This window comes from Pongo pygmaeus, chromosome 7 (genome assembly GCF_028885625.2).
Source record: "Pongo pygmaeus isolate AG05252 chromosome 7, NHGRI_mPonPyg2-v2.0_pri, whole genome shotgun sequence".
NCBI classification, from domain to species: Eukaryota; Metazoa; Chordata; class Mammalia; order Primates; family Hominidae; genus Pongo; species Pongo pygmaeus.
The window spans coordinates 116,969,528-117,113,706 of record NC_072380.2 but is presented as its reverse complement, the minus strand read 5'-3'; the positions used below and the strand labels follow the sequence as shown (position 1 = coordinate 117,113,706).

At 37.1% G+C, this 144,179-nt stretch overlaps 1 protein-coding gene across 2 annotated transcripts; it reads left to right on the top strand.

The window, feature by feature from the left end:
• The first annotated feature begins 34,847 nt into the window (after positions 1 to 34,847).
• Positions 34,848 to 131,788, top strand: LRP12 (LDL receptor related protein 12). Of its 2 annotated transcripts, XM_054497583.2 has the most exons (7): positions 34,848 to 35,417; positions 91,012 to 91,068; positions 111,751 to 111,886; positions 121,333 to 121,535; positions 122,771 to 123,875; positions 125,653 to 125,785; positions 129,486 to 131,788. In XM_054497583.2, the coding sequence occupies exons 1-7, from the start codon at positions 35,339 to 35,341 to the stop codon at positions 130,350 to 130,352; spliced, it is 2,580 nt and encodes an 859-aa protein (XP_054353558.2). In that variant the 5' UTR covers positions 34,848 to 35,338; the 3' UTR covers positions 130,353 to 131,788. The 2 variants fall into 2 exon arrangements, with proteins under 2 accessions (XP_054353558.2, XP_054353559.2); XM_054497584.2 differs by lacking the exon at positions 91,012 to 91,068 and having other exon boundaries at positions 34,980 to 35,417.
• The last annotated feature ends 12,391 nt before the right edge of the window (positions 131,789 to 144,179 follow it).

Here is a 144,179-nt window from a genome sequence, read left to right as displayed (position 1 = left end):
GAACTCAGGTGATCTGCCCCACTCACCCTCCCAAAGTGCTGGGATTTCAGGCATGAGCCCCCATGCCCAGCTAGCTTTCATTTATAAGTGAGAACATGGAATATTTGGTTTTCTATTTCTGTGTTAGTTTGCTTAGGATAACGGCCTCCAGCATCCATGTTGCTGCAAAGGACAAGATTTTATTCTTTTTTATGACTGCATAGTATAACCCCATTAAAAGATGGGCAACAGACATGAACAGACACTTCTCAAAAGAAGGCATACAAGCAGCCAAATATAGAATTATTCTAGGTTTCTTACTATCCTCCTTTTTTTAAAAAATCACAGATTTATCTCCTTTATATGTTGTAAATAATTCTATAAAGCAATATAACATTGCCAATTTCTTCTTTCATACCCTCATCATTTCTTGCTTTTATCATAACCAATATTATCAGTCAGTTTATATAGTTCCTGGTTCGGTCAACATTTTTTGCATGTTTATATGAGAAAATGCTCATCATCACTAATCATCAGAGAAATGTAAATCAAAACCACAATGAGATACCAGCTCATAATGGTCATGATGACCTTTGTTGAAAAAAGTCCCAAACATCTAAAAACAGCAGATGCTGGTGAGGCTGTAAAGAGAAATACTTATACAGTGCTTGTGAGAATTTAAATTAGTCCAGTCACTGTTGAGAGCAGTTTGGAGATTTCCCAAAGAGCTAAGAGTTGAACTACCATTCAATCCAGCAATCCCATTACTGGATATATACCCAAAGGAAAATAAGTCATTCTACCAAAAGACACATGAGCCATTTGTTCATTACAGCGCTATTCACAGTAGCAGAGACATGGAATCAACCCAGGTGCCTATCAGTTCTGAAATGGTTAAAGAAAATATGGTGCATATACACCAGGAATACTACACAGCCAGTCTTCTTTTGGTGAATAAAAGCTTTGCTAAAACTCCACCCCCACCAACACACACACACATTTCTAAGTGGTGTCTGTTTTAAAAGACCTTAAAATATATGATTAAGAGAATGATTAGTCCCATAGTAAGCTGAATAGACACAGTCTTTTACAAGCCTCTTCTTCAAGTCTTTAAAACTGCTGAGCTATACTTGACTTGTGAGCCCTAAAACCACACGTGCACTTCAGCAAAAACTAGGTCAGTAGTGAAATTTGACTAGTGTGAGAAACCATCACTTCCTCATATTATTAGACGCCTTGCTGTATCTTTCAAAATACAACTGCACAACAATGCTTATTAGAATTCATTGATCTAATTGCCTCCTTTTTATCCCTTGCCATGCATGAACAAAGCTAATCCTTAGCGATCACCTATGTATTCATTTAAATGTTATTTATTCTACATCTATATGTGTCTTCTATGAGCTAAGTGCTGGGAATACAAAAATTAATAAGACCCTGACTCTGCCATTAAGAAGCTCAGATATTGCAAGGGAAGTAGACAAACAACTGCAATGGGACCCTGCGATAATGACTCGCTTCCTTCAAATGGGGTTAGCAAAGTTTTTATCTTAAGAGTAAGGCAGAGTAGAAACCACAGGAATCCCTCCCCCAACCCTGTTTTTCTTACTTTAAAATAGCAACTGGTATCTCCTGTAATGACAACGCAACGACATGAAAATTGCAATAATATACTATGGCAGATGTCGACAGAGATGGTATTTAAACTGCACCCTAAAGAATAAGATGGAGAAAGGATGGAGGGCATTTCAGGAAAAGGTAACATGAGGGTGTGAGAAAACAGAAAATGTTCTGGGAAAAAAAACTACTCCAGCATAGCAAAAGTGTAGAATTTCAGCTACACACAAATGTAGAAAAGATAAGATACAGAGCAGGGAATCGAGTCTTGAAAAATAAATTGGAGATAAAGTATAAAACTTAAATGCATTTGGTCTCTATGTGCCAATAAGAGTCATATCAGACTCTAAAGAAATAGAGTAAGACAATTCATCAACCCAGTCCTTTGTGGCTCTTGTTGCTTCCACTTCACTAAAACTATACTTGTCAAGGTCAAACATAGTCTCCATGTTGCACATTAGTGTTTTTAAAACATTACGTTGGTGGCTATATAGAAAGCTGATTGAAGAGGGTTAAGACTTGTGGTAGCAGTACGTGTTGGGAGATTGCTGCTGCCACAATTAAAGCAAGAAATGATAAGGGTATAAAATAAGAAACTGGCAATGTTATATTGCTTTATTGAATTATTTACAACATAGAAAGGGAGAAATCTGTGATTTGTAATAAGCGGAGCACAGTGAGAAATCTAGGATCATTTTCTAGTTCCTAGTTTAGTCAATTGCATGAGAAAGATGAGCAATTTAAGGAATCACGTAATAATTTCCATGGTAGACTGTGTTGAATTTGAGTTGATTCTGGGTCATTCAGGCAGGGGGTTCAAGGTAGAAGTATGTGTCTGATACTCACATGTAAGAGTAAGGGCTAGAGATATGGATTTCAATATCTTCTGAATTCGCCCATATTAATCTTACATTCTACTTCTGTTCTCATGAAACTTATATTTTAATCTGTATGTTCAAAGGGAAGATCATTCTACTTGATTTGTTATCACCAGCCAATATTATTAGTCAATTTACTTAAGTCGTTCATAAAATATAACTGGTACTGAATCTGAATTTAATGAAAAAGTTGAGAGCTGGCTGTAGTCAGAGAAGAGATCTATGTGAAAACCACAAGGACATTATTAGCTCCTAGGAATATTCCTAAAATGGTAAAATCATGTGTTTACATATTTGTGAGTTAGCTCTCATTCATTTGAATTCTTATTTTAGAATTCTTATTTTAGAATTCATTTGTCTTTTCAAAATAATTTGAATTTGAATTCCAAAATAAGAAGTGTTATAGTGTTTATCAACCTACTCCAATACGGCTTACATATTCCATGGAAACTATTTTTGTCAAGTTCACCAACCATCTTTGTGTTGAAAATTCAGTGGGCACTTTTCTGCCCTCATCTTAAGCAACTTCTCTCACCTTTCCACATAGAAAAGTACTTCTTTTTCTTGACATACTCTTCTTGCATGGCTTTGGCTTCGTTTCCTCCTGTCTCACTGACTAATTCTTTTCGGTCACAATCACTATCTCCTTCTCCAATACTTGACATCTAAATGTCCCAGAGCTTCTCTTTTCTTTTTTTGCACACTTTTCCCCAAGCCATTCCTGTACCTTCAAATACTTTCTATTTTTTGTGACATCCAAATTTATATTTAAAAGATCTAGGAAACAGACATATATATCCAACTGCTTATTTGATATCTCCACTTGGATGTTTCATAGGTATCTCAGATTTAACAAATCCAGAACAGATCTTTTGCTTCTTCTCCATCCGCACCTCCCAAAACTGTTCTTTTCCTGGTGTTCCCAATCATGCTAAGGGGCACTTTCACAACCCAGAAACATACAAGTCAACCCTGATCCTTTCCTTACCCACATTCACAATCCTTCTGTCTTCAGTCCATCAGTCAGTTCTACCTCCAAAATATACTTAGAATACTCTCCACTGTCTCTATCTCCTCTGCCACTACCCTAGTTTGAGCCACCATCATGTCTCACCTGGACTAATCCATTCAATATCTGACTGATGTCTCTGCTTCTTATGTGTCCCTCTCCAATCTACTCTTCATCCAGCAGTCAAGTACTCTTTTAAAAGTATATGTAGATTTATATAAGTTCCTATGTAAGAAAAAAAAATCATTTACTTCCCAGAGCATTTGGAATGTAACCTAAACTCTGCAAGGCCCCACAAAACCTTTTCTCTTAGCCTATTCAACCCCTTGCTCCCTGGGATGCAGCCACATTGGCCTCTCTATAATTCCTAGACCCTGCCAGACCTGTTCCCTTTTCTAAGAAGACTCTTTCCTTATTCTTTGCATAGTTGCTTCTTCATCTTCTGCTTGGATAGTAAATGTTCCTTAGATAAATATCCCCTGGCCACCTTATCTAAAGAAGGCTGACCCCTTACACTTACCTCATTCTCTACCACAGAATTATCTTTATTTTACAGCACTTTACAACACAAATTATAATCATTGTGTTTATATTTATATTTATATATATATTTATTCTCCATCTCCTCCACTGGAATACAAGCTCCAAAAGGACACGGCCATGTCTGGTGGTCCATTGCTATACTGTTATCTCTCTGCTTGGAATAATTCTTCATTTGGTTAACAGAATGACTCTCTTCAGTCCCATGCTACTAATATTGCCACTCCTTCTACAGCCAGATCCCCCTCCTCCCTGGTCCTTTAATGTTGGTAATTGCCAGGGATACTGTCTTTATTTATTTCCAATATTAACATTCTCCTATGTTTCCCAGGCCTGGCGCATGGTGGCACTGAATAAAATGCTGGGAGGAAGGAAGATAAGAACGAGATGCAGGTAGGAAGGGAGAGAGGCAGGAAAGAAAGGAGAGACAGGCTGTAGGTAACCGGAAACTAAAGGTTTTATTTTCAGGGAAACTTCAGAGGATATTACATAAGGAGAGTAGCTTCAGTTTTTGCAGTTCTTAAACACTGTGTCAGAAGAACTTCTGTAAGCAAACATTTGGAATTTGCCTTGTGACATCAACATTCACACAACCGAGAGAATTAAAGCTGGTAATTAAGGCTGGCAATCAGGGTTTTTCAGCTCTTATGGATTTAATAACTCTTAATTTGCAAATGCTTGTACCAGAAAGACTGCATCTTCAAAAAAATCAAAAACAGGAAAACACAACTAATAAACAAGCACCCATGTTTGATTAAATATCAGAGGAAGAATGAAAACCTGAAGAAAACATTCAAATGATTTCATCTATCCTAATAAAACATAAGGAAGACAATGTTTGAAGGATGTTTTGGAGCGTGCTTGGCAGAACTGCAGTTATGCCAAATGTCACCTCCTTCCACCAAGTTTCAAAGGAAGAAGTGTCTTTCTTGTTCTAAGCTAGCCTCTCCACCTGGGTTCCTGAATCCATTTCCTCCTATATCCTCAAGTACTTTGCTTTAAATGTTATTTCTTCTTTCTCCTGTATTTCAACATCTTGCCCTCTCCATAGGCTCCTTCTCAAAAGCTTAAACAAGCTTAGCTTCCTATTTCAAAATACACACTGATTGGCTTTTAATTCTCCACTAGCTATCTCCATCTCTTCTCAGCAAGCTCATCCAAAAACTAGTCTTTCTTCCATCATTGCCTCTTCGGTGAACTGCCGTCAAGATTCTGCTCTTACTACTCTTGTGATACTGCTCTGGTAAAAGCCATCTTTGGCATCCTAACTGACCAGTCTCTTATTCAAAATCTTGGCTTCTTTGCATCAACTGACCATACTGTTATCTCTCTGCTTGGAATAATTCTTCCTTTGGTTAACAGAGAATGACTCTCTTCAGTCCCATGCTACTCTGCCAGATCCCCCTCCTCCCTGGTCCTTTAATGTTGGTAATTGCCAGGGATACTGTCTTTATTTATTTCCAATATTAACATTCTCCTATGTTATCTTATCCATTCCTATATCTTCAGTTAACACCTACATATCAGTATCACTCAAATGCGTGCCCCTAGGTCAGATTTCTCCTGTAATCTCAAAGTGCCTATACTGACTGGACTAAACACAGATGTCTCAAACCCATCTCCAATCTCTACTCTATGTTTGCTCCTCTTCTGAACTTTCCTCATCTGAGTGAATGGCCCACTATCTACCCAGTTATCCCAGCTGAGAATCTGGGTATCATCTTAGACTCTTCCCTCTTCTTCATTCCAACTCACAACCAAGTCTTATTAACTCTGCCTTTTCAAAATCAGTTTTCCAATTGATCTCCTTGTTTTCAACTTGTGGCTATTGCCTCATTCAGTCTCATAGAAGTCATACTCTCAGGCTCTCTCTGCCTCCAGTCTAACATTCTTTTTATCCATCCACCATGTTGTCAGAATTTTTTTTCTCAAATTACAGTCTTTTCTCTATTCCCCATTTCTTATACTTTTGTGTCTGTTCATCTGCATTCTTTGGCCTGGAGTGTCTTAGTCCTTGTTTACTCACAGAGCATTTACTCACCTTCCAGGCACATTTCAAGAATAACCTTCTCTGTGGAGATTTCTTAACCCTCCCAACCCCATAAAATCAATGAGTCATCCTTTAATCCCATGACATTCAGTACTGACATGTGTCATGCCATCCTAACAGTGTATTGCATCTAAAGATAATTCTACTATATTCTAAGTTCCGTTTGCTCTATTTTAGGGTTTCTTGATGTCAGGAACTGAAACTTACTTATCTTTCTCCTCCCAGCACAAACATACTGTGCAGCACATAAGTGACAATAATGTCGCTTGCTGAATGAGTGAATAGCCCTTACATTGTCAAAAAATAAAAATGCTATCATGAAAGACAGTCCTCTTGTCTAAAATTGACAATAGAGCACATTAAAAATTCACTACATCAACACTCATCTCTACCTCAAAATCTGGTTCTGCCTTCAAACTGAAATCGTAACTATAACAATAATGAAATATTAAATGTTCATTGAATAATATTTTCCAAAGCACATAGAAAGCATGGGTTTTCATGATTGCCTGGAGATTTGCTGTACAATCTAGTAAGACCTTTCCATTAACCTCAGCCCCTCTGCTGCTGCCCCACATAGAAGCAGTGTGCCTCTGTAGACTTCTGAATGTTTCTTCCGGCTACAGTTACACACCTGTGGATCCTGAGCCCTCTATGTGCTACTGATGCACAAGAGTGCAGAGGTCAAAGAACAGGAGCTGCATTATTTTACATCAACACTCTGTACTTTAAATGATATCCTTGGTCTGGGGCCAAGCCCATGCTGGGCTCCTACTGAAGATGTTATCCAACACTCCTGACCTTGCCTTACTTAACTTTCTCTTCCTTCCTGAATTATTTGACTACCTGGATCTGACCCATTTTTTAAATCTAACCTTTAGTTCCTTCTCATCATTAGTTCCTGGAGGACATGGAACACATCCTAGAAGCAATGGGAGACGGTACCTAGGTAAGAGGAAATTCACTAAAATTTGGTGAGAATAATAAGAACAGAGCCAGAACTGGGGTCCCCAGTACCAGAGGTCAGAGATCAAGATTTACAAGGAGCTATTTGTTGATGCAGTCCAGTCTCAGATCTGGTTCCTTGAAATAAAAGATTACCTGATCAAGGGAGGTATATGCTGGGTAGAGCTTCAGAAGTAGAGATAGGAGAGTAGACCTGTCAGAATCAGAGGCAAGACATATCAAGATTTGGCCTAGCCGCCAAGAACAGGCAGTGGTGGAGTCACAACAATAACCCAGCTGTCAGACTCCAAAACTCTGTGCTTATGGGCCGAGCACCCTGAACCTTCAAGAGTGTCAGTAAAGATTAGAGTTAAGGTGCATTAAACACATTAAACATCTGGCTCAGTGCCTGGCACATAGGATGTGGTTACTATTCACGCTACTATTATTATCTTACACTTGACCCTACAAAGCCATCAGCCACTTTTTTCTTTCCTGATATATTTTCACTGGTTCAACATTTCACCATTTGAAGAAGCTTTGTATACTCTTCAAACTCAACAACTCCATTATGCTCCTCAATAATTTTTTTAAAGATATTGATGGATTACTGTTATGATTTTTTCCTAGGGAATTTCTTCCACTGTGAATATTTCTCTGTGCAGATAATTACTTGGTGTACTTACCCTTTCTCCAATATACTTAAATAATAGGACTGTGATTTCAAACTACGGTCCCCTTTCTACTGTGACTCAATTTTGTTTTGTTTTGATGATAAGCTCCTGCACTCTCTTTAGGTACACATTCTCAGTTTCCTTGCGAGGCTTCTTTTCCTCCACTTGACCTTTAACTCTTAGAATGTCAATACACTGAAGAGTTGGGGTATAATGATATCTCATCAGAGGTCTTAAATGTTATTATTTCTCCAATCACTAAATATCCAGAATGGACTGATTCCAACACCTTTCTTACTAACATGCTGATGCAGTAGTAGCTAAGCTCTGTTTCCTATAAATGTACAACAAAAATCACTGATAAAATATATGTTATTAGTGTATGTGAAAAAGAGGTACATTTATAGGAGGAATAATCCTACTAAAAATTAATGTCCTGGGATATGAAGCACATAAGGAAACAAAACACCTTTTGTGTAAGTATAACAACATTGTTTTGTTTTTGAGACAGGGTCTCACTCTGTCACTCAGGCTGGAATACAGTGATGCTATCACAGTGCACTGTAGCCTCAATCTCCTGGGCTCAGGCAATCCTCCTGCCTCAGTCTCCCAAGTAGCTACAACTACAGACATGTGCCATCATGCCCAGCTAATATTTTAATTTTTTGTAGAGACAGCGTCTCTCTATGGTGCCCAAGATGGTTTCAAACTCCTTGCCTCAAGTGATCCTCCTACCTGAGCCTCCCAAGGTGTTGGGATTACAAGTGTGAGCCACCATGCCTGGCTGACAGAACTTTAAAAGATATTTTTAAACACACCACTTAAAAGATATTTGTAAAGATACCAAGTTTGGAAAACACCAACAGGAGGAATTTTGTTTATTTTTGTCATGTTTATATTTTGAGTTCTAAATAATTGACTCCATGTAGAAATTGAAGGATCAGAGATTTTTAAATATACTCCGGGCAGGGCAAGATGGCAGACTTGAAGAAGCTAATGTGCACCACTGTCATGGAGAGGAAACAAACAGGCTAATGATCACTGACCCTGTGGGCCAATCATCTAAGAAACCACATGGATCGATCAAGGAAGCCGAGGGACACAGTGAGCAGAGAGGAATGAAACTGGTCACCAGCCTGTCTGGGCTCAGTGCGGAGCCAGGAGAACCTCTCCAACATAGGAAAGAGTGAGTGAGTGACAGCCCCCAGGGAGATTCATTCTCTCCACAGGAACTGTGCAAGACTGGAAATAGAAGAATTCCCCTGGTCCCTCATGCACCATCCTACCTTCTAGACTGAGGCAGAGAGCCACCTGGACATTTTACAGGGGCACCTCTCAAGTTCAAGGGGACCTGTACAAGCCTTGGGTCCCTTAGCAGATCAGCACTGCCACCATTGCCCCAATAGAGGCTTTAGTTACAGTGCCTGGGAACAGTAAGTTTGCTCCACACCCCCTTGCTGGATGGGGCTTGGTGCCAGTTCTGGCCCAGGAGTCCCACCTTGTCTCAAATTCAGCTGGTCCCTTCACCCACCCCCACCACTGGTACAAACAACACCTGCTAGAGCTTCTGACCCAGAAGTATTGCTTCCGTGGCAATTCAGCCCAGTGGGCGCAGCCTCCTGTTATCCCAAGAAGCATCTGGATGGCAGGGCAGGTGTCCCCACTGACCCCTACCACTGGTAGCCAGGAAAGCCATGCGTGCTAGAGCAGGGGTCCCCACCCCTGGGCCACTGACCAGTACTGGTTCATGGCATGTTAGGAACCAGGCTGTACAGCAGGAGGTGAGCAGTAGGCGAGCAAGCAAAGTTTCATCTGTATTTACAGCCACTCCCCGTCACTCGCATTACTGCCTGAGCTCTGCCTCCTGTCTCCTGGATAAAAAGGCAGCATTAGATTCTCATAGGAGCACAACCCTATTGTGAACTGCGCATGTGAGGGATGTAGGCTGTGCACTCCTTATAAGAATCGAATGCCTGATAATCTGTCACTGTCTCCCATCAGCCCCAGAAGGGACCATCTAGTTACAGGAAAACAAGCTCAGGGTTCCCCCGATTCTAAATTATGGTGAGTTTTATAATTATTTCATTATATATTACAATGTAATAATAACAGAAATAGAGTGCACAATAAATGTAATATGCTTTAGGCACCCTGTAACCATCCCCTGCCCTCCCCACTCCAATCCGTGGAAAACTTATCTTCCATGAAACTGGTCCCTGGTGCCAAAAAGGTTGGGGACTGCTGTGCTAGAGCTTCCAGATCAGTGGTCCTACTTCTGCCTGAATTTGCTGAGGGGCATATCCTCCTGTTGCCCTGGAAACACCCAGGTGGCAGGGGGGCAACTGCACCTCCCTGCCTCTCATAACCAGATGGGCCACACCCAGAGAGCTTCCAACCCAGTGGTCCTGCTTCCACCTGAATTCTGCAGGCAGGTGCAACCCCAAGTTTCCCCAGGAAGCACAAGGACAGCAGACTAGGGCCAACCTGGCCAGGGAGGGTACAGCTTGTCTGCCAACTACAGCTCCTGCCTGAGAGAGCCCCATGGACCAGAACACCCAACAAAAGAAATGCGGGCATGGAGATAGTATACAGACTCCTCCAAGACTGAAGAGCTGACTAGAATTGAAGTCAGTCAACTGAACCCATCTTATACAATAATGAAGCCAAAAGGCATCAGAGAAGAAAAAAGAAAAAAAAATCATCCGAAGAAGAGCAACTTCAAAGACTGAAGGAACCCCACACAAATGAGACAGAACCAGCGCAACAAATCTGGCAACTCAAAAGGCCAGAATGCCTTCTCTCCTCCAAATGACTGTACTAGTTATTCAGCAAAGGTTCTTAACCAGGCTGAAATGGCTGAAATGACAGAACTAGAATTCAGAATATGGACAAGAACAAAGATCATTGAGATTCAGGAGAATGTTGAAACCCAATCCAAGGAACCCAAGAATCAAAATAAAACAATACAAGAGCTGATAGATGAAACAGCCATTATAAAAAAGAATCAAACTGATCTGATAGAGCTGAAATACACACTACAAAAATTGCATAATGTAATTGCAAGTATTAACAGTAGAATAGACCAAACTGAGGAAAGAATATCAGAGCTCAAAGACCAGCTCTCTGAAATAAATCAGACAAAAATAAAGAAGAAAGAATGAACAAAGCTTCCAAGAAATATGGGATTATGTAAAGAGACCAAATCTATGACCTGTTGGTGTCCACGAAAGAGACAAGGAGAAAGCAAGCAACTTGGAAAACATATATTAGGACGTTGTCCATGAGAACTTCCCCAACCTCACTACAGAGGCCAACATTCAAATCCAGGAAATGCAGAGAATCCCTGTGAGATATTACACAAAAAGACCATCCCCAAGATACATAATCATCAGACTGTCCAATGTTGAAATGAAAGAGAAAAATGTTAAAGCCAGCTAGAGAGAAGGGGCAGGTCACCTACAAAGAGAACCCCATCAGGCTAACAGCAGTTTTTCAACAGAAACCCTAAAAGCTAGAATAGATTTGGAGTCTGTATTGAGCATTCTTAAATGAAAAAGTTTCCAAACAAGAATTTCATACCCAGCCAAACTAAGATTCAGAAGTGAAGCAGAAATAAGATCCTTTTCAGACAAACAAATACTGAGGGAATTTATTACCACCAGACCTGTCTTACAAGAAGTCCTGAAAGGAGTGATAAATATGGAAAGACCATTATCAGCCACTACAAAAGCACACTTAAGCCCACAGACGAGTGACACTATAAGGAACCACACAAACAAGTCTGCATAATAACCAGCTAGCAACACGATAAAAAGATCAAATCTGCACATATCAATACTAATCTTGAATGCAAACAGGCTAAATACCCCAATTAATAGACACAGAGTGGCAAGCTGGATAAAGAACCAAGACGCAATGGTATGCTATCTTCAAGAGACTCATCTCACATGCAGTGGCATCCATAGGCTCAAAATAAAGGGATGGAGAAAAATCTACCAAGCAAATGGAAAACAGAAAAAAGCAGGGGTTGCAATCCTAATTCCAGACAAAATGAACTTTAAACCAACAAAGATCATAAAGGACAAAAAAGGGCATGGTAAAGGGTTCAGTTCAACAAGAAGATCTAATTGTCCTAACCATATATGCACCTAACATAGGAGCACCCAGATTCATAAAGCAAGTTCTTAGAGACCTACAAAGACACTTAGATTGCCACACAATAATAGTGGGAAATTTCAACATCCCACTGACAGTATTAGACAGATTATTGAGGCAGAAAATTAACAAAAATATTCAGGACCTGAACTCAGCACTTGACCAAATGGACTTAATAGACATCTATAGAACTCTCCAACCCAAAACAACAGAATATATATTCTTCTCGTCACCACATTGCAGTATTCCAAAATTGACCACATAATTCAAAATTTTAAAAATACTCAGAAAATTCCAAAAAACCCAAAATCATACCAACCACACTCTTGGACAACAGCATAATAAAAATAGAAATCAAGACTAGGAAAATCACTCAAAACCATACAATTGCATGAAAAATAAATGACCTGCTCCTGAATGACTTTTGGGTAACAATAAAATTGAGGCAGAAATCAAGAAATTATTTGAACAAAGATATGATATACCAGGATCTCTGGGATACAGCTAAGGCAGTAAGAGGGAAGTCTATAGCACTAAATGTCCAAATCCAAAAGTTAGAAAGATCTCAAATTAACAACCTAATATCACAACTAAAAGAACTACAGACTCAAGAGAAAACCAATCCCAAACTAGCAGAAGACAAGAGATAACCAAAATCAGAGCTGAACTGAATGAAATTGAGGCATGAAAAACAATACAAAAAAAAAATCAATGAATCTAGGACTTGGTTCTTTGAAAACATTAACAAGATAGATAGACTGCTAACTAGGCTAATAAAGAAAAAAAAAGAAGATGCAAATAAACACAATTGGAAATTATAAAGGGGACATTACCACTGACCTCACAGAAATTAAAAAAAAACCATCAGAGACTATTTATGAACACCTCTATGAACACAAACCAGAAAATTTAGAAGAAATGGATAAATTCCTGGATGCATACACCCCCCCCCGCCAAGACTGAACTAGGAAGAAACTGAATCCCTGAACAGACCATAATGGAACATTTGGAACATAATGAGTTCCAAAATTCAGTCTGTATTAAAAAGCCTACTAACCAAAAAACAGCTCAGGACCAGATGAATTCAAAGCCTAATTCTACCAGATGTACAAGGAAGAACTGATGTCATTTCTACTGAAACTATTCGAAAAAATTGAGGAGGAAGGACTCCTCCCCAACTCACTCTGCGGCCAGTATTATCTTGATACCAAAACCTGGCAGAGACACAACAAAAAAGGAAAATTTCAGGGCAATATCCTTGATGAACATAGATGCAAAAATCCTCAACAAAATACTAGCAAATCAAATCCAGCAGCACATCAAAAAGCTAATCCACCATAATCAAGTAGGCTTTATCCCTGGGATGCAAAATTGGTTCAACGTACACAAATCAATAAATGTAATTCATCACATAAACAAAACTAAAAACAAAAACCACATGGCAATCTCAATAGATGTGAAAAGGCTTTCAATAAAATTCAACATTCCTTCATGTAAAAAAATCCTCAGTAAACTAGACACTGAAGAAACATACTTCAAAATAATAAGACCCATCCATGACAAACCCAGAGCCAACATAATAATCAATGGGCAAAAGCTGGAAACATTCCCCTTTAAAACTTAAAACAAGACAAGGATACCCTTTCTCACTACTCCTATTCAACATGGTATTGGACATCCTGGCGAGAGGAATCAGGCAAGAGGAAACAAAATGAAAAGAATCCCATTCACAATTGCCACAAAAAGAATAAAATACCCAGGAATACAGCTAACTAGGGAGGTGAAAGAGCTCTACAGCAAGAATTACAAACACTATTCAAAGAAATCAGAAATGACACTTGTAACAAATGGTAAAACATTTCATTTTCATGGATAGGAAGAATCAATATTGTTAAAATGGCCATACTGCCTGCCCAAAGCAATTTACAAATTCAGTGCTTTTCCTATCAAACTACGGATGACATTCTTCACATAATTAGAAAAATAAAAGTATTTAAAAATTTATTTGGAACCAAAAAAGAGCCCAAATAGCCAAGGCAATCCTAAGCAAAAAGAACAAAGCTGGAGACATCACATTACCCAACTTCAAACTACACTATAGGGCTACAGTAATTAAAACAGCATGGTACAGGTACAAAAACAGACACATAGACAACTGAACATAATAGAGAGCCCAGAAATAAGGCTGCACACCCATGACCATCTGATCTTTGACAAAAAATTAATAAAAGCAAGCAATGGAGAAAGGATTCTCCATTCAACAAATGGTGCTGGAATAACTGGGTAGCCATATGCAGAAGATTGAACCTGGACTCATACCTTACACCATATACAAAAATCAACTCAAGATGGACTAAAGACCTAAATGTAAAACCTAAAACTATAAGAACCCTGGAAGATAACCTAGGAAATACCATTCTGAGCATAGGAATTGGCAAAAATTTCATAACAAAGACACCAGAACCAATTGCAACAAAAGCAAAAACTGACAAATGGGACCTAATTAAACTAAAGACCTTCTGCATAGCTCTTTAGTTTCAGGAAGGAAACTATCAACAGAGTAAACAGACATATACAGAGTGAGAGAAAATATTTGCAATCTACACATCTGATAAAGACTACATAAGGAACTTAAACAAATTTACAAGCAAAAACCAAAAAACCTCATTAAAAAGTGGGCAAAGGGCCAAATGCCGTGGCTAATGCCTTTAATCCCAGCACTTTGGGAGGCTGAGGCAGGCAGATCACCTGAGCTCAGGAGTTCAAGGCCAGCCTGGGCAACATGGTGAAACCCTGTCTTGACAAAAAATACAAAAATTAGCTGGGCACAGTGGCATGAGCCTGTAGTTCCAGCTACTTGTGAGGCTGAGGCAGGAAAATCTCTTGAGCCAGGGAGGCAGAGGTTGCAGTAAGCCATGATTGTGCCACTGCACTCCAGCCTGTATGACAGCCAGACCCTGTCTCAAAAAAAAAAAAGGGGGCAAAGAGCATGAACAGACACATTTCAAGAAAGACATACAAGCAGAAACAAGCATATTTTAAAATACTCAATATCATTAATCATTACAGAAATGCAAATAAAAACCACAATGAGCTATCATTTCATACCAGTCAGATGACTATTACTAAAAAGTCAAAAAATGATAGATGCTGGTGAGTTTGCAAAGAAAAGGGAATGCTTATACACTGCTGGTGGGATTGTAAATTAGCTCAGCTATTGTGGAAAGCAATGTGGCAATTCTTCAAAGAAGTTAAAACAGAAATACCATTCAACCCAGCAATCCTATTATTGGGTATATACCCAAAGGAATATAAATTATTCTACCATAAAGACACATACATGTGTATGTTCATTGCAGCACTATTCACAATAGCAAAGACATAGAACCAATCTAAAGCCCATCAACAGTAGACTGGATAAAGAAAATGTGGTACATACACACCACAAATGCTATGTAGCCATAAAGAAAGAACAACATCATGTCCTTTGCAGCAACATGGATGGAGCTGAAGGCCATTATACTAAGCAAACTAACACAGGAACAGAAAACCAAATATCACATGTTCTTATAGATAGGTGAGAACATATGGATGCTAGGAGGGGGAGGATCAGAAAAAATACCTATCAAGTACTATGCTTATTACTCATTTGACAAAATTATCTGTATACCAGACCTCCATGACATGCAGTTTACCTATGTATTAGTCTGTTCTCACACAGCTATAAGGACATACCAAAGACTGGGTAATTTATGGAAAGAAGTTTAATGGGCTCACAGTTCCACATGGCTGGGGAAGCCTTACAATCATGGCAGAAGGTGAAGGAGGAGCAAAGGCACGTCTTACATGGCAGCAAGCAAGAGACTGTGTGCAGGGGAACTGCCCTTTAAAAACCATCAAACCTCATGAGACTTATTCACCCTCATGAGGACAGCATGGGAAAAAATGCACCCCCATGATTCAATTACTTCCCACCAGGCCCCTCCCCCACATGTGGGAATTATGGGAGCTACAATTCAAGATGAAATTTAGGTGGGGACACAGCCAAACCACATCATTCTGTCCCTGGCCTCTCCCAAATCTCATGCCCTCACATTTCAAAACCATCCCTTCCCAACAGTCCCCCAAAATCTTAACTCATTTCAGCATTAACTCAAAAGTCCACAGTCCAAAGTTTCATCTGAGACAAGGCAGATTGCTTCTGCCTATGAGCCTGTAAAATCAAAAGCAAGTTATTTACTTCCTAGATACAATGGGGGTACAGGCATTGGGTAAATACACCCATTCCAAATAGGAGAAATTGGCCAAAATGAAGGGGCTACAGGCCCCATGCAAGTTCAAAATCCAGTGGGGCAGTCAAATCTTAAAGCTCCAAAATGGTCTCCTTTGACTCCATGTCTCACATCCAGGTCATGCTGATGCAAGAGGTAGGTTCCCATGGTCTTGGGCAGCTCTGTCCCTGTGGCTTTGCAGGGTATAGCCCCCACTTCAGGCTGCTTTCACAGACTAGCACTGAGTATCTGCAGCTTTTCTAGGCACACGGTGCAAGCTGTCAGTGCATCTACCATTCTGAGTTCTGGAGGACCGTGGCCTTCTTCTCACAGCTCCATTAGTTGGTGCCCCAGTGGGGACTCTGTGTGGGGGCTCTGACCCCATATTTCCCTTCTGCCCTAGCATAGGTTCTCCATGAGGGCTCCACCCCTGCAGCAAACTTCTGCCTGGAAATCCAGGTGTTTCCATACATCCTCTGAAATCTAGGAGAGGTTCCCACACCTCAATTCTTGTCTTCTGTGCACCTGCAGGACCAACACCATGTGGAAGCTGCCAAGGCTTGGGGCTTGTACCCTCTGAAGCCATGGCCTGAGCTGTCCCTTGGGCCCCTCTGCCACAGGTGGAGCAGCTGGGACACAGGGCACCAAGTCCTAAGACTGCACACATTGGCAGGGGGGCCTGTAGCCAGCCCAGGAAACCATTTTTCCCTCCTAGGCATCTGGGCCTGTGATGGCAGGGGCTTCCGTGAAGATCTCCAACATGCCCTGGAGACATTTTCCCCATTGTCTTGGTGATTAATGTTCTGCTCCTCATTACTTATACAATAATTTCTGCAGCTGGCTTGAATTTCTCCCCAGAAGATGCATTTTTCTTTTCTATCACATCATCAGGCTGCAAATTTTCCAAACTTTTATGCTCTGCTTCCTCTTGAACACTTTGCTGCTTAGAGATTCCTTCTGCCAGATACCCCAAATTATCTCTCTCAAGTTCAAGATTCCACAGATCTCTAGGATAGGGGCAAAATGCTGCCAGTCTCTTTGCATAGCAAGAGTGACCTTTACTCCAATTCCCAACAAGTTCCTCATCTCCATCTGAGACCATCTCAGCCTGGACTTTATTGTCCATGTCACTATCAGCATTTTGGTCAAAGTTATTCAACAAGTCTCTAGGAAGTCCCAAACATTCCCACATCTTCCCATCATCTTCTGAGCCCTCCAAACTGTTCTGACCTCTGCCTGTTACCCAGGTTCAAAGTCACTTCCACATTTTCAGGTATCTTTACAGCAGCGCCCCACTCTCTGCAGTACCAATTTACTGAATTAGTCCATTTTCATACTGCTATGAAGAAACACCTGAGACTGGGTAATTTATAAAGAAAAGGAGGTTTAATGGACTCACAGTTCCACATGGCTGGGGAGGCCTTACAATCATGGTGGAAGGTGAAGGAGGAGCAAAGGCAGATCTTACATGGCAGCAGGCAAGAGACCGTGTGCAGGGAAACTGTCCTTTATAAAACCATCAGATCTCATGATACTTACTCATTATCATGAGAACAGCACGGGAAAAACCTGCCCCCATGATTCAATTACCTCTGACCAGGTCCCTCCCAGGACACATGGGGATTATGGGAGCTACAATTCAAGATGAGATTTGGGTGGGGACACAGCCAAATCATATCAACCTATATGACAAAACCTGCACATATGCTTCTGAACTGCAAATAAAAATTTAAAAAATACTCTCCATGCCACATAGAGTGATTCAGTAATGATATAAATTTAGTAACACAGATTCCTTCAGATGCGTAATCGCATTGTTTCACCTAACCTCCACCAGATTCATAATCCCTGCATTTTATTGTTTATATTTAAAGTGTTTTAAAATTAAAATCCGACTTCCTACACGAGTATAAATTTCTGTGTTATTATTTTTCCTTTGTCTCAAATTTTGTTGTTGTTGTCCCATAGGACATGTGATTGAATGAGTGCAGAGTTTGCCAGGCTGGAAAGTTTGGCAAGTTTGCCATGACTACTAGAGATCATAGCACATTACTCAGATAATCAGAACTGAGAACAATTTCTGCCTAAATGAAAACTCATTTATTGCTGATACTTACTGTTGGTAGTAGTTATACTCACTCCTTAAAAGAAAGGAGCGCAGAGGAATTTGGAGTTTAGAAATTGATTCTTTCAGGGTCTCGAGTTTTGTTTTACAAACTTCACAGCATTATACTGATGAAGCCATGATTGCTTACATTTCAAATGTTGAAAGAAGTGACCAAAATGATTTGGCTATTAAACATGGTGAAAAGGGAAAAGAAAGATGTAGAGTTAAATGGTTATCCTTAATGCACAGATTTAAAAATATCTTTACAATTGCTAGTTACATCTGTTTCTAAAGAGTAATCTAATTTCTGATTTCTGTATGCTTGGTTGGGCTGTCTTTTATTGCTTTTTCTCAATGGCCCACAGTTATCCTTCACAGTGTGAAAGGGTTATTTAGTGCTTTTAACGTGTCTCCTCTGTATCCCTTACTTGCATTCACTTCATCTAAGTTTTATATACAAGAAATGCTTAGAGTTCTCATTATACAGCTCTTATATCTTTCAATATCCATTAAAAACTATTTTTTAAAAAATAATTTTATACTACCCTTGTTAAAGCCATGAAATTTGGAAACAGAAGAGCAACGAGGCTCAATTTTGCCACTTACCAGCTTTGTAAACATGAACCAATCATTGATCTCTCCGAATCTGCCTCTTCTTCTGTAAAATGGGAATCATAATAACATCTCCTTTACTTACCCAACCTCCACCAGTAACTAGTTATCTGATTTTGGCACATTACTTATCCTTCTGGTGCCTCTGTTTCTTCTTTTACAAAGGAAAGATAATAGTCCCTACCTTGTAAGGCTATTTAAGGATTAAAGAGATAATATATGTCAAATGTGTAAAACAGGTACATATTAAGTGTTCAAAAAATGTCAGCACTTATTATTGCTAAAAAGATAAAATGAGCTAGTGTATGCAGCATGACATAGTAGAAAGAACAAGGGCTTCAGAGTCTAACAGATGGGTTCAAATCATTCCCTGCCATTTATTAGTTTTGACATCTTACATAAGTTACTCCACCTCTCTAAGCTTCGGTTACCTCAATTGTCAAAATTATGGATATTAACAATATTCATATGCATAAAGAGCAGTGTGGGTATTCAAGAAATGGTGGTTATTATGAGCATTATGCAAAAGTAACTTTTGTAAAAAATCACTGCTCAAATAATATTTATAAGGGAGTAGTAATCAAAGAAGCTCCTATCTCAAGCCTGACCAGGAGAAGCAAGAAGAAAGCATATTCTAAAGAAACAGCAAAACAATAAAAACAACAGTAAAACAGAACAAATATATGACCATAACAAAATCCTTTACTGATGAACTTGTGAGAAATTTCACAAAATGAAGAGAAAGGTCTTTGGATTCACAGCTGTACACTTCTGCTCGGAAGGTTTGTCAAATAGCAACTTCTGCTTGGTAGGTTTGTCAAATAGCAACTGTGTAATAGGAAATACACATATTTCCTTCTAAGAAAACCAGACTTAGTCAATGGGTGGTCTTCACCATAATCGTAACAAAAATATTCACATATCTGGAGCTAAAAATGGGTAATGTATAGGTAGCATAATGTAACACTAAAAATTGAGATGGTAACTTCTTGTTGGACCAGTTTGATATGCTAGGCTAGCATATCATAGATTATATAATGACATATTTAGTCCTATTTGCTGTAGTGAAGTTGATAGAATATTAACATTTCTAGGATCACGTGCCTAGAAATGGCACATGAATCAGTCCATGAATGATATTCATGGTGACATGAGAAGACAGTTCATAATCATTACCAATGTTGCTATTATTAAAGCCAAATGCCCAGTACTCATTATCATATGATATTCTAGAACCATTTTTATAGTTTAAAAACAGGAAGTAGGGAAAATATAAAAATATATGTTGAGTAAACACAAGCATAGAGAATACCTATGTTCTAACACATGTGATAAATATCTCATGTAGTGTTTTATATGTGGTATTAGGAAAAATGAGACAAAGTGTTATAACAATTAAGCAAGTATATTCAACATATATGGCTAGAATGTCAATGATCTGAGCTATCATGCCCTAATTTGCTCTAACAACTGAAGACTGTGTTACACCTATCTAGTTACTTTGGTTCCTGATTCAGGAGCCAATCTCATTCCTATGTAACAGGACAGTAAAACTCTCTAGTTAAGTAGCAAATTGACCCAGCATCAAGTCAGACGATATGGAGTACATGTCCCCTTGTTTCCCATTACTGCTTCCACACCATTCTTCCTTCTTCTCCTTTCCATTTCCACTTGTTTGATTCTCATTTCTTCACATAATACCACTGTGATGGTTAATTTTACGTGTCAACTTGGCTGGGCCATGGAACCTAGGTATTTCGTCAAACATTAATCTAGATGTAGCTAGATTTTTTGAAGGTATTTCTTGGACGAGATTAACATTTAAATTAGTAGACTTTGAGTAAAGCAAATTAGCCTCCATAATGTAGGTGAGCCTAATTCAATCAGTGGAAGGCCTTCAGAGCAAAAACTGAAGTTCCTCCAGGTAGAAAGAATTTTGCCTCCAGACTACCTTTGAATTTGAGCTTCAATACCAACTCTTTCCTAAGTCTCCAGCCTGCCAGCTTGGCCTGCAGATTTCAGACTTGCTGGCCCCCACAACTGCATGAGCCAATTCATTAAAAATCTTTTTCTCTCCCTCCCTCTCTTTGGTTCTGTCTCTTTCTCACTAGGAAGACAATGCTAGGCGATGAAGTCAAAGTGGCAACCAGGGTCATAGAAGGAAGTTGCAGCTCAAGGGATAGCTTGTACAACTTGAAAGGCCTTTAGTTTCTCTCAGAGTGAGTTAGGAAGTCCCTGGACATTTCTGAGTAGGTTGACATGATTTGACATGTTTACAAAACTTCAATCTGGCTGTTGGCTGAGAAAAAATCACTACTCACAATCATTTAATTTTTCTGTACCCAATTTGCAAAACCAGTAAGTGAGAATTGGAGATCCTTTTAGGTTACATTCAACTTTTAAGATGTCATAAAAATATGAATGGAAAGGGTATTTTTTAAATCCCTGGTTTAATTAAATGTTTTGTAATTTATGGAAAACAACAAATCAGTTGCTCAACTTGATACCATTTTTGAAATAAATGCTTGGTATAATTCATGATCTAAGCTACTCATCAAAGTGCCCTTCAAATTATCAGATTTTCCTATTTGCCATGGCCTCACAGTTATTTTCACATGTTCCCACTAAAACTTGGCTTAAAGAACTCCTGAAAGGAAAAATGGCAGAGATTCAGTAGATGCAAGATTTATTGTGACTCAAATTTAGATGAAACCAATCAAGTCTTGGCACGGGAAATTGAAGTACAATGTATTGAGATGTGTTGTTTTCCTGGTAACACTTAAAAAAGAAATCCATATGCTTCTGGCCTAACCAGACAAAGCTCTTATACTTGTGATGTTGAAGATTTTTCTGCATTTGACTTATTTTCAGTGTGAAAACAAGCCATGCGTATGAGCCAAGTTTTCCAGAGAAACAGAACCAAAAGGATAGATAAATAGATGATAAATATATAGATAGAGATTGATTTTAAGAAATTGTCTCATGTGATTGTAAAGATTGTCAAGTCTGAAATTTGTAGGACAAATCAGCAGCTGGAATTTCAGGCAAGAATTGATGTTGCAGTCTTGAGTCCAAATTCCACAGGGCAGTAGGATGGAGACTGATGCAGTTTCTATGTTGCAGTATCGAGAATTCCTTTTTCAGGAAACCTCAGTCTTTGTTCTTAAGGCCTTTACCTGATTGGAAGAGGCCCATTCACATCATGGAGGGTAATCTGCTTTACCCAAAGTCTACTGATTTAAATGTTAATTATATTTTTTTAAAAAAATCCTTACAGTAACATTTATAACCAGTGTCCGACCAAACAACTGGGTACCACATAGCCTAGTCAGGTTGACATATAACATTAACCATCACACCATGTTAACCTTCAGTCCAAAGCTCCTTCACAGGGTAGGGTCTAAGCAAATGCTGAACTGCATAACATTAATTTTCAAAGAACACAGATTATCCTACTCATCTGAAATCTGGTATCGTATTCTAATTACATTTTCATTTTCTTCACTTTTCTCTTTTTGCTGGAAATAAAAGCAAGAGGCACTATTCAAAGTTCTGTTATTAAATTCATGCATGAGAACAAATAATATTATTAATGAGGAATGAAAGAACAAGCTTTCTTCTACCTTTTTATTCCTATGTTGCTAATACAAGTTATATTTGAGAACTGCTACAGTAAAATCCCTAGATTAGGTTCATCTATTGTCTTAGACTGAATGTTTGTGTCTCCTTCCCAACACCCACGATTAATATGTTAAATCCTAATGACCATGTGATGGTATTTGGAGGTGGGGCCTGTGGGAGTTAATTAGGTCTTGAGAGAAGAGCCCTCATAAATGGGATTACTGTCCTTGTAAAAGAGACCCCAGAGACCTCCTTCACTTCCTCCTACCGTGTGAAGCTGCAGCAAAAAGACTGCTGTCTGTGAACCAGGAAGCAATCCCTCACCAGATACTGAATCTGCCAGCATCTTAATCTTGGGCTTTGCAGCCTTCAGAACTGTGAGAGATAAATTGTTTACTAGCCACTTAGTCTATAGTATTTTTATAGCAAATTGAATGGACTAAGACATCTATTAAATGTGAAAAGTAACCTGATAATGCACAAAAATTGCTTTAAATCAAGTTGAGTCCGGGATATTAGTAGTGTCTAAATGTAGTTTCACGGGATTTGAAGCCCTATTCTCACAGCTGGAACCACTGAATTTCCACATACTAGGGTTTCTTAGAAAAATCCTTCTCTTAAGAAGAATGTAGGGGCTTCTACCTTAGCATCTTGGAACACACCATTTTTCTACTTTGTTTCTGTGAGCTCTGACCCTGTGCCCCAGTACTAAGAATCTCTCTTGCTCCAAAGCTGCAATACTCACCTTGAACATCCAGTCTAATGATGCTGATTATCTATTTTTAACCTAATTGGCATCCCAGTCTTTCTGGGATTGAAGCCTTGTCTTGCTCTTGTTAGACTTTCCTTCTTTCTAGGGGCAAGACATCTGCCTCTGGATTGAAGATGAATAACTAAGGCCCCAGCTACCTGCTCAGGGTTCACTACCTACCTAGATGTACACGTGCCAACAGATCGGCCTCCCAGTAACAGCTATGTGCTATCCATCTGTTGGAATACTCCTGCCATCTCAGCCCTTCCTGTGCCATGCTCTTCTTTTTTTGGAGACAGAGTCTCACTCTGTCGCCCAGGCTGGAGTGCAGTGATGTGATCTCAGCTCACTGCAACCTCCGCCTCCTGGGTTCAAGTGATTCTCCTGAATCAGCCTCCCGAGTAGCTGGGACTACAGGCGCCTGCCACCAAGTCCGGCTAATTTGTTGTATTTTTAGTAGAGACGGCATTTTGTCATGTTTCTTAGGCTGGTCTCAAACTCCTAAGCTCAGGCAATCTGCCTGCCTCAGCCTCTCAAAGTACTAGGATTGCAGGCATGAGCCACTGCGCCCGGCTTTGTGCCATGCTTCCTTTGGGCTTCCTTTCTGAAAACCAGCCTGTCTTTCCTCCCCCACCTCTGCCCAAGGTCTACTTCTAGGTCCCCATTTCCCCAAGAATGCCTGCCCCTCAACAGAATTCACAGGGTATTATTACCCTTATAAAAATGGGCCTGGGTTTTCTCACCTGTAAAATTAGAAGATTGGACTAAAGATGACCCTTTCAGTTCTGACAGTCTTATGATTCTATAAATGCCTCTTTTGCTTAATGGCCCTTGACAACACCTCAGAGAAAATACCATCACACTAGGTCCTGAGTAGATTATTTCTATTCCTACATTTCTGTGCCTAGCTCTCTTTTCTGATAATAAAGTTCTCATCATTCGTTTGGAGTAATGCTTCTATTTCTTAGAGAGTACTTTTCTTTAAATACTGTAGTCATTATGAGTTCACCCAATCTATTCTAGTGAGACTATTAAGGGACGTACTAAAGATTTTCCTTCGCATTTATTACACAACACAAATTAAACTTAAACGGAAAGCATTGCTAATCCACTGCTTCCTGCCCATGAGAAGCATTAAGACCGAGCATTCTGGGCAGGATGAGCTCGCTGGTCCACACACGCCTCTGATAATGGGCCTTTGATGGTTAGGATATCTTTGGGCTTGTACACTTTCTCCTCTCTTTTGGTAAAAGAATATTTTTACACAGTGCATTTATTAGGAACCTTGCTCCCTGAGGCTTAAATGTTAACAAAGGATTAAGAGCATAAATAATTTACATGAGATACAAACATATCCATGACAGCATAACACATTTTAAATGATACACTGAACAAAAGTTAATATAGTTTTCCATTGCATATGAGAATAGGCAAATCCTCTTGTCATTTACCTTTACTTTTAAAAACGAAGTTCATAACAATAAAATTTTTCACTCACTGAGCTATTATTTTTTTCCAATCAGAGAACTTCAGCAGAGACTGTTTTAGGAAACGTGGTATCTATACTTACTGCACACATAAAATGAATCTTAAAAACGATTAATGAGATTGTTTTCCCTTTCTAAACAACTGAATTAAATTAAAAGCATGATCAAACTACTTGGCTGTACAGAAATCAGTTATTAATACTGCTTAAAAAATGTAATAGGGAACAGCTGATTCAGTAGACATAGATATATTTGGCCTCTGTAGAGCTGAACTTGTCTGTCCCATACCACATTTGAAGTTATTCCAATAGTGCCGAGCAAAATAGTGACAGAGTAATTGGCATTAAACAAGATAAAGGATACGTGTTCTTTGGCTATTATGTTAGCAACTGAGTACATTGAAATACTATCAGCCAAAAATATAATTTCCAAAAAGAACATTACTGATATAATAAATGTTTGTGACCTTTAAGTCTTCTAAAGGTGTAATATGGCTCTAGGAGAAATAATCAGACATTCTTGCACCAACTTGTCTTCTATCTCAGGGAAGGATTGCTGTGCAGTAAGGGGTCACCTTAGAAGGGAATTGGGGAAACATCCCTGACCTCGAATCTCTCCACCCTGACACTTCCACTAACGACCCATTAAATTATAAATACTCTAGAAGAGTAACCATATTTGGCTTCAAGGTGGATTTGTTTATAAAGTTTTTGTTTGTTTGTTTTTTTGTTTTTTGCCAGGAATCATTTCCGATGGAGGAAGGGAGAGGGTAAGAAAGCATCAACACATTGGGAGCCTGAAGTCGAAGGAAGAGAATGTAAGCAAGGCTGGGGAGAACAGAGGGGAAACAAAAATGGAACCATTGGGTGGTGAAGACAAACTTTACATACTTCAATGTTGTATCCAGGGTCCACGCCGAATTTAGAAATCCCTAAGTTTAACTTCGAAATGGATAATGCTGTAACCTAACAGGCTGAGGGGAAAAAAAGAAAAAAGGACAAAATTCTTGATGAAATCAGAAAAAATAAATAAATAAAGATCATCAACAATTCAGCTGTGATCTAAATCAAAGGCCAAAGAAGTTTCTGTAGAGGCCACTGGATAAGAACATTAGACTTCCTTGTAGGCAATTCTGTTAGTTCCTCTTCACCTCTTGACCTTTCATTACTTGAGCTCTCTCTGGCACAGACGCACTTTATCTTTCCTTTTTTTGTAAAATTTTCTTTACTTGGTGTCTACAATACCAGACTTTTCTTCGTCTCTTCCCACCCACTGGCCATACCTTCTCTGTCTCTCCTCTCATTGTAGGTTTGTCTTCCTCTACCATCTCTGACCCCTGCAATACTGATGTTTTCCATATTCTCTAAGGGAAACTCCATCCTCTCCAGAAGCAATCTTATCAATGCCAATCATCTTCTACCTTGGGCCCATTTTTCTCCTCTGAAATACACAGTATACCCAACTGCCTGTTGAATTTCTCTACCTAAATGTGCTGGTTCTAAGTTACACTCATTATTTTCTCTGTCCTCTTCTCCCCACTTCACTCCATCTAGTTGCTCGAACTAGAAATCTGAGAGTCTTAAATTCTATCTGCTACACAACCACTGACTGTGTTCTCTACTCCCCATTCCTACTGCTCCTGGGCACTCCTCAGTCCATCTCATCTCCTCGCTGCTGTCTGTAACCCCCTTCTGACTGCTCGCCACCTTTCCATGTCCTCCCACGTTGGGCTCTATCAAAATGGAGCCTGACTCCTCTGCTCAAAATTCTTTCAAGGCTCCCCAAATCCTGCATCATACAAAATAAAACTACACTTATTTGCATGTCACTTATAATCCTTGGTGATGTAATTCCTGATTATAGTTTGATTTCCTCACCTTCCTCTACCCCTATTGAATCAGCAATACCAAACTACTTTACATTCCCGGAACACACCCTGTTCTCTTCTCCTATGTCTACTTGACATTCCTCTGCCTTCACTGCTTTTGTATTACCCCTCGCAAATCTCCTTCTTTACTGGCCATCTCCTACTCATTCTTCATTTCTCAAATCAAGTGTTTTTCCTCTGTGAAAACTTCTCTAATTCTCCCCTGTGGTTCTGGTGTATCTCACACATATGTATCTCTACTGTTACCATGTTTGTTCACTGAACAGTCCCAGCACCTGGTACAATCACTGGCACATACTAGGTGCTCAGTAAATACTTATTGAATGAATGAGTGTTGTTTATATTTATTGATATATCTATTTCCCCCACTAGATTATAAGCTCTGTTGTATCTACAAGGACTAGCCTGACAGAGTAGAACCTCCACGGTTTGGTGATTGAGTCAGGTAATGTGAACATCTACACTGTCTACAATCTTTAGCATATTTCAAGTATTCAAAAATATAGAGTGGATTATGAGTAAAATCTCAATAACATTCTAGTTAATTTTCAGAGAACTGATTTTATTTTGCTGAACCATCAACTTTAGCAAATACACATTGATGGACAGAAGACAATATTGGTAATAGCAAATGATGAATAACAAAGATAATTTATTTTGGAGTTTCAAAGTTGGAAAGCGCTCTTTAAACTTATCATTCTCATATGTTGGTGACTGATGGCCCAGAAATTCATAATGCATTGAACACATCTTGAATTTACACTACAAAGGTCTGGCTATCTGGGTTCCCTTCTCTGTTCCCTGATCCTGACTTCACACTGGGCATTAATTTCATCACCTCTTCGACTACTTCTAAGGAACAGTTTAACTTGATAGACAACAGAATTGGAATCTGTCTGCACATCTGAAGCAAAGTGTTAGCTCACAGCTTTCTGAAGAATGTTTTGAAAAGACTTCTTTTCTAAGTGCTTCTGCTGAGTTACAGAACAAAAGTCCTGTTTATTTTAATAGTCAATAAAATAAGTAGTATCCAACTTATAGGTCATATAAGGCCAGCTGAGGCTATAAAAAGCCCATAACTAGTATAGAGGAAATATTAAACATTGACAATAAAATAATAGAAAACTATGGCTTCAATACCAGATTTGTATTTGAAAAAATCTCATTAGGCAATATCTTGAATATCAGCACATGAGAATATGTGCGTCTCATCCTGCAGTGATATTTATTGGCTGTTCCTAAGACCAGGCATCAAAGATTTACTCCCTTTGTGCCTGGGCTCCAAACCTAGCAGTTTTCACTGGAAGCCCACTCATGCACTAATGTCCAGACAAGTGTCTGTCATATCTCTCTCTCTCCACTGCATTACCCCTGCCTAATAGCTTGGCTTCTCATTTCCCCCAAGAATCTATTTAATCCTTGAGCTTCTTTATTTATTCACTGAATAAATGTTTACTGAGCACCTATTTGGTGACAGGCCCTCTTTCAGGTGTTTCCAGTGAACAAACACAAAAGTCCCTGTCGATCTGGAGCTTTCTCTCCTCCTCACTTTCCTTATTTCTCTTCCTCAACGAAGACAGGAGAATCCGAATATTCTGATTCTACTCCCCATATCTGCAATGCACCAATCAATAAGCTATAGATGGGATTAGTGAATTCAGAGTACTTCTCTCATCTTCAGAGAGAGGTCCATGTCTCAATTCTTAACACTATTTGTTCAGAGTTATAAGGAATGTCCATGAAGTGCCTTGCCAGCAGGAGGAGCCTGTACCAGGAGGAGGCTTGTGGGGAAATTCGTTAACTATTCTGATGAGTGTGGCCAATGCTGTGAGAACGGACTTCTTGAAAGACATCATCCACTGAACAGGAAGATGGGATGTGAGTGGGGAAGAATAAGTGTGCATGGTAGGCAGCCTGGATGACTGCTTCTGCCTGTCTGAGGCAATGAAAAAGCACAAAATGTCCAGAGGAGCCTGGTGCCTATATATCCCAGTCTCTGGAGTGCTGACGATTAGAACTGCTGAGAATCTAATCCAGAAGGAACACAGTCAGCACAGCTGCTCTAGGACTTGCCCTTTCTTCCCCACTCACAGGCCAGTTGAGGCAACCTCCAAATAACAGGTCTCTACCTGTTCATTGCCATTAATTGCCTTTAAGTCATGCATTTAAAAGCTGAAAGTATTTTGTGAAATTGTGTATATATGGGTATTTATAAATTGGAGTTACCATCTGAGGAGTGTCTGTACTTAAACAGAGCTACTAATTACATAGGAAAAAATGTTGTCATGACTGGAGTAAAGTGCACTGGTGACTAGAGCCAGCCAACATAATGTTCTAAAGTGCTTAACTTTTTTCACTTAATTTGCTTTATTGAGTACAAGAATAAAATTTTTAAATTGAAATGCTTTTGACACAATTTCTTTCATGTCCTGTGCTGTGCAAGTGAGGCAGTGGACTCGGGGAATCGAAAGGCTTAGACTGTTCTTTTCCATCACAGCTGGTATGTATTCAAAATGCAAACCGGCCTGGGTATTTCCAAGGAGAATATTCTTTTCATGATGAAGCTGGAGTAATCTATTCTTTGGTAGAAATGACCTGTGTTTTCATGGCCTGATAACTGAGCAGTTTCATATGATTTGATGTATTCTTTGAGATCAGAAAAAATCTGTCATAGATCTTTTCTGAAGATTAGGGCAATAAGCAACCTAGGGTTCTCTGATCTTCAAAGGAAACTATAAATGCTGACTACAAGGTCAACGAAAAAAATTACTACAAAGCAGCAAAAAGCCAGACTTATGGCTCATCTAATTTATATTCGCTTGCTATTTTCAAAAATTCAAGGAAATAAAACTTTAAAAAATAAATCTAAATGTGTTTTATGTCTATTTAGCTTAAAGAGAATTTGAGTTAGTATGGGTTACTTCTGGGTAACAGAAGGAGACAGAAAAATAACTATATAGATTTTATTTTAAATTGTATGATATGAGAAAATAGGATCATTTTGCTTATGTCATTTATATGTTTAATAACAGTAGCTGCTATTTATTGAGTACCTCGTAGGTGCCTGGTGGTGTATTAAGTGCTTTACATACAACTTGGTAAAATGATTTAAGAGAGCATACTCTAGAGTCAAACTGCCTGAGTCTAAATGCTGTCCATTTACTGTGATCTTGAGATAATTACTGAATATCTCTGTGCCTGTTTGTTCTTTTGAAAAATGGGGATAATCACAGTATCAAAATCACAGGATTGTTTGAGGACTAAATGCATAGCATACCATAGGCATTCAATATATTACAGCAATTATTATCTCAAAGGTATGTAGATGATCAAAGAAGCCCCCGTTTTTTTCCTGTTTTATAGGAGGAAATATGAGGTACAAGAAGTTAGGTTCTTTACTAAGGTTGAACACCTACATCAAACCCAGCATGGTTAAACTCTTAGGCTTATACCTTGTAATAGTCTGTTCTTGCATTGCTATAAAGAACTACTTGAGACTGGGTAATTTATAAAGAAAAGAGGTTTAATTGACTCACAGTTCCACAGGCTGTACAGGAAGCATGGCAGGGGAGGCCTCAGGAAACTAACAATCATGGCAGAAGGTGAAGGGGAAGCAGACACATCCTAAATGGCTGGAGCAGGAGGAAGAGAGTAAAGGGAGAGACACTACACGCTTTTAAACAACCGGATCTCATGAGAACTCACTATTGCGAGGACAGCAAGGGGGAAATCCACCCCAATGATTCAATCACCTCCCTCCAGGCCTCTCCTCCAACACTGGGGATTACAACTGGACATGAGGTTTGGGCGGGTCATGAATCCAAACCATGTCAGCCTTTATCCATTACAGTATACTAAAGAGTTGACCCTTGAACAACACAGGTTTGAAGTGCTTGGATCCACTTATTACGTGGATATTTTTTTCAACCAAACACAGATCAAATATTGATGGTATGAAACCTGCATATAGGAAGGCTGCTGTTATATAGGTGGGTTCTGGTCCCGTAGAGTCCACTGGACTTAAGTATACATGGATTTTGCTATATGGGAGGGGAGGTGTCCTGGAACAAATCCCCTGCATATACTAAGGGGTAACTATATTTGCCAAATATACTGGGGAACCTCAAATCTTTTTTGGATTTAGGCAGAAGAAAAACAAATAAGTTACGTATGCTTGAAATTAGCAGTATTTCCCTATAAAGAACCATCGGATTGCCATCACAGCTGCCAAATTCATTTCTGATGGGTTCATGGAGAGACATGGAATGAGATTTCATCCTACACACATTTCTAGCTCATATCCTCAGTCAATCATCAGAACTTAAACACAAAGTTATGTGCATTTTGAAACTTAGCAGTTAAATGACAACAAAAAAGCTCAGAGTATCTCTTTATATATACCAATGTCTGTAGTTAATGCTCCCTTTACTTCTTTTTCTTGGTGAGAGCAATTGTTTTGTATGTTTACAAGAGATAGATGTTATTACCACTATAAGTTATTGCATGCTCTATGGTCTGGTTTTACAATTAAGTTGAGCTTATGAGGGCAAAACTAAATCTATTTGGATTTGGATTATTTAATTTAGAGACAGGATTATATATTTGACTACTTGGTACAATGTTGGGTATGCTGTCACAGACCAGAATATTTAACCACAATAAATGTGCTAGTGAACCGGTATAGAAGTTACCTAGATTGATGGATCTCATTTGCTAGCCTACATTATTCAACTCCAGTGGAAATTAGAATTCATTTGTAAAGGGATCCCATTTACTTAACTTCAATCTTAAAAAACTGTCTTTTTTTAGTTAGTTATATGTTTTTTCTCAAGTTTGTTTTTCTTTTTTAAACACAATATTCCTTTGAGGGGGAGTTAAAAGATGTAACTTTCTCTGGCAGCATGCTGAATAGAAAACCCACTATCATCAATTTTCTTTCCAATAAAAGATGATTCTCAGAGTGGGAGTGATAATGTGCCCCAGTCTAACCTCAGTGTTGATGAGATTTTCAAATGCTACTAAATGAAGCAGAGTCTACATTGGGATGGAGCAAATTTTAATTGGTGACAAATAAAAATTAGACCATTATATGTGATGATAACCAAACAAGGAAAAAAGAGAAGTTTAAAATCAAACAAAAGGATTATTTAAGGGCATGTTTCCATAAAGTGGAAGATTGTAGCCCTTTTCAAAATATGTCAAGGGAAAAAGAAGCAGTCCCTGTACTGCTCCACTCCCAATTGCATGTACTTGAGGAGCTCCAGAACCACTTGGAAAAGGATTAAGCAGCAACTCAAATGGTTGCCTCATTCAGTTTGTCTCAAACTTTGAAGAAAATGGTTGACAGAATATTTTAAGAATCTGCTGAAAATAATGTCTTCTCTCTATAAAAGTACATGAACACAAAATCTTCATATAATTTCAGAAGGCTTAAGATTCTTTGAAGCCCATCGGTGCATCCAGAGGACTCAGATTAAGAATGATATGGGTCTCAGGGGCATGATTTATGCTTTAAATCATGCAGTCCAGAACACTGGCCAAGCAAAATCAACTAGTAGTACAACTGCAATGGAATTGTTACCAATAATAACCACTGCATAGCTATAGTTTTCTGGATTTCAAAGTGCTTTCTCACAGATGAACAATTTGATGTATCAGCCCAGATGGCCAGCTAGGTAGATTAGGTGAGAAAAAGGGAGTAACATTGAGTACCTATTCTGTGATGTGATGCTTATTAACGTCTGATATCCTACTATAATTGTTTTCAATAAATAAAAATGTTCCCTCATAAAATATAAATACCTTTCACTGGTGAACACTGAGTACTTATTAGAGCCCTTCTAATAAAAAACAAAATACTTAGATTTTGAAGGCATTAAGGTGGACACCTAGATCTACATTTCTCAAAGCTTTTCTGGTGGTGGTGGGGGGTTAGTGGGGTGTCACTAAGACTATTTCAGGAAAGTACATGAGGTTCTCCCTTTGCCAATTTATATATTGCATGAGTCTAGATTTTCTTCATATACTTCAACCAAAACAACATATTGCAACAGATTGGATGCAGAAGCAGATATGAGAATCCAGCTGTCTTCTATTAAACCAGCCATTAGGGAGATTTATAAAAGTGCAAAAACAAAGCCACTCTTCTTAATTTTTTGTGTTTGTTTTGGAAAGCAGAGTTATGTAATCTTGTAATGCATGTTTTATTTTAAATGAATTTAAAATAAATTCTTTTTTTTCTATTTTAATTTGTAAATGCTAAATATCAACAGATATGACCCACATAAATAAAAGTTCTTTGGTGTCCTCACCAAATTGTAAGTGTTATGGGGGTCCAGATACCCAAAAGTTTGATAACCTGGCAAGTCTGAGAAGACACATCTGGGTGGATGAGCAAGTATAGGGGTGGGAGGGGTGTGACAGGAACTGATGAGGGCACTGTGTGTCTCATGTTCGGGACAGGGTTCCTTGAATGGTACTAAAAGTGGACAGGGGAGGATGCAGTCCAGTCTACTTCTTCACTTTGCTTGTGGCCTGTTCTTAACACAGCTCTCATGGAAGCGCAATTTAGAGAAAGCAATCTCAAGAAACAAGAAAGTAGAGTTTAGAATCCTAAAATTAGGACAGACAACTGCAATTTGTTTAGTGAAAAACACTGAAGTTGCTTCTTTCCAACAAGAATGGAAAACATTTTCGGAGTGCTGGTTGCTTTTTTTGCCAGATGATATAAGATTTGTTAATTATTAGATTTTTGTAATACTTATTAATACATTTTTCTCTTATCTTTCGGAATACCATTTCCTGGTTTAAAAAAAAAAAACTTAAAAGGGGGTAAATCGGCAGGAGACAGAGGGAAAGCCTAAATGTATTCCCCAGAAAGTATGTTTTAGATTTTAACATTTACTTACTGAGAGGTGAGGCCAGCTGAACTTCCTGGGTCGAGTGGGGACTTGAGGAACTTTCCCGTCTTACAAGAGGATTGTAAAATGCACCAATCAACGCTCTGTAAAACGCACCAATCAGCACTCTGCAAAATGCACCAATCAGCAGGAGTCCAAAAGTAGCCAATCATGGGGAGGATTGAAAGAAGGGCACTCTGATAGGACAGAAACGGAACATTGGAGGGGACAAAAAGGGAATTAAAGCTGGGGCCACCACCAGCCAGCACCTGGGGTCCTCTTCCATGCTGTGGAAGCTGTCCTTTTGCTCTTCACAATAAATCTTGCTACGGCTCACTCTTTGCGTCTGTGCCATCTTTAAGAGCTGTAACACTCACGGGGAAGGTCTGCAGCTTCCTCCTTGGTCAGGGAGACCACGAACCCCCTGGCAGGCGCCAACTCCGAAACATTACTAGGCACTAAGCAGTGTGCTAGAGAGTTTGCTGTGGTATAGGGGGAACAGTCTTTACTTTGGAATGAGAAAAACTGTTTCAAAGAACTTACTTGCCATGAGTAATTTAATCTCTCTTACTCTTTTCTATAAAACATGGATAATATTTATCTCACAAGGATGTTTGGGATTAAAAAGTGATAACCTATGTCAATAGGACAGCATGATGCAGTGTAGGTCTTCAATGAATAGCATGGAGAGTGCTTGCAAAGGGCAACGATAAAATCTAATAGAAATAAGACGTTGTAGACAAACACTTTAAAAACACAGGGCATAAGGTCTGATGTGCCAGCATCACTACAGACCTACTTAGAAAAGTGTTCTGGGGATCTCAGTAAAGGAGGACTCCCATTTGTTGGGAGTGGGGAAAGAGCTTTAGGGAGACTGCAGCGTAACGGGCGAACCCTCCTCTCAATATATCTACCCTGAAAGTCCGCTCCAGCCCTGCCGAGCATCCTGGCCCAGCTGCACCCGACCCAGCGTGAGATGTCAAATGACCTCTTGGGGCTTCCACGCCAGACTGGAGGGGCTCTGCACAAACCTTGCCCGACTCATTCCGGGCACCTTGAGCGTGGGAGTCCACACTGCCCCTTGACCGACCAGCTGCCGGGTTGGCCGCACTAACTTGCGCCCACCCCCACTCGAAGCTCCGCGCCGACCGCAAGTGGAGACGTGGGTGTACGGGATAGAGGAAGGAACTCCCAAGTTCTCAGCTTCAGACCATCCACGCCTCCCCCAACACGGAACCACCTTCAGCCTCCCAGCTCGTACCCACCCCACCCGCTGGGCCAGAACCCAGGCCTCGGACAGCGACCGCGCTCCTCCACACACCCCGCGCTGCAGCCCCTGGGCATCCAGCAGCCGGCGTTCGCACGCTCTCTCATCGATTGGCGCTGCCTTGCTCCTTGGGCTCCCGTCGCGTGGAAATCGGCCCGAGACTGGGAAAGTCCAGCGGAGCGCGGGGAGGGAACCGAGGCAGGCGGGCCAGGGGATTGCCGATCGCACGGATGGGCGCGCGCTCCGTCTGGCGAGTGGCGGCGCCGGCTAGCCCGAGCGGCGCGAGGCCGGAGTCCCGCGTCCGCCACCCGCTCGCCTCGCGCCGGCGCGCGAGCTCCTTGCCCTTGCCCCCAGGAGGGCCGCCCCGCGTGGGGCTCTCGCACCGCCCGGGGTGGGAGCAGGCGAGCCGGAGGGAGGAGGGAGGAGGGAGGAGGGAGCGCGCGCGGGCGGCGGCGGCCCCTCCCCTCCCCCTCCCGCAGCCGCGGAGAGCGCAGGGAGCAGCCGGTGGCTCGGTGGCGGCGGCGTCTACCCCCAGCTCCTCCTCCCTCCTCCTCCGTCTCCTCCTCTCTCTCTCCATCTGCTGTGGTTATGGCCCGTCGCTGGAGCACAAAAGAGTCTCCGCGGTGGAGGTCTGCGTTGCTCTTGCTTTTCCTCGCTGGGGTGTACGGTAAGTGTCCGCGTCCCCGCGCCCCGCTGACCGAACAAAGCTGAGGCGCCCCGGGCCCCAAGGCCTCCAGGACGGGGGTTCCCCTGGAGACTCCCGCGGAGACCCTGGCTACCGGCGGGACAAAGACCGGCAAGGGGGTGGATGTGGCGGAACGGGTGCCCCACATGGAGATGCTTTTCTCCACTCGCCCACCTCCAGACCCTCGGGTGGTGGAGAGGGGCTGGGGGCCCCGGCCAGGAGGGCCCCGGCGGAGCGAGGGGGTGGCGGGCGGACTTCCCGACCTGGGTTCGAGCTGCTCGAGGACCCGTAGCTCGGCACAATCCACACACAAAGATGCTTGACTGTGAGAAAGCAGAGGAGGTCGCCCCCGCCGCTGCCGGGACGGTCCGTCCCCCCGCCCCCCAAACCCGGGCTTAGGAAGTTCTCTCACCGGTAAGATTCCCACCGCGCCAGCCCTTGCCCTACTCGATTCGCTGAAAAGGCTCCCAGCTGACTTCTCCCCACTCCTCCACCTCGGGGGCAAGGGCTCTGCCGAATCCGGGCGTGCAGGATCCTGTTGGTTCCCCGGGAGCAGCACGCGGGAGAAGGCCAGAAAATAGTTTCCAGCCCCACCTCAGTCTCTCGCTCTTAGGGTGTACACATCTGTCCTGACTCCTAGTTCAATTGTGATTTCATCCATCATCGTCCGCCGCTGTGGTCACTGTTACTTTATTCCAGTCGATGGATCGGGTTAGAGATAACTCCTTTCGGGTTAAGAGAAGGCTGAAGACTGTGAGGACAGCTTTATATTGCTTTGGGGTCTGAGCAAGAGCTGAATGGAATTAATTGCCAAGAACATTTATCTCTTAAGATAATTGAGTTACACTTCTGACTTCACCGTTCTTAGTTCATCAGTTAAACACACTGAATAGGTATTTCAGAGAGCTCAGTTTTAACCTTTCCTTTTTGGAGTGTTGCTTTGATTTCTCCAGAAAAAGAATTATAAGTTATCATTACTTTGGTAAATTTTACTTATAAAAAGTCTAATTCATTTGCCACAAACACTGATTTGACTAGTATAATGGTGGTGGTGGTGAGGTTTAGTCAACAGCCAATTTGTCAGCGAGTGTTATCTCTTTTGAACGCATTTATCTATGGAATTGAATGTGATGGTAGCTTTTAAAACCTGGCAAGTGAGACTAAATGAAAAATTAATGAACGTAATTGGGCATTTACCGACAGCCAAGAAATTCTTTTTGGTACAATTAAGGATGTGTTGCTCCCCTACCTGATTAGTAGTATTTTTGTTTGTTTTGGTGAGGAGAGTAGTTTGGTCCATTTTTTGTGTAGGGGTAATTGCCAAAGGTGTGCTTGTGTGGGACCAAAAACCCAGTACACGACTTTTGATTGTTAGCTGCGCAAGTGGCTGTAATCCCTGCTTGCCTGATGACTTGTGGGTTTGGGTCTACACCAGAGATCAATAAGCTATTATGTTGTTTCTTCTGCCCTGAAGGTGGGTATAGTTCTGCTCTAGGTTTGGTGTAATGGCCCAGGAGAGAGAAGAAATTGAGAGGTTATCTCTAATTTAGGGTGATTGGGATTGTCCAGCTTTGTCCTCTACTATAATAAGAATTGAATTTCTGTGATGTCTAATCAGAATAGATAAATAAATGGGCTCTTCTTTCATTAAAACCTGTGTCATCAGTGTTTGAACTAGAAGTCTTTTGCCTCAAGGGATAAGAGGCTGTGAACCCCTTAATTTGTTTTGGTGCATTCTTTAGTACTTGTACACAAAGTGACTTTCTGGTAGGTGCTTATCAAAGCTTTATCTTTTTGGAATTTGTGTTCAGTGAGGAATTGTTAGTAAGCAAAGACTGAAACTCCTTTTTCCAACAGTGTGGGCCCCAGATTATAAAACCAGCAGGTGATTATGCCAAAGGTTGGTGTCTCAAGCCACAGCAAGTTTCAAAGTGTAAAAAAAAAAAAAGGGAAGTAGTGAACCAGGCAGAACATTAAACTATATCAGCAGAGATTAAAGGGAACCCTTCACCCTGGAACTGAGAAATTCTCTTTATGACTGCATGTTTTTTGTCCTCTTCTGTCTCTAACCATATGTGGGTTTATAATAGTGAAAAAGGGCTGTAACAATAGTATGGTGGGGATGTGGTTCTGTAACAATAGTGGGAATTGGGTAACTTAGAATATATAGTAGTTGTAATGGGTAGTGGATGCATCCTGAGAAATAGCTGTCGCCTTGAGCCTCTTAGAACAGATACTAGCTGTAATTTATGAAACTGTTCACTATACAGTAAAAAGTGTGTGTTTTAAATGGCTTCAAAAATAATTAGTTCTGTTAATGAAACTGAATATTCACAATCACTGTTAACAAAGAAAAGCAGGTTGATTGGCCAATATTTAGGGAACTCCAATATTAATTCTTCACAGAGTGACTCTTGAAAATGAAATGACTCTAAGGTGTGCTTCAGATTTTTGAAACATTTCACATACATAAAAAAAAATTTTTTTTGTTTATTTTGGTACTACTTTCCAGATGACAATTTTATGGGCTCTGATACGTGACTGTTGTACTTCCAAATTAACTTTTCTGAATGCCGGAGTCTTACCTGAAACTCTAAATTGTAATCTAGAATATAATGTTTTCTAGAAGTAGTTGTTCAAGGACCTGTAATTATCTTTCAGGGGCTACTGTATCTTAACTGCATTCAGTGTGCCTAGAGTTAGGAGAGAGTAAAGGTTGACCTCTGCCACCTTTGAAAGTTTGAAGGGATAAAAACATCAGTGGTGACAACCACAAGCTTTGCTACGCATTGTCCTAGGCTTACTGTAAGAGGAAAAAGTGCTTTGTCATTTTTCATATAGGGATGTCTGGCTTTCACAAATCTATGGGAGTTTCCAAAACCTCTGTCTCCTAGTCAATAGAAGCTGTTAGTCTTGCTCACCTCCTAAACCACAATTTGGTAATTCTGACAGTTCCATTGCTTTATCCTTTCCACTTCTGTTTGTCTCCCAGATTAGTGTTTCCTAACTTTTACTCAAACCCTCCCTTAAAATACACATTGCTTCGGGTACTATATACATAGAGAAAAAAGTTAATGAAATCGTACTCTTACTACCTGTGCACTCAGATGTTTTCTATTTATTCCTACTCCTTCTCACCCTTCCCTTCTTCATTTGCTGGTCTGGATTCATTAAATTAATTTTGGATCCACTAATAAATTGCAGTCCTTAGCTTGAAAAATACTACCCAAGATGAAGCCTTAAAATATAGTTTAGAGGCCAGGCTTGATGGCTCAGGCCTGTAATCCCAGCACTTTGGGAGGCTGAGGCGGGTGGGTCTCCTGAAGTCAGGAGTTTGAGACTAGCCTGGCCAACATGGCAAAACCCCGTCTCTATTAAAAATACAAAAATTAGCCAGGCGTGCTGGTACATGCCTGTAATCCCAGCTACTCAGGAGGCTGAGGCAGGAGAATCACTTGAACCAGGAAGGTGGAGGTTACAGTGAGCCGAGATTGCACGATTGATTGTATTCCAGCCTGGGTGACGAGTGAAACTCTGTCTGAAAAAAATAAATAAATGTAATTTAGAATGTTTGTTGTTTGTATATCATTTTACAATAACCTTCAAGAGTTGCAGATGCTTAATTTTTGGTTACTTGCTGCCAGAGCATTTGATAGCCGTAGAACTGTTCCCAGCATACACTGATTGACTTGTGATAAAATTCATTTTTAAACTGGTTTTCAGCTTATTACAGTAAGAGTCTTTACTGTTCACAGTAGTATTCTAGATGTTGTGGTAGCCTAAAATAATCTTTTTACTCTTGCATATATGTAATGGATGAATCTTTTCCCGTGAATTTTATGGAATGTTCAGTAGCACTTAATAACTAGTTTAAGGGTAGACAAGAAATTCCAATTTTAGAAAGGTTATAGAAGTAACTGGAACATGAGGGAAAAATCTAAACCAGATACCAATTACTTCTTAAAAAGTCAAGTTTGATTACATAAAGTATGTTGAATAAAATTGAATTAATTGCTTAACATAAACCCTTCCTTGAGTTCAGAATCTAAATTATATCCATATCCTTGGGAGAATATGAAGGTAGGCAGCACATTCCACAAAATTCTAGGTGGTTATCAGGCAGAAATTATTAAACAAGCACTGTTAACTGTATTCTAGATAAGAGTGTGGGGAGATTTGAATGATGTATGGTAAATGATTTATAAGATTCCTAGAAAGTAAAATTTCTTTTGAAGAACATAAAAGGGATTTTAGCCTGAAAAGTGAGCAGCAGTTAAAGAAAATGTTAAGATTTACTTTTGTAGTTAGGAAATTTAAAGCTTATTAAAATATTAAGGGAACAAGAAGGCCTTTTTGTGTTTCTGATATGAGATGTTGTTCTTTTTTTTCCCCCACTTTACCAGTGATACCACAATTTAAGGGGTGAAAGTTCAGTAAAAATATACATGAAATATAAGTGAGAATTATATAGATTTAAGTAAATATAGAATATTTTTATTTTAGGTATTAATCCTGTTCTTGCTGCAAGTCTTTATAAGAAGAGGAAGGTTGTTCTAAATTTAGGAATTGGAAGTTGATGATCTCTAATTTCTAAGGTTACCTTTCTTTTCTGTTTTTCTTCTTTTCTCCTTATCACTCCCCCCTTTTTGAGAGAGTTAAGTAATAGATGTACATTATTTATTCCCATTTTCTAAAATTTAGGATTAGATCCTGCAAATACAAATTACCAATGTATCTATTCAAATACATGTCATCAGAGTCTCTTCTTTTTAAGTATATATAAATATATTATTTCAATACTGTATTAGCTTAGGGAATTCTTACTGTCTAAGTTATAGAAGGGAAGGAAGGAAACTAACATTTATTAAATTAAATTTAATAGCACTTACTTACAAGTACTTAATACTTACATTGAAAGATTCATGATTAGTCTTTATTTATTGCCAATTAATCTTTAGTAGGTCTTATTTGGCAATCCTATCAGATGCGTACTCTTTCTTTTGTTTTATGGAAGAGAACATTGAAACACAGAGATATTGTGACTTAACTGAAGTCAAACCAGTATGAAGTAGTAGAGTCAGGATTGTAGCCTAACCCTGGCTGTCTCTTCACTCAGTTCATTTAGCAAATATTTATTGAGCCCTTGCTTGTGTCTAGCACTGTGTTAGATAAAACCTGATGCACATAGTTTCTGCCCTCATGGAACTTACAGTCTAATGAATAAGTTGTAATAAGTGCTCTCACAGAAACAGACACGGGGAAGAGATAGTAACAGGCACAGAGTAATTAGGGGAAGACTTTTTCATGAAGGGACATTTATGAGCCCTAAAGCATAGCTAACTGTTATGGTTGGGTAAGAGAGCTTTACATATGAGAACAATGCATGAAAGGCTCAGGATCAGGAAAGAGCTGGTATGTTGCAGATAAATTACTAAAAACACTGTAACTGGAACATAATGGTTATAAGGGAGAGTGACAGGGTGAAATTAGAGCAATACTTAGAAACTCTAGGATTTAGAATCCATGGTAAAGAGTTTGGGTTTTATTTGAACTATTTAAGTGAGATAATGTGATTTATGTTTTGAAACAGTCACATTTGCTACTATGTGGAGTATTGTGAAGTGGGAAACAGTAGAGATGGGATGATCAGTTAGGAGATTTTGGCTGTAATCCAGGTGAGAGATAACAGGAGCTTGGACCAAGGTAGTAGTAGTGGAGATAAAGGAGTGTAGATTGCCCTTTTGATAGAGAAAAGGGGATTTTTCCTCTTGCCATAAGAGGTAAAGAAGAAAATATTGGTGCAAGTGTATTTAGGTCTGTAGGTTTTGGGGTGGGAAGGTGGACATTACATCTGATTGTTCGTATTTTCTCAAAGTAATATGACATAAGATCATCAGTGAAGAGGAGGAATGAGAAGTTCAGGGTGATTTTTGTTCCCTCAATTCAGTAGAACAGTTTGGACCCTTAGCAAGTTAGATTTCTGTTATTTAGTCTAGAATAGAGAAGGTTATGAACACTATGCAAGCAGATATATTGTGAATAGTTGTACAACAGATGACAGGAAGAGATGGACTTAAATTACAAGGGGAGGAACCTTAAGAAGGGTTCTGTGGAGAACTCAGTTCTGAGGGCAGTCATTTTGTCAATGAAATAAGTATAGAACATAACTTTTTACAGTGTTTTAAGTGTATTTCAGGCAAGAAGCAAGGGTGGGGCAAAAGCTGGATTTCCAGTACCTTTTTGCCCAAGTTAAATGCTTTCTGCTAAGCTATCAATAAAGATTGCTTTAGAAATCAGATTGTCTTTGGTAGAGGCAAGAATGTATTAAAAGATCGGTGAATTTAAGAGCAGATTTGGAAAAATTGAGCTTTTATCTTTTTTTTTTTTATTGTGTAGCTTTACAGAAGATATAACTTTAGTAGGTCCCAAAACTTCAACGTAAATAAAACTGACAGAACAGTTTTCTAGTTTTCCTCTTAAATAGTTAATAACTCATTTACTTGCTGGTATCAGTTTGGTGAAGATGTGAAATTGTTTTATGCTCATGTTTTGTCATTGAATGAGACTAACTTGATACCTACCTTTGATTCACTTACATTTCAGTTTTTAGAGAAATTAAAAATTATGCTAATCTTTTAATATTAGGATTAAATGGAGCACAATAGGATGTTTAGTAGTTGGAATTTACTTTTTCAAATATAAGTGAGTAAACCTTTCATAATCTGACTTAATTTCATTAATAGTTAAGGCATCTTTTTACATATATTGGAGAAAACATAAGAATAATCTTTGTATCTGATATATTTTGAAGTAGAATTGTTTCTTGAAATTATTATTGCCTGTAAAAGTTTTGCTAAGAGAATACAGGACATCTGTACAAAAAATGCCATTATTAATTCTCAAAATCATTGTGTGAGGTAGGTATTATTAGAAGAAACTGAGTCTTTGAGAATAGTAGTTTTGCTTAAGGTTCATGTCTGTCTACTGCTGTGCTCTTCGTGTAGAGGCCCATTATTATTATTTTTTTTTGTCTACATTATTGTAACAGCCCCCAACTAGTCTTGGCTCTAGTCTTGTCCTGATTGAATCATATCACACCTAGCAGTAGCCAGAGTGACTTATCTAAAGTACAGATCTGATAATGTAACTTTCTTACTTAAAATCCAACAGCAGTTCTCTATTCTTAAAATATAAATTTAACTCACTAGAGCTTTCATGATCTGGCTAGTTTCTTTTTTTCACTTTTAAGTTCAGGAGTACATGTGCAGGTTTGTTATATAAGTAAACTTGTGTCATGAGGGTTTGTTGTACACAATTATTACATGAGGGTTTGTTGTACACAATTATTAATCTGTTTGTTGTACAGATTATTTCATCACCTAGTGATATGTTACATCATATCTAGTGATATCTGTACATCATATCACACATAGTACCCAGTAGTTATTTTTTCTGATCCTCTCCTTTGTCCCACCCACCACCTTCTGACAGGCCCCGGTATGTGTTGTTCCCCTCCCTCTATGCATCCATGTGTTCTCATCATTTAGCTCCCACTTATAAGTGAGAACATGCAGTATTTGGTTTTCTGTTCCTGCATTTGTTTGCTAAGGATAATGGCCTCCACCTCCATCCAAGTTCCTGTAAAGGACATGTTCTTGTTCTTTTTTATGGCCACATAGTATTCTATGGTATATATGTACCACATTTTCTTTATCCAGTCTGTCATTGATTGGCATTTAGGTTAATTCCATGTCTTTGTTATTGTGAATCAGTGCTACAAGGAACATAACATGTGCATGTGTCTTTATAATAGAACAATTTATATTCCTTTGGGTGTATTCCCAGTAATGGGATTGCTGGGTCAATGGTATTTCTGTTTTTAGGTCTTTGAGTAGTCGCCACATTGTCTTCCGCAATGGTTGAACTAATTACACTTCTGCCAACAATGTACAAGCATTCCTTTTTCACCACAACCTAGCAAGCATCTGTTATTTTTTTGACTTTTTAATAATTAGCCATTCTGACTGGTGTGAGATGGTATCTCATTGTTGTTTTGATTTGCATTTCTCTGATGATTGGTGATGTTGAGCTATATTTCATATGATTGTTGGCTGTATGTATGTCTTTTTTTGAAAAGTGTTCATGTCCTTTACCCAGTTTTTAATTGGTTTTTTTCTTGTAAATGTGTTTTAAGTTCTTTATAGTTGCTGGATGTTAGATTAGTTTTTCGTTTGTTTGTTTGTTTTGTTTTTTGTTTGTTTTGTTTTTTTTTTGAGACGGAGTCTTGCTGTGTCACCTGGGCCGGAGTGCAGTGGCGCAATCTCGGCTCACTGCAAGCCCCGCCTCCCGGGTTCATGCCATTCTCCTGCCTCAGCCTCCCAAGTAGCTGGCCCTACAGGCACCCACCACCATGCCCGGCTAATTTTTTTTTTTTTTTTTTTTTTGTATTTTTAGTAGAGACGGGGTTTCACTGTGTTAGTCCTGATGGTCTCGATCTCCTGACCTTGTGATCCACCCGCCTCGGCCTCCCAAAGTGCTGGGATTACAAGCGTGAGCCACCACACCCAGCCTAGATTAGTTCTTTATAGATGCTGGATATTTTGCAAATTATGCATCTTTGTCAGATGCATAGTTTGCAAAAATTTTCTCCCATTCCTTAGGTAGCCTGTTCACTCTGTTGACTGTTTCCTTTGCTGGACAGAAGCTCGTCAGTTTAATTAGATTCAATTTGTCAATTTTTGCATTTGTTGCAATTGCTTTTGGCATCTTTGTCCTGAGATCTTTGCCTGTTTCTGTGCTTAGAATGGTATTGCCTAGCTTGTGTCTTCCAGGGTTTTTATAGTTTTGGGCTTTACATTTAAGTCTTCAATCCATCTTGAGTTAATTTTTGTATATGGTGTAAGGAAGGGGTCCAGTTTCAGTCCTCTGCATATGACTAGCCAGTTACCCCAGCACCATTTATTGAATAAGGAATCCTTTTCCCATGGCTCATTTTTGTCAAGTTTGTTGAAGATCAGTTAGTTGTAGATGTGCCGCCTTATTTCTGGGTTCTCTATTGTGTTCCATTGGTCTATGTGTCTGTTTTTGTACGAGTACCATGCAGTTTTGGTTACTGTAGACCTGTAGTGTAGTTTGAAGTTGGGTAGCATGATGTCTCCAGCTTTCTTCTGTTTGCTTAGGATTACCTTTGCTATTTGGGCTCTTTTTTGGTTCTATATGAATTTTAAAATAGTTTCTTCTAGTTCTGTGAAGAATGTCAATGGTCGTTTAATAGGAATAGCATTGAATCTGTAAATTGGTTTGGGCAGTATGGCCATTTTAACAATATTGATTCTTCTTACCCATGAACATAGAATGTTTTTCCATTTGTTTGTGTCATCTCTAATTTCTGTAAGCATAGTTTTATAGTTCTCCTTCTAGAGATCTTTTACCTCCTTGGTTAGCTGTGTTCCTGGGTATTTTATTCTTTTTATGGCAGTTGTGAATGGAATTACATTCCTGATTTGGCTTCAGTTTGACTGTTGTTGGTGTATAGGAATGTTAGTGATATTTGCGCATTGATTTTATGTCCTGTGAATTTGCTGACGTAGTTATCAGCTTAAGAAGCTTTTGGGCCGAGACTATGGGGTTTTCTAGATATAGGATCATGTCATTTGCAAACAGGAATAATTTGACATCCTCTCTTCCTATTTGGATGCTCTTTATTTATTTCTTTTGCTTGATTACCCTAACTGAGAGTTCCAGTACTATGTTGAATAGCAGTGGTGAGAGAGGGCATCCTTGTCTTGTGTCGGTTTTCAAGGGTCATGCTTCCAGCTTTTGCCCATTCATTATGATGTTGGTTGTGGGTTTGTTTGTCATAGATGGCTGTTATTATTTTGAGGGATATTTCTTAATACCTTGTTTACTGAGAGTTTTTAATATGAAGGGGTGTAGACTTTCATCAAAAGCCCTTTCTGCATCTGTCAAGATAATCATGTGGTTTTTGTCTTTAGCTCTCTTTATGCGATGAATCACATTTATTGATTTGCATATGTTGAATCCACCTTGCATCCCAGGGATAAAGCCTACTTGATCACGGTGGATAAGCTTTTTGATGTGCTACTGGATTCGGTTTGCCAGTATTTTTTGAGGATTTTTGCATCAGTGTTCATGAAGAATATTGGCCTGATGTTTTCTTTTGTTGCCAATAAGTTTTTTGTTTTTGTTTGTTTGTTTTTTTAATACCAAAACCTGATGGAGTATCAGGATGATGCTGACCTCATAGAATGAGTTAGGAGGGAGCCCTTCCTCTTCAATTTTTTTGAATAGTTACAGCAGGAACAGTACCAACTCTTCTTTGTACATCTGGTAGAATTCAGCTGTGAATCCATCTGGGATTTTTTTGATTGGTAGGCTATTTATTACTGACTTAATTTCAGAGTTTGTTATTAGCCTGTTCAGGGATTCAGTTTTTTTCCTGGTTTAGTCTTAGGAAGGTGTATGTGTCCAGTAATTTATCCATTTCTTCTAGATTTTTCTAGTTTATGTGCATACAGGTGTTTGCAACATTCTCTGATGATTGTATTTCTGTGGGGTCTGTGGTAGTATCCCCTTTGTTGTTTCTGATTGTGCTCATTTGAATTTTCTCTCTTCTTTATTAGTCTAGCTAGTGGTCTGTTTTATTAATTTTTTCAAAAAAAAACATTGTGCACATGTACCCTAAAACTTAAAGTATAATAATAATAAAATAAAATAATAAATAAAAATTTTAAAAAAACCCAGCTCCTGGATTTGTTGATCTTTTGAATGGTTTTTTGCATCTCAGTCTCCTTCAGTTCATCCTTGATTTTGGTTATTTCTTGTCTTTACTAGCTTTGGGATTTGTTTGCTCTTGGTTCTCTAGTTCTTTTAGTTGTGATGTTAAGTTGTTAATTTGCAATCTTTCTAACTTTTTGATGTGGGCATTTAGTGCTATAAATTTCCCTTTTAATACTGCCTTAGCTGTGTCCCAGAGATTCTGGTATGTTGTATCTTTGTTCCATTGGTTTCCAAGAACTTCTTTTTTTTTTTTTTTTGAGATGGGGTCTCGCTCTGTTGCCCAAGCTGGAGCACAGTGGCGCAATCTTGGCTCACTGCAAGCTCCACCTCCCTGGTTCATGCCATTCCCCTGTCTCCCCCTCCCGAGTAGCTGGGACTACAGGTGCCCACCACCACACCCAGCTAATTTTTTTGTATTTTCAGTAGAGACAGGGTTTCACCTTGTTAGCTAGGATGGTCTTGATCTCCTGACCTTGTGATCTGCCCGCCTCGGCCTCCCAAAGTGGTGGGATTACAGGCGTGAGCCACAGCACCTGGCCTGTTTCCAAGAACTTCTTGATTTCTGCCTGAATTTTATTATTTACCCAAAAGTCATTCAGGAGCAGATTATTTAATTTTCATGTAATTGTATGGTTTTTAGTGAGTCTCTTAGTCTTGATTCCTAATTTGATTGCACTATGGTTCAAGAGATTGTTTTTTATTATTTCATTTCTTTTGTATTTGCTGAGGAGTGTTTTGCTTCCGATTATGTAATCAATTTTAGAGTACGTGCCATCTGGCAATGAGAAGCATGTATATTCTGTTTTAGGGCGGATAATTCTGTAGATATCTGTCAGGTCTGTTTGATCTAGTGCTGAATTCAGGTCCTGAATATCTTTGTTAATTTTCTGTTTTGATGATCTAATACTGTCAGTGAGGTGTTAAAGTCTCCCACTATTATTATGTGGGAGTCTAAGTCTCTTTGAAGGTCTCTAAGAACTTGCTTTATGAATCTGGGTGCTCCTGTGTTGAGTGCTTATATATTTAAAATAGATCTTCCTGTTGAATTGAACCCATTACCATTATGTAATGTTCTTCTTTGTCTTTTTTGATCTGTGTTTTAAAGTCCATTTTGTCTGAAACTAGGATTGCTTTTTTCCTTTTTCCATTTGCTTGGTAGATTTTTCTCTCTTTATTTTAAACCTATATGTGTCATTGGATGCAAGATGAGTCTCTTGAAGATACCATACCCATGCATCTTGGTTCTTTATCCAGCTTACCATTCTGTGTCTTTTACTTGGGGCATTTATCCCATTTACATTCAAGCTTAGTATTGATACATGTGGATTTGATCCTGTCATCATGATGTTTCCTGGTTATTTTGCAGACTTGTTTATGCAGTTGCTTTATAGTGTCATTGGTCTGTATACTTCAGTGTGTTTTTGTAGTGGCTGGTAATGGTCCTTCCTTCCCATGTTTAGTGCTTCATTCAGGAGCTCTTGCACAGCAGGTCTGGTGGTAACGAATTCCTTCAGCATTTCCATGTCTGAAAAGGATCTTATTTCTCCTTTGCTTATGACGCTTTGGCAAGATATGAAATTCTGGATTGGAATTTCTTTAAGAATTTTAAATATTGGCCCCCAGTCTCTTCTGGCTTGTAGAGTTCCTGCTGAGAGGTGTGCTGTTAGTCTGATGGACTTCCCTTTGTAGGTGACCTGCTTTTTCTCTCTAGCTACCTTTAATATTTTTTCTTTCATTTTGACCTTGGAGAATCTGATGATTATGCGTCTTGGGGATGATCTTCTTTTGAAATGTCTTACTTGAGTTCTCTGCATTTTCTGAATTTGAATGTTGGCTTCTCTAGCTAGGTTGGGGAAGTTCTCATGGATGATATCCTGAAATATGTTTTCCAAGTTGGTTCCATTTTCCCCATCTCTTTCAGAGACACCAATGAGTTGTGGATTTGATCTCTGTACATAATCCCTTATTTCTCAGAGGTTTTGTTTGTTCCTATTCATTCTTTTTTCTCTGTTCTTGTCTAACTGTCTTGTTTCAGAACGCCAGTCTTCAAGCTCTGAGATTCTTTCCTCTGCTTGGTCTGTTCTGCTATTATACTTGTGATTGCATTATGAAATTCTTAAAGTGTGTTTTTCAGCTCTATCAGGTCCGTTATATTCTTTTCTGTAGTGGCTGTTTTGTCTGTCAGCTCCGGCATTGTTTTATCATGATTTTTAGCTTCTTTGGATTGGGTTTCAATGTACTCCTGTAGCCCAATGATCTTTGTTACTATTCATATTCTGATTTCTATTTCTGTCATTCAGTCATCTTAGCCCAGTTCAGAACCCTTGCTGGAGAGGTGATGTGGTCATTTGGAGGGAAAAAGGCACTCTGGCTTTTTGAGTTTTCAGGGTTCTTGCACTGGTTCTTACTCATCTTGTGGGCCTGCTACCCTCAATCTTTGAGGTTTCTGATCTTTGGATTTTCTTTTCCCTTTTATCCTATTTGATAACTTTGAGTGTTCGTGGTGTAAGGTGGATTCAGCTGACTGGCTTCATTTCTGGAAGATTTTAGGGGGCCAGTGCTCAGCTCCCGACTCCTGGACTGCATGCTCTTAACTCTGGGGGACTTGTACTGGGCCCCGACTTTGTTCTCTGGTTCTTCAAGACTTTGAAATACACTGCGCTGGATTGGGGGACCAACTTGCAGCACTTGTGGCAGAGCGCTAGCAGTGCCAGGCTGCCTGCCTTCCTGTGGGTGTTCACCACAGTGGTGGGGGCAACGCAGCTGGGCAGGGTGTCAGGGACCTCCTGCTGGTAACTGGAGGTGATGTTGGCTTGGGGCTGTAGTCACACTGAAGCTGATGTTGGCTTGGGGGCAGGGCACTGGTGGGTCTGGATTCCTTCTCTGTGCCCTGCAAGCAGGAATGATCACTCAGGGGCAGGGGATCTGGCTAGTTTTTATCTTTCTGCCTCATCTTGGTCATTCACCTTCACCCCTGCCCTTCCCCCTCTCCCACACCATGTTCCTGCCATACTTGTGATTTCCAGCCTTTATACATGCTGTTCCCTCTGCCTGCCTTATTTCTTCCTCCACCACTTTGTTCTCTAGGCTAACTCCTGCTGTCCTTCAGCTTTCTTCCCATTGCTGCCTCCTTTGGGGAGTCTTCCTGGTTCCTCAAAACTAAGTGCACTTCTTAGAAGCATCTCAGATATATAATGTGAGCCTCAAATGTAAATCATATATGTAGTTTTGAATTTTCTGTTAACCACATTAAAAAACAGGTGTCATTAATGTTAATATTTTAAAACTAATATATCTAAAATACTATCATTTCAACACATAATCAATAGAAAGTAATTATTAATGAGAAGCTCTGCGTTATGTTTTTCATGCTCAGTCTTCAAAATCCAGTGTAAATTTTATACTTACAGCCCATCTCAATTCAACTAACCACATTTTAAATGCTGAAAGCCACTTGGAAAACAGTGTCTATTAAAGCTGTATGTAAACATGTCCTGTGGCCCAGCAATTCTGCCCCTAGATATGAACTCAACAGGTATATAATGTGTGCCAAAAGACATGTACGAGAATATTCATAGCATCCTTATTGGTTATAGTCCCAGATTAGAAACAACCCTATGTCCCTCAGCAATAGAATAGATGAATAAATTATGGTATATTAGCATAAGATAATTCTGTTTAGCAGCAGTTTCCAAACTTTCAGGTTGCAGGACTCCACAGTTATTGAGGAATCCAAAGAATGGTTTTTATGTAGGAGCTATGTATGTTTTTAAGAATATTAGGAGTTAAAATTGAGTAATTATTAAAACATTAATTCATTTAAAATGACAACAAGAAACCTATTACATATTACCATAAATAACGTATTAAATAAAAATATGTAAAATTACAACTATATTTTCCAACACAAAAATTTTTTGAGAATAATGGCATTGTCTTACGTTTTTGCAATTACCATAGGGTCAGAGTTATATGTAAAATATATTTAGTATAATGCCGGACAATACTTGTTGAATAAATGAATTCATTTATCTATAAATGGAATAAATTACATTTATATGTTTCCTAATGTTGAATCATTTTTGCATTCATTCATAGGCCATACCAACTTGCTAATGATGTATTTTAATCTGCTAGAATACATTTACTGATATTTTTTATACTTTGCATTTGTATTTATGACATTAGTCTATAGTCAGTCTTAGCTTTCTTCTGCCCTCTACCTCTTTTTTTCCTTCCTGTAACCTAACCTCCCTCTTCTTCTGCTTGATTTTCATATCTGTTAATCCATTCTTTTAGATGCACTTAACGATCTTTTTTTTGTGTTCCAGTTATTACTATTTTGCCTTTTAAGATTAGAAAAGGAGAAGTAAGTGATTGTTTATGAACTATATAGGTACTGTAATAGGAAAGCAAAAATTAAAAATTTTGTACTAATAAATGCCGAGGGGAGAAATGTTTTCATTCCTAGTATGTTTAAACTTAATTTCACTAACCAAGATAATACAGATGAGCCTGTAAGAAGTAGATCCCTTCTTACACATTGGCTTTAGGACTAAGTAAGCCAGTAAGAGACCTCAGTGGAGATAGATCAATTCCATTAGAAGTGGAACTCACATCTGAAGGCAGGAGCTGTGTGGGAGGTAAATGGAGATGCTAAATGAGGATTGAGCCCAAGTCAGGGGGTAAGACTCCTGTATTCTGTCAGTAGGGTACATCCAGTTTGTGTGGATGACACTTTAAGACCAAACTAATTTGCTCAAAAAGTAGCAGACATAAAGTTAACCAAAATATGGCTCCAGTGCTATCTAAACTATGACCTAGTAGTGTACATGATTACTTGTATGTAAAAGTATTTGCCCAGGTACAAAGGATGGGAGATTAAGGAGAACCTGCTACTATCGGTGCTGCTGGAGTGGATCACTACACAGGGGCTAGGAGCCATATGAAAAATACAAACAAGTACTAAGAAATTGCTTAAATTACATTTGTATATGATTCAACTTCACATTATTTTTTCCACCACATAAGAATAAGAATCTGAGTGTTTGATTTGATTGCTGTATGTGTGTGGGTTAGAGAGAATTAGAATACATGATTTATCTCTGGTCTTCATTTATTTTATTATTTTATTTATTCTTTTATTCCCTGATCTAAGTAGGGGGCTAGCTACGATAAATAGAAATTATGTTTTTTAAAGGTTTATTTGAACTCTACTCTAAAAGCATATGTCCATGATGCCTTTGGGGAAATAACTCTAATTTTCAATTCCTTCATCCTTGAGTCAGTTTTGCTAATTTAAATTATATGTTCTAGAACATTATTTTACCTATATTTCCATATTTGCTTTAAATTTATAAATAATATTATTTTTAAAATATTTTCTACATCTGTGATTATATCACCATAGTCATTCCTAATACCCATCTGTCTCTCTTGTCTGTCATTCTTTTCTTGAACAGACTTATCAAAGGTTTCTTTATTTTAGACGTTCTTCTCAAAGAACCAGCTCTTGGTTTCATGCTGTACTGCTTTCTTTGCTTTCTATTTTATTAATTTTCTTTCACTATTTCTTTATTTTGTTGATTTTTTTAGCTGGTTGTTTATTTTTAAGTTTTTTTTTTAGATATTATACAGTAAAACTGACTCTCTTTTTTTCTGGTGCAAAGTTATGTGACTGTTAACACATGTACACATTCATGTAGCTACCACTAAAATCAGGATGTAGAACAGTTCATCACCCCCAGAAAACTCTTGCCTGCTCTTCCTTTATAGTCACAACCATGTCCTCACCCATAAACTGTGATAGCCACTGAGATGTTCCTAACCATAGTTTTGTCTTTTTAAGAATGTCATATAAATGGAATTGTCCAACACATAACCATTTGAGACTGACTGCTTTTACTCAGCATAGTATCTTGGAGATTCATGCACATTGTTGCATCAATCAGTAGTTTTATTCCTTGCCATTGTATGGATGTACCACAGTTTATCAGTTCACCTATTGAAGGACATTTCCATTGTTTTCAGTTTTTGGCTATTATAAATAAAGCTTCTACAAATATCTAGTACAGGTTTCTGTGTGGACATAAGTTTTTATTTCTCTAGGGCAGTGGTCCCCAACCTTTTTGACACCAGGGACCAGTTTTGTGGAAGACAATTTTTCTGCAGACCTGGTGGGGAGGGAGGACGGTTTTGGAATGAAACTGTTCCACCTCAGATCATCAGGCATTACATTCTCATAAGGAATTCCCAACCTAGATCCCTTACATGTGCAGTTCACAATAGGGTTCAAGGTCTGCCACCAGGAGGTGGACCTCAGGTGATGCATTAGTCTGTTTTCACACTGCTGTAAAGAACTGCCTGAGACCGGGTCATTTATAAAGAAAGAGATTTAGTTGACTCACAGTTCAGCATGGCTGGGGAGGCCTCAGGAAACTTATGGTGGAAGGAGAAAGGGAAGCAAGGCACCTTCTTCACAAGGTGACAGGAAGGAGAATGAACACAGGAGGAACTACCAAACAATTATAAATCGTCAGATCCCATGAGAACTCACTCACAATAACGAGAACATCATGGGGGAAACCACCCCCATGATTCAGTTACCTCCACCTGATCTCTCCCTTAACACATGGGGATTATAAAGATTATGGGGATTATAATTCAAGATGAGATTTTGGGTGGGGACATAGGCAGACCTTATCAGGTGGTAGTGCTTGCTTACCCACCACTCACTTCCAGCTGTGCTGCCCAGTTCCTAATAGGCCACGGCCCATTACTGGTCTGCAGCCTAGGGGTTAGGGACCCTGCTTTAGGATAAATACTTAGGAGAAGAATTGCTGGGTCCTAAGTTACACATACATGCTTAACTTTTTCAGAAACTACCAAACCATTTTCCAGAGTGACTGTATCAGTTTGCATTCTGACTAGCAGTGTGGGAGTGTTTCAGTTGCTCTGCATCTTTGTCAGTACTTGGTATTGTTAATATTTTTGTTTTTGTGATTCTAGAAGGGATATGGTGGTAGCTCATCTGGTTTGCATTTGTATTTCTTAATGGCTAATGATATTGAACATCTTCTCATATACTTCTTTGCCATCTTGTGTGAAATGCTTGAGTTCATTACTCATTTTTAATTGGGTTGGTGGTTTTTTTGCTGTTGAGTTTTGGGAGTTCTTATATATTATTCCCCCCTCTGAATCTGTAGCTTGTCTTTTTATTCTCTAGACAGTGCCATTGGCAAAGGAAAAGTTTTAAAATTTGATGAAGTTCAACTTGTCAGTTTTTTATGAGTTGTTGTTTGTGTCATTTCTAAAAGCTCTTGACCTAATCCCAGATCACAAAGGTTTCCTTCTGCTTTTTTTCTAAAAGTTTTAGAGTTTTATGTTACACATTTAGATCTAAAATTCATTATAATTTATCTTTTTAAAAGGTATGAGGTTTAAAAAAGAGGTTCAGTTTTTGCATATGGATAACCACCAATTGTTCCAACACTATTTGTTGAAAAGATTATCCTTTCCCATTGAGCTGCCTTTGCAAGTTTATCAAAGATCAAGTAGCTATATTTGCATGGGTCTATTTCTGGATTATATTCTGTTCCATTGTTCTGTGTGTATCATTTTGTCATTATCACACTTTCTTAATTACTGTAGCTTTATCCTAAGTCTTAAAATTGGGTAGTGTATGCAATCCTTTCAGTTTTATTCTTTGTAAAAATTAACTATTCTAATTCCTTTTCTCTTCCATATACATTTTAGAATCAGCTTGCTTTTATCTACAAAATGTCCTGCAGGGATTTTGATTGATATTATGTTAAATTTATAGATTACTTTAGGAAGAATTGATATCTTTACTATGTTGAGTTTTCTAATCCATGAATGCAGAGTTGCTCTGTTAATTTAGGTCTTTGATTTCTTTCATTAGTGTTTCATAGTTCTCAATACACAGATCCTTTGTATGTTTTGTTAGATTATACATATTTCATTTGGGGGGAGCTATAGGAAATAATATTGCTTTTAAATTTTGATTTTTAATTGTTTTTTGCATGTATATGAAATGTGATTGATTTTTGTGTTGACCTTGTGTCTAAACTCACTTATTAGTTCTAGGAGTATTTGTATAGATTTCTCTCAAATTTCCTGCATAATTATGTCATCTGTGAATATGGACAGTATTATTTTTGCCTTTCCCAACTATACACCTTTTTTAAATTTATTTATTTTCTTGCCTTATTGCATTGGCTAAGACTTTTAGTATGCTGAGTAGGAGTGGTGAGAGTGCTTGCCTGTTTTCCGTCATGGGCGGAAAGTATTTCAGATTCCACCATTGAGTATGTTAGCTGTAAGGTTTTTGTAGATGCCTTTTTACCAAGTTGAGGATGTTCTCTTGTATTCCTAGTTTGCTAAGAGTTTTATTATGAATCTTTATTATGAACATTATTATGTTGTATTTTGAAAAATCCCTTTTCTGTATCTACTCATGTCATTATGTGATTTTTCTTTTTTGACTGTTAGTATAATGGATTACATTGATTGACTTTTTACAAATATGTAACTAGCCTTTCATTCTGAGGATAAACCACTTGGTTGTAGTGTATTATGCTTTTTTAAAAATAACAATTTTAAATGCTGAACTTTAACTTTTAAAAGTGTACAATTCAGTGTTTAGCATATTTACAAAGTTACACAACTGTCACCACTATCTAATTCCAAAATATTTGCATTGGCCCAGAAGGAAACTCTGTACCTATTAACAATCACTACCCATTCTTCCTACTCTCTAGCCCCTGGAAACTACAAATCAACTTTCTGTCACTATGGATTTCCCTATTCTGGGCATTCATATAAATGAAATCATACAATATTTGGTCTTTTGTGTCTGGCTTCTTTCATCTAGCATAATGTTTTCATGGCTTATTCCTGTCACAGCATGACTGTAACATGGCTCAGTACTTTATTCCCAAAAATTCCATTGTATGGATATTCCAGTTTGTGTATCTGTTCATTAGTTGACAGACATTTGAGTAATGTGCACTTTGGGACTATTATGAATAATGCTATGAATATTTGTGTGGAAGTTTTTGTGTGGACACATAGTTTCAGTTCTCTTGGGTATATACAGAGGAGTGGAATTACTGACTCATATAGTAATTCTATGTTTACCTTTTTGAGGAACTCCGAACTCTTTTCCAAAGGGCAGCACTATTTTACATTCCCACTAGCAGTATGTGAGGGTTCCAATCTCTCCACATCCTTGCCAACACTTTATTGTCTGTCTTTTTCATTACAGCTGTTTTAATTGGTGTGAAGTTGTATGTCATGGTGGTTTTGATTTTCATCTCCCTAATGGGTAATGCTGTTGAAGTTCTTCTCATATGTTTATTGGCCTTTTGTGTTTATACTCTGAAGAAATGTGTATTCAAATCTTTTGCCCATTTCTTAATTGGTTAGAGTATCTGTCTTTGTTGTTGAGTTGTAAGAGTTCTTTAAAAATTGTGATTATTAACCCCGTTATCTGATATATGATTTTCAGATATTTTATCCTGTTTTGTAGTTTGTTCTTTTACTTTCTTAATGGTGTTCTTTGAGACACAAGTGTTTTCAATTTTGAGACAGTCCAGTTTACCTAGTTTTTGTTACTTGTGTCTTTGATATTATATCTAAGAATCCATTTGCTAACCCAAGGTCATAAGGGTTTACTCTGGTGTGGTTTTTTTAATTCCCCTAAGAGTTTTATAATTTGCTGTTATATATAGGTTTCTGATCCATTTTGACCTGTTTTTTGCATATTATGTGAGGTAGGGGTCAAATTCATTCTTTTGCACATGGCTTCCTTTGTTCCAGCATTATTTGTTGAAAAAACCAGTCTTTCTCCCATTTAATTTTCCTGGCACCCTTGTTGAAAATCAACTGGCTGAAATTATGAGAGTTTACCTCTCAGATCTGTATTTTATGACCTATATTGTCTATCCCTATGCTAGTACCACACTGTCTTCATTAGTGTCGCTTTGTAGTAAGTTTTGAAATCAGAAAGTGTGAGTATTCCAATTTGTTTTCATTTTTCAAGATTGTTTTTGCTATTCTGGATTTCTTGAATTTTCATACGAATTTTAGGATTAGTTTATCAATTTCTAGGCACAGGGGAAGGTAGCTAGGATTTTGATAGGGATTGCATGGAATCTGTAGAGCATATTTGTCAAGAATTGTCTTACCAATCTTAATCCTTCTGATTGATAAACATGGGATATGTCTTTTCATTCATGTAGATTTTAATCTCTTTGAATAATGTTTTGTTCTGAAACTATTTTATTCCTTTTCATGCTATTGTAAGTGGAATTGTTTTCTTAGTTTTCAGATTATCATTGTTGGTGCATATGAATATACTTTTTCTTGTATCCTGTGACTTGTTGAACTTACTAGCTCTAGTAAGTTTTTGTTTCTGTGAATACCTTAGGATTTTTCGTATACAAATTTTATCATATGCAAATAGAGATGGTTTTACTTCTTCCCTTCTGATTTGGTTTGGCTGCATCCCCACCAAATCTCAACTTGAATTGTATCTCCCAGAATTCCCCCATGTTATGGGAGGGACCCGGGGGAAGTAATTAAATCATGGGGGCCAGTCTTTCCCGTGCTATTCTCGTGATAGTGAGTAAGTCTCCTGAGATCTGATGTGTTTATCAGGGCTTTCCACTTTTGGTTCTTCCTCATTTTTTCTTGCTGCTGCCACGTAAGAAGTGCCTTTTGCCTCCCACCATGATTCTGAGGTCTCCGCAGCCATATGGAACTAAATCGAATCAAACCTCTTTTTCTTCCCGGTCTCGGGTGTGTCTTTATCAGCAGCATGAAAACAGACTAATATACCTTCCAATCTAAATGGCTTTTTTCCTTACCTAATTGTCCTGGCCAGAACCTCTGGTACGGTGTTGAATGGAAGTGGCAAGAGTGGATATCCTTGTTTTTATTTGTAATCACCTTTAATTTTCCTGCTCTCTTACCGCTTTTTTTGTCTCGTCATTTTTCTTTGTTTATTTTTAATAAAATGACATTTATTATGGATTTTGTAATCAGTATATAATTATATATTTAAATTTTGCTTTACATACATAAGATCACAGCCAAGGAGGTTACCCATAATTTCACATTTTATCACCAGCCGCTTGTGCTATTTTATATTTGAAAATATTCACTCTATTTACTTCAAACAGTTATCTATAACCCTGTTTAAACAATAATAATTAAGGGCCTTTTCTTCTTTGGGACAATAAAAAATTAAGTAATGTATTGAAGATACTACTAAGGAAACTCTACTTTTTGATTATGGCCTCTGCATTGAAGAGCTGTAGGAATTTTTCTAATTGTCAGATCTTCCCATAACCTCTCTGTTCAAAGAAATAACATCTTTGAAATAATTTGTGTGAGTACTTTACAAATCACAAGTTGATCACAAGACCATATTACCATAATCACTAGTTTTTAAAAGTCTCCTAAATATTTTGTATGTCACTTTTCTTGATTATAAAATGTCAATAATATGGACACACTCTTAATATAACAGAATATTAAATCAGTTTCCCATCAACCCACCAAAGTCATTTAGTAATTATATTGGCCATTTCCACTGCAGGAGGCTCTTCCCCTAAGGCTCCCATGGTTTTCACTGCATCATTTTCCTCACCAGACTTAGTTAATTTTCAACCTGAGGAATCACCTCTTCTACTGGATCAACTTGAAGTTGATCTTCTAATTTTTTAACATCTGGTTCTACTTTAACCATAGCCAGCTTCTCATTTGTAATCTGTTCTGTATACTTTCTATGTGCTGCATTTTCAGGGATTTGCTCAAGAACATCAAGAATCTTTGTGTACAATATTCTCAGCCTCTCTTATGGACTCCTGCATATAGCCAATCCCGCAAGGCCAGTGGTCTTCAGCACACCCACTGTGACAGTGCCAATAAGCCAATGACCTGCTATTTTTCTTGAAGTCTTTAATCAGGCTGAATTTTATTTTGCTGTGTCCTCTCCCTCTCCCCCCATCTCCCCCTCTCCCCCTCTCCCCGTCTCCCCCTCTCCCTCTCTCTCCCCGCCCCAGCCTTTCTCGCCCTCCGTCTTTCCGTTCTTCCCCCCACAGCCAAGAAACATGTATGGGGTGTGTGTGTGTGTTTTTTTTTTTTTTTTTTTGAGATGGTGTCTCGCTGTGTCGCCCAGGCTGGAGTGCAGTGGTGCAATCTCGGCTCACTGCAGCTCTGCCTCCCGAGTTCACGCCATTCTCCTGCCTCAGCCTCCCGAGTAGCTGGGACTACAGGTGCCCACCACCACACCTGGCTAATTTTTTTGTATTTTTAGTAGAGACGGGGTTTCACCATGTTAGCCAGGATGGTCTCGATCTCCTGACCTCGTTGATCCACCCGCCTTGGCCTCCCAAAGTGCTGGGATTACAGGCATGAGCCACCGCGCCCGGCCTGGGTTGTATATATTTTTATGGGTACACAGCTAAAACTGTTTTTTTTATTTTGCCCTCACACTTGAGTAATGGTTTGGCTGGATATGGAATTCCAGGCTTTGATATTTTCTTTCAGAATTCTGTGTATGTTATTTTATCCTTTTGTAACTTTTAAGTTAACCATTTTGGTTCTCATACCAAAGAGTTGTCCTCTTAGAAGCTTGTAATTTCCTATTTCTATTTGGAGTTTACAGTTTTCACAAGTATGTGTCTGTGAGTTTACAGTTTTCACAGTCATTATTACCGTTTGCTATTTGGCATACCATTTTATCTGAGCATATCGATATTCTAAAATACTTATATGTGTATATGTCTAGTTGTGTGAATATATGCACACATGTATTTATTATGGATATGTGTGCACATATATATGTCTACACCTGTCTATGTGTTTTAAATCCATTTTATCCTGTTTCATCCATTTAGAACTTCTATTAAGTGAATATTATATTACACTTAATAGAAGTACCTAGCTTTTTTTTTTTTTGTCTCTTAGGTTTTTATATTCTTATCTTTTTATTCTATAATTTAAAGATTCTTCAGTTTAGTCTTCTAAATTATAATTTGTCTGTAATACGTCTATTTATGAATAATTTTTTTTTTTGACAGTCTCACTCTGTTACCCAGGCTGGAGTGCAGTGGTGCGATCTAGGCTCACTGCAACCTCGACCTCCCAGGTTCAAGTGATTCTTCTGCCTCAGCCTCCCTAGTAGCTGGGAGTACAGGCGTGTGCCACCACGCCCGGCTAATTTTTGGATTTTTTTTTGGTAGAGATAGGGTTTCACTGTGTTGGCAAGGCTGGCCTCAAACTCCTGACCTCAAGTGATCTGCCCACCTTGGCCTCCCAAAGTGCTGGAATTACAGGTGTGAGCCACTGCACCCAGCCTAATTTTCTTTTTTTTTCATAACGATAGTTTTGTTTTTTTCAGTTAGCTGTGCGGAGCTGATTTGTGTCTTTCTCATCTCCCCTGATTACTCCCTCCCTGCCCTGTCCCCTACTCTGATCCCTACACCTGAGAATATAATAATTGTAGGTCCTTTCCTCAGAAAGTAATCCCCCTGTGCACATTCACAGAAAATTTTGTACATAATGCACAGTTCTAGAATGTCTAAAAGCTCATTTATGACCTCTAGATCTTTGCTATTCGAAGTGCTGTCGTAGAAACAGCTACATTGGTCCTGTCTGGTAGCTGGTTAGAAATGCAGAATCTCAGGGCCTGTGCCAGATACCAAATTGGAATCTTCATTTTAACAAGATCCCTTGTGATTTATTTGATATTCAAGTTTGAGAAGCATTGCTGTAGGAGGTTAGAAACCTCTGTGATGTATGTGATATATATTCTTTTCCTGTTGTGTTACCTTTTACATATCTGGAGTATCATCTACAGCACTTTAAAAAATAATCATGACTTGATCACCAAAATTGTAAAGTAGAAATATTTTGAAGTAGTTACAATATAGTATAGTATTTGAATAGCAAGCTATGCTATATGAAGTAGCAGGAGGCAAGCAGGGACTGATGTATACACTCATTCTTGTAACAATAGCAAACAGTTACATAGTAGTTACTATGAGCCAGGCAGCATTCTAATCATTGTGTTTTTGTTTATGTATATGTGTTTGTATATATGTGTCTTAGTCCATTTGGAGCACTGTAACAAAATACCATAGACTGAGTGGCTTATAAAGTATAGAAATTTCTCACCATTCTGGTGGCTGGGAAGTCCAGCATCGAGGCACTAGCAGATTTGGTGTCTGGTAAGGGCTCACTTTCTGATTCATAGGCAGTGTCTTTTTGTTGTGTCCTCACATGGCAAAAGAGGCTAGCTAGTTCTCTGGGGTCCCTTTTATAAGGACACTAATCCCATTCTTGGGGGCAGAGCCCTCATGACCTAATCACCTCATGAGATACAAAGACTCCACCTCCTAATACATTAACCTTAGGAGTTAAGACTTCAACCATATGAATTTGGGGAGGGATACAAATAGTCAGACTCTGTGAATGTATGTATGTATATGTATTTATTTATGCAGATTCATTTACTTATCATTTGTTAATAATGATATATAATGACATATAATATCGTTATTAACAAATATATAATATAGTAAGACAGACCTAAGTTTGGATATTAGTTGTATGTCTTAGTCTTGTCCTTGAGCAAGTTATTTACTATATCTGAAGTTTAGTTTCTTCATTTGTAAACTGGAGACAATACCTACCTCACGTATTTGTTCTAATAACTAAGTAAATTAAAATTTGGGAAAGTACATTAATTTGCTTATTATTTGTTAAGCAAATGAATCTGTATAAATAAATACATATACATACATCAGCTTCAATACTATTTCCATTTTACAAATAAGGAAACTGAGGAACAAAAAGGTTAAGTATCTTAGCCAAGGTCACATAATTAGTAAATGGAAGATCTAGGATTTGAACCAAGATAGCATAACCTAAAATCTATGCTCTTAACCATTACACTATATTGCTCTTTTATAGTTGTACTTGGAGATCTCCGTAAACAAAATGCAGCTCAAAAGCAAGCTGATTAATTCCTTATACCTTTACTTTTTAAAATTTATTACTAGAACTCATCTGCTTGTGGTGCTGATAGATGAGCCAGACATGCCAGATCATTAATTCTTTCTGAATTACTTTTGGTTTGCTATTAATTGAGATTTCTAAATGGCAAGAAGCTAGATTATTGGATTTTACACTACCTACCCTCAAGGTTTGATATAAGGTTATTAAATAACTTATGCAAATACTTTCTACATTAAATGTTAATTTTCTCCCATCTCCAGTAGATGGACAAAAGACAATTTATAGAAACAGTAATTGGATGGTTAATAAAATTAGAACAAAGATTAACTTCAAAAGCAGTCAGAGAAATACAAATAAATACCACCTATTAGTTTAGTAAATATATAAAAATGAAACTATTTTATCAAATATTCAATAAAGACATAAAAATAAAATGTGATTAGTGTTTAATGAAATGAGCATTCATACTTGATAAGTAGAAATGTTCATCTTTGCTGATGGGTTTGTTGGTATTATTTGACATATCATGGCCTTCTTTTCCTTATCACTTTTTTTCATAAACTATTTCCTAATTTTGAACATTAAATTGTTTGCAGTTTTGTTCACATAATGCTGTAATTAACATGCTTTTATCTTTGTTTGAATGTTTATTATTTATGGTTTATAAAAGTAGAATTACTAGGTCAAAGGTTGGAGTGTTTTCCAAGCTCTCATTAAAAATAATACCTAATTTGTATTGAATGCTTACCATGTGTAGTCATTGCTCTAAATGCTTTACATATATATGAACTCATTTAATCTTTACATCAAAAATATAAGATGGACCCTATTTTAACTCTGTTTTACAGGAAATTGAGCCACAGTGGAATTAAAATAGTTTTCTTAAAGTCACACAGTTAGAGCCAGGATTTGTTTTCCAGAAAGATTATACTACTTTATGCTTCTGCTCGTAGAATTTGAGATTATATACCCTCTTATGACCTCCGCAGTAAAATGTTGTGGTAATTGCACAATAGCATTGAGCACAACTAGAACCTCTAAATTATGGTCTCTAAATACCATTCCTCACTGAAAGGATCCAAGGGTCATTGGATGAATGACTGATTTCCATTCTAGGGCAGAAAATACAAGAGAAACCAGGGATGTTCTGTTGTATCAGAAAGCAAGGAAGCTACCAAAGACTAGTAGTTCCAGCCGAAAGGACACAATGGCCAATAAAAAGGGGGCTCCCAGTGACCAAAAGATGAGAGAACTTGAACATGATGAAAGAATATAATGAAGGCAGTTGGTTGAAATGCACTGAATTTATAAAAACTCCTTGGTTGGTAACAATAGATGTGTAATAAGGAACACAAACACACACACACCACTACAACAACAGTGAATTACTGCATGCAGTAAAAACAAATAGGCACTAACTCCATACTCTGATAACAAGCAATCATGAAGAAAGAATTAAACATTTATCCTTTTTCTCTGTATGAACTCTGGTTATAGGTTAAGCAAATAACCTTATTTGTTGAGGGAAACTTCTTTGCAGAATTTTAGTTAATGAATGTGGAAGTAATGACAGGATTAGAATATCATTTTGCCAACCCTAATGAAATAATTTATTCAGGCTATGATCATCAGTGGATGAAAGCATTAGACTTATGGTCATGTGAGAACTTCTCAATGGAGGAATCAGTCTGCCCTACCTGGACCTATTGCTTAATCTCAGTCTTATGAAAAGTAGGGTAAGGAGATAGTGTATGTCTTCTGCTGTCATACGTATGAAACATACAGCATAAGCTCTGAAGTTTTCCAGCCAAAAATGTTGAGCCTGTGTCAAATTAAGATCAAGCTTCTGTAGCAGGGTTTGGCAAAACATGGCCTTTCAGTCAAATTCTACCTAATGACTGTTTTCAAATAACGTTGTTTTGTTTTGTTTTTTAAACACAGCCACTCTGAATCATTTACATATCGTCTGTAGCTGCTTTTGTGCTGCAGTGACAGAGTTGAGTAGTTGCAACAGAAACCGTATGGCCCACAGAGCCTAAAATACTTACTAGCTTGTCCTTTCACAGAAAAGGCTTCCTGATCCTTGAGCTAGATGAACCAAAGTTAAGTGACATCAGAAAGAAGCAACACCACAAAATATGGGCCTTTTACAGGACAGCTGATCTGGCTTCTTTAACTAGTCAGTGGTATGGAAAATGAGGGAGTATCACTCTAGGCTAAGAGAGACTTAAGCACAACAACCAAATGAAATCTTGAGACTGTTTTGATCCTGCTTCAAATAAGCAAACTGAAAAAACAGGAGACAATCAGGAAAATCTGATTATTGCCTGGCTATATTAAATGTCTCAAGATTTATTATGAATTTTAAGTAGTAGCATTATAGATGGGTGGATAACATTTTGAGAGATATATACGTTGAAGTATGTGGAGGTAAAATGATATGTGGCATTTGCTTCAACATACTTCACAAAAAGAAAAATACAGCAAAGACAAATTGATCTCAAGATTCTTTGATATCAAGGCTCATATACTTTATACTGTATCATCATACCATCATTACTATCTATAGTAGGTTTTAGTGTTGCCTCCTAGGTTGCTGTGCACAACAGCTACCAGCCTCTCTTTTAAATGCCCTAATTCCTTGGTTTCTTTGTCAATGTAAGCACACCCTTGTGTGCTTACTCCTATTTCCGCTATATCTAAGCACGATTGACAGAGGGACATCCATCAAGACTGGATCTATATCTTCTGGTCTTGGTGGTAGAAGAGCCTCATATTTGATACTTGATTCTGTTCTTCAGTAACTATGAGATTTAGTCCTGACAGGTAAATTTTTTAGTCTCAACATCCTGGGCCTTAAAAGGGGGAATATCAGTTACTCCTGGAATTGTTTCAAAATTAAAGGATACGTTTGTTCTGTAAGTAATGAAATTATTAACCCAAATGAGACCCATATATATTTTGGAAGGTATAGTTGAGGGAATTGATGCATGATCTTTATAATAAGACAGACCTAAATTTCCATATTAGTTGTATGTCTTAGTCGTGTCCTTGAGCAAGTTATTTACTATATCTGAAGTTTAGTTTCTTAGTTGGTAAACTGGAGACAATATCTACCTCAAATATTTGTTCTAATAACTAAGTAAATTAAAATTTGAGAAAGTACATAGTATAGCAACAGATACATGCTAATTAAATATTTTTTCTTTTTTTTCATTTGGGGAAATATACCTGTATAGTATAACTAGATATATTTACATTGGATAACTTTAAAAACTTTTTTTGAATATCAAATGGTATGATTAACAAGAATTCTGCAGAACTTACATGAAGAAAATTCCTCTAACATAAAGAGGATACTAAATGGAGAGATATCCTTTTTTTTGGATAGGCACGTACAATATTGTTAAGAGGTCCTTTCTCTCTAAACTATTTTTTTTAATTAAAAAAGTTTTTATTTCAATAGGCTTTTGGGGAACAGGTGGTGTTTGGTTACATGAATAAGTTGTTTAGTGGTGATTTCTGGGATTTTGGTGCACCTGTCCCAAGCAGTGTATGCTGTGCCAAATTATCCAATATGTAGTCTTTTATCGCTCACCCCCCTTACCCTTTTCCCCGAGTCCCCAAAGTCCATTGTATCATTCTTATGCCTTTGAGCCCTCATAGCTTAGCTCCCATTAATGAATGAGAACATAAAATGTTTGATTTTTCCATTCCTGAGTTACTTCACATAGAATAATGGTCTCCAGTTCTATCCAGGTTGCTGCAAATGCCATTATTTTGTTCTTTTTTATGGCTGAGTAGTATTCCATGGTATATGTATACCACATTTTCTTTATCCACTTGTTGATTGATGGGACTTTGCCCTGGTTCCTCATTTTTGCAATTGTGAATTGTACTGCTATAAATATGCATGTGCAAGTATCTTTTTCATATTACTTTTTTTTCTCTGGGTAGATACCTAGTAGTGGGATTGCTGTATCAAATGGTAGATCTACTTTCAGTTCTTTAAGGCATCTCCACACAGTTTTCCATAGTGCTTGTACTAGTTTACATTCCCACTGGCAATGTAAAAGTGTTCCCTGTTCACCACATTCCATACCAACATCTGTTATTTTATGATTTCTTGATTATGGCCATTCTTGCAGGAGTAAGGTGGTACTGCATTGTGGTTTTTATTTGCATTTTCCTGATCATTAGTGATGTTGAGCATTTTTTTCATGTTTATTGGCCATTCGTTTATCTTCTTTTAAGAATTGTTTATTCATGTCCTTAGCAGACTTTTCAATAGGATTATTTGCTTTTTTTCTCTTACTGGTCTGAGTTCCTTGTAGATTCTAGATATTAGTCCTTTGCTGGATGCATAGTTAGGAAAGATTTTGTCCCACTCTGTGGGTTGTCTGTTTACTCCACTGATTATTTCTTTTGCTTTGCAGAAGCTTTTTAGTTTAATTAAGTCCCATCTATTTGTCTTTGTTTTTGTGGCATTTGCTTTTGGGTTCTTTGCCATGAAGTCTTTGCCTAAGCCAGTGTCTAGAAGGGTTTTTCAAATGTTATCTTCTACAATTTTTATGGTTTCAGGTCTTAGATTTAAGTCCTTGATCCATGTTGAGTTGATTTTTGCATAAGTGAAAGATGAGGATCCAGTTTCATTCTTCTACATGTGACCTCCCAATTATCCCAGCACCATTTGTTGAATAGAGTGTCCTTTCCCCACTTCATGCATGTTTTTGTTTGCTTTGTCAAAGATCAGTTGACTGTAAGTGTTGGGCTTTATTTCTGGGTTCTCTAATGTGTTCCATTGGTCTATGTGCCTTTTTGTTTGTTTGTTTTGTTTTTGTTTGTTTTTGATGAAGTCTTGCTTTGTCGCACAAGCTGGAGTGCAGTGATATGATCTCAATTCACTGCAGCCTCCGCGTCTGGGGTTCAAACAATTCTCCTGCCTCAGCCTCCTGAGTAGCTGGGACTACAGGTGTGCACCACCACGCCTGGCTAATTTTTGTATATTTAGTAGAGACAGGGTTTCACCATATTGGCCAGGCTGGTCTTGAACTTCTGACCTCAAGTGATCCTCCCGCCTTGGCCTCCCAAAGTGGTGGGATTACAGGAGTAAACCACTGCGCTAGGCCTACATGTCTACTTTTATATCAGTACCATGCTGTTTTGGTGACTGTAGCCTTACAGTATAGTTTGAAGTCAGGTCATGTGATGCCTCTAGATTTGTTATTTTTGCTTAGTCTTGCTTTGGCTATGTGGGCTCTTTTTTGGTTTCATATGAATTTTAGGATTATTTTTTCTAGTTCTGTGAAAAATGATGGTGGCATTTTGATGGGAATTGCTTTGAATTTGTAGACTGCTTTTGTCAGTATGGTCATTTTCACAATATTGATTCTACCTATCCATGAGCATAGGATATGTTTCCTTTTGTTTGTGTGGTCTGTGATTTCTTTCAGCAGTGTTTTGTAGTTTTCCTTGTAGAGGTCTTTCACCTCCTTGGTTAGCTATATTCCTAAGTTGGTTTTTTTTTTTTCAGCTATTGTAAAAGGGTTGGGTCCTTGATTTAATTATCAGCCTGGTTACTGTTGGTGTATAGTGGTGCTACTGATTTGTGTAGATTAAATTTATATCCTGAAACTTTCCTGAATTCATTTATCAGTTCTAGGAGCTTTCGGGATGAATTTTTAGGGTTTTCTGGGTATGGGATTATATCATTGGCAAACAGCGACAGTTTGACTTCCTTTTTACCAATTTGGATGCCCTTTGTCTCTTGTCTGATTGCTCTGGCTAGGACTTCCAGTACTATGTTGAATAGAAGTGGTGAAAGTGGGCATCCTTGAATAGAAGTAGTCAAAGTGGGCAATCTTGTTCCTGTTCTCAGGGGAAATGCTTTCAACTTTTCCCGTTCAGTATAATGTTGGCTATGGGTTTGTCATAGATGGCTTTTATTGCCTTAATATATGTACCTTCTGTGTTGATTCCACTGAGGGTTTTAATTATAAAGGGATGCTGGATTTTGTCAAATGCTTTTTCTGTGTCTATTGAGATGATTATGATTTTTGTTTTTAATTTTTGTTTATGTGGTGTATTACATTTATTGACTTGTGTATGTTAAACTATTTCTGCATTTCTGATATGAAACCCACTTGATCATGGTGGGTTATCTTTTTATATGCTATTGGATTTGGTTAGCTGGTATTTTATTGGGAGTTTTTGTATCTGTGGTCATCAGGGATATTGGTCTGTAGTTTTCTTTGTTATGTCTTTCCCTAGTTTTGTTATTAGGGTGATGCTGGTGGCTTCATAGAATGATATAGGGAAGATTCCTTCTTTCTTTATCTTTGGAGTAGTGTTAATGGGATTGGTACCAGTTCTTCTTTGAATGTGTGATAGAATTCAGCTGTGAATCTGTCTGGTCTTGGACTTTTTTTTGCGAACAATTTTTTAATTATTTCAGCCTTGCTGCTTGTTATTGGTCTGTTCAGAGTTTCTGTTTTCTCCTGTTTTTCAGGAATTTATTCATCTCCTCTGGGTTTTCTCATTTGTGTGCATAAAGGTGTTTGTAGTAGCCTGGAATGATCTTTTGTATTTCTGTGATATCAGTTGTAATATCTCCCATTTCATTTCTAATTAAGCTTATTTGGATCTTCTCTCTTCTTGCTTAATCTCACTAATCGTCTGTTAATTTTATTTATCTTTTCAAAGAACCAGCTTTTTGTTTTATATATATTTTGTATTGTTTTTATTTGTTTCAAATTCATTTAGTTCTGCTCTGATCTTTATTTCTTTTCTTCTGCTGGGTTTGGTTTGTTCTGTTTCTCTAGTTCCTTGAGATGTGACCTTAAATTGTCTATTTGTGCTCTTTCAGACTTGTTGATGTAGGCGGTTAATGTTATGAATTTTCCTCATAGCACTGCTTTTGCTGTATCCCAGAGGTTTTGATAGGTTGTGTCACTATTATCGCGCCATTCAAATAATTTTTAAATTTCCATCTTGATTTCATTGTTGACCCAATTATCATTCAGGAGCAGGTTATTTAATTTCCATCCGTTTGCATGGGTTTGAGGATTCCTTTTGGAGTTGATTTCCAATTTTATTCCACTGTAGTCTGAAAGAGTACTTGATATAATTTTTATTTTCTTAAATTTATTTAGACTCGTTTGTGGCCTTTCATTTGGTCTATCTTGGAGACCAAATGTATGAATAGAATGTATAGATGATGAATAGAATGTATATTCTACAGTTGTTGGGTGGAATAGTCTGTAAATATCTGTTAAGTCCATTTGTTTTAGGGTATAGTTGAAGTCCATTGTTTCTTTGTTGACTTTCTGTCTTGATGACCTTTCTAGTGCTGTTAGTAGAGTATTGAAGTCTGCCACTAATATTGTGTTGCTGTCTATCTCATTTCTTAGGTCTAGTAGTAATTGTTTTATAAATTTGAGAGCTCCAGTGTTAGTTGCATATATATTTAGGATTGTGATATTTTCCTTTGGACTAGTCCTTTCATCATTATATAATGTCCCTCTTTGTGTTTTTATTTATTTATTTTTTTTTACTGTTGTTGGTTTCAAGTTTGTTTTGTCTGATATAAAAATAGCCATTTCTGCTCACTTTTGGTCTCCATTTGCATGGAATATCTTTGTGAGTGTTTATGTGTCAGATGAGTCTCTTGCAGACAGCAGATACGTGGTTGGCGAATTCTTATCTATTCTGGCATTTTATGTCTTCTAAGTGGAGGATTTAGGCCATTTACCTTCGATGTTAGTATTGAAATGTGAGGTACTCTTCTTTTCATCATGCTATTTGTTGCCTGAATACCTTGTTTGTTTTCATTGTGTTATTTTTCATTGTGTTATTTCATTGTGTTTTATAGGTCCTTTGAGATTTATGGTTTAAGGAGGTTTTATTTTGATATATTTCAAGGATTTGTTTCAAGATTTAGAGCTCCTTTTAGCAGTTCTTGTAGTGTTCACTTGGTAGTGGCAAATTCTCTCAGCATTTGTTTATCTAAAAAAGGCTGTATCTTTCATTATAAAGCTTGGCTTTGCTGGATACAGAATTCTTGGCTGATAGTTGTTTTGTTTAAGGAGGCTAAAGATAGGACCCCAATCCCTTCTAGCTTGTAAGGTTTCTGCTGAGAAATCTGCTGTTAATCTGATAGGTTTTACTTTATAGGTTACCTGATGCTTTTGCCTCACAGCCCTTAGGATTCTTTCCTTCATCTTGACTTTAGATAACCTGATGACTATGTGCCTAGGTGATGATCTTTTTACGATGAATCACCTGAGTGTTCTTTGAGCTTTGTATTTCAATGTCTAGCTCTCTAGCAAAGTCAGGGAAGTTTTCCTTGATTATTCCCTCAGATATGTTTTCCAAACTTTCAGATTTCTATTCTTCCTCAGGAACACCAATTATCCTTAGGTTTGGTCATTTAACAGAATCCCAATTTCTTAGAGGCTTTGTTCATTTTTTTTTTAATTCTTTTTTTCCTTGTCTGTATCAAATTAGATTAATTTGAAAGCCTTGTCTTCAAGCTCTGAAGTTTTTTCTTCTACTTGTTCTATTCTGTTGTTTAGATTTTCCAATGTATTTTGCATTTCTCTAAGTGTGCCCTTCATCTCCAGAAGTTGTGATTGTTTTTTATTTATGCTATCTATTTCTCTAGAGATTTTTCTGGCCATATCCTGTAACATTAAAAAAAAAATCTTCAAGTTGGTATTCACCTTTCTCTGATGCCTCTTTGAGTAGCTTAATAATCAACCATCTGAATTCTTTTTCTGGCAAGTCAGAGATTTCTTCTTGGTTTGGATCCATTGCTGGTGAGCTAGTGTGATCTTTTGGGGGTGTTAAAGAACCTTGTTTTGTCATAGTGCCAGAATTGTTTTTCTGGTTCTTTCTAATTTGAATAGACTATGTCAGAGGGAAGATCTGGGGCTCAAGGGCTGCTGCTCAGAGTTGTTTTTCCCACAGGTTGCTCCCTTGATGTGGTATTCTCTCCCTTCCCGTAGTATTCCTGAGAGCTGAACTGCAGTGATTGTTGTTTCACTTGTGGGTCTAGCCACCCGGCAGAGTTACCAGGCTCTGGCCTGGTACTGGGGAGTGTCTGCAAAAAGTCCTGAGATGTGATTCATCTTCAGGTCTCTCAGCCATGGATACCAGCATCTTTCCAGTGAACATAACAGGGGAGTGAAGTGGACTCTGTGAAGGTCCTTGGTTGTATTTTTGTTTAGTGCACTGGTTTTTTGTTTGTTGGCCTCCAGCCAGGAGGTGACACTTTCAAGAGAGCATCAGCTGTGGTAGTGTAGGGAGGATACAAGCTTGCCCTAGGGTCACCTGGATAAGGTTTCTCAGGCAGTGGGTGGGACCATAGAGCTCCCAAGAGATTATGTCCTTTGTTTTTGGCTACCAAGCAGGTAGAAAAAGATCATCAGGTAGGGGCAGGATTAGGTGTAGCCGAGCTCAAACTCTCCTTGGGCAAGGCTTGCTGCAGCTGCTGTGGGGAATGAGGGTGTAGTTCTCTGGCCAATGGAGTTACGTTCTCAGGAGGATTATGGCTACCTCTGCTGTATCATACAGGTCGCCAGGGAAGTGGGGGAAAGCCAGCAATGACAGGCCTTACCCAGCTCCCATGCAGCCTGAAAGGCCGGTTTCACTCCCACCGTGCTTCTCCAACAGCACCAAGTTTATTTCCAGGCAGCCGGTGAGCAAGGCTGAGAACTTGGCCCAGTCTACAAACCTCCCTGCTAAGAAAGCAAGCAGGGCTTTCAGGTTTTATGCCTCCGCCCGTGCCAAGACTTCTGTGCGCATATCTGCACTCCCTATTTGCCCCCTCCCCCGGATTCTGTCCAGTAAACTTCACATTCAGTTGAAATTGTTACAAAGTTCAATTGGAAGTTTCCTTCTCCCTGTGGTTTTTTGCCAGTTCCACTGGCAGCCCTCCCCAAGGACCCCTGGGAGACAGAGTCAGAAATGGCTTCCCTGTGGACCTAGAGTGCCCACAGGGCTCTTCCCACTGCTTCCTGTACCCCTATATTTCACTCAGTTTTCTAAATTAATCTCAGCTCCAAGTAAGGTCAAGTTCTTTTCCCATGATCTGGACCAGTGAGAATATGCGTTTAAGGGCAAACATTCCCCGCTCACACTTTGGGAACTCACAGTTTTTGGTTGTCTCACAGAGCCTGCAGCAGCAAGCAGCTTCATTCAGAGGATCTGTGGATTCTCTAGGCTTTCTTGGAATGTTTCTGTGGTAGTTCTTGGAGCAAAAGTTCATGACGTGGGTCTCCACACACTGCTCTGTCTGTCTGAGTGGGAGCTGCAAGTTAGTCCTGCCTCCTTTGCGCCACTTTTTTTCTTACATTGGATAACTTTTATCAATTATTTGAAAAAGGATAATTCTCTGCTTCACATGTGATGCTTCTGTAGAAAAATGCCAAGCTGACAGGTTAACTGGAAGATAGTACTTTAAGGTTCCATGAAAGAGTAGGTAAGCTATGAGATGACTTCAGTAGAAGTAAGTGAAAAGTTAGCTATTTGCTGAGAGAAAAAAAAAAAATTGTATTTTTAGTAGAGAAGGGGTTTCCCCATGTTGGTCAGGCTGGTCTCGAACTCCCAACCTCAGATGATCTGCCCGCCTTGGCCTCCCAAAGTGCTGGGATTACAGGCATGAGCCACCACGCCCAGCCAAAAAAAAAAAAAAAAAAAAGTATTTATACATTTATTAGATTGATGGGCTATAAGCTGTTAAGAACCTAGGAGTCACTGAAGATCAAAAATGGTAAATAAGCAAACATGCCATTTTCTTGGTATCCTCCTCCCCAACAAGTTCTAAAGTTAATGCAGAGGAAAGTCCCTTACAATCTAAAGACTGAAGCTGCTCAAAATGTAAAATATTTGATAGTCATTTACCAAACATTTTGAAAGACAGTGATAATAAATTTCTCTCTAGTTCAAGGGAATAGTTGGGTTTGAAATCTTCCACTTGTGGCTTTCTGACTTCGTTCACTCGTAGAAGAATGCCTAGCTTTCTCTTTATACATTCTTTATCCTTTTCCTTCTCTCCTCTTACTCTCCTAACAGTATCATATGAAACCAAATTGTTAATTACGCAGAGGATGTTTCATGCCTAATTCCAAAATCTGATAATTTTTATTCATTAAAACAACAAACATTTACTGAGATCTCACTGTGTCATAAATTGGGAAATGGTTGCTGGGGAATAGCAAGGCAGGGAGAAAGAGAGTAAGAAAGAAAAGGAAGGAGAGAAGAAAGAAGGGGAGAAGGACTTTCTTTGCCCTGAGGTACTCAACATTTGGTGTGGAAGACTAGCAGTATAAAATATGGTACATATGTATATGGAATACTACACAGCCATAAAGAACAAAATCATGTCTTTTGCAGCAACATGAATGCAGCTGGAGGCCGTAATTGTAAGTGAATTAGCACAGGAACAGAAAACCAATATCGCATATTCTCATGTTTAAGTGGGAGCTAAACATTCACGGACATAAAGATGGGAACAGTAGACACTGGGGACTACTAGAGGTAGGAGGGAGAGGGATGTGGGTTAAAAAACTACCTATTGGGTACTATGCTCACTATCTGGGTGATAGGATCCATACCCCAAACCTCAGCATCACACAATCTACCCATGTAACAAACCTGCACATATACCCCCAGTATCTAAAAGTTGAAATTATTTTTAAATATTAATAACCCCAAAATATGATGAGGATTGTGGTAGTAATATGCTTATAACTCAATACATACTAATACAATGTACTATGTGAGCATCAAGGAGGACCCCTAACTCATCCTAAGGTAGACAGAAATGTATTTCCTGAACGGGGTTGAAGGAATTAGAGAGTAACCAGTGGCAATGTACTCAACTTTTCCATGCAAAGGGTACATCATGTTCAACAATAGCAAAGTTTCAGAAACTGTATGTATTTTAGTAGTGCTGAATCCAGAATATATAAGTACAAGGTAAAGGCAGAAAAGGAGTAGCAACATTTAAGGGATGGAGACATAGAAGAGCCAGATTATGGTGAGCCTTAGAGACTCTTAACACATGGAAGGAATTGAACTAGTTACAGTTTTATAAGCTGAAGATTAATGTGAGATGTACCTTTAAAAAAGATCTCTGGTAGCATTGCAAAGAATGATAGAGGATTCATGAGAGAGTAGTGCAAAAAGGATCAAAGAGTTGTGAGACCAAAAGTAGGAAAACCAGTTTGCAAGCTAATTCATTTATTTATACATTCAGCAAATATTCATTGACTGTCTAATATGAACCAGGCACTATTCTATGTTCTGCCCCTTTGAAGCTTATATTTAATGCAGTAAGACAGGAAAGAAATATCAAAGACATGGAATAAGGAAATAGCAGGAGGGTTGGAAAGAACTGAGAACTTAATATATAGTGCATGAAGGGAAGGAAGGAAGGAATGATAAGGAAGAAACTGAAATGACTTCCAGGTTCCTGCTTGGACAACTGGGAGATGCTGGTGTCATTCACCAAGGTAAGAAATATAAGAGGAAGAGCAGACTGAGGGTAGATAAGAGTTTAGTCTCACAAAACTGTACAGTAGAAAGTTAAAAGACAGTATTTATTGTAGAAATTGGACTAACACCTCCTTCATAAGGTGATTGTGAAATTAAATGTACTGAAACATGGAAATTCCTTAGACCATCATTTGGTACATAGTACATACGTTAGCTGCTACTGTTATTATTTCAAGATTATGGGCTTTGAGCTAGACAAATTTGCCTAAATATTGGCAGCACCACTTGCCGGTTTTGTGACCTTGAACAAATCTCTTAACTTCTTTGAGTCTTTTTCTGCAAACTGGAATAGTATCTATTTTAGAGGGGTGCTGTAAGAATTAGTAATGATGTATGAAAAGTACCGACTACAGTGACTGTTACAGTATAAGTGCCCAGTGACTACTGGGAGTCAAATAAAAATTTGCAGTTTAGGAGAAAGTTCAGATTAGGGGTTAAAATTTGGGATCTGTCAACATGGAGTACTTGAACCTTTAAACATGTATGCTGAGAACAGACTTTCTAGAAAGGGAGAGGATAATATGCCAAAAGATCCCTGAATAGTTGGAAAGAGAGGCGATTTACTAAGAATAGTGGTTGAGGAAGTTTGTTGGAAGCTTGAAGCAAATAATGGAGGGCTGATAGAGTTTTCAAGGGAATTGGAGATAGAGCTGAGTCAATTATTTAAAGGTTATTCAACAGCATTGAGTATCCAGATGAATTGAAACCATGAATTTACAGTGATACTGTTCTTTGTAGTTATATGGTTTTCTCCAACTTTAAGAAAAGTGGAGGCTGGGTGTGGGGGCTCACGCCTGTAATCCCAACACTTTGGGAGGCTGAGGTGGGCGGATCACGAGGTCAGATCGAGACTATCCTGGCTAACACAGTGAAACCCCGTCTCTACTAAAAATACAAAAAATTAGCTGGATGCGGTGGCAGGCTCCTGTAGTCCCAGCTATTGGGGAGGCTGAGGCAGGAGAATGGCATGAACCCGGGCGGCAGAGCTTGCGGTGAGCCAAGATCACACCACTGCACTCCAGCCTAGGCAACAAAGCAAGACTCCATCTCAAAAAAAAAAAAAAAAGTGGATTCAGAGTTGATGTTTTTTAGGATAAAGTGTTTTCTAAGTAGGTCATTGGTATCCGTTTCCACATGAGCTTCAGAAATGTGCTAGGGGTAAAAGCTAGATTGAGGAGGGTTCAGGAGCAAATGATAGGTAAGGAAGCTCCATTAATCGTATAGATTCTTCTTTCAAAAACTTTGGCTGAGAAAGACCAAAATAGGAAAGTGTAAGGAAGGAGGTGCACTGGCAAGAAAGTAGTGGTTTTGCTTTTGTTTTTTAATGGACAGGAATTACTTGAATGTATATTTAAGAGGAAACGAGAACCAAAAGAGAGGAAAGAAAGGTCTGAAGTTGAAGCAAAGAGATGGGCTAGTGAATGATTCCAGGATCCAGAGTGACCTTAGACCTAGTATGTCCTTGACACTCATTGTAAAGCCTCTGATAAACTTGAGATTCATCTTTATTTATTTATTTGAGACGCAGTTTTGCTCTTGTTGTCCAGGCTGGAGTGCAATGGTGCAATCTCAGCTCTCTACAGCCTCCACCTCTTGAATTCAAGCAATTCTCCTGCCTCAGCCTCCTGAGTAGCTGGGATTACAGGCATGCACCACCACACCCAGCTAATTTTGCATTTTTAGTAGAGACGGGGTTTCTCCATGTTGGTCAGGCTGGTCTCAAACTCCTAACCTCAGGTGATCTGCCTGCCTCCCAAAGTACTGGGATTACAGGCATGAGCCACTGTGCCCATATTAATCATGTAATAATTATATAATTAATTCTATAATTAATTATATAATTATATATAATATATTATATAAAATATAATAAATTATATATTATATAATTATATATTATCATATATTATTAAATATATTACATAATATGAAATAATTATATAATTAAATAATGTAATAATATAATTATTGATATATTTATGTATTTATATTATATAATATAATATATAATATATAATAATTATAAATATAATAATATATTAATATATAATAAATATATATAAATAATTATAAATATAATTGTTATATAATATGTAATATAATATATAGTTATTATTATATATAACATATATATCTGCCACATATTTTTCTACATGTGTAACTTGGCTGTTTTGTGTACTTTATGGTTTTTAATTTTTAAAAAATTGGTCTCACAATATAGCACTAGGGGTCACAAGTTCAAGTGCCGACAAAGACCAGAAAGGTAACACAAGTGAATGAAGAGGGCCTGGGATCAGTCTTAGAATGACAGGGGAAGGTAGTGGGCACTGGGCACCTGAAAATGGCATGCTTCTTCTAAAAGAGGTCAACCACAGATCCAGCTCAGTAGGTATGTATGCAGAAATAGATGTACACAGATACTAATTTTTTTTTCAAAAGAAGCCCAGAAATTCAGTATTTTTAGGTGAAAACTCAATTTTTAATGTTGGAGTTGGGTAAATCTGGATTTGAGTCTGTCTCTGCCACTTACTAGCCATAGAATTGTCTGAGTTAATTGTATGAGAAAACCTGGGTGAGTTTTCGCATCCATAATGTGGGGACGATGGAATCTATTCTTACAACTTTAGAAGGAAGATTTAATAATACATCATGAATTCGTACAATGTGTAATGCTTATTAAATGTTGACTGTGATTAGTGGTTGTCCAGCTGTAAAGGTGTGGGAACGGGATTGATTACAAGGGAACATCAGAGAGCTTTTTTGGGTGATGGAAATGTTCTGTGTCTTGATTATAGTGTTGGTTGCTTGACTGGACATATTTGTTAGCACTTATCAAACCCTTGAAGTTGATGGATTTTTTGCATGTAAATAATACCTCAACAAAGCTGATTTTATAAAGATAACTGCCTTTCCGTTTTCTGTGTACTCCAGTTACATCAACTGTTAATAAAATAGATACCAAAGGTTTCTAACATTTTTATCACTAGTCTCTTACTGTCCCCTCTGAGTCCCAATCACAAGCCCCACAGCATGAAAGATCTTGCCCACTGGGAAACAAGAAAGAAAGAAAAAACTACCTTTATTAGTCCAATATACTCTTCTCCTATACTGTGCGAACCATGTACTGGATTTATCAATTTGGGTACTGTGCTTGATACATAATATGAGTAAAGCAGGCCACTTAGTTACTTTGCAGAAATGTTATAATGTAATCTACAAGCTAATTACCCACTGTTTAGTAATAAGCTATAAAGCTTAATAAACCAAGAAGAAAAATTAGAAGCAAAAGTAATATACAGGCATACATCGGAGATATGGTTTGGTTCCAGACCTCCACAATAAAGTGAATGTCACAATAAAGTGAGTCACATGTATTTTTTGGTTTCCCAGTGCATATAAAAGTTATGTTTATACTATACTGTAGTCTGTTAAGTATGCAATGACATATCTAAAAAAAATTATATAACTTAATTTAAAAATATTTTATTGCTTCAAAATTTTAATGATCATCTGAGCATTTAGGAAGTTATAATTCTTCTCCTGGTTAAAGGTCTTGCCTCAGTGTTGATGGCTGCTGACTGTCAGGGTAGTGGTTGTTGAAGGTTGCAGTAGCTGTAGCAATTTCTTAAAATAAGACAGCAATGAAGTTTGTCACATCAGAAACCTTCATAAAAGCTTTCTCTGTAGCATGTGATGCTGTTTGATAGCCTTTTGCCCACAGTAGAATGTCTTTCAAAATAGGGGTCAGTCTTTTCAAACCCTGCTGCTGCTTTATCAACTAAGTTTATGTAATATTCTAAATCTTTTGTTGTCATTCCAACAATGTTCACAGCATCTTCCCTAGGAATAGATTCCATCTGAAGAAACAACTTTCTTTGCTGATCCCTAAAAAACAACTCCTCATCCATTAAAGTTTTCTCTGGAGATTGCAGCAATTCAGTCACATATTCAGGTTCTACTTCTAATTCTAGTTCTGTTGCGATTTCCTCCAAGTCTGCAATTTCTTCCTCCACTGAAGCCTTGAAACACCTCAGAGGTCATACGTGAGGGTTGGAATCAACTTCATCCAAGCTCCTGTCAGGTTACAGTTCATTGACCTCCAGTGGAATCATGACTGTTCTTAATGACATCTAGAATGGTGAATCCTTTTGAGAGGTTTCAATTTACTTTGCCTGGATCCATCAGAGGACTCGCTGTGGCAGCCATAGCCTTACAAAATGTGTTTCCTAAATAATAGGCTTGGAAGTTGAAATTACTCCTGATTCATGGGCAGCAGAGTGAATGTTGTGTTAGCAGGCATGGAAATATGTGGATTTCCTTATACATCTTCATCAGTGCTATTGGGTGACCAGGTGAATTGTCAACAAGCAGGAATATTTTGAAAGGAATCTTTTTTTCTGAGCGGATGGTCTCAAGAGTGGGCTTAAAATATTCAGTAAACAATGCTGTAAACAGATATTTACAATGTGCTGTCACCCAGGCTTTGTTCAAGCAGAGCAGATTTAGCTTAATTCCTAAGGGCCCTAGGATTTTTGGAATGGTAAATAATCATTAGCTTCAACTTAAAGTCACGAGCTGCATTAGCCTGTAACAGGAGAGTCAGCTTGTCCTTTGAAGCTTTGAAGCTAGGCATTGATATCTTCTCTCTCGCTAGGAGAAGTCCTAGATGACATCTTCTTCCAATAGAAGGCTGTTTCATCTACATTGAGAATCTGTTGCCTCGTGTAGCCACCTTCATTAGTGATCTTAGCTAGATCTTCTAGATAACTTGCAGCATCTCCATCAGTACTTGCTGCCTCACCTTGCGCTTTTATGTTATGTAGAGTGAGTGCTTCTGTCCTTAAACATCATGAACCAACCTCTGCTAGATTCCAACTTTTCTTTTGAAGCCTCCTCACCTCTCTCAGCCTTTGTAGAATTGAAGTGTTCTATGTGCCTTGCTCTGTGTTAGGCTTTGGCTTAAGGCAATGTTGTGGCTGGTTTGATCTTCTTTCCAGACCATCAAAACTTTCTCTCTATCAACAATAAGGTTGTTTTGCTTTCTTATCATTTGTGTTTTCACTGGAGTTGCACTTTTAATTTCTTTCAGAAACTTTTTCTTTTGCATATACAACTTGATTAACTGTTTAGCTTTCAGCTAGACCTTCCTTAATTAATAAAGGCCTTCCTTACTAAGCTTAATTTTTGTTGTTGTTGTTTTGTTTTGTTTTGAGATGGAGTGTCGCTCTGTTGCCCAGGCTTGAGTGCAGTGGCGAGATCTCGGCTCACTGCAACCTCCGCCTCGCAGGTTCAGATGTTTCTACTGCCTCTCCCTCCCGAGTAGCTGGGATTACAGGCATGCACCACCACACCCAGCTCATTTTTGTGTTTTTAGGAGAAACAGGGTTTCACCATGTTGTCAAGGCTGGTCTTGAACTCCTGACCTCAGGTGATCTACCCACCTTGGCCTCCCAAAGTGCTGGGATTACAGGTGTGAGCCACTGTGCCCAGCCCATTTATAGCTTTTGATTTAAAGTGAGAAATGTGTGAGTGTTCCTTTTACCTGAACACTTACAGATCATTATAAGGTTATTAATTGGCCTAATTTCAATATTGTTGTGTCTCAGGGAAGAGGGAGGCCCGAGGAGAGGGAGAGACAGCTTGTTGATGGAACAATCAGAACACACATAGTATTCATCAGTTAAGTTTACTCTCTTTTATAGGCACAGTTCATGTTATGGCACCTCAAAGCAATTACAGTCGTAACATCAAAGATCTCAGATCACAGATCGCCATGACAAATATAATGGTAATGAAAAAGTTTTAAATATTGCAAGAATTGCCAAAATGTGACACAGAGACCTAAAGTGACCTCATTCTCTTGGAAAAATGGTACTGATAGACTTGGTTTATGTAGGGATGCCACAAACCTCCAATTTGGTAAACAAAACAACAACAGAAAAAACACTGTATCTGCAAAGTATTATAAAGCAAAGTGCAATAAAAAGAGATAGCCTGTACTTAAGTATATAAAAGTTTAGTTCCTTAAATGAGAATAAAATCCCTGAGTAACAGCACTCAGTGTCTTTGTGCACGCTTCTTTAGGTGTATGTGTATGTGTATGTGTGTGTGTATATATATTTTTATATATACATATTTGTGTGTGTTCTATAAACACACGCAAATATGTCTTTCACAAACTTTTCCTAACGTCATTCTACCTCTGCCACTCTTGAGACTGCAAGACAAACTCCTTCTCTACCACTTCCTCCTCCTCCTCTGCCTACTCACCATGAAAACAGTAATTCACTTCCACTTAATGAACAGTAAATACATTTTCTATTCTTTGTGATTTTCTTAATGACATGTTCTTTTCTCTAGCTAACTTTATTATAAGAATACAGTCTGTAATACATGTAACATAGAAAATATGTGTTAATCAACTGTTTATGTTATTGGTAAGGCCTCCAATCAGCAATAGGCTACTAGAAGTTATGTTTTGGGGGAATCAAAAGTTATATGCAGATTTTTGACTGTGCAGAAGGGTTAGCACCCCTAACCCCTGTGTTGTTCAGGGGTCAACTGTATAATTATAAATTGTGACCAAAGCACAAGCATCAAAAGAAGACATAGGTAAATTAGACTGTCCTGAAAATTAAAAACACTAATGCTTCAAAGTACACTATCAAGAAAGTGAAAAGTCAGCTTATAGAATGGGAGAAAATATTTGCAAATTATGTATCTAACCAAGGGATCAATATCTACAATGTCTAAAGAACTCTTAAACAACTCAGCAATAACAGAAAGACAATCCAGCCAATTAAGAAATGGGCAAAGGGTTTGAATGGACATTTCTCCAAAGAATAGCATAAGTGGCCGATAAGCACATGAAAAGAGCCACATTATTACTCATTAGGGAAGTGCAGATCAAAACCATAATGATATATCACTTCACACCCATAGGATGGCTAAAATGAAAAAGATGGACAATAACAAATGTTGTAAAGGATGTGGAGAAATGGACCTTTACATGTTGCTGATGAGAATGTAAAATGGTATTGCCATTTGGAATACAGCTTGGCAGTTCCTCAGAAAGGAAAACATAGGGATACCATATGACCCACCAGTTCCACTCTCTCTATATACTAGAGAGAATTGAAACATATGTCTATATAAAAACTTGTATACCAATATTCATAGCAATGCTATTCACAAAAAGTAGAAACTACCTAAATGTCTGTCACCTAGTGAATATGTAAACAAAATGTGATATATCCAGATAATGGAATATTATTCAGCCATAAAAACAAATGAAGTACTGAGTCGTGGTACAAGGATGAATCATGAAAACATAAGGCTAGGTGAAATAAGCCAGACACAAAAGACCACATATTGTATGATTCCATTTATTTGAAATGACCAGAATAGGCAAATCCATACAGACAGAAAAACTAGATTACATGTTGCTAGGGGATGTGGGGAAGAGAAAAGGGGGAATAACTGCTGATAGGTACAGAGTTTTTTGAGGGGGTAATGAAAATGTTCAGGCATTAGATGGTGGTGGTGATGGTTGTACAACTTCCTGAATATACTAAACACCACCCATTGTGCACTTGAAAAAAGATGAAGTTGGTGATATAAAATATCTTTCAATAAAGCTGTTACTGTAAGAAATATAGGTGTGTAATTTTTTTTCCTGGAGTTCTGAATTCTTTCAAACTCATATTCATTCTTGTGAACCACAGTCATAGGTAGGAACCTTTGAACTTAGTAGTCCTAAAATTCCTTTTACAGTTTATATTGTGAGCTCTTTTATCAGTAGCTCAAGCTAATTTTAGAATAGAGAAGATGATTTTCATCTGTATCAGCACTCACTGAGATGCTCAGCAGTAGGGTGCATAAAGATCTCTGCATGTTCTTTAAGGGATCTGATTCATTCTCTGAATACTAGGAGCATGTGTTTGTTTAGTATTTGTACTTTAAACATTAAAGTAGTTCGTTGTCATTATATCCTTATTTCCAAGACATTTCAAACATAAAATCTTACTAACATAATACTACAGGAAGTCTAAACATATAAAAACACTGAACTCCCAAAGGTCCATTAAGAATATGGTTTGGCCGGGCGCAGTGGCTCACGCTTGTAATCCCAGGACTTTGGGAGGCCGAGGCGGGCGGATCATGAGGTCAGGAGATCGAGACCATCCTGGCCAACATGGTGAAACCCCGTCTCTACTAAAAATACAAAAATTAGCTGGGCATGATGGCACGTGCCTGTAATCCCAGCTATTCGGGAGGCTGAGGCAGGGGAATTGCTTTAACCAGGGAGTCGGAGGTTGCAATGAGCTGAGATCCCGCCACAGTACTCCAGCCTAGTGACAGAGCGAGACTCTGTCTCAACAACAACAACAAAAGAATGGGGTTTAAAAATTATAGTGTATCTTTTCATTAAAAGTAATGTTATAAATAATTATTCCTATTATTTTAAGTGGGAAATATGTTCAAGGCTAGTTCGTGTAAATACATAATGGATGGCCACAATTAAAAAGTTACAGAAATAATACTTTTAGGATACCAGTAATTAAATCAATCAGGAAAGTATGTTATTTCTCAGGGATTTCATAACCTTTTTTACAAAAGTAAACATCTCATTATAGATATTTGTTAGACATTATGGAGCCTTTCCTTAGAAGAATGTACTGAATTTGTCGACACTTGAAAGGGATTCCCAAAAATCTTCAGCTAGACCTACATGGGGAAAGTAGGTATATGAGTCTATTTGGACTACCATAACAATACCACAGACTGGGTGGCTTAAACAACAGAAATTTATTTTCTCTCAGTTCTGGAGGCTAGAAGTCCAAGATTTAGGTGTTGTCTGGGTTGGTTTCTGGTATGGCCTCTTTTTCTAGCATGCAGTGTCCTCCTTACTGTGTCCTCACATGGCCTCTTCTCTTACTGTGTCCTCACATAGCATGTGTGGACAGAGATCTCTGGTATCTCTTCTTCTTCTTAGAGGACACCAGCCTTCTTGGATAGAGCCCCCACCCTTACCTTATTTAGCAGAGGGCCAAAATTCACTGAAAATGTTCTCACTCAGTGAGAAAGTGACCACTCTGCACACTTTGATTCTAGATGTTAGGCCTGCCGACATGTAACACAGGCAAAATGAGGCCTCCACTATCAAGCCTGCCTTTTAGGCAAACTATATTAGGGTTTGGCCTTACAGGTAGTAAAAAAGAAATATGTATTTGCGTGGCTTTGTTTTCTGCATATATATCTTCACAAATAAAAAGTGATGATCAGGCTACAGCATATCAGATTTGAGGATTCTAGGACCTGGGTTTTGAGCCCTCCTCCCTCATTTTTTTTAATCTTCTCACATAATTTGACATGAATTATCTATAAGATTCTTTACAATGCTGTCTTACCATAAAACTAAATAAGACATTTAAAACTATAATTATTGGAAATATTATTTTTCATAATTTGCATATGTGGTACTAGATTAAGATACTGAGGGGAATAAAACAATGCTTATGATATTAACCCTGATCTTAATTCACCTACATGTTTTAAGATTCATAAGTCATTTGTACAAATCTCGAATCCAGAATATTTTGTGTGTTGTATAATATGCTATCAGAGGGTTTTATTTTTTTGTTTAAAAAATTTCCTATGGATAATTTCAAATATTTGTGAAAATAGATAGGACAGGATAATGACCCCCTATGTACCCAAAACCTAGGCCCTAACAGCAGTTATTAACCCAGAGCCAATCTGCCTCCTTGCTAGCCTGTTAAATTCTTCTGCGTATTTTGAAGAAATACCATACATCATTTCATCCACTAATATTTTAGAGTGCATCTCTAAAAGAACAAATATGCTTTCTTTTTAAATCAATATAAGTGCCATGCCATTGTCTTAGGAATGATTGTTAATTTTTCCTCAGTTTTATAAAACCAAACTGGTTTGTGTTTACAGTCGTCTCATTAATGTCCTAAGTGTTTGTTTATGAATCAGAATCTAAATGAGGTCCACAGTTTGTAATTATTCAGTACTTCCTTTAAGCCTTTTTCAATCTGTGGACTTTCTTCACAACTTTAAAAATATATATATGTTTGTTGAAACAATTCAGAGTTTTTCATTCTGGAGTTTGAGTATTCTTCTGTAACATGATTTAAAATGGTCCTCTGTCGTTTGCTTTTTCAGTAAACTGGTAAATGGATTTAGAGCTATAAAGCCTAATATAGTAGCTGTCAGCCACATGAGCTATTTTAAATTTAAGGTTAAATTAATTAAAATTAAATAAAATTTAAAACTTAGTTGCTAAAGTACACTAGGCTCATTTTAAATGATTAATAGCTACATGTGGCTAATGGCTACCATATTGGGCAGTGCCTTGATAGAACAGTTCCATCGTGTGGGAAGTTCTGTTAGTCAGTGCTGCTTTAGATAGAGGCTTGATCAAATTCAGGTTTCTCTTTCTTTGTGTTCTTCCATTAGGAGGCCCATGATGTGTGATGTCTCATTGTCCTTTTTTTCTGATGTTAGCAGTTATTGATAGTCAATGGCTGAATCCATTCATTCATTAAAGGATGCAAAATGTTGACCATAGGAGTTTAAAAGAATTACTTCTGCTTGAGGTGATCTCCAGAAGCTTTATGGCTGAGGTAACATTTAATTGAGCCTTGAAATTTCTCTAAAAATTTGATAAGATACAAGGAGAAGAGGATTTTTGTGGTTTTGGGTTGTGGTGGTTGTGTTTTTGTTTTTTAAACAGGGCAGAAGACTAATGTGTTTGGTGCACAAGGAGTATGGGAAATTAAAATTGAAAAGTATATTTGGAGCCTGTGCTACGTAGATCCTGAATGCAAGGACAAGGCATTGGATTTTATTTGAAAGGGAAAATGCTATAGTAGCTATTTGTTGATTGCCTACCATCCAGTTATCCTTTTTCTCTTTTTAACAATGCCCTTAAATGCTTCAGAAAATGTAATTCAACACCTCACTCCTAGGCTTACGCCTATCATCATATTCCATTTTGTTTTCCTTGACAGGGTTGGGCATGTGACCTAAGCTGTTCTAAACAGAATGAATATCAAGGCTTTTGGCTACAAGTGATGAGATGCAAATACTGTCTCTTCCCCTGGATGTGGTACCTGGAAGTGCTGTAGTTATTTTGTCAGGCTGATGAGGAAGCCAGCACACAGCCTGACAAAATAACACACAGAGATCAGGCAACCACTGATCTCTCTGTCACTATAGATTATTGTTTCCTGTTCTAGAACTTTATAGAATAGAATGTAATCATACAGAATGAATACTTTTGTGTTACTTCTTTTACTCTATGTTTTTGGAATTCTTTTTTGTCTTTTTTATATGTTTTCATTTCCCTTACCTAGTTGTGGAATTGTTAGGTCATATATCTATATGTTCATCTTGAAAGAACTGTTTTCCAAAGTGGTTGTACTATTTTATATTCCCACTGGCAATTTTTGAGTTCTAGTTGAAGCTTGTTTTAAAGCTTTGCTAGGATAATTACAGAGTAGCTTTTACTTGGCAGTTAGTTCTACTCCTAAGGTGTGGGTGGACTTCCTGGTCTGGTAATACCCGTGTGTTTATCAAGGTCTCTTCACTTTGGAGTTCTCTCTTGCTGGTCAGAACTTTAGCGTCTTCCAGATTTGTGGGATGGAAGTGTTTATTTAAGCTTTCAGCAGTAGTTCTTTGCCTATTCTTATATGGTGTCACCTTACACATGTGCAGCTTGACATTCAGCCTAAGACTAGGACCGTGATGCAAATTTTGGAGGTTTTTGTTTCTTGTGTCGTTGTCTTAAAAAACTGATACTGGTACTCTCAATGTTTCTGTTGACTGAGCCCCTCTAAACTCTCATCTCTGTCTCCTCAGCTTAGCAAGATCTCCCTGCTTTGCTTGGGTTCTCCCTCAATATGCCAGAGTCCAGGAAGTCTCCAGGCAGAAAGGGCAGTAATAGGACTCACCTTAATTTGTTTCCCTTTTCTCAGGGATCACAGTCTTACATTGCCTGTTGTCCAGTGTCTGAATTTTTTTTTTTTTACGAGTTTTTCTGTTTTTTTAATTGTTCACAGCAGAATTGGTGATCTGTTGCTAATTCCTCTTTTATAATCAGCAGCAGTTCCATGAGTTTTTTCTTTTAATCTTTTTTCATTGCAACTGAAAATGGAGTCTTCTGCCATGTCTTCCAACTGGCTATCGTTTGTATTTACGAATGCTTTGGATTTCTGTATGCTTATTTTATATCCTACTACCTTACTAAATTTTCCTGTTCTTTATAGTTATTTTTCTATTGACTGTCTTGGGTTTTCCAAGTAGATATAATCTGCACATGGACACAGTTTTACTTTTTTTTTTAAACAATTCTTGTCTAATTGCACTGTCTAATATTAGTAACTATAGTGGCCACTCCTTTCCTCATCCCTGTTTTTAGTAGAAAAGCCTCTAGGCTTTCCCCTTGAATAAGAAGCTTGCTAATTATATTTTGTTTGCTTCTGTTTTATATATTTTCAATTATTCTGTCAACAGATTACCAACTCTTCAGGAGCAGGGACTCTGCATGCCTCTTACTTACATGGACTAAGTATTCCCTGCTATGTGTTATGTTTTGTGCTAGTCACTGGGGTTGCAAAAGAAAACCCTGCTGTGTCCCATCAGAATACTCCCCCCACCCCAAAATTAAGATCTAGTAAGGAATATAGGCATTATACAGATAAAACAAATGTGATAAATTTTCAAAAAGCGACAGTGTCAGATACTAAAGGAGCCTATAACAGAATGACCTAACCTAGTATGGGAGAATCAAGAGATACCTCCCTAAAGAAATAATGTTTAATGAAAATCCAAAGGCAAGAGAGACAGTTGATACTTTTCTAAAAGACATCCATTATTACTGGAAAGAAGAGATAGAATGGGAAAGTGGGTCACAAGAGATAAAGATTTAGAAGTAGTTAGGAAGAATCGGACTGTGGAGAGCTTGGCAAGCCCTATTAGGATTATGAACTTTTTCCTTAAGTACAATGAAATAGGAACCATCTTTGCTTTTTTGGTTTATATGTTTATATATGTTTATGTTTGATAACTACTCTCATTGAGCAGTAGAAAAGAAATTGTAGGAAGCTGAGCATTTTCATTTCTTGTAGCTGCCAGTCAATTAACTTTTAAATCAATGTTTTTCTTACAAATTGGAATGCTGTGGCAGGTAGATTTTAATTCTGGGAGCTAAGCAGTATTTCTTTTACAAGCAAGAAATATATTCATGTCTGAATCCTTTTTTAAAAAAAGTAAGGAACACAAACTTTTTAATGTTGTGGGAATTAGTATTGAACCTGAAATCTTTTTAAGAGGTGAGGAATACAGACTTTTTAATGACTGTGTATTTGAATGTTCAATCCATGCAGTTACTAGCTGTTTGGAAAAAAATTACCAAACTACTAGAAGCTTTGGTTTTCTCATTTGTAAAATGAACCATTGTTTTAAGGATTAGCTGAGTGAACCCTTGTAAGGCACTTAGGATTTGGCTGGTACATACCTATCAAATCTTAGATGTATTTATTAGCTGTTCTTAAGAACTTTAGTTCTTAAATAAAAAGGACAGAAATATGTAAAAGAAGACAGAAAGTTAATAAAGCAACAGGGATGCACAGACTATAAATTTAGACATTCTCTTATGATAACATCCCCATTATATAAGTGAGCAAACTGAATCTTAGAAGTCATTTGAAGTTCATGACTATATAAACAGTAGAGCTGGGGTTTTATTACAGGAGTCTGACTCTAGAACTCAAACTCCTTATCACTGTTATGTAGTTTCTTTCCTTTTAAAGCAGCATCTATTTTAGTTGATTCTCTCCCATATTGTAGTCAAAACTACAGAAAGCAATAAATGGGGTTGGTTGGTTACTTCTTGGTGTTTAGTGAGACCAAAAAATTGTCATAACAAACTATTTTCTGATTTAGGTGATAATGAAACTTTTTCGTATGTGAAAAATCTTTTTTAGGGTTTATCTGCTTAACTGGTTCATTACATAATTAGCTGCTAATGTGTAGTTAAAGAAGTAATGTTTCATCACACTATTTTTTTTTTCCAGTATTTGCTACCTCTAAAGGGTGACATCTGAAAAAATATCTGACATGGCTGCATTTGAACACTGTAGTCATAGTAAGATTGGTGGTGGGTGTTCATATTCATACATGTGAAATTTTCTTGGGGTTTGGGAGAGGGGCATTAAGGAGAATATAATTTGCTTTATATTAACAAAGCGATTTTCTTTGGGCTATCTGCTGGTAACCTAGAAATAATTGAAAGTGACATCTTTGTAAAAATATTTTTTAGAATGGCAGTACACATAAATTAAGTAGCCCACTTCTTCAAGTGATGTTCAGAAGCAGAAACATCACTTTGATGTTAACAGAAATTATCACTGATTTCTTTTAACTTCTAAATAGGATTGTTTTTAAACTAGAGTAAATGTATGAGAAATTAATTAGCAGTATCATGTTTTCTGTTTTAAAGTGTTAACCAGTTTTTAAAATCATTAATACTTTAATGAAATTTTAATATGTTATAATTAGCATGGTATTTACCAGATTTCTGTTTATCCAGAATGATGGGAATGAACTATATATTCTGTTCACCTGTTTCTCCTTTTTTGTAATATAAATAAAATTTTTAAAGAAATCTGTGCCTGTTTGTAACAAATTTGGCCAATGCTATAGTATACAATTCAAATCTTCCTCTCTAATTCCAGTTCCAGAGGTTTTCCTCCACATCAGTGTTATACCCTTAGGCTCATCAGTGTTTATATAAATGCATAGACATACATATGACATGTTTAACATCTGCATATTATAAACTATACATACATAATTTTAAAGTTAAAATTAAATCATACTTTACTGCTCATCTGAAACATTTTTAACTTAATATGTGTACCTATCCAAGTTAGCACATATATAATTATTTGTTTATTGAATATTTTATTATAAGGCTATATCAGTTTATTCCTGTGCATGTTGATAATAGTTTTAGATTTTTTTTTTTTTACTATCGTAAAGAATTTCACTAAGCCCTATAAAGGTAGGTATTATCTCCATTTTAAAACATGAAATTGAGGCACAGAGAGATTGGATAACTTGCCCTAAATTGCACAGCAGGTAAGGAATGGAGCTGGTTTTAGAATCCTGGCAATATAGCTCAGAATCCACAATTTTCAGTATTACATTATGCTGCTTTTTTGCCTTCTGTTTTTGCTCTGTTTACCAAACTGGAAAAAAGATTTCATGTTTAAAATGTATCTAAACTGGGTGTGATAGTACACTCCTGTAGTCCCAGCTGCTCGGGAGGCTAAGGTAGGAGGATTGCTTGAGCCCAGGAGTTCTAGTCCAGCCTGGGCAACATAGTCAGACCCTGTCTCTTTTTTAAAAAAGTAAAATCTGATATTAAAACTCTCCTGAGCATAATATGCTATCTTACGGATACTGGAAACGTTAGTATCACAAATTATGTAGCTGTGATTTGTAGCAATGTATAATATAGAAGTAGAAGATTTAAGCCCAAACCTTACCAGTGCTTCTCAAACTTTAATGTGCGTATAGATCACTAAGTGTGCATATAAATTCAGATTCCATAATCTGGAATGAGCCTGAGTCTCTGCATTTCTAGCACACTCCCAAGGTGGCCAGTACTGCTAGTCTACTTGTGAGTAGCAAGGATTTAGGCAGTTTATACTGACCTTTGGCAAACCTTGTTAGGTGTTTTATTGAATCAGTTTCATGTTTTGTTTCTGCTGCCTGTTTTTATAAGTTGTGTGTGGTAAAGAAATGGGTACAGTCTTTCTAGTCATTTCAGTTCTGTATGTGTGACATTTAACAATAAACGGGAAAAAGAAATTGTGCCTTTTTTGGCATCAATGCACAGTACTTAAAATGAATATAATCATTTATTTGTATACTTCATATGGCCTTCCCACCTATCTCATCATTTCCACTGTTTCATTCTTAATTGAGGGAAATATAATGTATGTTTTCATTTTGAAGGGTATAGCTGTAGTTGAACCAAAAATATTGTTTTATCACAGTTATTTTTTCTTTAGTAACAATAATATACTTTACACAGTTAAAAAAATCAACACCTGTTCAATGCTATGTGCCAGGCACTATATCAAGTGCTTAATGGGCATGATTTCATTTTAATAATCAGGACATCCCTCATTTATTCATCTTTCAGCTATTTGTGCACCTCCTCTGTATCAGGAACTGTGCCTGCAGTGGGAAGCCAAATAAACACAAATTCTGTTCTCCTACAGCTTAGTGCATTGGGGTGGGGGGTGCAATACAATATTCAAGCAATTATAGAAGTGTGATACTTGTAAAAAAAAAAGTTGTTAATTACAATATTTGCTATTTTCTCCACTCTCAACCATGAAAGAAAATTCTGCGTTTGCCTTCTAAGCTTTTTCTGACTAGCTTCCTTCCCCACCTGACTCCAAGGAGAATTCTTTGTCTGTTCGGTTTCTGAGCTGTTGTGATGCCAGATCCAACTAATGGGTAAAGAGAGAAACCTTTAGAACTAATGATGTATAAAATACAAAATTTTAAGACAAATATCTGAAGAGACATTGCTTACATTAATTTGAGGGAGTAAATATTCCCAATACTTAAGATTGTTAGAATTGTTGGTGAGAAAAATTTGAAAGATTTTTTTGAAGATTTAGAAGACAATGCAAGACTTTTTTTTTTTTTTAAGTACCAACATATGTGGCCCTGACAGAAATTACACCGGCTTGTGGCTAATTTGGACACGCTTTTAGGGGAATGCTATTTTTAACAAGCTGTGTTCTCTTTTTTCTTGTAGCAGTACTGACTTCCCTTTTGATTATTAATTGATAGAAAATTCTTTCTGATGTTGATCAGATCTATCTTTTTGACCTTTATATATAACACTACATTGTTGAGATTTCCAAAATGTTTGTTTTCCCCATTGCTATTATGATTTTGAGCTTCCTAGTATTGTCTTGAAGATTATTATAAGAAACTTTAGCTTCTCAGTATTAAAAGGAGCTCTATGTAGTTGTTTCTCTTTTAAAGGGAGGATCTGAAAAAATTTTGTAAATTTTATCTTGGATATTAGTTTATTCATTATGTTTAATTTTAGGAAATGGTGCTCTTGCAGAACATTCTGAAAATGTGCATATTTCAGGAGTGTCAACTGGTAAGTCATTTTTTGTAATGTTTAAATTTCATGCATGACTTATATGGTAAATATTGAAAGCCACCTGGTATCTTACGAAGTGATATTTGGCTATAAAAATTATTACTGCTTTTTGCAGCATGTAATAAGGAATGAAGTAACTGGAACATGGAGAAATTCTCATAAGATAAAACTGATACTTGCATGCCCATGGATTGATTATACTTTTCCAAATGGACTGCATAATTATTTTTTCATACAAACATTGAACCTAGAGAAAAGTTAGCTCAAGTTGAATTAGTATTTTCTTTCCATACAAAGTTATATGAAATGAAATGTACTGAAATGTGATTTTGAATGCTATCCCTAGGATTAGAGCCTTAGAAATTCAGCTTTTTGCTTGATTTTTAGATTATAGTACTACTCTACATAAAACTATTGTATTTGAGCGCACAGTTTATTTGCTGTTAAAAGCAACACAATATACTTGTGTCCATGAAATTCAGAAATTCATCATTGAAGTTAATGTATTTTTTATACCCATCTAGGCTTTTATAACTTATAATTACTTTATAACTTTATAATTACTTAAATACTTATAACTACTAAAATTTTTATTCTTAGGACACTTCCACATCTCTGTTACCATTTTTGCTGTCAACCACAGTTACTAGGAGAACTAAAATATGTATTTTTGCATATATTGAAATAGATTTTCTTACTGTTCATTTATTATTTCCCTATATTGATAAGTTTTGTGTGGTTAAAACTGTACTTAGTGTATTTATCAATGCATTGATTAACCTCTTTGTGTCATCTTGTAATTTGTTTGGTTCTTTTTTCCTCACATGAAGCAAATCTTGTTCTGTTGTTTTATGTCTGACTTTGTATTCAGAAAGTTAATAGAATTAACAAATACTCTAAGGGTTGGTATGCCCTAGTCAAACACATCAACAAGCCCAACAAGCCTAGTTTCCTGAAAATGCAAAGCAAGTGCTTCAGTGTCTGCATTAATTTTTTTTCATAGTTTGTTTCACTTTTTTAAAAATACGTTCTCAAATGATATATAATTGTATATATCAAATAACAGGTTATTTTAAAGATGGCCTTCTCCCTTTTTCTTTGCATTTTGAATAGTTAATGAGAATTATAATTACTTTTCCAAGTTGTAACTATAAAGTATGTTTGTTTACAAACATTTTAATTTATACAACCAAATGGTTACTGTTTAATTCAGTAGTTTTCAAAAGTTTTGGTCTCAGGACCCATTATAAACTTTAAAAACTACTGAGGCCTGTTTTAGTCTACGTGCGCTGCTGCAACAAAATACTACTGTGGATGGCTTAAATAACAGACATCAATTTTTCTCACAGTTCTGGAAGTCCAAGATCAAAGTGCTGGCAGGGTTGGTTCCTGGTGAGACTTCTTTTCCTGGCCTGTAGATGGCCACCTTCTCATTGTGTCGTCACATGGCCTTTTTTCTATGAATGTTCAGAGAAAGCAAGAGGTCTCTTGTGCCTCTTCTTCTAATAAGAACATGAGTCCTATGGTATTAGGGCCCCATCCTTATGACCTCATTTAACCTCAGTTACCTCCTTAAAGACTGTGTCTCCAAATACAGTCACATTGGGATTTAGGGCTTCCACATATGGGCTTGAGGGGGGACACAATTAAGTCCATAACAAGGACTTAAAAGAGTTTTTGTTTATATGGGCTACAGCTACCAATATTTACTATGTTAGAAATTAAAACTGCGAATTTGTTTTAAAACTCAGTAGTTCAATTAAAAATAACAGTAACCTATTGCATGTTTACATCAATACTTAGTATAGTTTTATGAAAAATATATATTTCAAAACAAAAAACATCAATAAGAATAGAATTGTTTTATAATTTTATAAAGTAATGATTGGCTTAAAAGAAGATAGCTAGATTCTCATATCTGTTTCCGCATTCAGTCCTTTGCAACATCATGCTTTGTTTGACATACTAGGAGACAGGCCAGCCTCACAGTGATGTATAATTGGAAAAGAAAGGAATATTTTAATAGCGTTTTTCAGATAATTGTGACTATTCTGTGATACTACACCAAAACTCAACAAGAGGTAGTTTCTTTAAGGTTAGTTGCAATGTGGCGTCTGAAACCATATCATTGAGCATTTTGTGCTCTGTTACATTAAAATCTAATTGGGTCTTTCTTACCCTTTGAATCAATTTTCTTACCATGTATGCTTTTATAATGTGCATTGATCACTTGCAAATGCAGATTTGCTGAGTTATGCAGATTATTACAGAGTATGAGAAGTTATGAAAATTTGGAAATTTGGACAGATATAGTACTATATTCTGAATTTTATGTCAACTCATCAAGGGTTAGATTATACTTATTTTTAGCTGTTTACTTGTGATTAGACCACTAGGCTCTTCTTGAGCATTGATAATACCCTTAAATAAATTTCTGTTTGAAAAAAGAAATCAGCAGTAAAGATATTTTACATTTTTTAATCGTTTTTTTCTTCTGAATTTCAGATACACATTTAGAAATATGTATTAGTTTTCTAGGGCTACCATAACAAAACATCCCGGTCTAGGTAACTTAAACAACATGAATTTATTTTCTCACTATTTTGCAGGCCAGAGTTCTGAGACTCAGGTGTCAGCAGGGTTGGTTTCTTCTGAGTTCTTTCTCTTTGGCTTATAAATGGGTGTCTTCTTACTGTCTTCACATAGTGTCCCCTCTGTGTGTGTTGTCCTGATCTCCTCTTCTTATAAGGACACCAGTCATTGGTTTAGGGCCACACATATGACCTCATTTTAACTTTAACTCTTTAACTCTGTAAAGACTCTCTCTCCAAATCCAGTTACGTTCTGATGTACTAGGGTTAGACTCTAAAATATGAGTTTTGGAGGCAACACATTTCAGGCCATAACAAAATGTGTGTTTTAATTAAATATATTTATACGTCAATAAAATACTGCATTTCAGAAGTGAGTAAAACCTTATTCAAGGCTTATTTTTTCTAAAGTCTCATCTTACAAAATCTTTCTAACAGAATGAGAATAATAATACATGAAATCTATTCCAATTATATTATTAAAAATAAATGGATGCTGTTTCCAAAGGTATGTCTGGGTACACAGAGTCATTGCTGTTTTTTTGTTTTGTTTTGTTTTTTGAGATTGAGTCTCACTCTGTCTGTTGGCCAGGCTGGAGTACAGTGGTATGATCTCAGTTCACTACGACCTCTGCCTCCTGGGTTCAAGCGATTCTCCTGCCCCAGTCTCCCAAGTAGCTGGGACTACAGGTGTGCGCCACCATGCCCAGCTAATTTTTGTATTTTTAATAGAGATGTGGTTTCACTATGTTGGGCCAGGCTGGTCTCAAACTCCTGACTTCAAGTGATCCGCCCACCTTGGTCTCCCAAAGTGCTGGCATTACAGGCATGAGCCACTGTGCCCAGCCTCATTGCATTTTTTCTATGGCCAGTACGGAGCTATAGATGTAATGTTTAATAGAGTATAAGCTTTCTGAAATCCTTGCATCCTCAGTAGAAAGTAGGGCCCCTTCAGTGCTGGTCTAAATGGAGAGCTAGCCTTTGGAAGAATCTCAAAATGTAGGACTTGCTTTCTGTTGAGATCAGCAAGCAACACAAATGGTGAGATGCTTCAGTATTCTGTGCTGCCATCTATTTCTGCTCTTCCCCTGCTCTTTTCACCTCTGCTACTCCATTTGCCGGTGCTCAGTGCCCTGCTGGATTGTCGTTTGCACTTTGGAAAGTATATTGATGATTTTAGAAAGAATTTTAATTGTCTGCACCTAGTGTTATCAGGTAATTTATTTTCCAAATCAGGACACTTTGAAAGCGAAATAATACATTATTTTTAATTATGCTGCACCAGTGACAAAACCAGGACTGTTCTGGACAAATCAGGCTGTATAGTCACCCTGTTGGCAATGAATTCAATTCATTTAACATGTATCAAGCACCTGATAGAACCTGGTGCCAAGGAGGGTGAAAGTAAGTGGTGAGTAAAATATTCTTCTCTCAAGGAACTTATCACTTAGTAGCAGAAGTAAATGTGCAAACTGTACCTATAATATGGTCTTAATGTACTAAGGCACATTATGGCAAATAATGAACATATTAAGTTAGAATATGAATTTGTAAAAAGCCTAGTTATAATATCTGGTGAGTAGTAAATGACTTAATATTAACTTTTCTTATTAGGCATAGTATTAAGGGCTTCATTTTGTTTACTCATGAATTTTTGGGGGAATTACTAATTTCTAATTAATAATATATTTTTGGTTCTTGTGCTTGGAATAATTTGTTCTGTTTTTAATATTCTGTTTATTTCCATCTTCTTCCTCCTCAAATCCTTGCTGGGAAAGATAAATCTTTGCCTTTTTGCTCGTTCTGATGCTACAGGGTTGGCATAAGAAATTGTAGTTAAATTATCAAAAAGTATGTATCTAGTTGTTATATAATGGGAAAGAATATTGGATAAAATCTTAATTTTTGTACTTACTTTAATTTAGAACTTTTCTTAGTCCAGAATTTTAAATCTCTCTTCATATATAAACTAGAGAAAGGAGAAAAGACAAATGGTATTTTTATAAATTTAATAATATATGAAAATCATTATGAATTATACCACAGAAACTGCCAAGTAATTTAATTGCATACATGAGAGAGTAGGAAGGCTCTTTTAATCGCTTTTTTAAAAAGTGTCTAAATTATATGTTTCTTTTTGAAATGTTTAAAATTACCAAATTACAGCTCATCTGCTACATAGAATGAAATATATCTTATGTCAAGTTGATTTACCACAAGGCCCTTGTACACATTAAACAAATATATTTGATTTTTTAAAATATATCTACTTTAAACTGAATTACTCTGTAATCTATGATATTGACTTTAATCAGTATATTCTAGAAATAATTTGTGCTGTCTTTATTCTTGATTACTTCTAAGTCAAGTTTTTTGTTTTCACAAATTCGATTACACAAGTTGCATTAAACATTTAGAAAAAAGCAAAAAGATTAAGAAAATCACCCATTAACCCTACCTTCCTACAATAATTAATAGTAGTATATTAAATTTTTTATTTGTCCTTTTGTGTACATACCTTAAAAATAATTGTATATGCATTTGAATTATCCCTAATTTTATCTCCTGCTCTTTCTGTTTAACACTATGTACATTTTTCCCTTAGTCTTCATATTCATTATTTTAATGCCTGCATAAAATTTCTATCATGTGACTTCATTACAATGGGTTGTTTCCAATGGATTTTGCCTAATTTGGATCATGCTCAAGAGACATATTCATATACAGTTGACCCTTGAACAACATGGCGGTTAGGGGCACCAATTCTCTGCATAGTGGAAGAAAAGCCATATGTAATTGTTGATTCTCCAAAAGTTTAAGTACTCAATAGCATGCTGTTGACTGGAAATCTTAACAACAACATAAACATTCAAATAAATTTATGTACGTTATGTGTATTAAATACTGTATTCTTTTTTTTTTTTTTTTGAGACAGGGTCTGACTTTGTCACCCAGGCTGGAGTGCAGTGGCATGATCTCAGCCCACTGCAACCTCCACCTCCTGGGCTCAAGCCATCCTCCCACCTCAGCCTCCCAAGTAGCTGGGACTACAGGTGTGCACCACATGCCCAGCCAATTTTTGTTTTTGTAGAGACGGGGTTTTGCCATGTTGCCCAGGCTGGTCTTGAACTTGTGAGTGCAAGTGATCTGCCCACCTTGGCCTCCCAAAGTGCTGGTAACACAGGTGTGAGCCACCATGCCCAGGCTTAAATGCTGTATTCTTAAAGTTAGCTAGAGAAAAGAAAATGTTATTAAGAAAATCATAAGAGAAAATCCATTTACAGTATGCTGCTGTATTTATTGATAGCATAAGTTTACACTATCTATTTACAGATGAGTCATCTGTCTGATAAGGTGGGCAGCTGCAGTTGCAGACCTCAGTCTACAGTACATATCAAGCAATTCAGCTTTTTCTTGTAATGTCATGACTTTTCTTTGCTTCTTGGGAGCACTTGCAACATCACTAGTGGCACTTTGTATGGATCCCATGGTGTTATTTGGGGTTTATGGTATTGCACTAAACACAATGAAAAATACGCGAGAACCACCAGAGATCACATTATACTGTGACACACAATTTACTGGAGATACCAACTGCTCACATGGAGATGATTAGCATCACACAGCGATTTAAGCAGATACTTGCAAATTGAGCTCACCAAAATAGCAATGGGAGGTGGCTACAGAATTATTAGTTGTATAGTATGTCCTATAATTAATTTTATTCAGTTATGATTTAGTATTCATCTTTATACTTCTCTTGAATGTAAATGGTGCTGTATGTGGTCTGCAAGTGTTTGTGTAGGTTTTGATAAATTCTAACTCTTTATAATAGGTTAATGTATTTTTTATGGTAGTAAATGATAGACTAGTATTTTACATATATATGCATTCATGATATACCTAATTTTTTTTCAAAATTTTCAGTCTATGTGATTTGTCTGCAAGGTTTTTCAAATTGTCACAAATCTCCAAAAATTTTTCCAATGTATTTGTTGAAAAAAATCCATGTATAAGTGGACTTACACAATTCAAACCCATGTTGTTCAAGGGTCAACTGTATATCTAGCCTTTTTTATTTCTAAGAATATTTCCTTAGCATACATTTCTGAAAGTGAAATTACTGTATCACAGGTCATGAATAATTTAATGACTCTAGAAACTTTTTGACAGATTGCCTTCCAAAAAGGATGTACTAATTTACACAGTTGTCTGCATTTACTTTCAGTACAATGATGTTTTTCTTGCTTAACTTTTTTTGTTATTATGTTTCCATTAAAGTCTCAACCTTTTATTTTCTGTCAAACGGTTTTTTTTTTTTTTTAAAGTAACATTTTCTTTTCTTCTTGATTCATGGCCTGGAGTTGTAACATCGCAAAGAATAAGAGAATGAGATTTGCTTTCCTTTATAGTTAGGCAAAAACTAGCCTCAAGTTTATAAAATATTTTCTGGTTGCTAATAAGAACAGATGTTAAGGCTTGCTGCTTTCTCAGGCAGAAGCTTTTTTTACATAGGAAGATTAACATGGTATTTCCAATTACCAATGATACAACTTCCAAATATTCCTACCTTTTAATGATAGCTGAAGTCTCTGTGTGAGGTTAGCTTGATTTTGAGTCTACTCCGCATTTGACTTAGAATCTTTTGTCAGGCAAATCTGACATTTCTGAGAGCTGACAGAGAATATTTACTTAGGAAGTTTCTTTCTTAATCCTTATTCATATTAACTGAATTAGCAGAGTATATAAAATAGACTTCAGATAGTTTTTAAGTATTGTTTATGCTGTCAGAATTTTATTCTATCAAAATCATCACCCTTTCTTGCTTTTATGTATTTGCATTTTATAGTTTCTATTCTAATATTCGAAGGCCTAGCACATTGCTAATCCTGTATGCCTTTTACAACTAATAATTTAGTTATGGCCTTTAAAATAGGGACATATTTTCTAAATTGCAATAAATTTGCTTTCAGATTAGTTAACATTTTGTGATAATGGAGAGTACTAAATTAAAATGGCTTTTGTTTTTAACCACAGCTTTGGGCTTAAATATTATAACATGGTATTTTGAAATTTTCCTGGAAGAATATCTAGTCTGATAAAGCTTTTATTATCCTAGAATGTTTAAGATCTTCCAAATAAAGAATCTGAAAGGAAATAAAGCTTAAATTGTAATTATCTCTGATAGAAGTTTACAATTATTTTTTAAATATAGAAAAGTTACATGAAAAAGTAGCAGGTCAAGTGGTCCTTTGCACCTTTCCTATGTAATTTTAATATTATTTTGCAATTATTCAATTAGGTACCTGGACCTCTTGTTAAAGTTACTAAGAAGAATTTCACTAGTTCTTTTGACCAGTGTTATAAAAATGTCTTTCATCCATGTTTCAGATGAAGAAAAGAAAGAAGCCTTATTACATTTTAGTTGATTATTAATACATTAGGGTTTTTAGGATTTCAGAATATAAAAACAGAACATAGTGTGAACCCAAGAAGCTATCCTTTATATAAAGAAAATGAGTAGGGAATATAAGACAGAGTACATTCTTGATATATGTTAAAAAAAAACATTAGGATGCTAATAATTTTTAAAGTCATTGTCTACCTTCAGAGTTTACCTCTGAGACACTTAAAGTTTTAAAGTAGTGAACTCCCTTTAAGTTTTGGAAATGAAACTAATGGTGGTATTATTATTTCTATATTATATACTCTATAATTTAATCTTATGGCCAATGTCTTATATGAAACATCTTTATATTATATAATTGTAACCTATTTTATATTATATATCAAATATTTATTGAACAATTATGTATTTATAACAAAATAATTATATGTTATATTTTTATGTTACATTACAGGTTGACTATCCCAAATCTGAAAATCCAAAAATCAGAATGCTCCAAAATCCAAAACATTTTGAGCAACAACATAACACTCAAAGGAAATGCTCACTGGAGCATTTCACACTTCAGATTTTTGGTTTTGGGATGCTCAACTAGTAAGTATATATCTGTATATATTCCAGAATTTGAAAAAAAAATCAAAATACTTCTGGTCCCAAGGATTTTGGATAAGGAATACTCATTGTATGTTGTAATAAACAATAACCCCAGCATTAGAACAGCACGTGTGAGTACCAGAACTATAGACAGAACAGGTTGTATTGTGACAGGGTATGCAGTGCTTAGATGGTAGAAGTGAAGTTCATCTGATGGATATATCCATTTCATTGAGTGAGCCAAACCTAGTGAAGGTAAAAAGGCAAGCTCTGTTCAAGCATTTGACATTTTCTTTTCCAGTCTGTAACTTTGGGACTAACTCTTCAAAGTGTGATAACATGTTGATTATCTGTAATTTTTGCCAAGGCATGAATTTGAATTGGATGTACTGTGAAACTGGTGTGCAAAAGCCAGTCACTTGGTGGATAAGCAAACTGTACTTGGGTATCAGTTGACTGATAGCCTGATATAAGTAAGGGGGTGATTTGATATTAAACTGCAGTAATAGAAATACAGTATCCAGAACCAAGCAGATGATAGTTCTTTTTTATTCTTCATGCAAACATACTCTGGTATTGTTTATTTCTGGGTACCACCCTTGACAAAAGACACAGTAACTGGAACACTCATAGAAGATGTGAGTATACTAAAAACTGTGTCAAAGCTGATAGAGATGACTTACAAAATCATGAGCTCCAAGGCCAGTTTGTTAGCTTAAGTGAGGATTTCTGCCTTACCTTTTTATGCTTCCAGCCAGAGTCACAGTAACCTTCAAAAATTAGTAATTTTTCCCACTTGGGAAATAGTAGTAGCTTGCTTTAGCATTTTAGTCTTCTGTAGTGCTTAAAATAGGAAAATGTAGGTACCATGTCAGTAATTTTTATACCCTTGCAGGAAAAGAAAGTTGCCCTCATAAGCCCTTTAAAAAAGGCGTAAAAGGATGAATCTTCTCTATTCATCTTACGTTATGCATTGTTAGCAAAATCCTAAATTATTCTTACTAAGAAATTTCAGGGTGAAGCTGGCTAGTGAGTTCCATTTTAGGTGGGTATATTCAGTTTCTTTGCTCTCCTCATCTTCATTCATACTGTGCTATGACCCTGTTTTTTTTTAATTTCTCCTTCTGTCTTTATATTTTTGCCTCTTCTGACTTTATGTTTTATTTTACTGCCACACAGTAAAATAAAAGGTCACATTAGTGACCTTTAAGATACCAAGAAATTACCTGCCTTGATTACAGCTGATAGCCAAGTAAAATATTTTGATCCTTAAAGAATGTCACTTAGAATAATATGAATAAATATACTGCTGTATTCAGTCTTAAACATCAGTACTAATGCAGAAGAATATTTAAATTATAAACAGCTGGATATAAGATTTCCTACTTGCCATGGCACTTGCGGTTTCTAATAATAAGTCTCAGAGTAATGAGAGTCCTAAGTGGGAGTGATGGATTAATACCATTTTTTCTGCTTGCCTGATTCTTGTCTTTCAAGTCATAATTAAAACCTTTCCCATCTTAGACTAGTAAATATTGCTACAAGTTGAGCATCCCTAATCTAAAAATCTGAAATTTGAAATGCTCCAGAATCTTTTAGAGCACTGACATGATGCTCACAGGAAATACTCATTGAAGCATTTCAGATTTTGGATTAGGGATGTTCAACCAGTATGTATGTGCAAATATTCCAAATTTTGAAATCCAAAACACTTTTGGTCCCAAGCATTTTGGATTAGGGATACTCAACCTATGTTCAAGTGCTAGTAATTATTCCCATACAGGGAGAAGTTCAGTTTTCTAACTTCTTTTTTAAAAAGAATGAAATTTGGAGTAATTCTAAGGAAATGTTACTCATGTTCAATCTCTGTCCCCTTCCAACTCTGTCCATCCTCAAAATGTTGACTGTTCCGACATTCACATTATGACGCAGCTTAGCTCAGGTCCCAGGGAGTCAGAAAACCCCATTTAAAGAGTCTGGAGGGTCAGAGAAATCAGGACACTATTTAGGCAACAAACACAGTCAAGATACAGGAAGAGGACTTTTGAATCAAAGTCATTTCTGCCTAGCTGTGGGCATATGTTTCCTGTTCAGGTTACACGGCTTAGTTATGTTATACATGGCAGTCCAACAAAGGGCAATTATAGTACTCTAACTTATTTTTCTTGCAGATTCCAACAGTTGGTCACTTGCCTTGTATTCTCAGTGGCCCATAGACTCTGCTGAACATGCATGCTTTCCAGACTGTCCATTATTTGTCTGTCCGTTGCTCTTTCCTTTGAAATGTCTCCCTCAGCCTCCACTTCATCCCCTTATTGTTACTATTCTACTCTTTGCCCTAAGCATCTTACCCATAATTAACTATATGTATATATGTTCTCTTATCATTAAAAGTAGGTTCTAGAATGCTGTTTGTAAAATTTTTAATACCAAGGATACTAAGAAGCTGGTCAGTTCTGCCTGTAGTTCTTAGATAATGTGTAACAAATAAGGAATCAATCTTTAGAAGCTTTAAAACTACTAACTATACTTATTTTCTCTGTGTTATTATAGATTATCTACCCTTTCTATCCATGTTAATGTAGGACCAATAGTTCATTTTTCTAGAATAGACCACTTTTGTCATTTAAATGCTATTGAAACCGCTCCCTTCCACCTCCCTGGTAATTTTTCCAGATGTTATAGGGAGTTCATTAGTGGGCAGCAGTTTGCCTTAGTGGTTAAGAATACAGCTTTTATGAAGCCTCTTGCCTGGGTTCCATCCCAGCTCTGAGACTTACAGCTTTTTTGTGACCTTAGAAAAATTACCAAATTTCTCTGTGCCTCCATTTTTTTCTTATCTGTTAAATAGGGATAATAATAATAAATATTAAAGTACCTGACAGGTAGTAAGAGTTCAATAAGTGTTAGGTAATTTTATAACATTATCATCAGCTGTGGATCCAAGGCCTGCATACATGCTTCACTTTAATGATACTTACAGTTCTTGGACTTGGAAACCATGTATTTCTGACTTGAAGCAGAAATCTCATCCTCAGCACTATGTGTCATACTTAGCCTTTTAAGTTTTCAAACTGCTGTTATTTTCCTAAATTAACAGTAGGCCAGGAGGTACCTGATTTTCATGCTAATCATCTAACTACATACTCTGGTTTTTCCATGTCTGGGTGCCTTTAGTTGTTTGCATAAGCATAATATTTTCCATGTATTGAATGATTCACTTGTTAACTTTCAGAATAATTTTTACTCTCATCCCATATGGCCATTCAATCCAGACACCATTTGCTTACCAAATTTTTATTTTGGAGATGGTGGGTTTCTTTAAGTACATTTATTTCCATTGGAATCAAATCCTTCTTACTAGTTTTCAACACTTGGAATTGCTTTTGTATTCATCAGCCATAATGGAATTAATATTCTTTATAATACACTCTATACAGTACTCTGAAAAATGAAATGGCCAAATGACACTAACCACCGTTACCTATATATGCTATTATCCTTTGCTTATGAACAGAGTGAGCATGATTTTGCTCTATTTTGCTCTATCGTGAAACTTTCATAAAGTAAAATTGTACAAAAAGATGAGTTTTTATAATTGCCTTTTAGGTGATCTCTTTGCCTCACTGGTTTCTCTTCCCTCGATAACCTTTACAAAATACTTGGATCACATCACTTCCTTTTGTAGTAGGTCTGTCGTGGCTTGACTGCTGTCTATAGAATTTGGGTCATTAAATTCTTTTAACTAGTTTAGAGTATGTTTTTCTGTGGCTCTACCAACTTCTCTTCTATGAAAGAAATCTTTTGTTCGTAGTCAAGCATAACCTTCTCTGTTCTATACTTGTATAATATAGGTTTTTGGTCGGCCTTTGTTTCTGCTTAATAACACCATGTGTTTAACTGAACATGTGATACTTTGCCTAAAATTACTTGTTATGCATTATATCATGTAGTACTGTATTATCTGGTATGCTGTCATATTAACTGTTATATGCTTCTTGGATTCAGTTAAAAAGTATATGTCATTGTTATAAAACTATAATTTCCATGAGAGTATGAGTTCTCTATTTCTTTTGTGCTCTTCATATGTGTCTTATGAAGTTAGGTGGTCAGTAAACATAAACAGACATTTACTTGCATTTCAGTTTTGTGATTTATTAAAATCAAAGTCACAAAGATTTCACATAACTTTTAGTTTCAACTACTTTTTGTCATGAAGTATCAACTCTTGTCAGTTTTAAAAAACCCAGTTCTTCATCTGTGGAGCAGGAAATTATACTTTTTCTTTGACAGTAGTTCAGCTCTAATTGTAAATATCTTATGTATTTTTTCTGTAATTTTTTAGGTGTTTTGAAACTATGAAATCTCAAATTGTAAGACAGCTTGACATTATTTTGAAGTGATCCTCCCTCTTTCATGTGTCTTCTTAATAGAGGCTGTTTGAGCACTGCCAATTTTTTAAATAATTGATTTAAAGATAATAAGTATGATGCATTAATCTAGTTTTAAAACCATAGTCCTGTGCTTTTCTGTAGGATTATTAAAATAGTATAAGTATAAACATGAAGAAGTCTTCAGTGTTTCATCAGTTAACTTTGCCCTGTTTTCTAAACTATACAGTGAGATCTTTATATTTTAAACGAGAAAACTAATACCAAAATCTTAAGAACTCCATCAGAGAATCTCTACCTATTCATTCTGCAGTTAATTCTCCCTTTCTTAATTGACAACATACATGATAAATTTTAAAAATATGTATTCAGTTAATCTTTTCATATAGCTTAACCATTAGCATTATAATAATGTCATTGTCTTTTTTTTTTTTCATTTCAGATGTCCTATACGCTACTTCAACTGTAAATTAAATAGGCTTTTGTGGGGGCTAGTCAGATAGCCTGTAGGTTCCTACTAAGAAGATGCTATCCACGTTTGAAAGTTGCTATCTTTTGAATAAACATTTTGAACCTCTTTGATTTGGGGATTTCTATTTCTGGGTTATAGAAAATTTATAAAAAGTAGAGATGTACTTGAATATTTGTTTATATCTAAAGATAACTGACCAACGTAAATTAGATGATTTTTGTAGAACAAAAAGTTGATACTGGCAGGGCTTGGTGGCACACACCCGTAATCCCAGTACTCTGCGAGGCCAAGGAGAGTGGATTATTTGAGCTCAAGAGTTCAAGACCAGCCTGGGCAACATAGGGAGACCCCATCTTTATAAAAAAATAAAAATAGTAAATTTAAAACATTGATGCAAGTAATTAAGAGATGTATTAAGGAAGCAAAATGAACAAAGACTAACAAGGCTTCTGAGAAAAGTGTTGGCATAGATCACTTACAACTACATACCTTTGAAGTATAACCCTAGCAAATAAAATATCAATCCAAATACTAGCACAGTCAAATACCTGTGGACATTTACAATTAGAATCAGTCTATATTCTGCAGCCATATATGCATAGGTTCATGCTCCCCCACTTAAAGGTATTTGCTTTTAATGGAGACCAATTTAATCAAAACTAAAAATACACTTCAGGGATATCCCTCATCAATTAAGTTGTTTTGTTTTCATAGTGGTGTGATGTCTTCACATTTCCATCTGCATTTTGCAGCTTCCCAAGATAGCTTAATAGAGACAAAAACCAAGCAGTTATTTTAGCCAAAAAAAGTAACCACATTTTGCAATAAAGAAAGGCAGCTTCTATAGGGTTTTCATATTTTTTCTTAAACTCTGAAAACTTCTACCTCTGTTTATTTCAAATCATTAGCATGCTGGGAATAAGATCTTACACAATTTTGCATTGTACTGACAAGATTTATTTATTTGCCAATTACATATAAACTAATTCTTAAGGAAGAATTAGCCAGACCATAGCTGAAATAACTATGTTTAAGCAATAGAAAAGGTGTGAATAGAATGAATGTAAGCAAAAGAAGGTCAAGTTTGATGTATTTTAAACTGGGAGGATAGTCAAAAGGTAGAAAGATGAAGTTCAAACCATGTAAAGATTTTGATTTCAAACAAAGATTTATTTCCTAAAGTAAAGTTTTGTGAGTATGTGTCCCAACCCTATCCTTCCCATGGCTTTTATCTGTGTCAGGTAACCAGTTAATCATGACATAATTTCTCATTCTTTCGAGTGCATAATGGTGCCCAGCACTTACTAAGTAAACAGTCACACATCCTCTTTCAGTCACTGTCCTCTTTCTTACTTAGCCTGAACACAGCCTTAGTAGCCATCTCAATACAGCATTCCAGGCATTACTACCAACCAGTCTGATTTGGCATATCATGTAATATTGTTTACTGACAGTTTACTGTAATGCAAGCAGTGTGCTATGTCTTTTACCAAAATAATTGTATGTAATCCTTGGAACACCCTGTGTACTAGTATTTTAATCCCCATTTACAAGTGAGGAAATTGAGACTTAGTTTTTTTGGGGTTTTTTTTGTTTGTTTTTTCTGTCGTTTTTTTTGAGACAAAGTCTCGCTCTGTTGCCCAGGCTGGAGTCAGTGGCACGATCTCAGCTCACCGCAACCTCCGCCTCCCGGGTTCAAGCGATTCTCCTGCCTCAGCCTCCTGAGTAGCTGGGACTACAGGTGTGCACCACCACGCCTGGCTAATTTTTTTTTTTTTTTTTTTAAGTAGAGACGGGGTTTCACCATATTGGCCAGGCTGGTCTTGAACTCCTGATCTCATTATCCACCTGCCTCGGCCTCCCAAAGTGCTGAGATTACATGCGTGAGTCACCACGCTTGGCCCGAGACTTAAGTTTTATCTATTTTATCAATATTATAATAAGCCACCTCAAATCTGTAATGTAAAATGAGTAACAGTAATATAAATATAATAAACTAGGAAAAATGAAATTACAGGTTATAGAAGGTACTGGAGCTGAAGTATTAATGATAAGTTGGGACTGGGAAGCCATTTATAAAGCACTGAAATAATAAAAAAATGGAAGACCCAGAGGAGGTCCTTTGGAAGGTTGGGGCAGATGTGTAAGAGATAACAGGCCATGGTTCCCTAAGAAGTGGTGAAAGCAGGCTCAATTTCTAACTGAAATTTCCAGTTTTAATCTCTGTGAGGCCTAACTTATTTCCTGTCCTTGAAAATTCTTGAAAACGCCTGTAGTGTTCTTCAATTTCTTTTTACTTAAGTACCTATTCCATCAACCAAATGCTGCCTGAGACGACGTAGATTCAGAATATAGGATATTCTGAAGACGGATTTGGGAAACACACAGGTCTGATGTTGAATTTGAGGTTAGAATGTCCAGTGGGCATTTGACTATGCAAAGCCTCTGGGTTAAAAATTTTAAACTCATGACCGTAGTTGAAATTGTAAAAGTGGACGAAATCTTCCATTGAGAGTGAGAAGAGCAGAGGGCTTTGGAATTAACCATGAAACCAGTATCAAGGACTGGCTGGCTGGCTGGCCAAGGACAGAGGATCTAGTGCTAGAAAATTAACACATAATAGAGTTAGAAGGAGAATCAGAGGAGGTGATGTCCACAAAGTCTGGGTAGTGCAGTTCCAAGTCTGGGTAGTCAGTGTCAAGTGCTCCAGAAAGATCAAGTACGTTGGGAATGAGTGTCCATTGGATTTAGCGGTGAGGTCACTTATGGCCTTTGCCTGCTAGCATGGTTTCTGTGGAGATAAGGTCAGAATCGAATGTCTATTTCAGTGGATCAGAGAGAAAATGCAAAGGAAGAAAATGAAAAATTTATCAATGTATCCCAATGAGCTATCAGAAATATAGTGGGAAGAGGTGCATGATTGAGGGCTGAAATAGACCTTAGAGGTAATCAAATAGCAACTCCTTATTTCGACACATGAGGAAATTATTAATAGCACCCCCCAAAATTTAGTAGTTTATATTGTGTAAAGCCAGTAAGTGGCAGGTAGAACAGACAGCATCTAGGTCTTCTGATTCCAAATCTGCCAGTATACATAGGCAAACTCTTAACCCAAAAGGGAGTTAAAAATTGCTTTAATGGTTTCTTTTGGCTTTTGAAATGTATTCCTTCTTAGATATAGAAAGGAATACATTATGGCTGTGCTACAGCATATTTGTCTACATACTCAGTGTGTTGTATGTGCAGAAATAGGTTGAAAAAAAGCCACTGGCTAGATCTGGAGCCAAATTCCAAATTCAGTCATGTTGGAAATGTGCATAACTAAATCAATATATATATTTATAACCAATTCAGGAAGAAACTTTAGGATACTATGGTTTTGTTTTTATTAGGAAGAATCATTAATATTTTAAAATAATGTTATGAAAGTACATATTGAATTAGAAATATAAATATTGAATCGTATAATAGCCATTCTTATTTATGGGTGGTATGTCTTATCCCTGGGCCGTTGCATGAAAATAAAATATTCACAAAATGTATTTTTGAGTACCATACTAGAATCTTCAGTTATTGGTATAAGAGCACCACCTATGGGTTTCTCATGTACTTGAAATTTTTTTCCTAAAACAAAACCTAATAAAATTCTTTCTAGTTTTTCCCTATAATTAGTCTATCGATTTAGTCAAAGGTTAGGAATGTTCTTTGTCCTAGATTAATCCCACCTTGTTTTGGGCTGTATGTCACTGCTGTTAGACCATTTAATAAATAGTTGAGTACTTACATGGTAGTACAGCATTATAATTGAGTTAAATGTAATTTAACTCAAAATTGTATTATTCTCTTTAATGTAGGTGGATCTTTTAATAAAAATGAACAATTTTCCATATTCTGGGGAAAGGGCGATGATTGTTTTTGGCTGTTTATTTATATGTTTGCTTATATTTTCATGAACTTAAGATTTCCTTTAGCTTACTACGACTCCAGAATGCTGTGTTAGGAGATAATGAAAAGTCTCGCTCTGTCACCAGGCTGGAGTGCAGTGGCACGATCTCAGCTTACTGCAGCCTCCGCCTCTCAGGTTCAAGCGATTCTCCTGCCTCAGCCTCCTGAGTAACTGGGACTACAGGTGCATGCCACCACACCCAGCTAATTTCTGTACTTTTAGTAGAGACTGGGTTTCACCATGTTGGCCAGGAGAAAAAGAAGTTCTTACAAATAACTTAGCTATCTTTTTATTAAATTATTGTAATGATAACTCAGAGTAAAGTGGAAGAAAACTGGCAGTTTATTATTAATAAACTCTTAAAGAATTACATTTGGATACATTTAGTCATTTTCTAAAACATCATTTATTAAAATTAAAACTTTGGAGATTTACTAATGAAACAGCAGCAAAAAAAAGAAAAAAAGAGAGAAGCTTTGACTGTGCCTTGGCAATGAGATGAATGCTAAGCCCTTGATATATCTATGTGCTGTATGCCATGAATCTGTTCTGAAAGCGATTCAAAACAGATGCCCTTTGGCAGTGCACCCTAATTCCAGGGCAGACACATTTTTAGATATGAACTTTTTTTTTCTGCAGTAGAATATACTTTTAAAGCTCTGATTGCATGTTTTCTTCAGGGAGTAGGTTATTTTATAGAAATAAGGATTGACTAAGTAATATAGCTTGTTTTATTTTGATCATTATGGATAAAATTCTTTAAATTACATAGTATACTTATTAGCATTCTTAACCTAAATTGAACAGAGTATAACCCCTGTTACGGGAAAAAAAAAAAAAAAAAAAAAAGTTGCCATGCATGGTAGCATGCTCTTTGTAGTCCCAGCTACTCAGGAAGCTGAGGCAAGAGGATCACCTGAGCCCAAGAATTCAAGGCTGTAGTGTTCTATGCTAGTGCCTGTGAATAGCCACTTCACTCCAGCCTGGGCAACATAGTGAGATCTCATCTCTTAAAAAAAAAAAAAATGCTGGGCACGGTGGCTCATGCCTGTAATCCCAGCACTTCAGGAGTCTGAGGCGGTAACATCACAAGGTCAAGAGATCGAGACCATCCTGGCCAACCTGGTGAAACCCCTTCTCTACTAAAAATACAAAAATTAGCTGGGTGTGGTGGCGTGCACCTGTAGTCCCACTTACTTGGGAGGCTGAGGCAGGAGAATTGCTTGAACCTGGGAGGCAGAGGTTGTAGTGAGCCGAGATTGCACCACTGTACTCCATCCACCCTGGAGACAGAGTGAGACTCTATCTCAAAAAAAAAAAAAAAAGTCATTTTTCCAAATTACAATTGTAGTAGTGGTATTTGGCCATCTCTTGGGTTACCTGATTTTTAAACTACAGCAGAACTTAAAAAGCATGGGAGTGCAGGCCGTGTTTTATACCAGTCATTTTGCCTATACTGATTCATTATTCACTCAACAACTCTTAGATCAGTATGAATATTAATTTATTATGATATAATACAACAGTCTTACCTTTTGAGAGACAGGCAATATATAAATTATGAGCTCATGGTTTTTGAGTTTAGTATGTAGTGTTTGTTCTTCTGAAAATTTACTCGTCACTTCTGATAACTGTTTATGTACCCCTGGCAGCTACTCTCCCCACTTCTAATTTTCTGCTTCTAATCTGCTGTTACTTTAAAATCAAGTAATCTAATTTGTTGAAATTGTATTAAATAAGAGGTTCTAGGATTTTAAATTCTACTAAAGGCTTAAACATCACGTATTTAATTAAGAGAGAATAAATTGTCACATTATCAACTGAATTCTGGATAATGTTAACTATATTGCAACGAGAGTTCCAGATAATGCAAGAATAATCCAGGAAAGTGTTGGTATTAGTTTTAATTTATTCTATATGCATGAAGATTTTCCTCTGTGATATGCAGATATCTAATCACATGGTGATATTTTAAGCACTATTTCAAGATTTTACTTTTAAATAATGTAGGAATCATTCATAACCCTGTAATAAATAGCTTGGAAGTATTAATGGAATAAATTGAAGAACTGCTTTGCAGTAATTTTGAGTGTTTTACTATCTTTATTCAATCATCCACTAACTTCTTAACAAAAATTACAATCCAGCATCTTACTGTTAGGCTTATTTAGAGTACCCTAAAAGCAGCATTATGCTCCTAAGGATCTAAACAAAGTAGGTAAGCAAATATTGGAAAGGTAGTTTATGATGAAGAAAATAAACTTGAAAGATAAGTTTTGAAAAAAGATGGGTGGATGGATAGATCAGTCTCCATGGCCAAAGCCAGTAATCTTGAACTCTTATTCAGTGATCCAGTTTGAAATTTCCTTGCCTGCCCAAAACATGTACAGTAGTCCCTCCTTATCTATGAGGGATGCCTTCAAGACCCCCAGTGAATGCCTGAAACTGCAGAGTACTAAACCTGATTGCTGTCCAATTTAATGCCTTTTCCATCTTAACTAAGCACTTAGGTACTGCGGCCATTAACTTTTGCAGTTTGAGGTATCACAGAAAAACTAGCACGAATTTCTTTTTCCTTCTTCATAATTTCATGGATATAAGATTCATTCTTACCTTAGAGCTCAGACACCTCAGCATACGATTTTTTTTCTATTGTTGAGAACGTTCACCTTTTCACTTAATGGAAGCACTTTACAGCTTCTCTTTGACATATCCGAATTACCAGCATCACTGCTTTTGTGCTCTGAGGCCATTCATAATGGCAAAATAAGGGTGACTTGAACACAAGCACTTCAATACTGTGACAGTTGATCTGATAAGTGAGATGGCTACTAAGTAACTAATGGGTGGGTAACATACACAGCGTGGATACACTGGACAAAGGGAAGATTCATGTCCCGGGAGGGACAGAGCAGCAAAGCAAGAGATGTCATCACTACTCAGAACGGCACACAATTTAAAACTTAAGAATTGTTTATTTCTAGAATTTTCCCTTTAATATTTTCAGACCACTGTTGGCTCCAAGTAACTGAACAATGAAAAGCAAAATGTCCGATAAGTGGGGCTACTGTATTTAATTGGAATAAGAGACTTTATCTAAAAGGGAGAAATTTGAAATATCTCATTAGAATAATAGCTTTTTAAAGTTGATACTACCATATCTTATTGGATATTATTTGATGTGTAAAGTTTTTTGGTTTTTAAAAAATAAACACTGATTTACCTAATACCATTTAAATGTATAATAATAAGCAAAGATTGCTTTGGCTATCTTCCAGCTTGTGGAGAGACTCCAGAGCAAATTCGAGCACCAAGTGGCATAATCACAAGCCCAGGCTGGCCTTCTGAATATCCTGCAAAAATCAACTGTAGCTGGTTCATAAGGGCAAACCCAGGCGAAATCATTACTATAAGGTAATCTACCTTTCTGTATTACTATATAATTTATTACAAAACATAAATTCCATTTTTCATTTATTATTACTTAACATGCAGTAATATAAAAAGAAGGCTTTTCAGGAGATGTAATAAAGAACAGCTATTGGTGTCATCTTAAGAGTAAGAATAACAGCCCATCTGGTATGTGTTTTGAGTATTTTCTAAGGGTGGTAATGTGTTTGCATTGAATCATCTATATTATTCTAAGCTACTTTTTAACAAAAGATAGACATTTGCAAAATAGCCTATTAGGGTCAAGACTAACCTTTGGCAGTGGAACAAACAAATAAACAAAACTCATTAATTCACTTGGATATCTAGCTCTTAACCTTTGTCTCATTAGTAGAGCCTTCTACCTAAATGAGTTAAAACACGATTTGTCATGCATGTCTGTATATGTGTATGTATGTATAAAACTTGAAACAAACTGATAATGGAGAAATACTATATCTAGAAAAATCTTTTTTTATAACTTCGAAACAAAAGAACATTTGTTAAGAATACAAATGAAAGGCATTCCTAGGGGAAATAGCTGTAAGTTTAAGATTCTAAGAATGAATGTGACATATAAATAAGGAAGGTTAAGATTAAATTTTAAAACATTTAGCAAATTACTTGCAGAGAAAAACAGTACAGGAATAAGATTGTAAAGAATATATTTAGTAGAACTAGATATTGCTTGCTTAGGAAAATTCTATCAAGGCCATTAGGAAAAAAATATTTACCTACAGGGGAAAAAAAAATAGTGTGCCTGAATGAAGAACTGCAGTTGGAACAAAACACAAATAAGAATGTCATTTCCATCACAGAGACAGTGTAGCACAAAGGCACCTTCAACATGTTTTCATGTGTAACATTGTATGGGTAGGAGGCATAGAATTTTAGATTTAGAGGAGACTTTGGAGATCATAAACTCAAATTTCTTCATTTTATGTTTTTAAAATAAGACCTATACATTTAGCTTACTTTCCCATCTTTTTTCATCTTCCTTTTTTGTATTTATTAACTAGTGAGGAAACCAATCTCTCTTGAGAAGCATAACTGTCATCTATCTCCTTTTTTTGGTGGAAACCACAAACAAGGGCCATAGTTTGTTTTCCTTTTATTTTCCTCTACCCTACATTACCTCTTCTGGAACCCCGGAGCTTGGCACATACAAAAGCTGTTGTTCTCCTCCTCCATGCAGTGTTTTTCTCTTGCCTGATTGAGTGGTAGAATGCACCATTAAGGTTATCTTTCTGTAACAGTGTCAGTGTTTAAATGTAAATAATATACCTATTTTCTGTTACTTGTAGTACGACTAAGTATGTTTACAAAATAACATTTTTACCACATATTGGGAGTTTTTTAGCATAAAACTAGAATTTATAGAGACCTTCACCTTTTAACCTAAAAATTAAACTTACAGCTTATAGCTCAGTTTTGTAAAACTTGAAAATCTTACCAGCACAGAAGAGATTACATGAAATACTGCCATCTGGTTTTGATAATGTATTGCATCCTTGAGATTTCATGAAGTAAGATACACTGAAAACCAAGCACAATACTGAAGTGCAGAATAAAATTGAAGTGAGCCCTACAGCTAAAGGAAAATTTCCTGAATTCTAGAAGGGAGCAATGAATTTCGATGTATACAGATCAGAAGGTGATTTTAGTAATTGTTCAGATTCTTTACTGAAGTCATTATCATGGTAATACCATAACTTTAAAAAGATAACACACATGCATATACACAAAGACAAGTTTTACATATGATTATCATTGCATAATCTTAAATGATTCAAAAGAATCATATGCATAATTAAATGTAGCTTTTTTAGACATACAAATCAGTATTAGGAAATATTAAATTAACTTACCATGTTAACAAGTCAAAAGAAAAAGTATATGATTATCTAGTGTACATAGATGCATTAAAGCATCTTGGTAAAAAAGAAAATCAGCATTCATTCCTGAATTTAAAATAAAAATTTTAAATTCTTAGTAAAATGGAATTAGAAACATGATTTTTTTAGATCTGGATAGAAGAGGGAAACTAAAGTTATGGAGTAAAAACAAACAATACTGAGAGCTATCTGTATAAAACTTGCTTAAGATGGTGAAATAAAGGCATTTTTACTTCATTCCTCTCCCTTGGAACCCACTATAATCAACAAAGGCCACCTTATCCATGGAGAAGAGAGGATTGAATACCAGCACCCTGCTTGAAGCCAAGGACTAGGGACAGGCAATTTTGCTCCGGACAGGAGGCTGAAAAATCTTCCACCAACCACAGCCTGAATTTATATGGGGCTGAGAGCTTAGAGAGCTGAGAGGGCATAACCTAACAAACATGAATAACTATGTCACCTGCTGACTCCATGACAGGATCTTTAATACTCTGAACCATCATTTAAGACTTGTTCTGGAATGTAGACCCAAGTAGGGGAACATAGAAGAAGAGAGGGTTAAAAAAAAAGAGAAAACCAAAAAACTTCCATAAAATAAACCTGTAAACCAGAATTCCAGAATGTGTGAAAAAATTGAATGCTGAGAAAAACAGCCAAACAAAATTAAGTTGGAACTCAAATTTACTCCAGGCATTTTAAGATGTATTCTGTCAGGGATTATTTCTTAACTTTCTTTATGCCACGGACACCTAGTATTCTGGTAAAACCTATGTATTCTTTCCCAGAATAATGTGTTTAAATTCATTTAAAAAAATACATAGCATTACAAAGGGAACCAATTATGTTTAAAGTACAGCTATCAGATATTTTTTAATATTTGTAATGTAATATATGCTTATTTATTAACACATTAGCAAAATCAAGTGGTTAATTTCGAAGAAAAAATTTTAAGTGTAAATAGTATTTTTAGATATCTGTAAAAACTGAAATGTAACATAAAAATCTCTCTAATTTTGAATAGTTGTGGAGTGGCCAGTGCTATAAATACTGTCATGGTTTGTTGTTTATAAGTGTAGGAAATGCTAAATTTTAGTAAAAGATTGTGAAAATAAAGCAGTAAATTGTTTCTACCCTATTTGTGATTTTTGAGGGGACAGGAGAAACACCGAATACTCTTACTTGGACTTTGTTAGAAAAAAAGTGTGTTTCAGCATTTCAATTAAAATATCAAAAGGTAGCCACTGATTAAAAATAGAAGTAATATTGAGCAGTTAACAGAGGAAAAGGAACTTTAAACATATATTCAAAAAAAGACAGGAGGCTAGATGTGGTGGCTCACGCCTGTAATCCCAGCACTTTGGGAGGCCGAGGCGGGCAGATCACTTGAGGTCAGGAGTTTGAGACCAGCCTGGCCAACATAGCGAAACCTCGTCTCTACTAAAAATACAAAAATTAGCTGGGCATGGTAGCACACGCCTATAATCCTAGCTACTCAGGAGGCTGAGGCATGAGAATTGCTTGAACCCTGGAGGTGGAGGTTACAGAGCCGAGATCGTGCCACTGTGCTCTAGCCTAGGCAACAGAGTGAAACCCTGTCTCAAAAAAACAAAAAAAAAAAAAAAAAGGAAAGGAGGAAAATGAGAACTCTCTCCCAAGTAGAAAGGATGTAACACATCTAAAACAAAACTAATAAATAATGTCTAACAACAAGGAGATGGGCCAGACGCTGTGGCTTGTGCCTGTAATCCTAGCATTTTGGAAGGCCAAGGTAGGCTCAGGAATTCGAGACCGGCCTGGGCAACGTAGTGAAACCCTGTCTCTACAAAAAATACAAAAAACTAGCTGGGCGTGATGGCACGTTGCCTATGGTCCCAGCTACTCAGGAGGCTGAGGTGGGAGGATCACCTGAGCCCAGGAGGTTGAGGCTGCAGTGAGCCATGAATGCACCACTGCACTCCAGCCTGGGTGGAAGAATGAGACCTTGTCTCAAAAATAAACAAAAACAAAACAAGGAGATAGAAAAGGTTAGTTTTGGAGCTACTCATCAAGAGAAAGCTAGTGTAGGAAGATTAACATCCATTGTAATTGAGCTTAAGGCACAAAATACTAGTAACAATTGGAGTATTCTACCAGGAAAATAAAACAGCAGTAAATTTCATGTACTTAATTACATAGCTTAAAATACATGCAAAGCAAAATGTGGAGAATTGCCCAGCAAATTTGACCAATCCACAATTGCAGTGGGAGATTTTTAACACACCTTTAATACTTATTTCAACAAAGAATACACATTCTTTTCAAAAACGTGGAACATTTATAAAAACTGATTATGTTTCAGATCACAAAGGAACTCATAATACATTTCAAAGACTGTACATCATTCAGATTGTGTTTTCTTACCACAATGCAATTAAAATAAAGGAAAAAAAATAAACCTGTATGTTTAGAAATATATTCCTAAATAACTCCTGAATTAAAGAGGAGATCACAATGGGACCAAATATTTTTTAAATAACCATAGTGAAAGTAATACATATTAAAACTGTTAGAATACATTGAAAGAGTACTTAGAAAAGTTTACAACTTTAATGCATTGATTTAAAAATTAGAAAATAAATAAGCTCAGCATTTAACTCAAGAGGTAAGGAAAAGAATTATAGGGTAAATTTTAAAGTAGAAGTAAAGACCAGGAAAATAAGCAATAAAATTCAATAAAACAAAAAGCTGACTTTCTGAAAAACTCAGGAAAATAGATAAAACTCAAAGCAAAACTGAAGAAAAAGGGAAGATAAAAAGAGCGAAAGTGTCTATAATTATAAACATAAAATTTTTAATGTCATAAGAGAATATTATAAGCAGTTTTATGTTAATACTTTTTATACAAGTAGATGAATTGGATTATTTTTTAGAAAATTTACATTACTAAAATTGATTCAAGAAGAATTAGAAAACTGATGAAATCAGTAGCCATTGAAGAAATTGAATCAGCATTCAAATTAAGACTCTAGAACTAGTTTTATAGGCAAGTTTTACTAAATGAATAGAAAAGGAATTTCCTTAACCTGGTAAAGGGTGTCTCTAAAAATTTTTAAAAGCAAATTTAATGTCAAAGTTAATTTTACCACCAAGGACCAAGACGAAAATGTGTGCTTTTACTGGTTATAGTAGAATTCTTAGTCAATGCAACAGTGCAACAGATAGAAATCAGTGATATAAAGAAAATAGGAAGGAAGAGAAAATTTTTATTTGCTAATTATATGTTTGTTTTAAGCAGTTTAAAGCAAACTTAAAGATCACAGATAGGAAAAATGTCTTTAAATTGTATGAAAGTACTGTGTACAGAGCTTTGTAGTAATAAATTTTACTATCAACATAAAATCAATTTCTAAGAAAATTTAAATGATCAAAAGTTTAAGAAACACTGATTAAACCAAAAACCTCAAGAAATTGAAACTCTCTCCCTGACTCAATATATTCTAAATAGGCACAGAGCACAAATACGTCAACAGTGCTTTTATGCAAAAATTACTATGAAGCATTTAAAAAACCAAAAAGTAATTTTACTTACTCATTTAAAAATCTTAAGTGAATTAGCAAACTAAAATAGGGTATACATGAACAGATATTTATTGTTTCTTATTCTAAACAAGGTTTCTGCCTTCATGAATCTTTTTTTTTTTTTTTTTTTTTTTTTTTTTTTTTTTTTTGAGAGACAGAGTCTCGCTTTGTCACCCAGGCTGGAGTGCAGTGGTGCCATCTCGGCTCACTGCAACCTCTGCCTCCGGGTTCAAGCAGTTCTCCTGCCTCAGCCTCCCAAGTAGCTGGGATTACAGGTGTGTAAAAACTAAAACTCTGAAATACTTAAAAAATAGTTCAACATCTTTGGGATCTTTGGAAACACCAAGATATCTTACAGAGGACACTAAATGCACTAAACATAAAGCAAAAATAAAAAATAAGACTTCATCAAGACTAAAATTAAAAACCACGCCCAACTAATTTTTGTATTTTTAGTAGAGATAGGGTTTCACCTTGTTGGCCAGGTTGGTCTCAAGCTTCTGACCTCAGGTGATCCACCCACCTCGGCCTCCCAAAGTTCTGGGATTACGGCGTGAGCCACCTCTCCCAGCCTTTGCCTTCATGAATCTTAAATGTTTAGTGGACTAAAAGTTTATTAAGGGATTCCCTAGTTTGAATGGGACTAGACCTCCCATAAACAAGAGCTATTAAGTTTGGATAAGATATTTTAAAACCAAACTAGAGATTCCCTAGTTTGAATGGGACTAGACCTCCCATAAACAAGAGCTGTTAAGTTTGGATAAGATACTTGAAGGCTCTGGAGAGTAATAAGAAACTGGCAAAAACTGGAGAGTATTCCACCCCTGAAAGAAGGAACCACACTTCGTGAGATAGGCTTGTTTCCTACCAGTTCTCTGAAGATTCTTGCTAGTCTGTGCAACGTGGAGTGACTGGAACTCAAGCAGATCACCATGGTCTTGTCAGCTTGAGGTGTCAGGATGCAGTTGAGGCTGGGACAGTAACTGGAAATTAATTAATAAGGTAACTCCTGGAAAGGAGAGAACCACAAACTGGAAAGTAACTGCATTTAAATTATTCTCGAATCCTTAGCTGACCCATGAACTGTGTGTGCTTAAAGAAGACTCCAAGGAACCTGCTGGAAAGTAACAGCGAGAAGGCTGAAAAGACTATACAGTGATTTCAGCTGCTGCACCCCACAGCAGAGGCAGCACGTGGAGTTTGAATCCTGTCCATCACAGGGGAGACCAAGTATAGGGCTTCATAAATAAATGCCTTGAGATTTTTAATGAAACTCTGTGTGTCATACTTTACAAGTAAAGACAGTGTCCTTAAACTAAGAATTCCCCCTAAGACTAAGGGCAAAGCAGAAACAAGCTCACTTTAAACAAAGTGTAAAACCAAATCTCCTCAAGTTCGTGGTCATCAGACTAATTTAACTGTGTGATAGAACAAAAATTAGTATCTTCTATGTTCTAGATAAATGTAAGAAAAAAAGAAAAAAATCTCATTTTCTACTTGAAAACACAGAAATTTGTATAAATCTCAGCTATAAATGTAAAAACTAAAACTCTGAAATACTTAAAAAGTAGTTGAACATCATTGAGATGTGTGGAAACACCAAGATATCTTAGGACACTAAATGCACTAAACACAAAGCAAAAATAATAAATTAGACTTCATCAAAACTAAAACTTAAAACTTCTGCTTATTAAAAGGTTCCATTAAGAAGATGAAAAGACAAACCATAGACTGGAAGAAAATATTAGCAATACACATATCTAACAAAGGACTTGAATCCTACTTTTTTTTTTTTTTTTTGAGGTAGAGTCTTGCTCTGTCACCCAGGCTAGGGGGCAGTGGTGCGATCTTAGCTCACTACAACCTCCGCCTCCCGGGTTCAAGCAATTCTCCTGCCTCAGCCTCCCGAGTAGCTGGGATCACAAGCATGCGCCACCACATCCAGCTAATTTTTGTATTTTCAGTAGAGACAGGGTTTCACCATTTTGGTTGGCCAGGCTTGTCTCGAACTCCTGACCTCAAGTGATCTGCCCACCTCAGCCTCCCAAAGTTCTAGGATTACAGGCGTGAGCCACCATGCCCAGCCAAGAATATAAAAGGGATTTTTATAACTTTTTTTTTTAATGGGCAAAAGACATGAACAGATACTTCACAGAAGATATAAAAATGGCCAACAATCACATGAAAAGACGTTCAGCAAATTTGTCTTCAGGGAAGTGTACATAAAACTATAATAAGAGATGCCACCCGTCAGTGACTAAAATGAAAAAGACTGACCACACTGACTATTGGAGAGAAAGAATGTGGATGTAGGTAGATATGACATGTCTTACGTAACATACATGCCCCCGAATAAGCTCATGTTTATAATATGTAGAGTTCTTAAGAAATATTAATGAATAAAGGAGGCAATTTGGAAAACAGGACAATTTGGAGTAAAATAAATAGAAATAACCCATAAATTGGAAAAGCATTTCAATCTCAGTAAATAAAGACATGCTAAATAGAAGTGATAAATCTCTTTTGTCTACCTAATTGGCAAAACATTTTTTAAAATAGAATATGTCATTTTGCTAAACGTGTGGGGTATATAGTACTTTGGTACGTACTTGGTAGAACTGTAAATTCGTATAAACATGTTTTTCCAGTGTCTGTCAGATTTAAAGAGGAATTATTCTTCTGACCTAGCAATACTAGTTCTAGAATAGTTTGTCCTAGAGAAATTCTTGTTCTTGTAAGAGAGATATGTACATGTATAAGGGTTTTGTTTTGTTTTGTTTTGTTTTGTTTGAGACAGGGTCTCACTCTGTCGCCCAGGTTGGAGTGCAGTGGCACAGTCTCGGCTTACTGCAACCTCTGTCTCCCAGGTTCAAGAGATTCTCCTGCCTCAGCCTCCTGAGTAGCTGAGATTACAGGCACATACCATCATGCCCGGCTAATTTTTGTATTCTTAGTAGAGACGGGGTTTCACCATGGCCAGGCTGGTCTCAAACTCCTGACTTCGTGATCCGCCCACCTCAGCATCCCAAAGTGCTGGGATTACAGGCGTGAGCCACCATGCCTGGCCAGGAGTTTTTAAAGCATAGTTCATAATAGTGCAAACCTGGAAACAATCAAATTGTCTATCAGCTTTTGTTAGTTATTCAGAACTTTTGAAGAAGAAACATTCTGGTATAATAATCCTTGGGTAATTGAATTTATTATCACTTAGTTTAAGGCAAAGGCAAGAATATAAAGTCAGATCTTTACTTTTTGGTGAGGCATGTTCAGATATTGTAAAACTGTATTTTGGTTTCTCTTTTTTCATAAGCAGTGACTAATTTTCTATGTGCATTTATTTATTTGAAGTTTTTGGCCTATAGTTATGCCCACATTTTATTAACTACAAGATAGTATTTGGCTATAAAGTGATTTATGTAAAAAAGTATTCCCAAACTCAGGGACTTTTCACCAAAAACATTTTTTCATGTGTTCCTTTTTCAGTCTTTTACCTTGCTCAGATTTGTGCTAATTACTCACCTAAGAATGTCAGCTGCAAACTTTTCATTAAGCAAGTATTAATCTAAGAGAAGGCTGAGTTTCTCTCTATTTACTTCAATTTATCAGATTGGGGAGAGGTGATTCTGGTTGGAACACAGAACAGTTTAGGATGTTCTGAGTTAGAAGTGGTCTTTCCCAACCATACACACAGAAGAAAAAGAAAAGGTGCCAACTGTCACCTGTTTTTTAACATTATTTTGGAAACTGGCATTACTTGTGAAGAAGTATTTTTCTACAATCTGGGGAAGAAATACAAATATGAGGAACATAGAGTTAGTATTATTATTTGCTGATGATATGGTTGTGTGCCTGGAAAACCCAGGAGAATCGGTCAGTATATGGAGGCTTATAATAATATCCTCAGTTACATTGTAATACGATTTTTTTTTCCAAAATTGACTTTTTAATAGACATTTCTGATTTTTTTTTTTTCAGTTTTCAGGATTTTGATATTCAAGGATCCAGAAGGTGCAATTTGGACTGGTTGACAATAGAAACATACAAGAATATTGAAAGTTACAGAGCTTGTGGTTCCACAATTCCACCTCCATATATCTCTTCACAAGACCACATCTGGATTAGGTTTCATTCGGATGACAACATCTCTAGAAAGGGTTTCAGACTGGCATATTTTTCAGGTGTGTTTTTAAATAAGAAAGATATTGAACTGAATTTTATGGTATTAACTGCTCTGTCACTTCGGAGCTAATCTTCTAAATAATGTTCATTTAATTAGGAGTAGGCCCTCGAGGCAGCTGAGATTGAGGATTAGAAGCTAAAGTCAGATGCCTTAAAGCTGGGTCTCGAAAAGGTGTTTTGTGTAATTCTAACAAAATGATTAACTTCATATACTAAGGTTAATTTTCTTTTTAAACATCTTAAATACATTTATTCTAAGAATAGCCTTTTCTCCCTCAAGTGCTTACTCATATCCAGAAAGTTACTTCAGAATGTATTTTTGTGGTAATTGTCATTGTTTTTATACCTCCAAAAAAAGACCTAACAAATTTCACCTTCATAGTTTATAGTCTCAGAAAAAAAGACATCTTTTCTTTTCTTAAACTGTGTCTAAAAAGCATGACCAGATCATACAAATGTGAATAATTCAGAATTAGTCCTCTCTTTTAGATCAAAATGCAAAGATCTTCGTGGAATAATAATAAGCATTTAACAAGTTGAATTGTTGAGTAAGCGTGCCAGTATTAATTTGTCCTTAGAACACAACCTGTTAAATCATTCTATTTATAAAGATACATACACACATATGTTGATTGCAGCACTATTCACAATAGCAAAGAGATGGAATCAAACCAAATGCCCATCAATGATAGACTGGGTAAAAAACATGTTGGTACATATACACCATGGAATACTATGCAGCCATAAAAAGGAACAAGATCATGTCCTTTGCTGGAAACTGGATGGATGGATGAAGCTGGAAGCCATTATCATCAGCAAAATAACACAGGAACAGAAAACCAAACACTGCATGTTCTCACTTATAAGTGGGACCTGAACAATGAGAACACATGGACACAGGCCCCACATTTACTGTGGCCTTTCTAGGGAGGGTGGGGTGGGAGGGAGAGCATTAGGGAAAAGACCTAATGCATACTGGACTTAATACCTAGGTGATGGGTTGATGGGTGCAGCAAACCACCATGGCACATGTTTACCCATGTAACAAACCTACACATCCTGCACATGTACCCTGGAACTTAAAATATTAAAAAACCAACCTGTTTTTTAGAACTTCTAACACTTGGGCTTTATGAACGTTTATTATAAAAATATCGCTTGCTGTTTTATGTCTTTTAAAGATTATAATTTTTCTCCTTCTCTTTCCATCTCCTTTCTACTCACATCTTCACAGGGAAATCTGAGGAACCAAATTGTGCTTGTGATCAGTTTCGTTGTGGTAATGGAAAGTGTATACCAGAAGCCTGGAAATGTAATAACATGGATGAATGTGGAGATAGTTCCGATGAAGAGATCTGTGCCAAAGAAGCTAATCCTCCAACTGCGGCTGCTTTTCAACCCTGTGCTTACAACCAGTTCCAGTGTTTATCCCGTTTTACCAAAGTTTACACTTGCCTCCCCGAATCTTTAAAATGTGATGGGAACATTGACTGCCTTGACCTAGGAGACGAGATAGACTGTGATGTGCCAACATGTGGGCAATGGCTAAAATATTTTTATGGTACTTTTAATTCTCCCAATTATCCAGACTTTTATCCTCCTGGAAGCAATTGCACCTGGTTAATAGACACTGGTGATCACCGTAAAGTCATTTTACGCTTCACTGACTTTAAACTTGATGGTACTGGTTATGGTGATTATGTCAAAATATATGATGGATTAGAGGAGAATCCACACAAGCTTTTGCGTGTGTTGACAGCTTTTGATTCTCATGCACCTCTTACAGTTGTTTCTTCTTCTGGACAAATAAGGGTACATTTTTGTGCTGATAAAGTGAATGCTGCGAGGGGATTTAATGCTACTTACCAAGTAGATGGGTTCTGTTTGCCATGGGAAATACCCTGTGGAGGTAACTGGGGGTGTTATACGGAGCAGCAGCGTTGTGATGGGTATTGGCATTGCCCAAATGGAAGGGATGAAATCAATTGTACCATGTGCCAGAAGGAAGAATTTCCATGTTCCCGAAATGGTGTCTGTTATCCTCGTTCTGATCGCTGCAACTACCAGAATCATTGCCCAAATGGCTCAGATGAAAAAAACTGCTTTTTTTGCCAACCAGGAAATTTCCATTGTAAAAACAATCGTTGTGTGTTTGAAAGTTGGGTGTGTGATTCTCAAGATGACTGTGGTGATGGCAGTGATGAAGAAAATTGCCCAGTAATCGTGCCTACAAGAGTCATCACTGCTGCCGTCATAGGGAGCCTCATCTGTGGCCTGTTACTCGTCATAGCATTGGGATGTACTTGTAAGCTTTATTCGCTGAGAATGTTTGAAAGAAGGTCAGTATCAAGACAGAACTATAGGATTATGCTCTCCACAGTAAAAGCAGGCCCAGATGTTTGAAACAAGTTCTTTGATGATTAGCGATGTATTTTTGTTCTATATTAGTTTAGAAATGGATAAAGATTGTTGATGATATATAAAATTAGTGTGAAAAGCCCAAGACTCAAAAGGCCAGACACATTACAAACTAAATACTTAGAGTTATGAGAAAAAGCCCATCTATTTACCAGCTCTTGTTTTCAGATTAATCTGTTTTATAGGAATATTGTAAGCTGCAGCTCTCAGTTTTAGTGTTTTAACCTGTATTTTTCTAAATACTAATTCAAAAATTCCAGATATGCTATATGCTATGTTCAAAGCATACAGGTAAATAGAAAAATGAGTAAGGCATAATATCACAAGCAGTTTACAGTTAGGAGGAAGGAATTGGGGCATGGAATAAGACGACAAAAGTGTAATACTGTAAAGAGCTATAAAACAAAATGGTATAAAGTCAAAAATACCTAACCTAATGAGGGAGAGAGGCAGAAAGGCTTTAATTGGAGGGGTGCCACTTGAAATGTATGAGTAGAATATAGATGGGGGAAAAGATGTTGTTAAAGCAGTAACCTGGGAAAATATATAGAAGTAGGAATGTCCAGCATTGCTCAAAAAGTAAGCACGTGGTTCAGTTTATCTGGAGCCCAGGATGCGTATGAAGGGCTAATAGGAGATAAGATTGGAACACAAGACTAATGTCCTGTTGTAGAGTTAAGTGACGACAGCACTTCAGAGTTCTCAGTTTAGTAAGAAATGGTTAACTGTTAAAGGGTGACCTTCAGAGTAAGTAGTTTTCAGTATGATGCAGGATAAATGGGACCTGGGAGAAGTTAATGGCAGAGATGTCCCTGTGGAGACAATGACCTTCAGTCCCAGGAGAATTACAAATAATAGATTTAACAAAGAACTTTTTACATAACAGATGGCTAATAGATGGCACACAGATGCACAGTATCGTAATAACCATTACTGCATCTTTTCTTTTTTTTCCTTTTTTTTTTTTTTTTTGTTGTTTGTTTGTTTTGAGACAGAGTCTTGCTCTGTCACCTGGGCTGGAGTGCAGTGGTGCGATCTCAGCTCACTGCACTCCGTCTCCCAGGTTCAAGCGATTCTCCTGCCTCAGCCTCCCAAGTAGCTGGGATTACAGGTGCCCGCCACCACGCCTGGCTAATTTTTTGTATTTTTAGTAGAGACGGGATTTCACTCTGTTGGCCAGGCTGGTCCCAAACTCCTGACCTTGTGATCCACCCGCCTTGGCCTCCCAACGTGCTGGGATTACAGGTGTGAGCCATGGCGCCCAACCACTGCATCTTTGGCCAAGTGTAAATGGCCAGAAAACTTTTTACCACCTTGCAACAAAAGAGCACAATGAAGAGTCAGAGATCCCAGCTGGGCGCAGTGGCTTCAACATATATTCAGTAAATACAATATTCTTAGGAGTTTTAAAATCTTGTATTATTTCTCCCTTTACCTTTTACAGGGATTTTCATTTATTAAAACTCAGTGATCCAGGCTTCTACTAGCGTAAAGCCCTATGAAGACAGACTGCCTGCTTCAGCTTTGTATTCCCAGTGTAGGGATAATACATATATTCAGTAAATGTTTGTCAAATGACTAAGCTTTAAAATGATCAAATATGCCAAGATTCAGATTGTTTTAATTACTGATAATAGAAAATTGTTCTTTTTCTTCGCTCCCCCTTTTAATCTTTTTTCTTTCCATCTACTCTCAAAGATCATTTGAAACACAGTTGTCAAGAGTGGAAGCAGAATTGTTAAGAAGAGAAGCTCCTCCCTCTTATGGACAATTGATTGCTCAGGGTTTAATTCCACCAGTTGAAGATTTTCCTGTTTGTTCACCTAATCAGGTATATTGCAATGTGTAATTTCTATTACATTTCCTCTTAAAATGAAATCTGTGCCTGTGTATATGATAAAGCAAACACCCTTGACTGTCAGAATTTTTGCAATCAAGGATTTAAATGTATGGAAGATTCGAAGTCATAGTTTTCATTATATTTTAACACTACAAACTACAAAAGTATATTTTTCATTCCACTGATTTGGTTGTGCAATTCTTAAGCATTTTACTGTTTAGGATAATTTAGTGCATTATAATTCAAAAGTATTAAGCTTGGCAAATTATTTTTCTTTTTTTTTTTTTTTTGTAGTAGCTTTTGTTTCCTTTTTTTTTTCTTTTATTATTATTATTATTATTATTATTATTATTATACTTTAGGTTTTATGGTACATGTGCGCAATGTGCAGGTAAGTTACATATGTATACATGTGCCATGCTGGTGCACTTGACCTGAACATCTACAAGATTTAAGAATGAACACTAAAATTAATATGCTAGCAATATAACATGCTAGATTAACCACTTATAAGTAAAAGTAACTAAAATGAAGTTAACATTTCTACCTCAGGAAAAACATCTTCAAGCTGGATTTTACAGTGTTTAACAATTTATAGCATTTTGTTTATATAGTAATTCATTATATGTTTCTGAATTCTTTAAATTTCTCGGCAATGAAAAAAATTTTTCTCGTAGTGCTTAAAAATGTGCCAGTGTTCATTTTAGGCATAAGGATTTATTCATTTAATTTGTAAATTCATTCAGAAACATTTATAAAAATTGTTGTTTCCAGTATTATAATTAAAACTGGTAAACATTGTTTTCCCAGTAATATAATTATTTTTAAAATAGAATACCATTTCCTTTTTGGTAAATGTGATTTCTGATTACAGTCTATCACCTTATTGGAGTCTTTTAGGAAATCTTTGGTGAGAATTTGTAGTTTCAAAACATTTCTCCATATGTAATTTCCTAAGTAAATCATTCAGAAGTTCCACTGGTTGGAATTTTGTGTGCAAAGTAGGAAAAACCTAAGTTGTGGCTTCTTTATATCAGCCCTGCTATGGGGAAAGTTTTTTTTTTTTTAGGTAAGAATCAGACCACGGTTAATTTTACACACCTGCTTCATTCTCTACCACCCATCACCCCTAAACCCCATAAAGTTAGAGGGAACACAGTTCACACAAGATTGTCTTCACTCCTAACACCAATTGCAAATTCAAGGAGTTCCCCAAATCCCCTTCAGGTTTGATAATTTACTAGGAACACTCAAAAAACTCACTGAAAGCAGCTCACATGCGATTACAGTTTATTACAGAGAGAGGATACAGACACAGATTAACCAAGGGAAAAGATGCATAGGACAAAGTTCAGAAGGGTACCAAACATGGACCTTCCAGTTGTCCTTTCCCCATAGAGGCAGGAGGGCATTACTGTGTGAACACAGATATGTGGCAGTATGCATGGAGTGTTACCAACCAGGAAAGCTCACCTAGGCCTCGGGTGTCCGGAGTTTGTACTGGTGCATTAGCACATAGGCAGGATTAATTGCACATGTAGCCAATCCCAGTTTCTAGCCTTATCCAGAGATTGCCTGACCCAAAGCCCTCACCCTACATCACACTGTTGGTGTGGTTCAGAGCTTCCACTCTAAATCAGTTTTACTATCTGGCTGGTCCGAGGCCCCCAGGCAAAGACACTGCTTTCAGACATGACAGTGGAAGGGCTTGGAGATCATGTACCAAAAGCCAAGGACAAAGGCTTTGGGTGAGGTTAAATTCTTTATTACCTCACACTACCCCAGTTTCTCAGGTTATATTTACCCTCGTGGGAGAATTCTACTTCAACATTTTAGAATAAAATATGTTTATGGGTGGTAAGTTAGATTTTATTCATTTAATGAGATTAAACTCTCAAGTTTGAAGATTTGGTAACAAATTACCAAATTTTTATAGCAGTTTTTGGAAAAAATAAGTAATGATGTAATTCACCATCTCACTCAAAGTAGAAACGCTTTTTGAGGAATGCCTTCTCCTTCATAAACTGAAGAAGTATATGAAATTATTCCTAGAACATTCATGAGATCCCCTCATAAAATATAAAGTTAGATTGCCAATCCTAATTAACTGACTTTTAACTAAGTAGAGAGTTTTACCTCAGTATGACAAACCAAATGTTAAAGTCAGCAATAAAGTATGTTGAAGGCATTGTTGATCTTGATGGCTAACAGCAGCACAACAGAGAAGGATAACAGAAGAGCCTTTTGTTCATTGCTGGACATAATAGCATAGTGCTCAACATGAAGCCTTAAAACTTGCATGCTCACTGTTGAGGAGCAGATCTGTGGAGAAGTTCATTAGAAATGTGAACCACTTTTTCTTTTTCTTTTTTTTTTTTTAATTTGTAGTTAGGTACTTCTTAATTGGTGAAAACTCTTACTCATCTGTATAGCAAATCCATGTGTGCTGATATACAAATTTCTGATTGACAGTCTGTGCCTCACTAATGTTAGACTATGAAATGTTCCTATGATAGTAGCTTCTTAACTTATCATAAATTATGTTCATGGCACTATGGAAAGGCCTATATGGAAAGCATAAATAAATGCAATACCAGTCACAAAGAGATACAGAACATAAGAGGACATCTTCCTTATTTTCTACTTTCTTCTGTGAGGGGAAAGGAAAGAGGTGTGAGTTTTGGCAGGAGACAGTATCATCATCTGAAGGAGAGTATATCAACTTGAGATTGTTTCCTGGAAATATAATTTTTAAATACTAAATGCCAGGTTGGTGAAAGCTGTTTCAAGTTTGGATACTTCTTTTTATAACCACTAGATGGAGCTTAAAGACTATCTTATATAATGCTACATGCTTTTAAAAGTAAACTCTAAACTCGTTCATCTAGAAAAAAGAATAGATTTTTTATTCAGTTGGGCAACCTTTCATATACACTAATTACAGCTAACTAGTTTTCAAAGAATGATATATTTATACTTAATACTAAACTATAGAAAATAAAACTTTAAAGATTGAGAAGGAATCTAAATGTCTAGATACCATTGAGTAATGATATAAACAGGTTCTTTAGTTGTTTCTTGTTGTCTTCTGTGCTGTATTACAAATATAATTCCTTTATTTGTGACAATGTAATTAAATCCTCAGTATCCATTCAGCAAATGCTTGAGAACCAACTCTGTGAAATACAATTTTCACATGTTTTGGAAAAGTTCAGCCTTGTAAATTAAATCTAATTTGTTCTTTAAAAAAAAAAAAAAAAAAGATAAAAGGCCTGGTTTTCACAAACTCATTTTGGTCACTTCGTCAATTATGTAGAGATTCTCCTATGTTCCTAGTTACAGAAGTATCAATTTTATTTTCTAGCTTTGGTACACTTTTCACGTTGGATTACGATGTGAGATTTTGAAACAACTGTTATAATTGACATTAAATATCATTTTTAGGTTACATACATAAAAGGGAATATCAAGAAAAGTTTAAACAAACCATGATTCAAGTTAGATTAGTAGATTAGATTCTGTAGTAGGATGAACCCCCATAGGTAAGAGAATTTAATTTTTCCTTCTTAGACCCAAAAGCAACAATGAGTAACAGAATTTTTAGCCACAACACATGCTTAATAGAAGGGTGTTTTTTTTTATCTTAGTACCTTGTTGTTAACTATCTTAAGATCTTTTCTTATTTTTGTAGGCTTCTGTTTTGGAAAATCTGAGGCTAGCGGTACGATCTCAGCTTGGATTTACTTCAGTCAGGCTTCCTATGGCAGGCAGATCAAGCAACATTTGGAACCGTATTTTTAATTTTGCAAGATCACGTCATTCTGGGTCATTGGCTTTGGTCTCAGCAGATGGAGATGAGGTTGTCCCTAGTCAGAGTACCAGTAGAGAACCTGAGAGAAATCATACTCACAGAAGTTTGTTTTCCGTGGAGTCTGATGATACAGACACAGAAAATGAGAGAAGAGATATGGCAGGAGCATCTGGTGGGGTTGCAGCTCTTTTGCCTCAAAAAGTCCCTCCCACAACGGCAGTAGAAGCGACAGTAGGAGCATGTGCAAGTTCCTCAACTCAGAGTACCCGAGGTGGTCATGCAGATAATGGAAGGGATGTGACAAGTGTGGAACCCCCAAGTGTGAGTCCAGCACGTCACCAGCTTACAAGTGCACTCAGTCGTATGACTCAGGGGCTACGTTGGGTACGTTTTACATTAGGACGATCAAGTTCTGTAAGTCAGAACCAGAGTCCTTTGAGACAACTTGATAATGGGGTAAGTGGAAGAGAAGATGATGATGATGTTGAAATGCTAATTCCAATTTCTGATGGATCTTCAGACTTTGATGTGAATGACTGCTCCAGACCTCTTCTTGATCTTGCCTCAGATCAAGGACAAGGGCTTAGACAACCATATAATGCAACAAATCCTGGAGTAAGGCCAAGTAATCGAGATGGCCCCTGTGAGCGCTGTGGTATTGTCCACACTGCCCAGATACCAGACACTTGCTTAGAAGTAACACTGAAAAACGAAACGAGTGATGACGAGGCTTTGTTACTTTGTTAGGTACGAATCACATAAGGGAGATTGTATACAAGTTGGAGCAATATCCATTTATTATTTTGTAACTTTACAGTTAAACTAGTTCTAGTTTAAAAAGAAAAAATGCAGGGTGATTTCTTATTATTATATGTTAGCCTGCATGGTTAAATTCGACAACTTGTAACTCTATGAACTTAGAGTTTACTATTTTAGCAGCTAAAAATGCATTACATATTCATATTGTTCAATAATGTCCTTTCATTTGTTTCTGATTGTTTTCATCCTGATACTGTAGTTCACTGTAGAAATGTGGCTGCTGAAACTCATTTGATTGTCATTTTTATCTATCCTATGTTAAATGGTTTGTTTGTACAAAATAATATCTTATTTTAATTGAAACGTTTATGCTTTTGCCAACACATCTTGTAACTTAATATACTAGATGTTAAGGTTGTTAATGTACAAAAAAAACACCCTTATACTCACCTGCGTTTTCATTTGTTTGACATTTGTCTATTACTGGATTTCATTATCATATGAACTTGTCAAAGGGAAACAAACTTTGTCTAAAAATTTTTCTCTTACGTTTAACTTAAAATGATGTGAAATTTAGGCAGAGTTGGATAAATTACTGGCAAAAACAAAACTCTTTTATAAAGATTTTCTAATGTTGACTTTAATACTCTAACATGGTACAAACCAAATGGTAAAATCCCAAGTCATTTCTTTTTCCATCTCTATTTAGCAACAGAATTAAGTGGATGAAGATATTCTACTATGCATTAAATCTTGAACTTTATAAAACATGTACAAAAATTGTACAAGATAAGTTCCAACTGGTAATGTCTTTCCCTAATACAGGGTTGCGCTTGCATTGGACCCTAGGGATTTGCACTAAAATTATATCAAGGTCTCAGATGAGCTTAGTGCACAAGCACTATCACTTTAAATACTATTATTTGCTACCACAGCGACTATATATTTCCATAGCTTTTGGCTGGGGGCGGGGGACATTTTTATTACAACTTGAAATTGCTTTGCTGGTTTCATATTTATTTGTTGTATTTAAAAAATACATTGTTGTAAGAGTGATTTTTTTCAATATATTTTATTCCTGGGGGGGATCATGCTACACTCTCAAAAGAAAATTAAGAAATCATTCAGATCATCCCCCCTTTTTAAGTAGTGTGAATTGCAAAACCCAACATATTTTTTTTTTACTGTCAATTGCCGTTTATTTATTCTTTAGCTGTCTGTTTTAGTAGTTTAATGATTATGAAAAATGTATTTGTGTGTGATTTGCTATTTATTAAATTTTAAGTACTTTGCTGAATGTCATTTTAAAGCATGTTTGAAGTCTTGTGTATTTGTCTGTGTTATGCTGTCAGGAGGAACTGACTAAGATGTTTTAATATGTATCAGAAATTAAAATGATTTTTTTTATTGCCTTGAGGTACAAACATGCTTTCAAAGTTGTTCTTTATTTGTTGAATTTTGGTGCATATACAAATTCAGGACATAAAATATGCAATATATCTAGAATAAAAATGATTAGAAGATCATTCCTTAACTACTTTATAGTAAAGTAGTAGCTTTTACCAGTACTCAAGGGTAAAATTTTCTAAGGACTTGAATATTATTTTGCTTGAGACTGCCCTTCAATTGATGTATCTCACAAGATGAGAGAGTTTAATTGATTAAACTGCCTTTTAATTGATGTATCTCACAGGATGCAGTAATACAATCAGTTCTCTTTTTAAATTGTTTTCACATATATTTTAGACCCCTATAGTATATTCTACTGGCAGAATTTGGGTTACCAAATAATCTTTTACGCCCTAGTACTAATATACTATCAAGTATAAGGGTTTTGGTTTTCTAGCATATGTTTTAATTTATTATTTTAATTAACTAATACATCTTCCTGGTTCAAACAGTAAAATGTAAATTCCTCTTCTATCCCAAGACCCATCTTTTAGTTCACTTGAAAGAGACACATATCAGTACCAGATTCTTGTATATCTCTCTAGAAATAACCATATATGTACATAGGCATAGCAGTACCATATATAGTAATGCAAATTGTAACATACTATGCATACATTTTCTGTACCTTTTCTCAAAGGGAAATAATACATCATTAGAGTTTGAATATTAAAAGTAAGATCAAACATTTCTGTTATTTTTTTTACATTTAAATCATTGATCTCTCCTGAATTTAGGGCTTCACTATCTCTTTTCCAGATGACTACCTAGTTTTCACAAAGCTATTTGTTAAATAATAGATCCTTTCCTTACTAATTTGAAATGGAACTTATATAGTACATTTCCATATTATTTGGGTATGTTTCTAGACTCTATTTTCTTCTGTTGATCTGCTTTTCTCTTTTTGTACCAATCCTTTATTGTTTTAGTAACTGTGATTTTTAAATGTTTCAAATATTCTTGTTTATATTTCCATTTGAATGACAGAATCAATTTGTTGAGTTCCACAAAACATCCATGGGTACTTTTTTTTTTTTTGGACAGTTTTAATTTTATAGATTAATTTAGGGGAATTTGACATCATTATCATGTTAAAGCTTTTTATCTAAACCATGGTGCACTATCAAAAAATCATGCCCATTCGTCTTTTTTTGTTTCCTTCAGGTGAATTTTACACTGTACAGAAATCTCATACATTTTTAAGAGTTTTATTTTTTAATTTTTACATTTTATTGCCTTTATTAATGAAATCCTGTTTATAATTTTGCCTAATTTTAGTGCATGTAAAGGCTAATTATTTATGTTAATTTTCTACCCGGCTACCTGATTCCATTTTTTTTGTTGTTTGTAATAGTATTTCACTTAATTATTTTGTGTTTTCCAACTACACAGTCCTGTCATCAGCAAACACTGATAATGTAACCATTGTTACAGTTTGCATTCCTCTTTGTATCTTAATTGCATTGTCTAGTACTTCTAAAATAATGTTCAATAACTGGCTATAATGAATTGAGTTGAGATAGATTTAATCATATTAAGGAGTATCAACTAATCCCTATTTTTAAAACTTTTTAAAGACTGCATGTTTAATTTTATCACATGCCTTTTCAACATCTGTGGAGATGATCATATGATTTTTTTTCCTTTGATCCTTTAAGATGAATTTTACTAATATATTTTGTAATTTTGCACTATCATTACATTCTTTAAATAAATTCTTTTTGGCCATGCGTATTTTTTTAATATATTGCTAGACTGCACTTCATATTTTATTTAGGATATTTGCACTTGTATTAATCAGTAGTCTATAGTTTGTGCATGCATACACGTGTTCACTTTGAGAAGTTTAGTATTTTATGCTTGTGGATTTGGAAACTTCCTTCCTTTTACAATGCCCTAGAACAGTTTAAATAGCATTGGAATTTTCTGTTTCTTAAAATTTCAGTGAAATTATCTGGGTTTAGTGGATGTTTGGCAAGCAGCTTTTTGACAACTTTGTTGGTATCATCTAGGTAATTAATCCATATAGTTTTTATATCCTATCTGGATCAGGAACCATCCATTTAATCCAAGTTTTCAAATTTATTTGCCTAGTTGAGGAAAGTTAACTCTTCGTCTTCTATGCGTGTGGATGTTGCCCTTTAGTTTGTATTATGCTTTCTCTGTTCTTTTCTTTTTTTTTTTTTTTTTTTTTTTTTGAGACGGAGTCTTGCTCTGTCGCCCAGGCTGGAGTACAGTGGCACGATCTCTGCTCACTGCAAGCTCCGCCTCCCGGGTTCACACCATTCTCCTGCCTCAGCGTCCCAAGTAGCTGGGACTACAGGCACCCGCCACCAGGCCCAGCTAATTTTTTTGTGTTTTTAGTAGAGACGGGGTTTCACCGTATTAGCCAGGATGGTCTCGATCTCCTAACCTCGTGATCCACCCCCCTCAGCCTCCCAAAGTTTCTCCCTTATTTTCTTGATAAAGGTAGCTAACAGTTTACCTACTTTTTTAATTGTGTATTTTTTTATTTTCCCCAAACTGCTTGGATGTCTCTATTCTGTAATTTTGTTCTTTCTAATTAGTTGATTTCCACTTTAATAAGTTTTCCACATTTTGCTTTCCTTGATTTATTTTGTTGTTTTTTTCTAACTCGAGTTAGCATGTAACTTATTTATTAATTCTTAAGAAGAGATTAAGACATGGACTTAAGTGTGAGCACTGCTTAAGGTGAATCATTTGGCTGCATTAATGTTGTCATTACTGTTATTTTCTAAATGTTCCTAAGTTTCAGTTTTGATACGTTCTTTAATCCAAAAGTTGTATAAGAGAATTTTTTTCTTTGCTTTTTTTCTAGGTAATGAGAATTTTTTGGTGTGAGTCATAGTTTTGTTTTCTGATTCTTTTCATTTTATGGCATCAAAAACAGAATGTTAAGAGTATATGTGTTGGGGGAGCGGTTATTGTCTTTCAATTTTTAAATGTCCCAAGAGCACTTTTAAAATGTGTTATTTCTTTACAGGTTACAGATTTTAGTAGGAATTACTCAGATTTTAGATCTTCTCAACAGGATACAGTCCTTTGTCTTGTCAGTCAGAGCACCAATATTAGTAGGGAAGAGAATGGAAACAAAAGGAGCTGTATCAGAAGGGATCTATGGGCCAGAAGCCCTGTTATTGGCTCATGTCATACACTAGCACTAAGAATATAAAAGCACAGGATGAAGGGGTCTTTCAATAAGCTGTTGAGGTCTTAATTCTCACTACTGCTTACCACCGTCATCCACTGTTAATCTGGAAATAAGTGGGTAAGACAGGCTAAATGGGATAAAGGAAGAACAGGTTCATTGAATTCTCTAAGTGTTTATTGAGCACCTACAACAGACCCAGGAACGTTCACAGCAGTTTACAGCGGCCCTCTTTTCACCTGCTCCACCATTCCCTCACACCTTTTACCCCAAATTCCAAGGGAGAAGATGACAGCAACTTGATAGGACCTGCTTTACTCAGGAAGGTCCCTGTTTAAAAATTGGTAGAAGCAGGCAGTAGAGAGAAAGGCCTTTTCTCTGAATACCTGAACTCTTGTTCAGGAATAGCATACAAATTGCAAATTGTATATAGTTATTGGCATGAGCTGATAGCTGGCTGTGATTGCATTTTTTTTCCTAAGGTAATCAACATTCAAGGCAGTCAAAGGATGCTAAGTAAAATTCACAGAATTTTAGAGCTGGAAGGAATCTTAAAATGAAGAAGTAACAGACATAGCTGTTTAGGCAGGAATTTTCTAGACTTCAAAGAAATCAATTATATACCCATATTATGTTATACATAGAGGTAAACGTAGGCCATGTATGCATACATGGTTTACCATCATGTGATGTCATGAGGTTTTTCCTATTAGAAGTCAGGCCATTCTGACATTTTTGCACGTGCCTGCTCCTAAATGTGTGTATCCCACACCATGATGGTATTCACACCATCAAATGCTATTCTGCGAGCCTTTTACCACTTGCTGCTTCTGCATTATAGGAATTTTCAAAGCAAAATATTTGCCCATTGTTGAATGCCTCACCTGCCAATTTCTTTATATGTATCCTTGGAATCTTCACAGTCCTGTGAAGTAACAAACTTACCTTCTATTTATCCAAGGCCATATAGCCAATAAGGGCAGAACTAAGATTTAACCTTAGTCGTGCCTGACTCAACAGCTGTGAATAAGATGGATCATAAAGTGAAGTAAGATTTATCAGGAGAAATATGTATCAAGCTGGAGTTGACAGACCTGGATTACTATGCCAACTCACTGAGCCTCAGCTTTGTCATCTTGAGGTAAGGATAATAGCTTCTTCATAAGATCATTGTGAGGAATACAGATAACATGTGTAAAGGCCTTAGCACTTGTTCTGTCCATCTATTGCTGCATAAGAAACTACCCCCAAACTTTGTGCTTAAAGCAACCACAATCATTAAGTTTTCTCACAAATCAGTAATGTGGGCAGAGCTCAGTGGTATTGGTTCATTCTGCTCCTCTTGGCCTCTGCTGGAGTTGGAGAATATACTCCCCAAAGAGCTCACCTGAGTGACTGGCAGGTTTGTGCTGCCTGTTGGCTGGGTGCTCAGCCAGGAGCCTGGGATCCTCTTCATATGAGTCTCCTCTAGGTTGCTTATGTTTCCTTAGAGCATGGAAGCTGGACCCAAGAATGAATGTTGCAGTATACAGAAGCTGCAAGGCTCTTAGGACAGAGTCTCAGACATCCTAGAATTTTATTAGGTTGGTGCAAAAGTAATTGCGAGTTTTGCCATTACTTTCAATGGCAAAACTGGCAATTACTTTTGCACCAACGTAATACTTCTGCTACATTCTACTTGTCAAATCACTGGCCAACCCAGATTCAGTGGGAAAAGAAATAGACTCACCTCTAAATAAAAGGAATAGCAGGTAAGTCATTCCATCTTTACCCCAGCACAGTACCTAATACATAGCAAGAAACATTAAGTTGCCATTAGTAATATTTTAAGTAGAAAAAGTTTTACAGCCCTAGAAATTTATTTGCTAAAAGGATATAAAATTAGCTCCACTGTCATGTGAGGCGTGTATGTGTATCTCATATCTGTTTATTACAAATACAAGGATAAAACAATTTGCCTTAGCATATTCCATCAGAAATCACAGCATTGATGCAATTTTAAATAAACATATTTAGGCAGTTGGTAAAATTTAAAGATTAGCAGTTATTTCTCTACATTTAAAATAATTTGTATTAATATTTCAACATGTTGTAACCTATAAAATTTTTATTTTTAAATTGCTTAGAGGCAACAGTATAGTGGGTAAAAGTCTGGAGTCAGATTGCCTGGATTCTAATTTCTGTCCAGCTCCTTACTGGCATGTGCCCTTCAGGAAGTCACTTAATCACCTTGTACTTCCATTCTTCATCTGTAAAATGGGGATAATAGGGCTACTGGAGGATCAAACAAATTAATATACATAATGCTCTTGGAACAGCATTGTAATACATACATAGCAGCTCTTGGCCCATAGTAGGTGCTGTGTACTGTTTGCTATTATTGTCATTGTTTAAATGTTAAAATATCTGACCAGGTACGGTGGCTCATGCCTGTAATCCCAGCACTTTGACAGGCCAGGTGGGCAGATCACCTGAGGTCAGGAGTTCAAGACCAGCCTGGCCAACATGGTGAAACCCTGTCTCTATTAAAAATACAAAAATTAGCCAGGTTTGGTGGCGCATGCCTATAATCCCAGCTACTTGGGAGGCTGAGGTGGGAGGATTGCTTGAACCCAGGAGGTGGAGGTTGCAGTGATCCGAGATCACACCACTGCACTCCAGCCTGGGTGACAGCGAGACTCTGTCTCAAAAAAAAAAATCTCTGAAGCTTACATTTAAATAAGCTATTGTACATGAAAAGTTCTAAAATAATAGTGGTTTCTGAAGAGAAATGGAAACAGGTCGTTTTCCATTTCTTATGTGTGCTTATTCCTAGGATCATGAAAGTGAATTGCAACCCAGAACAAAGGTCAATAAGAGAGCAGGGGAGAAGAAAGGATAACAGCCCACTTGTGATAAGTTAATAGAATTCCAAGACCAAGCAGACACAGATGTAAGGATCCTGCAGAGTTCAGGGGGCCCAAGGAAGTTACCTTAGTGACAGGGAACTAACACGAGGTCTTTACAGAACTCCTAGATCTGGATGTTTTTCAGATCACGTTGTTACCTTGTTGTAGCAAACACTGCTAATTGCATACCCAGTATCCATGAAAAGAAAAGCCTCATTTTAAGGGTGATGGAAGAGAAAAAGCCTGATTTCACTGAGCAGTTGCATCAACCTTGGCCTGGCTATCTCTGGACTTCTAGTTCCATGAAAAAAATAAACCTGTATGTATTTAAGCAACTGGTAGGCTTCTCAGTTACCCATGGAGTAACCTTCTTAACCAGTCTACTGGCTCTTAAGTCAGGAATAGTAACGGTGGAGTAGAGGATTAAATGAGATGATGTGAATGCAGCAGAACAGTGATGAGGAGGCACATATCAGTGGAGCTCAATCAGTGAGTTCAATCAATGTAGGTGCTCTGTCAATGTAGCTCCAGTTGATGGGTTCTCTTAATAAACTGCTTATCTTTGTGTTCTCCTAACAGCAATTCTATTTATATGTTGGACTCTCCTGCAAGATTTCATTTGAACAAAGGGTTTTAAGGATTAATACAATTTGAAAACCAGTGTTAGAACATCACAGGATGTCCTAGGTGTGCCAACCTAGGACACACCTGGTTTACTGAGAATGAAATGAGAGTTTGCTTAGAGTGTTTTCCAGTAAGGATAGTGAGGTGTCAATTAGGGCAGGTTTTCCCATATGTTGGAAGGAAGCTCAAATCCCAAAAAGCTTAATATCCCCCAAAAAGTGACTTGGAAGCTTTACTAAGAAGTAATAGAGTACAGTGAGATGGAAAAGCATGGGCTTTGGAGTCAGGCACATCACAATTTGAATTCTGTGTCCACTACTAAAGTACTAGAGAGGTTTTTTTTTTTTGACGGAGTCTCGCTCTGTCACCCAGGCTGGAGTGCAGTGGTGTGATCTTGGCTCACTGCAACCTCCGCCTCCTGGGTTCAAGTGATTCTCCTGCCTCAGCCTCCTGAGTAGCTGGGATTACAAATGCACGCCACCATGCCCAGCTAATTTTTGTATTTTTAGTAAAGACAGGGTTTCACCATGTTGGTCAGGCTGGTCTCCAACTCCTGACCTCGTGATCCGCCCGCCTTGGCCTCCCAAAGTGCTGGGATTACAGGTGTGAGCCACACCACCCTACCTAGAGTTTTGTAACTGAATAAATCACTTGATTTTCTTGTCTCATCTGGAAAATGGGATCACACCTACCCTTAAGGGTTACCAGTGAAAAGATCAAATTTTTAAAAAAGCAAGAAAAAAATTATGCAGAAGCCTTTCCTGGAGCTTTACACATAGAGATTGAAAACAAATTTTAATTGTCAATATCATAGATTCACTTTCCAAAATAAAACAGTCTTTTAAAAGAGCTCCCCTATACCATGTATTAAGCATTTTGTGTATTACTAGAGCTTTCTGAAAGAGCAGGTTTATTATAATAGCCACTGTCCTGTTTTCTTGGTTACAGGGCAACTTGTGGCTGTATCTCAATGAAAACCAACTTCACTAAACAAAGGGAGAGTGATGTCTTGGCACACTCCTTTTTATTATTTACAGAAGCCAAAATGAAGAAGCTTCCATGGAGCCCTAGAACAGAAAAGACGTGGCTACTTCCTGTGGGCTTAGCAACATATGTTGAGCTTGTAATAATAACAGAAGTTATGATAAAAAGCAACATATAAACAATATTCAATGGAATATTCTCAATTGCATTATAATGGGAGCAGCTTTTAAAGATATTTCTATATTACTGCTGAGCTCTGATTTCAAGTGACCCTGGAAATTCCTTATAGATTTAGTTTTCCAAAGTCTGAGTTACCTTAAATATAAATTTTGTACAACAGTCCCCACCTGTCTGAGGTTTCACTTTCTGTGGTTTCAGTTACCCACAGTCAACCTTGGTCTGAAAATATTAAATGGAAAATTCCAGAAATAATAATTCATAAGGTTTAAATTGTGTGCTGTTCTGAATAGTGTGATGAAATCTCATGCCATCCAGCTTCATTCCATGCAGGATGTGAATCCTCCCTTTGTCCAGCTTCTCCACACTGTGGACATTGCATGCCCCTGGTCACTTAATAGTGGTCTTGGTTATCAGATCAATTGTTGTGGTATCACAGTGCTTGAGTTCAAGTCACTCTTATTTTACTATTCATATTGGCCCCAAAGCACAAGAGTAATGATGTTGGCAATTTGGATATGCCAAAGAGAAGCCGGAAAATGTGTTCTTTAAGTTAAACGTTGGAAGTTCTCCACTTAATAAGGAAAGAAAAAAAACTGTAGGCTGAGGTTGCTAAGGTCTATGATAAGAACAAATCTATGTGTGAAATTGTGAAGAAGGAAAAAGTATATGCATAGTATGTATAGGGAGGGTTTGGTACTAACCTCAGTTTAGGCATCTACTGGGGGTCTTGACAGGTATCCCCCCTTATCAATGGGGGGATTTTCATTTTGTGAGTTTTAGCTGCATCCTGTTCCTATTTCCTTTGGTGGCACTTTGCACATTGACATTTTTTATTGAGATTTTACCATACAACCTAATTTCCATTTCTCTATCTCATGTTGCCGTTAGAGTAATTAGTCAAAGGCTGGGCTTGGCTTGGTGGCTACACCTGTAATCCCAACACACTGAGAGGCTGAGGCCGAGGAGGGAGGATTGCTTGAGGCCAGGAGTTTGAGACCAATGTGAGCAACATAGCGAGACCCTTGTCTACTAAAAGTAAAAATAAATTAGCTATGCAGGCATAATGGCAAGTGCCTGTAATCCCAGCTACTTGGGAGGCTGAGGTGGGAGGATCGATTGAGCCCAGGAGGTCGAGGCGGCAGTAAGCTATGATAGCATCCCTGCACTCCAGCCTGGGTGACAGAGCAAAGCCTTGTCTCTAAAGAAATTGTTTTAATTAAAAAGAGTTGTTAGCCAAGTGTGCAAGGCAACTGTTTGTAACCAATTCCTTGCTTTTGAGTAAACATAAGCATTTATTGGTACTTCCTGAGTACCAACCCTCATACTAGATGCCTTATGTACTTTGTTTCTAATACCCAGAACAAATATGTGATGGATGTTCTTATCCACACAAATAGCAGAAGCAGCAGCATCAATAAGTACCTCCATCATTGGGATTGGAAGCAGTATAGCTCTTGGAAGTTGAACTAATTCTTTATTGTATTTTCACTTACAGAATAATTGAGGGATTTAATTTTCTATTTTAAATGTTATAGCCTCATAGTAAGGATTTATGTTTTATTTTGGAATTATATTTGCTTTACAAAAAAATATAAAAATATTAGAAAACAACCACGTCGCAATTATTGAGATGGCTGTAATAAAAAAGACAGGGAATAACAAGTATTGGTGAGGATGTGGAGAAACTGGAACCCTCATACATTGCTGGTAGGAATGTAAAACGGTGCAGCTGCTCTGTAAAACAACAGTCTGGCAGTGTCTCAAAAGTTAAATGTAGAGTTACCATATGACCCAGAAATTCCACTCCTAGGTATATACCCAAAAGAAATAAAAACGTATCCACACAAAAACTTGTGCCCAAATGTTCATGACGGCCTTATTCACCAGAGCCGAAAAGTGGAAACAAGGCAAATGGCCATCACCTGATAAATGAACAAACAAAATGTGATATATTCATGCAGCGTAATATTATTTGGCAACAAAAAGGAATGCTGTGCAATGAACCTCAAAAACACTCTACGTGAGAAAAAGCCAGTTACAAAAAAACACAAATTGTATAATCCCATTTATATGAAATGTTCAGAAGAGGCAAATCTACAGAGACAAAAAGTAGATCGGTAGTTGCTCAGGGCTAAGGAAGGCAAAAGGAATTTGGAAGGAGGTGGGTATCAGAGGAAAATTGTGCTACACAGTTAAACAGTCAAGGAAGACTTTTCTAAGATTATTAAAATAAGGGGAGAGATCAAACTCAAGTCTGCTGAAACAAAAGGTCAGCAGGTTTGGAAGTGCTGGGTGAGCTAGTGGAAAAGTCCTGGAGGACGTAGAAGGGGAGGTTGGTCAGTGTAATTAGGCCAACTGTGCTTGCTAATTTGTACCTAGTGAAGTTAGGCTCCTACCCTTCCACAGAGACTGGGAGAGAGGGGCACCAGCTAACTTGATTACATTTGAAGGAATGGCTCCAGGTCCTTGAGAAAGAGATACTTGGGTTATTAAACTGGCAAGAAGCTGGAAGAGGATCTATCTTCATTTCAAAGGAGCAAATAATTTTCAATTACAAGTTTTCTAAAGTAAATGCTCTAAGAAAAGGGAGGTCAGGGAGGTCAGGGACCTATCTATAATCAGGAAGGAACTTGTCTATAGGCTAGTCAACCTGAGGGGAATAATAATGCTGTCTTTGCCAATGGATACAAAGTTTATTTTTGATATGATAAAAATGTTCTAAAATTAGATCAAATGACTGTTGTAAAACTCTGTAAATGTACTAAAAACCATTACATTGTACACCCTAAATGGGTCAGCTTTATGGTATGTAAATTATAGCTCAATAAAGCTGTGTTTAAAAGATCAGAGAACAAAAATACAAATAATATCCCTTTTTTTCTCTTTGCTTTTAGAATTAGATCTAGCTATTCCACTATAAATAACCTTGTTTATTCTGCAGGAAACAAGTAGTTGCTTTATGAAACTAAAGTTAAAGAAAATACCGGCCAGGCATGGTGGCTCACGCCTATAATCCCAGCACTTTGGGAGGCCAAGATGAGTGGATCACCTGAGGTTAGGAGTTCAAGACCAGCCTGGCCAACATAGCAAAACCCTGTCTCTACTAAAAATACAAAAATTAGCTGGGTGTGGTGGCACATGCCTGTAGTCCCAGCTACCTGGGAGGCGGAGACAAGAGAACTGCTTAAACCCAGTAGGTGGGTTGCAGTGAGCCAAGATCACGCCACTGTACTCCAGCTTGGCAGACAGAGCAGGACTCCATCTCAAAACTAAATAAATAAATAAATAAACGAACAAATAGAGTTGCAGAAAATACCATTCATCTTCCTTTAGTCAAAAACATAAGGCTGAGTGCGGTGGCTCACACCTGTAATCCCAGCACTTTGGGAGGCCGAGGCAGGTAGATCACCTGAGGTCAGGAGTTCCAGACCAGCCTGACCAACATGAAGAAACCCCGTCTCTATTAAAAATACGAAATTAGCCGGGCATGGTGGTGCATGCCTGTAATCCCAGCTACTCGGGAGGCTGAGGCAGGAGAATCACTTGAACCCACGAGGCAGAGGTTGCGGTGAGCCGAGATTGTGCCATTGCACTCCAGCCTGGGCAACAAGAGCAAAACTCCATCTCAAAAAAAAAAAAAAAAAAAAAAAACATAACGTAGTGACTGTACCATTGACATTAAAATTTGATCAAAGTAACTTTGGCAGTTAACCTCTCTGAGCCATAGCTTGTACATCTGTAAGACTGAGGTAATATCTCCTACCTCATGGAGTTCCTGTAGTGATAAAGTCATATATGCAAGGGCTTTATAGTCCAGTGCCAAGCATATTCAAATTCAATAACTGACTATTCCATAAACATTGATGGCGGAATGCCACATGCCAGGCATTGTTCTGATGAGTACTACTCTTGACCTCAAGCACCGGAGCCCTGCTTGAGAGCGGCTCTCCATGGCTCTCCGCACCACATGCCTCCCTAAGGGGCAAGGAATTCACAGGGTTATGGAGACATGAGTGCTACTCTTTCTCCCTCCACTTCTAGACCACACTCTTGGTACCCAGAATCCCAGATTTTCCCATCCAAGTGACCTAAGTCCACATGCGGGCCCTCCCTCGTGTCTTCCTGGGATCTATCTTCCTGGGGCTGGATGGAACTGCTAGCATGAATATCCCAGGCCCCAGGGGAGTGAGGAGTTTGGATGGACTGTGGCTAGGCAGGCTGCGGTGTCCACATGCACGAGCACAAGGCCTCTCATGGTGCAGGACAGGGCCTGGGATAGGAAGAGAAGGGACAAGTGTTTGCCATCCATATTCCTGCCCTGAGCACTGCAAATATTAGGGGCAAGACAGGTTCTGGCACTGGGGATAAGACAATATCCAAAACAAATATGAATATTATTAAAAACACTGAATTATTTCTGCCAACTGGAAGAATACTTATAGTGCATTTAACTTTTTTCTTTTCTCTTGAAGCCCAAGCCCTTTTAGCTCTAAGCACAAAGCTATCGCCCTGTGAAAGTTT

Bases quoted from the DNA above. Each gene is read 5' to 3' on its own strand.
- LRP12 (XM_054497583.2), top strand. From the start codon at position 35,339: ATGGCCCGTCGCTGGAGCACAAAAGAGTCTCCGCGGTGGAGGTCTGCG. The intron at 123,876-125,652 runs GTCAGTATCAAG...CTACTCTCAAAG, and splicing joins CTGAGAATGTTTGAAAGAAG to ATCATTTGAAACACAGTTGT. The intron at 125,786-129,485 runs GTATATTGCAAT...TTATTTTTGTAG, and splicing joins CTGTTTGTTCACCTAATCAG to GCTTCTGTTTTGGAAAATCT.